Below are 144179 nucleotides of genomic sequence, written 5' to 3' on the forward strand. Positions count from 1 at the left end.
ACCTTAAAATTGGGTCAGGTTCGGGTTGATTCCAATTCATTTTTTTAGCAAACGCTCAACCTGGCCTGACCCAAGTTGCACCCCTATTAATTACTAAACAAACTTGACCTGGAGAAGTAGTGTTTTCATATGGTGTAAGGACGGTATGAATCCCTTTTCTTGTATGAGAAGCCTGTTTCTTCAAGTGATACATCCGCCCCTTTTGATTACTTGGGACACCCATCAGCAGCGTATAAATGTAATTATACAGTGGAAAAGCAAGAAATTCTTGACAAAAATTATTTTCCAAACTTTTTCAATAATTCGTTCAAGGGGAATGATATTCTGTAATGTTTTGATATTGCCGCGGTCCTAGAGCGTTTTGGGAACTGTAATAATCTTTTGACTGCCCTTTAAATACTAAGGGGCGGTTAGTGGATTTCAGAATCTTGAATTTCCTCAAAATTGTAGTTGTGAGAGGAGAGAAGGAGATGGATTGCTTTTCTTCTCTTTAGAATCTTGGATTTTAAGTAGGGAATCCAGGTTTTAGAAATCTCTCCCACATCCTGAGATTTCTAAAATCTGGAAACATGGGATGACCTCTTGCTCTCTTGCTGACGGAAAGAAGGGCGAGAAAACAGAAAACTATGGCTGGTGTCCTTCTCTCGTCTCCCAACTACGATTTGGAGGAAATCCAAGATTTTAAAATCCGTATATCCAAATGGCACCTAAAAGAAAAGAAGCTTATGCAAAAACATCAAAACATGGGATGCTAGCAAATCCCTTTCATTGTAGTTTATTTCCGATAATTGAAACAAGAACAAGAAGACATGACATACAAGAGAAAATATATGTTATTCTCTCTTTATTATTTATTGAATAATCAGACATGATCACTTGAAAACGGGGTAGACTGGGGTCTTATTAGGATAGAAAAGGCCCCAGTTCGGCTCAACCCCTGGAGGTTTAAGGTTCTCATTGAACATGGCAAATATGAAGGTATCCATTTTGTACCCTGGTCTCTTTGGGGTCGATCCTGAAATTACATGGTTCATCATTTTCTGATTGTAAGTTCCGGCTAAACCCGGAGTCGTAATGTTTCCATTTCCGGCACTAGGCCAACCACTCTCGGCGACGGCAATTTTTACATTCCCTCCTCCAAGTTTCTCCATCGCGGAGTAGACAGCATCCACCATGGCATCAAACAAGGACCAATAATCCAAATTCCCATCATGAACTACTGGATTTTTGGCTGTAAATATCACATATTCCAAGGAAATATGAACTGGGTCACTGGCGTAGGCAAAATAAGGGTACACATTGATCATGAGGGGGGATCCCGTGCTCGCTAAGAATTGAACTACAGAACTCATGGTGTCAATGGAGTCCGAGGAGAATGCGCCTTGTGATGGAGGGTAGGAGGTGCCCATGATCGCACCTCCGACCACGGTGGTCACATGAATACTTAAACCCGCCGCGTCCAGTGCGTTCTTAATGTTCTTCATTGCTTGAGTGACATATTGGGCATCATCCCCTGGGATCACCTGTAGGTACAAATTGGTATGATGAATGATCAGATGGCGAGAGATAGAAATAAGACACAGGCAAGTCAAGCCAATTAAGGTTTTCTCTTAGGCCAAAATCACCTCGTTACCGAGCGAAATGTAGATGAAATCAATGTCGTTGTAGGCGAGGACATTATTTGATACCCAAGTTGTGGCTGCGTCTTGGCTCTCAGCAAGGTTAGCAAGATCTTCGTTCCTGGTTCCGAGTGCGACTTTGAGCTGAGACCCACGTAGTGCTTGGAGCACATTCGGGTAGGGTTCGTAGAGGCGGACCATCTCGATGCCATTTTGTTTGTAGAGATTTATAACATCAGTTGGGGCTGGAAGATTATCCCCATTCAGTCCATAGCAAACCCCTATAGGTAATGTGTTCTCTGCGGAATTATCATAAATGAACCAATGTTATGTTAATATAATATCACCCTTATTCCTAGAAGTGCAAACGGTCAAATCTGGAGCTTCTAGATCTTACTTCTTCTACTCGAGCAGGTGACGGGGCTAGTGGCGAACAGTAGTAGTAGTAGTAATGTTGTGGCACAAACGATCAAATGTGGGGCCATCTCTTTGGTCCTGGTTCAACAAACAAATTAGAAAAGAAAGAAAGAAAGAAAGATGGCATGTGTGAATTAAACTCCAAGTATTGAAAGGTTGCTACTGTCTAATCATAGTAAAAGATCTCCAATTTCTTTGATTTCCTTGGGGTTTTTTGATCGGGCTACGTACTTCGACGAGGTTAACCCTTATTAGATTTTCTAGTTTTGTGTATTATTTTACGGGAGGCATTTCGTGGATGAGGTTCACTCGTATATGGGGAAAATGTTTATACTTGATCGAGTAGATAACGTTATCCACTCCATCTGGGCCTTACATTGTTTCGATGATCCAAAGCATTCATTTGATAGGCCCTGGCATAGATAGAGCATGCCCAAAAATCAGCCCTTCAGGATCATCCTAACCTTGTCATTTGTGGAGGGAAAAAATGGGCAGAAACAGTGTCTGTCCATTTTCCCCTCCAACTTTGATTGGGTTAGGATGATCCTATAGGGCTGATTTTTTTATAGACACCCAGTCCATGGAAGGGCCTTCCAAATGAATGCTTTGGATCGCCTAAAAAATGAGGGCCCCACTATGCTTTGGATCCCCTAAAGACGAAATCATCGAGGAGAACTGTCGTGGGGTTTGATGTAAAGATGAAGGGAGAAGAAAAGAACAGAAAAATATGTAGGAAGGAGTTAGATCATATCGTTATTGAGGGTGATTCCTTCTATGTGGTCAGATGGGTGAGAGACGGAGTCAGTTACCATTGGAGATTCCTTCTATGAAAGCTTTATGTACCGTTCTTAAAAACAAATTACAATGATGTCATTTGGGCACCCATTATTATGGACACCATCCCAATTTGTCATGGATATTAAAATATAGTATACACTTGAGAGATATTCCTCGCATGCAAATATTTGATTCGTATATGAGCTCTTTGAGAGCATATTCTTGTTTCAACAAGGAAACAAGCGTGAGTGTGTATTTATAATATACTTTGTGGCATATAGGAAGAATCAAATGTCTATCAACCTCCCATTGCTGACCTGAAGCTTTTAAAAGGCAACGAGAAGAGTTTATCGTTGCCTTTTGTTCTCGGCTCAGAATAGCATTCGGTTCGTTGGCAGATTTTGGCTACTAAAGAGCTTCCCTCTTTGTATAGTCTTTATTTACTTGCCACTTCAATGACTTGGGATTTCAAGATTCTCTTAGCAAATAAGTATTGGGAGGAGTCTTCCTTGACTCTCTCAATTGGCGGCGGTGATGGTGGCAGATGACTTTGGCACTTCTGGTTGGGGGACATGGTCGATTGTCAAGGGAAGCTTGAATCTTTGTGTTGTCTTTATTTGCAACGTATGCGAGTTGGGATTTCAAGGAACTAAGTATTGGGAGTAGTATGCCGTGATGCTTTCAATTGACAAAGTTGATGGTGGCAGATGACTTGTCACTTCTAAGGACGTGGTCGATAGTCAAGGGAAGCCATGGTCGTGGTCAAGGACATTGTAACAGAAAATGCACGCATTGTAGGGGGTCGATAGTCAAGCGAAGCCATGGTGCGTCTCAGCATTCTTCCATTTTGCAATTAACAACATGGTTTTGTTGGTGACTCGGTGATGGTCTCATGGGAGTAGTATGAAAGTTTGTTAACAGTACTTATTAATTGGGAAGTCATCTTTCCTCATCAAAACTGGTACGCTGGCACATTCAGGTAATACTTGTTTCTCGTCAATCTTCCCCAACTCTTTTTGAGTCAAGGGCCTCCCACTACATGCCAGGTGAGTCTAAAGTTTTCCCATCATTTGATAAGTCCACTTTTGATCATGGTTTTAAATTTTCATAAAAACCGACATGAAACGACCAAAATGTTTCCGTTTGCATCCCCACCGAAACACGTACCGAAATCGAAACTCATATCGAAACCATAACTAAGTGTGTTAGTTCTATACTATATCAGTATGCGTTACATAATTACATTAATTTGAATTGTCTGTGAATAATTATGTGTTACATATTTATATTTTTACGAATTGCATATAAAATGTGGTATGCATTAAATTATTGAACATGCGTGGCGACGCATGTCCTTAGGTGTTCGATGTTATTAAGCCATTATGCATGGTTTTCCTGCTCATGCGATGATTTCCGTGCTGAAAATTGCATCTTAAAATTCTAATGTTTCCATATATCGAAATTTTCAACTGAAACTGAAATTTTCCTGTTTCCGTGCCGATAAAAAACAAAACCGAAACTAAAACCTTGCTTCTAATTCCTCCTACTCCAACCTATGGTTCCTTAGCATATGTCAGCGGTCAACTAATAGTGTGTCTTACAAAATCTACATCTTTATCCTCTGCCCTGCACGTTCCAAAGTTTCTCTCTAATTTGTTATTCGTGAGCAAACTAACCTAATCTAATCATTGTTCAATAACCCCTTTCCCTTCGTCTTTTGTGTCTTAGGATCTAAAAACAAGGTTTAAATTTCGGTTTTGGTTGCCATGGAAACCAAAACGCTTGTGTTTCTGTTTGAAATTTCAATGAAAATCCTGTAAAATCATGGAAATGTATGCAAATGATAGAATTTTAAGATGAAACTTCTGGAAATGCTAGAATAAGCACCAGTACAAATATAGAAACTATCACATAAGAAAGACAGTCATCCATAATGGTTTAATAACATCAAACACCTGGTGGCACATGTCGTGCTCGTCTGATTATTCGGCACATATCACATTTCCCATGTAATTCCTATAAATATTTATACATAATTCATACACCACATTTCACATGCAATTCATATAAATATAAGAGAAATGATATATTCAATCCCTTTTCTTCCCTTGTCTATACCCCATTGTAGTGTAAAGAGAGTACTTATACATACACTAGAGGAAGGTGACCCATGGAAGACAAGGGGCGGATATATCACTTCCCTAAATATAATTATCTAACACATACTAATATAGTATACATATAATTTCGCTTTAGATTTTAGTTTTGATATTCGTTTCGGTGGGGATGGAAACAGAAACATTTCGGTCATTTCATGTTAGTTTTGATGAGGCTGACTGGTGGTGAGCTTACGTTTCGTGGATTCTGCTATCTAGATCATAATTGTATCTTGCAAGTGCTGCTAATTTATTTGTTTCTTTTCAGTCTTGGCATCGTCGACTTGGTCATCCATCTCTTCGTAGTTCAAAATTAGTTGTTCTTGGTCTTGAGTTGTGATAGGCAAGCGCAATAGACTTCCTCTTTATTCTAGAGACGGTAAAAGGAAGTTATTCATTATGACATTTGGCGTCCTTTTTTAGTTTTTCATTATGACATTTGGCGTCCAAGTAGAGTTTAGAGTTTATCTGGGTTAAGTATTTTGTTATTTTTGTGGATGTTTATTGTCATATGACTTGGTTAAATTTAATGAAAGAAATTAAGGTCCAAGGTTTCATTGTTTATTTATCAAGTGTTTTGTAATGGAGTTAAAACTCGATTTGGCAAAACTGTGTTTTACGTTCAGATAATGGGGATGAGTATGCGTATCAAGAATTTCAAAATTATTTTGCACGATCTGGTATTTTGATCCTGCGCCTTCTGCACATAGTCCACACCAAAGAGTAGTTGAATGTAAATATTGTCATCTCCTTAAAGTTGCTCAAATTTTTTACCTTTTAAAGTATTGCTAAGATTTAACAATACCAGGGATAGAGAAATATTGCCTTCGACTTGGATAGGGATTCAACAGTTGAGAAGATTGACAAACTCCATAGTGTGGATTTAGGGTGACTCCTTTAATGTGATTTCTTCTGCTTCTCTTCATTTCGTATCGTGGTTCTCCACTTCTCCTGTTGAAACTGGTCTCTCCTTCAAATTTAATGGTATCTGGGGAAGGAGTATTCCATCTCGGTTCCTTCTCATAGGGCATATTTTCTTATACCTAAACTGCGTCATTTTAACATCCACGTTATTTCTTCTTCATACTAGCCCATCTAATTAAGGATGTTTTGATCTCCATTATGATTTTCGCAATTGATTTCCTGTCGTCTTTTATTTCTCTCCACTCGATGACCACTACTGCATAGTCTGTCATTTTCCAAAATGTTCTTCCTTTGTCGCCGATTGAACCTCTACTCCATCCTGTTCAAAACTTCAAATATCCATAGTTGGCTATGGGAGGATCCAATTCATACCAAAATGATAATATACTTAACACGAAATTTAACATGGAATTTTGTGTTACTCTGCAGCGAACAAATGATCTGTGAATGTGGGCCAAAATGTGGCCAAAAGTAAAACAACTCCTATTTAACTCGGACAAGAACTCGGCCAAGGTAAAAGGGGATCGACTTACGCAAGTCGATGATGACATGGGGGAGTTTTGAAACTATTGTTGAAATCTTCCCCTGCACGCCATAGTTTGAACCATTGACTTTGTAGTAGTCACGTTCATTTCAGCCAGTGTACTGCTCCTGATTCTTGGATTGTTCCATAAACACCTGTCAGAAACAACCAAAACCAGCGTGGCTAATTTGACTTTAGTAAATTCACCTCTCTTTTTGTATTGATGTAGTGACTTCTTTTCATTACTTATTACTTACAACAGTCCCAATTGCTGGTAGTGCAGTCCATATTCTATTATTTCTCCGAACATCTGATAGTCGATCCATCCATCTGTGTTTTACTCCATTAGATCTTCACATTCACTTTCCTTAAGTAACTTCTTTACTGCCCTTCTCTTCTATGCCCCAAATCCTCTAATCTTGCACGTTGTGATTGTCATAGGACACTGTTTGATATTTCTCCCTCCCTTTTGACTCTCCTGTTTTTTCTTCATCATAGCTGATGTCTGGTCCTAGACTCTCGAGATTTCTTCTACCATGTCCTCTTACTGAACTTTCATCTCTTTTTAGGCATTCATCCCTCCCCATGTTGTGTGTTGGATTTGGCAAACCTCAAAAAGAACGATTCTTGGATTCGCAAAAATATTTTATTCAATTCTCAATTTTTTTTGTTTACATAATAGTATGGTTAGGATGGATAAAACTCAATCCATATGGTAAATGTAAAATTGTGGTAGTAGTATTCCAAAACAACAGATATAAGAGATCTAGAAGTGTTAGAGAATCCTGAAGTACTGGAATCCGAACACGGATTCTTCGCCTATTTAGAAGAATCCATGTAACATGGGTCCCTCCATTTCTCTTTTTCAGTCTGACTTAAAATTTAATTGTCTGATATTCCTTGTCCTGAAAATTTCTTCCCAAACAATAAGTTAACTCCATTGCTCTCTTCCATTGAGGTGCTTTGACTATGTTCCTCTTTTGAAAAACTTTCCAAATTGATCTCCATCTTTCATCCAGCAGGATGGGTTTGATCGGGGTGATGTGAATGCCAATTCATCTATATTTATGTTGATGGACAACCTAGAGATTGTTACTTGTATTCTAAAAGTCTTATGCCAATACTTGAGTGTCAACAGCGTGCAAAACTCGGAGTGGAAGCATTTGCTGACGCACTTCCTGTCATCCCGAAAACCCTAGTAGAAAACGCTGGCCTCGACACACAAGATGTTCTCATTGCAAACATTATACATTTTCTTTGAAAGATAGAAATACGTTCAAAAGTCGAACTTTATTTTTTTATACATTGTAACCTCTGATTGTCAATTATTCATTTCCCAACAGCATAGCTAGCAGAACTCAGCGTTTTTATTGGTTTCCTGTTTAATTCTATGTTTAAAACTTGAGGAATGCTAGACTCACAGGAGCCCTTGCAAAAAAAACAGGGAAAGGGCGCCCTCATTATTGGTCAAAACCAATTTAGGATGTCCAGAAAATCACGGTCATAACTGCCATAAAGCAGTTTTGACTAATGAGGGCGCCCTTTCCCTTTCCCATATTTTTTGCAAGGGCTCCTATGAGTCTGGCATTCCTCTTAAAATTTTTACTGGAAAAAACTCTGTTTTTTGAGGAAAGCGTTTTAAGCATACCAAACATGTATTTTTGGCCAACTTTTACAGGACAAAATTTTAAACACTTTTTTTTTTGTTTTTTCTTTTCACTACCTTTTTTTTTAAACCTATACCATATTAAAGTCAAATTTTCCTCGTCCTGTTATTTTGCCTAATCACCTTTTGCTAACCATGGGCAAAAGTAAGAGGAATGAACTCATTCTGGTGGACTTTTTATATTCAGAATGAGAACGAGAAAGGGAACATTGTGGGGTTGAACCAGCACACGGGAGAACCGATCAACCCACAAATGGAAGGCATATTTGATAACTATTCTGTGAAGCGCCAAATCATAAACTCTGGGTATGTATTCAATGTGTTACCACACTGTTTGAAAGTGTTGACTTTTATTGTTTCTCCATTTTTGATACTTTTGTTCAGTGTTTAAGCAAAAGAGTGTTTTCTGTTTTGTCCAGACCTGTAATCACTTCACAGTTGCTATTGGTGGACGAAGTTATCCGTGCCGGTCGTAACATGCGGAAACCAACTTAGGTATCTTTTTTATGTGTGTTTTGTTGGATAAAAACTTGGGGTCAAGTAGAGTAGTTCAACAAAACTAGTGATATGTTTAATTGAAATGAAATAAGGAAAGGATTACCTTTGATGATCTTGTAAGCAACCCATAAATATGTAAGCAAAGATCAAAGCAAATATGTAAGAAATTCAAAAGAGTTGAGTGGTAGAGGCACGCTACGGTTTAACGCTACCCTTAAGATAGATTATCGCACCACCACGCTAGGTATGCAATCGGGTTCTCTTGCGACCTATCTCCAGGATACAACACCACTATCTTTTGTCTTTGACGGTGTGCATGCACCGGCTCGGACCTTGTGAACACAATCTATGCCGAACGAATTTGCCCAGCAAAAGATGAAACTTGGAAACTCTTAAAGCTCGTTGATCAAAGCACTTAGATATATGCTTCATCAGAAAATACAAAAATCAGCAAAATGGATACTTGAACAGTGTATAAAAACCAAGAAGAAAGTGGAAAAACACATCTGTATGTGAGAGGTGTCTTGTATATATAAGAGAATTGCACCCATCTGTCGGTGTACTGTTGTAAAACGGTCAAGAGAATATGCATTGAAAGACATTAAAATAATAAAAGTTATTGTTGCAAAACCATTAAAATAATGAGAGCATGCAACGTTATAGTGCACCAACATTAAAATAGTGAATGGCAGCAACGTGTATACGTCATATCATTTAAATAATGATCGTTTGAATTTGATTTAAAAAAAATATCAAAGTTTTAAAGACAGCTTTAAATATTATAAAATTTCAACAATCCCCTACATGAATCAAAATTCAAAAAAAAAAAAAATCAAATTAAATATGGGCAAATTTGAAATATCATGCAATGGGTGAAGGTGTCTTCTGGACTTGAACCTCCACTTAGTGTTCATATATTCCAGTTTATAAAGATTCCAAATAAACTATGTCTTGAACTAAGAACCTTGAGTAATAGACCTTCACATATTACACACACGATACCGGCAATGTAACCGTGTTCTATCGGGGTAGCACATTTCGGCCATGCGCTGATCTTGTTTCATGAGCGATCTTGAGAATAAGCCTTAATTCTCATAGGAAGCGGCCCCACTTCCATACTCATATAGGTGAGTCCATCAAGAGTACCTGTAGCTACGCACCCCGCTTATAAACAGATATAGACCCATTCAGAGCAAAGTTCTTCCTCCATATCGTTATAGTTAGAACTATTTACATCTTAGGGATGGGCCAAGAGAAGTGTTTCATTCTCTTGAAATTTAAGTATAATGCTTTCACCGATCACTCGAATAACTTGTTTTTCCCATTGAACCAAGTTCTTGGGATCTCCAGTCATATAGGTTGGGTTATTGATGATTCTATTTGATAGGCTTTAGCCCCATCCCTTTTGATGTTTCAGCCACTAGCTTTTTAGCTAGTCCTTTAATCAGTCGATCTGCCAAGTTTCTCTCTGACCTTATAAAGTCAATTGCAACTACCCCATCTGAAAGTAATTGACTCACATTATTGTGCCTCAGGCGTATGTGTCTAGATTTACCATTATATGTTCTGCTCTTAGCCCTTGCTATTGTAGCTTGGCTATCATAATGAATACAAATAGCTGGAATTGGCTTGCACCACAGATGAATATCTACTAACAGATTCCTAAGCAATTCTGCTTCTTCATCTGCTTTATCTAAAGCAATAAATTCAGATTCCATGGTGGAACGTGCTCTACAGGTCTGCTTGGTAGATTTTCAAGCGATAGCACCACCACCCAAAGTGAAAAACATATCCACTTGTGGATTTAGTTTCTTCTGAATCTGAAATCCAGTTTGCATCGCTATAACCTTCTAATACAGCGGGATAACTATCACAGTAGAGTCCAAACTCCATTCTGCCTTTCAAATATCTTAAAATTCTGATAAGTGCATCATAGTTTTCTTGACTAGGGCTATTAGTATATCTACTTAGCCTACCAACTGCGTAAGCTATATCAGGTCTAGTGCAGTTCATTAGATACATTAAACTGCCTATAATTCTGGAGTATTCTAATTGGGATATACTTTTTTCAGTATTTTTCTTAAATTTTGAACTAGGATCATATGGTACACTCAAAGGAGTACTATCAAATTTGTTAAATTTTCTAAGGATCTTTTCAACATAATGAGATTGTGTCAAAACAATCCCTTATGAATTTCTAATTATCTTAATCCCTAAGATTACATCTGCCAACCCAAGATCTTTCATGTCAAAATTCTTTGACAAAAGATTCTTAGTGTCATTTATGACATCTAGACTCGTACCGATGATTAACATATCATCGACATACAGGCAGATTAAAACTCCAGAATTACCTTCAAATCTACTGTATACACATTTATCAGAATCATTTATGGTGAAACCATTTGATAACACTTCTTTATCAAATTTCTCATGCCATTGTTTTGGGCGCTTGTTTTAAACCATAAAGGGATTTTATAAGTTTACACACTTTATGTTCTTGACCAGGGACTGCAAATCCCTCAGGTTGTTCCATGTAAATTTTTTCTTCTAATTCTCTATTTAGGAAAGCGGTTTTAACATCCATTTGATGGATTTCTAAGTTATAGATAGCCGCTATAGCTATCAACATTCTTATTGTTATAATCCTAGTTACAGGAGAATAGGTGTCAAAAAAATCTATCCCTTCTTTCTGTTTAAAACCTTTGGCTACTAATCTAGCCTCAAATTTTTCTATGGATCCATTGGTTCTAAGTTTCTTTTTAAAAATCCATTTACAACCTATTGGTTTGCACCCTGGAGGTAAATCAGTTAACTCCCATATTTTGTTTGACATAATGATTATATTTCACTGTTTATAGCTTCTTTCCAGAAGTTTGCATCTAAAGAAGACATAACTTCCTTAAAAGTAAGTGGATCATCCTCTACCAATAAGGAATAAAAGTCAGAGCCAAAGTTAGTAGCTTTCTTTACTCTTAGACTTCTTCTAGGTTCTATCTCTAGGTTATCTTCTTCTCTACCTCTTTTTCTTCCTTTAGGTTCTTCGCTTTCTATACGAGGAATACCATGACTACTAGATGCAACTTTTGTTTGAGGTATTAAAGTTTGACTCACACTAGTTTGTTTAAGAGAAAATACATCCTCAAAAAATTTCGCATCTCTAGACTCTAATATTGTGTTTACATCTATGGAATTATGTTCAGATTTCACCACTAGAAATCTATAAGTTGCACTATTTTGTGCATATCCTATAAACACACAATCCACTGTTTTAGATCCTAACTTTGTTTTCTTAGGCGGAGGTAAGCTTACTTTAACTAAACACCCCCACACTTTAAGGAATTTAAGACTTGATTTTCTACCATTCCATAACTCGAATGGAGTTCCATTTTTATTTTTATAGGGTATTTTGTTTAGTATATAAAAAACCGATAACAAGGCTTCCCCCCACATGTTGAGTGGTAGTCCTGAACTAGTTAGCATGACATTTACCATGTCAATTAGAGTTCTATTTTTTCTTTCTGCAACTCCATTTTGTTGTGGAATAAGGTGTCGTCACTTTATGAATAATTCCATATTTTCTACAATATTCAGAAAATTCATTTGAGGTGTATTCACCACCTCGATCTGATCTAAGTATTTTAATTCTTTTTTCTAATTGATTTTCCACTTCAGTTTTATAGGTTATAAATTTTTCTAAAGCTTCATCTTTAGATTTAAGAAGATATACCATTGTAAATTTTGATTTATCATCTATAAAGGTAATAAAATATTTATTTCCTCCTCTAGTAATAGTGTTCTTTAGGTCACATACATCACTATGTACTAGTCATAGGATTTCTAAATTTCTTTCTATTGATTTAAATGATTTTTTGCTAAATTTTGATTGAACACATATTTGACACTTCGGTTTTTGTTCAATAGAAACATTTGGAATCATACCTAAGTTCACAATTCTTTTTATAGATTGTGAATTTACATGTCCTAATCTACCATGCCACATATCATAAGATTCAACAATATAAGCAGAAAAATCAAAATTTTTATTGATTTCATTCATGGATACATTGAGCTTGAATAAACCCCCACAAGCATAACTCTTTCCCACAAACATCCCACCCTTGGTGAGAATAAACTTATCAGATTCGAAGACGAGCTTGTAACCATGCTTGTTCAACAAGTAGCCAGAAATTAAGTTCTTCCTGACTTCTAGAACATAGAGAACTTGGTGCAGTGTGAGAATCTTACCGGAAATAAGTTTGAGATCAACCTTCCCTTTCCCCATGACCTTAGCCGTTGAGGAGTTACCCATGAAAATCATTTCGCTTTCATCTACTTGATGATAGGTGACGAACGCACTTCTGTTACAACAGACATGTACAGTGGCTCCAGTGTTTACCCACCAATCACTCACATTGAACACCATGTTCACTTCAGAGTCTACGGTTATAAGCTTCTTCACTTCGGTTCTGTGAATAACGGTCGCGGATTCCATCATATTGGCTTGAGGAGCGGGTTTCGCTTGAGAGTTTCTGACATTTTGGGAAGTGTCTTTCCCATTTCGATGTCGACATTGTCTAGCATAGTGTCCAAGTTTTTTGCAATTGAAACAACCTCTTTCTTCTTATTTTTGTCTATCTTTTTGTTACTTTTGAAGTGGTTTTGGTTTTTCATCTTCTTCTTGTTTTGATGAGACCCAAAGTTTTTATTTGCTTTCTTCTCACTAGTCTCAACAAGATTGGCCTTAGAAAGGAGTTCCGATTCTTTATCATTTTGATCACGATTCCTATGTTTTTCTTCAATTCGGAGTGTCACTAGGAGATCTTCCAAATATAATTCCTCTTTTCGATGTTTAAGACTTTTCCCAAATTCCTTCCATAAAGGTGGAAGTTTATCAATGATGGCCGCCGAATGAAAACGGTCATCCATTTTGATTCATTCCGCTAGGATTTCATTTAAAAGGAGTTGGAATTCATGAACTTGTCCTATGCCAGATTTTTCATCTACCATCTCAAATCTAAGATAGTTTCCAACCACATATTTTTCACTCCCGCATCCTCGGTCTTATACTTTTTATCTACAGCTTTCCACATTTCTTTTGCGGTCTTCATTCCACAATACACGTCATATAATGAATTGGTCATAACACTAAGTATGTAACCATGACACAAAAAGTCATCAATTTTTCATTTTTGAGTAACCTCGGATTGAGCGGGTTCATGCTCTTCGGGACTAGGCTTGGGTGTGGTCAAGGCATATGCAATTTTAAGAGTTGAAAGCCAAAAAAATAAGCGTTGTTGCCAACGCTTGAAGTTCAATCCGTCGAACTTCTCAGGACGAGTGTAATCTTCACCGGCCATGTTGAACTAATCTGATAATCTATCTTAAGATTGTTGGATAAAATCTTGGGGTCAAGTAGATTAGTTCAACAAAACTAGTGATATGTTTAATTGAAATGAAATAAAGAAATGATTACCTTTGATGATCTTGTAAGTAACCCACAAATATGTAAGCAAAGATCAAAGCAAATATGTAAGAAATTCAAAAGAGTTGAGTGGTAGAGGCACATTACGGTTTAACGCTACCCTTAAGATAGATTGTCGCCCCACCACGCTAGGTATGCAATCGGATTCTCTTGCAACCTATCTCCAGGATACAACACCACTATCTTTTGTTTTTGACGGTGTGCACGCACCGGCTCGGACCTTGTGAACACAATCTATGCCGAACGAATTTGCCCAATAAAAGATGAAACTTGAAAAGTCTTAAAGCTCGTTGATCAAAGCACTTAGATATATGCTTGATCAGAAAATACAAAAATCAGCAAAATGTATACTTGAACAGTGTATAAAAACCAAGAAGAAAGTGGAAAAACACATCTGTATATGAGAGGTGTCTTGTATATATATATATATATATATATATATATATATATATATATATATATAGAAGAGAATTGCACCCATCTCTCTGTGTACCGTTGTAAAATGGTCAAGAGAATATGCATTGAAAGACATTAAAATAATAAAAGTTATTGTTGCAAAACCATCTTATATATATATATAAGTAAAGCAGAATCCTCTAAGCTGTGGTGGTGCCACGTGTCACCCCTATCCATAAATATTTCTCCATCCCGTATATTAAATTCCCCTTATTCCATTTCAAACGTTTCTGTTTGGATTTTATTACTCCTTTAATTTTTTAATTAAATCTTTATTTTAGCAGTTAATTACCCTTAATTAGTAGAGTTTGAATAGAATAGGAAAACTACGAGAATCCCAAACGTTATTGTTATTATATAATAACGTTTTATTATATAATAGAGGGATATAATTATGAATTTGAAGGATTATTTTTATTTTAATAGAGTTTGGGATATAATCCAAAACTCTATTATATATATATATATATATAGAGGAAAGTGTTTCTACTCGGCCGAGTAGAAAAGCTTATCTACTCCTCCCTTTAAAAAGTACAGTGGGCCCACACATTGTGGATGATCCAAAGCATTCATTTGATAGGTCTTATCATAGATAGGGTGTGCCCAAAAAATCAGCACCAAAGGGTCATCCTAGCCCTTCGTTTTGTTGGGCCTTGTAGAAACAGAATGGACGCATCTTACGCATCTTACACAGTGCGTCCATTTTGTTTCTACAAGGCCCAACAAAACGAAGGGCTAGGATGACCCTTTGGTGCTGATTTTTTGGGCACACCCTATCTATGATAAGACCTATCAAATGAATGCTTTGGATCATCCACAATGTGTGGGCCCACTGTACTTTTTAAAGGGAGGAGTAGATAAGCTTTTCTACTCGGCCGAGTAGAAACACTTTCCTCATATATATATATATATAATAGAGTTTGGGATAAGGAATACAACTATAATATTTAATTTCTTTTGCCGGCACGCGACTGCAACTAGTTAAAATAATGAGAGCATGCAACGTTACAGTTCTCCAACATTAAAATAATGAATTTATATGGTGGACGGTCCTCAACGTTAGAATTCTCCATTCCAACTAACCAGTCATATCTCTCAATTCAACCGTCGAATCACCCCCAAACTTTATGTGGTGATCAGAAGATGAGTCGAGAGCTCAAGTGTGATGGCCGATGGCCGAAAAATTCCACAGTAGCCGGCGGCAATCAGGTTTTTCCGGCGAATGCCTAAAGTTTCTAAAAGCAGTTTTATTTCTAAAACCAACCCTCTCTGGCCATAACTCTTTAACCAGCTGTTGGATCGACATGAAACATTAGGGGATGGTTCATCGGTCGGAGAGGAATGCAACTGCATTGGCCGATCGATGGAAAAGTCTCGCCGGTTGCCTGCGGCAAAGAGTTTTCCAGCAACTTTCCATATCGAGCACTTTTTCAAGAAAAGCTTGATTTTCTTCAAATTTGAATGCCTTTAACCTATAACTCCGATACCAAATGTTAAAAGAACATTGCCTAAATCGATGCCTTCGGATCTTGGGCATTCATATAAAAAAAATTAACATTCTAACATAAGAGGGTTAGATGTACCTTGCACCATTGTCGTTTCCCGAAACCTTCAAATCTGATGGAGTGTGTTTAATTTTCCGAGCACAAAATCGACCCGGAACCGCCCTTTGCTCTTTTTTTCCTTCTCTTTATTCGGCTAATGGGAAACCTTTCCTTTCAACTTGATTTCACTCTTTAAAAGATATGAAAGCAATAGAGAGAGGAAGAGGGACCAAATGCCATATTTTTGTAAGTCAAGAGAGCTCCCATAAAGCTTTCCCAACATAGCCAATTCGTTTGGCATATTGGGCACAATATTAGCAAGCGTTTTAGTGCAAACTTGGAGCCCAAGAACATTCCCAAACGTGAGTAACTAGTTACCAAAATAAAAGGTTCCTTTAACGCAAGGCCATTATCAAGGTTAGCAAATTTTAAACATAGAAACTTCCAACATTCCAGACCAGCTTCGGTAGATAGAGCAAGAAGAAACAGCAAAGTTCACACATCTTTTAAGAAAGGATATTTGTACTAATCAAGAATGGAATACAATTAGCTCTAATGAGTGTTTTATATAGAAACAGATTAGCACAATCTTAGAAGGTGATAAGAATAGAGAGCCTAACGATCCAGCGATCAAATATCATCAAATCTAATCTCACAAATCCAACATATATTCTAACAATAAGGAAGATGATTTCATGAAAGAAACATAAAAGGTTCAGGTGATCTTCAATTTGTAACCCGGGGACGAAAAATGAAAACAGAATTCTATGATAGAAGAGAACAGACAAAAGATCGAGATCCCAAAAACAGACTTCATCTGCATTTCCAGACCATAATTGGCAGATTACAGCAAGATGAACAGCAGAGCTCAACCTTACAGAAGTCGGTTAGAGGAATTAAACAGAACAGATTCAGGTCTTAAATTAACAACACATTAACGAAGCAAAACGAAGAATGAAAACAGGACTTGCTGATAGAAGTGTGCAGTGCACGGGTACATGAACGCCTGCTTTGCATTTGATGGTGCATACTCATTTTGTGTGAGCATAATATGGCCAAGAATCTGTAAGAGAAATCCTTGTTGAGGGAAGATATATCAGATATTCCAGAAACAAAGTCATACTGAACTACATTTTGGTTTCCTATCCTTGTCAAAAACAAGAGGAATTCAAAAGAGGATACAGACAGAGATTAAAGAATGGGAAACTTAATCTACAAGATAATACAAACACTCCCCAATCATAATTTACAGCAAGGCCCTGTGTGTGTCCTTCTCAAGCATTGCTTCTTAGGCCCTTGTTGCTCATTAATTATCTCCAAAACCTGCCGGCACCCAAATGAGAATCTTCTATTAGCAAACGGATTAGGTGCCCAAATTAACCAAGCACCTCGATTGTAGCTCTGATGCAGAGATTATTAGGATGAAATGCAGAATGTTGGAGCCTACTATGACAGTTGAATGAGACTGGAGGCCATGTCAGTTATTAACATGGCAAAGGTTATTTCATAATAAGCTTTTAGCTTAGCACTTTGATCCATAAGGTTAAAGAACTTATTTGTTCCACAAGGTTAAAGAAGCAATGACATATACCATGTAGTTCGGTTTAATGTTGCTTAATTAATAGGGAGAAATTAGGCTTCAAGTTTTCTCTGTTTATGAAATTGTTTAAGAACCTCAAATCAGTGGAAGTAAAAGAACAGAAAATAAGATAAAATAAATAATAAATGGAAAAAGTTATCTTTCCCAATTGATATCTTCTTAATGCAACAAAAGTTGAAGAATATGTATAGGTAGTCCTAAAATATGTATAGGCAGTCCATTCCAATTAGTCCTAAAATATGTATAGGCAGTCCATTCCCAATTGAGTAATGTTTATACATCCCACTTGTCTTGATTGATTTTACTCTCTCAAGCATAGTCTCAAAACTCCTTTGCTTGAAGCCCCTTTTACCTAAGCTAGCGTGAGTTTCTCTGAGTCACTTTTACACTGTTCTGGTCTGAGTCCATGTTTTCCCTACAAGTCCATTAACACTCCTTCGGCCATGTGGCTCACATCCGCAGTTTGAAACACTGCCCTGAAGTTCAGCAGGAGAGAATAGCCAAACCGATGAGGGGATCTGTCTGGATAATGGGTGGAAAACAAAATTTACACCCATTTTTACACTTAAAAGTGGACGTAAAATTTGTTTTATGCCCATTTGAAAGAAACAGAGCCTAATGGAAAAAAATTGTGGAAAAATTTTTCTTGCAAAAATTTAGTGGTAAATGATATGATTATTGTTAGTTTAGAGGGATATTATCATAAACTGAAGGTCCCTCGCTCGTAGAAATTGAATAGGGTTGGTTCAAGCTATCTTTTTTTCTGTGTAAAAACAGTGAGAAAATTAGAAATGTTTTTCCCTTCCCATGTTTTTTCAAAAAATCCCTGTAATCCAAACAGGGCCTTATTGAAAGGATGTCAGTTCCTTTTAATTATTCCTTGTGAAGATCTTATTTTACCATTCGTTCCAGTTGGGAATGTTTTGGATAAGCTTATAATGAAATTATCTCGTCTTCTATTTATTGATGATGGATTAAGCAGGATCAACGGTGACCATCAATTTAGGGGCCCACATGGGGCATGCATGTGGAATCAAGACCGTTGATCTTATAGAACATCATGAGGGGAGCCTTGTGGGGGTGTCTATTCAGGCATGGGAGACTTAGGCTGATGTTTAGGAACCATGGAAAATTATTACATAGAATTCATGTGGCCAAATTGTGAATTGTGAGAGGGAGAGACTTGGGTATGTGGGAGTGGAGAGAAGATCAGAAATCACTAAACAATAGTGAAAATTACTTATTTGAAATTAAGTTCGTAAATTTTCATGCTCCCCTCTCTCACCCTCTCAAGTTTTCTCCCTCTTTCTCATCTTTCACGATTGGCACCTTAAATATTTCAAGGAATATTTTCTCAAGGTCGACAAACATTGCTTTAAGATATTAGGATATGAAATGAGAATATCCAACTTCCAGGCTGTTTGGATACCATTAAAAGCTAGGAAGTTGAAGAAAGAGGGGTTTATTCAAAGGCAATGACCGCATGTTTGGATTATAAGTAGTAGTATGTTTTTTGAGAGATGCGGAGTAAATGTAGACCCCCATAGGTGATGTTTATTTTTCATCAATCTTGTTTCAAGGTTGCTTTTAATGGCATGAAAATAAGAATGTACTTTTAATTTGTTTGATGCCCATTTTACGTCAAAAGAAATAGAGCCTTAAGCTATGTTTCTTTGGATGTAAAATGGGAGTAAAATAAATTTTACGTCTATTTTTAAGTGGAAAAATGGGAGTATTAGTTGTTTTATGAACTGTTTCATGTCGAAAGAAACGAAGCCTTATTGAAAAATTGTACTCTTTTCTTGGGAGAAGCCAGTTTCTTCAAGTGATGTATCCGCCCCTTCTCATTACTTGGGACACCTAGCAGCAGTGTATAAATGTAATTATACAATGGAAAATCAAGAAATTCTTGACAAGAATTATTTTCCAAACTTTTTCAATAATTCGTTTAAGGGAAATGATATTCTGTAATGTTTTGATATTGCCGCGGTCCTAGAGCATTTTGGGAGATGTAATAATCTTTTGACTGCCCTTTAAATACTAAGGGGCCGTTTGTGGATTTTAGAATCTTGGATTTCCTCAAAATTGTAGTTGGGAGACGAGAGAAGAAGGAGACGGACTGCTTTACTTCTCTTTAGAATCTTGGGTTTTAAGTAAGAAATCTAGGTTTTAGAAATCTCTCCCACATCCTGAGATTTCTAAAATCTGGAAACATGGGATGACCGCTTGGTCTCTTGCTGATGGAAAGAAGGGTAAGAAAACAGGAAACTACTGCTGGTCTCCTTCTCTCGTCTCCCAACTACGATTTGGAGGAAATCCAAGATTCTAAAATCCGTATACCCAAATGGCCCCTAAAAGAAAAGAAGCTTATCCGAAAACATCAAAACATGGGATAATTGAAACAAGAACAAGAAGACATGACATACTAGAGAAAATATATGTTATTCTCTCTTTATTATTTATTGAATAATCAGACATGATCAATTGAAAACGGGGTAGACTGGGGTCTCATTAGGATAGAAAAGGCCCCAGTTCTGCTCAATCCCTGGAGCTTTAAGGTTCTCATTGAACATGGCAAATATGAAGGTATCCATTTTGTACCCTGGTCTCTTTGGGGTCGATCCTGAAATTACATGGTTCATCATGTTGTGATTGTAAGTTCCGGCTAAACCCGGAGTCGTAATATCTCCATTTCCGGCACTAGGCCAACCACTCTCGGCGACGGCAATTTTTACATCCCCTCCTCCAACTTTCTCCATCGCGGAGTAGACAGCATCCACCATGGCATCGAACAAGGACCAATAATCCAAGTTCCCATCATGAACTACTGGACTTTGGGCTGTAAATATCGCATATTCCAAGGAAATATGAACTGGGTCACTGGCGTAGGCAAAATAAGGGTACACATTGATCATGAGGGGGGATCCCGTGCTCGCTAAGAATTGAACTACAGAACTCATGGTGTCAATGGAGTCCGAGGAGAATGCGCCTTGTGATGGAGGGTAGGAGGTGCCCATGATCGCACTTCCGACCACGGTGGTCACATGAATACTTAAACCCGCCGCGTCCAGTGCGTTCTTAATGTTCTTCATTGCTTGAGTGACATATTGGGCATCATCCCCTGGGATCACCTGTAGGTACAAATTGGTATGATGAATGATCAGATAGTGAGAGATAGAAATGAGACACAGGCAAGTCAAGCCAATTAAGGTTTTCTCTTAGGCCAAAATCACCTCGTTACCGAGCGAAATGTAGATGAAATCAACGTCGTTGTAGGCGAGGACATTATTTGATACCCAAGTTGTGGCTACGTCTTGGCTCCCAGCAAGGTTAGCGAGATCTTCGTTCTTGGTTCCGAGTGCGACTTTGAGCTGAGACCCACGTAGTGCTTGGAGCACATTCGGGTAGGGTTCGTAGAGGCGGACCATCTCAATGCCATTTTGTTTGTAGAGATTTATAACATCAGTTGGGGCTGGGAGATTATCCCCATTCACTCCATAGCAAACCCCTATAGGTAATGTGTTCTCTGCAGAATTATCATAAATGAACCAATGTTATGTTAATATAATATCAGCCTTAGTCCTAGAAGTGCAAACGGTCAAATCTGGAGCTTCTAGATCTTACTTCTTCTACTCGAGCAGGTGACGGGGCTAGTGGCGAACAGTAGTAGTAGTAGTAATGTTGTGGCACAAACGATCAAATGTGGGGCCATCTCTTTGGTCCTGGTTCAACAAACAAATTAGAAAATAATGAAAGAAAGAAAGATGGCATGTGTAAATTAAACACCCCGTATTGAAAGGTTGCTACTGTCTAATCATAGTAAAAGATCTCCAATTTCTTTGATTTCTTTGGGGTTTTTTGATCGGGCTACGTACTTCTCACCGTCCGATATTGATCGGATGGACGTGGATGAGGTTAACCCTTATTAGATTTTCTAGTTTTGTGTATTATTTTATGGGAGGCATTTCGTGGATGAGGTTCACCCGTATATGGGGAAAATGTTTATACTTGATCGAGTAGATAACGTTATCCACTCCATCTGCATAGACACTGCGGCCTCACATTGTTTGAATGATCCAAAGCATTCATTTGATAGGCCCTGACATAGATAGAGCGTGCCCACAAAATTAGCTCCGTAGATCATCCTAACCCTTCGATTTGTGGTGGTTAAAAGTGGACAGATTTCTGGAGGTTTATACCAGTCCATTTTAACCTCCACAAATCAAAGGGCTAGGATGATCCTATGGAGCTGATTTTATGGCACACCCAATCTATGCCAGGGCCCTTCAAATGAATGGTTTGCATCACCCAAACAATGTGGGTCCCACTGTATTTTTGGCCGACAGAGTAGATAAATGTTTATACTCCTGTATTTTTGGCCGACGAAGTAGATACCGTATTCTACTCGATCGAGTAGAATACATTACCTACTCCATCGACCAAAAATACAGTGGGAGCCCACATTGTTTGGGTGATCTAAAACATTAATTCGGTAGGCCCTGAGATAGATAGGGTGTGCCTAAATTTGTTTGGGTCACCCACATTGTTTGAGAGAGAGGAAATGAAGTATGTACAGCTGCACAGATAAGTTATCTGTGCATGGCTGCACAAACCATAGTGGGGGCCACATTTTTTGGGGGATCCAAAGCATTCATTTGGAAGGCCCTTGCATCGATAGGGTGTGTACAAAAAATCAGCCCTTTAGGATCATCCTAACCCTGTCATTTGTGGAGGGAAAAAATGGGCAGAAACAGTCCATTTCCCCCTCCAACTTTGATTGGGTTAGAATGATCCTATAGGGCTGATTTTTTATACACACTCTATCCATGGAAGGGCCTTCCAAATGAATGCTTTGGATCCCCCAAAAAATGAGGCCCCCACTATGGCTTGTGCAGCCATGCACATATAGCTTATCTGCAACTGCACATACTTCATTTCCTCATATATATATATATATATATATATATATATATATATATATATATATATATATATATATATATAGAGAGAGAGAGAGAGAGAGAGAGAGAGATTATATATTTTCTAGGGGCACTATAGTAGACAATCGGGAGAGATTATTTTACAAGGCATTCTAATGGAGAGAAGACGAGAGAGAGCTTACAGTTGTGATGAGTTTTGCAGCACCAAAGCTTGTAAGCAACGTAGAGGAGTGGAAGATGATGTGGGTGTGTTTCATATAAATAGAAGGAAATAGTTGTCTTCTTCTCATGAAATTAAGTAGATGATAACCATCCATTGTATCTCATTAATCTTAAATCCTTTTTGGATTGCTTCTTTGACTCATTGCTTCGCTCACACACAGTGATAGACTTTCCTTTTTTGTGTATTTTAAATATTCAAATGGGAATTTTAATGATTCAACCCTCACTTTATTAAAAGTATGGTATGGCCCACACCATAGGATGATCCAAACCGTCCATTAGATGGGCCACAGCCTAAATAGGTTGTGTCCTAAACAATATTTCCATAGGTTGATCCTAACCCTCCAATCTATATTGGGTTAGGATCAACCCCCTAACATTCAGATCTGAGGGTTAGGAACAACCTATGGTCGTGGCCCATCTAATGGACGGTTTGGATCATCCTATGGTAGGGCCATACCTAGGGATGGCAAAATTGGCCGAACCGAACCGGAACCGAGCCGAAACCGAACCGAAAATTCGGTTTCGGTTTGGTTAAACCAAACCGATTCAAATTTCGGTTTGGTTCGGTTTGGGTATCAAACCGAACCGAAACCGAATATTGGCAATTATTATGAGTAAAGGGTGGCAAAATTGGCGGAACCGAACCGAAACCGAACCGAAAATTCAGTTTTGGATCGGTTTTGGTTTGGTAAAACCAAACCGATTCAAATTTCGGTTCGGTTCGGTTTGGGGGTCAAACCGAACCGAAACCGAACCATTGCCACCCCTAGCCATACCGTACTTTTAATAAAGTGAGGAGTGCGATCATGAAAATACAGTAGTGCTGATAACATTTCCCTATTCAAATACATCTCTATATCTATTGAGGGCTTGTTTCACCCATGGTTAGCAAAACGTGACACGACAAAAAAAGAAGTGTGGGGGTATGAGGTGTAACACGAAAAAATACGCTTAATATGTTTAAAATTTTATAATTTACAAAATATAGCCGGGGTAAATTTGAAAAACTGGTTGAAAAAAACATTTAATATGTTTTAAACTTTTTCACATGTTTTAAACTTTTTCCATAAAAATGTCGTTTTTTGGTAGATTTTTTAAAAGAAGTGTTAAACGGCGAGCCTACAAAACATATTTTTTGAAAAAAAAAAAAAAAAGTTTAAAATGTAGTATTGCTAACTAGATACGTGCATAGTTTAACCTCGGCTGCGACTAAGTGTGTTGCCCATAAATAAGCCTTTCCCCTTTTTGACGAAGGTATGGGGTTAAAATAATCTCTCAGTGAAACTAATCTCAGTCCTTCACAAAAAAGTGCTGGTTTAGCAAGGCTCAGCTCTTCTCTCCCGAAGAATCCTATTATTTAGTTGCAAAGTGTTAGAATATGTGGGATCCAATAGTTGGATTGGGTTAAGATCTCACCGTTGGATTATCTTAGAGGAAGATTAGGTAAGTTGGGTAAACAAGGCAACTAGATAAATTAGGCAAGTGGATTAGAAGAGGCAAGCATAAGAAATTAGGAAAATAGATTTGATTAGGATTATTTCCTTCTATAATTATCTTAATTCCATTATAAGCACACATTCATCCTCTTGTAAAAGTATCCAAAAGTTTAGTGAAATCTCCTAAATTTATCATGGTATCAAAGCTGTTACATTATTTTTGGGATTTTTGGCTTTTATCATTCTCTGCGCTTAACAAAGCGGATGAAACCCTTTTGATAACCATTGCTGCAACATGCTCTCAGCCGCGAAGGAGGTAAACATGTGACTGAATATGAAAAGACAAGACTCAAAAGTGGAAAGTAAAAAATATGTGAGAAATGCTGGTAGGGTGTGGTAAGGGCGGAATCGATTTGCCGTCAATATTTGCACAGTTCAAATCATTTAATTATCTATTGCATCCCGCAACAAATAGTTTATAGAGCTTTTAATTAGTACTAAACAAACTTGACCTGGGGAAGTAGAGTATTTATGTGGTGTAAGGACGGTTTGGATCATCTGGCCTCTAAAGTACTTTTTGAAAAATACGGGACTTTAAGGGCTTACACCATATATATATAAAATCTCTGAAGGAATATATGCTGCTATTTGCTTAAATATATAGAGTCTAGTAAGTTGGCTTGTCATGCCCCGACCCGAGATCCGCATCCGGCACGCATGACTGCTGCCGCACGCTCATAGGGTCACCCCCACAAGCATGCATGGCATATCACCTTTCCATACGAATCACCCACTTAGCTACTAATAAAATCTAGGGAAAACTACTAGAAACCCCCAGGATAAAAACATATCTATACGAATCCCCCCAAAAATTTCGTATTTACCAATCACCCCACAAATAGCTTTTAATTAGGGAAGTGATATATCCGCGCCTTTTGATCACTAGGAACACCCCCTGTCAGTGTATCAATGACTAAAGAGGGGCTGTTGTACTTATGTCAGAAGAATTCAATGCCCCTGATTGCCACAAACACTGACAGGAGGTGTTCTTGGTGATCAAAAGGGACGGATATATCATTTCACTTTAATTAGCTTATTACCGATTTTACCCTTTCTTATGTCACCTTACAAATCCCAAAAATCTCTCCATCCATTAATCCCTCTCTCTCTCTCTCTCTCTCTCTCTCTCTCTCTCTCTCTCCATTAATAAGTATCGTTTGAACTCTATCTGGCTCTTTTAATTGAGAAATTTTAGCGCTCTCTCTCTCTCTCTCTCTCTCTCTCTCTCCATCAATAAGTATCATTTGAACTCTATCTGGCTCTTTTAATTGAGAAATTTTAGCCGTGCATGTACGTGCAACCCAAAATTACAGTGGGCCCACATTATTTTGGTGATCCAAGCCATTCATTTGTTGGTCCTGACGTGGATAGGAAGTGCCCAGAATATCTCCTCCGTAGAATGATCCTAACCCTCTGATTTATTTCGGTTTAAAATGGAGATCGGAGGGTTAGGATCATCATATGGAGGTCATTTTCTTGGCACATCCTATCCCTCTGATTTGTTTGGGTTTAAAATGAAGATCGGAGGTTAGGGTCATCCTATGGAGGTCATTTTCTTGGCACATCCTATCCACGTCAGGGACCAACAAATGAATGGCTTGGATCACCAAAATAATGTGGGCCCACTGTATTTTTTGGGCTGCACGTGCATGCACGGCCATCCCATATAATTTCTCTATTAGAGGGAGAATTCAAAAGACTAATGGATGGAGAGATTTTAGGGATTTGTAAGGGTGGTATAAGGGTAAAATGGGTAAAAGGCAAAATTAAAAGCTATTTATGGCCCAATTAGTAATTAAGAAATTTTTGGGGTGATTTGTGTAGATAAGTTTTTAGTAGTTTTCCTTAAAATCTATGAAAATAAAACTTAATTAAATCATCAAATCCAAATATAATATGGAGAGTTCATAATTAACTCCAACTCCATAGCTAATGCTCATTACAATCACTTCACATAAAATTTCTTAGTAAAACGGAAATAAATGTAAATCTTGAAATAAGTCCCACTCCGGCGATCATCTCGTTCTAGAGCTCCAATGGTGATCAACCTATTGGTCCTCTATATCTGAAAATTGTTAACCACATAATGCTTGTATTATCTTAGTTCCTCCAGGACCATCTCGGTTCTGCTTCTTTATATATATATATATATTCTGCTGCCCTTTTAAAAAAAAATCAAGTTCGGAAAAATCAATTCATGCAATATAATTGAATAAGAGCAACAAGCATTTCGAAAACCATAACTTCTCATTAATAAGCAGGGTACTTTTAAGTGAGATTAGTTCAAACAACACGATTTATCGACTCAGTTTTAAAAATCAGTTTTCCAAGAGGGAGCTTGAAATATCCCAAAATACCTCCCATACGAAAGCCGTCCAAGACGAGGTATTTTGGTCAAGTTAAATCATAATAGAATTAGGGTTTCTTAATTAGAATTGAGTTAGGACCCTTTAATAGAGTCTATAAATACTCATCTATTCCGGTTATTCTCCACAAAAATAGAACCTCAGAGAAAACGTTTTCGGATTATGGCGAAATCAAGAACTGAGGGAGATTTCTATAGGAGAAATCGTTCTTCACGGTATGTGGTTAATTGAGTTTTTTATTTTCTTCATTTTTAATCTTCAATTTTCTTGTCGATGATCATCTCGTCCATGAAAATTTTGTTGTTAAGGATTTGATCTAGGGTTTGTGGTCTGGTTTGGAGCGGTCTCCATCCAATAAATTTTTATTGGTGATTGGATGAACTATTGGTCGGAACCACAAATATATATCAAATATTGATGATCATGTGTTCTCCATGAGAAGAAGTCAGATTTTTGAGAGAGGAGACTATTGGTTTACTTGGGCGATGATTTGGATCCATGGGAATCGTTGTTTTCCCAAGGATCCAATCGCTCTTTTAGTGTTTGAATATCCCTAATTAAAGCAAAGATTTGGGTGGGATTAAAATGAATTATTACATATGTTTAAGGGTGAAAAACAAAGATATACAGAGGGGTTTCGTGAGAAAAGAAAACCAAATCGTGCCCCCTCTGCTGCCCGAACTAGACCCAGATGACTAACAAGGGTACTCGTTGGTCGACCAACTAGAACTCGGGTGCTTTGCTCGGTTAAGCTCCGTTGGCTTAGTTTTTTGGTCCTCTAAGGCCCTTTTGAGGTTTGTTTGAATTCCATAAACATGCTAAAGTTGTTCTTTGGGTACTAAGTTGGGATAACATGTGTTTTAGGTGACTGTCTCGAGAAGCTGGAAAAGTTTGGTGGAGGTCTTGTGCTTGGCGAAACTTTGAATTGACATTACTGTGAATAGAAATGCTTTATTTCTTATTGTTTCATCTAATAGATGATATTAATGCAAATTTTGCATGTGACATGATTATCTTGGTTAAATCAATAATGTGTTTGATTACACAGGTTTTATCATGATCAAACTGTCTTTCATGGCCGAGCCTGTCTACCAGTACATAATGAAATATGTTCAGTTGTGGATATATTAGATTTACATGTTTATGCCAGTATTGACTTGGATTGGTCAGAGATATACAATGGAATAAGGTATGTCTAAGTTAAACAGAAATCAGTAAGGCCTCTGTGAAGGAAGGTTATCCCCTTCCGGCAAGATTGCTATGTGCAGCGGAACAAAAATCGTATAGAATTTTAAAATTTTCTTTTCAATCTTGCTTTTGCCCAAGATCCTAGAGTCTAGATTAGTTAATTATTTTAATCAAACATTAATAAATACCTCTTTAAAGAAGAAATCAAGTAACCACACTGCTTGATCTACTCCTCGAACGGTTGCGATCGTTCTAAACGCCGCGGACTCCGCAAGTTGAACCGATGGATTCTTTTTCTTTGCTCGGACTATTGTGGATGTGAATAACTCTTATTCACCTATTTAAGGTCTAATCTAATTAGTACCTTTGTTGTAGAGAATAGATAAATTGATTGAAAGCCTTTCTCTTTGAAACTAGTTCAATTGGAAGAGAAATAAAGAGAGAGAGAGAGAGAGTGTGAGAGAGAGATAGAAAACTATTTTTCCAAAGGGGGAACAATGGAGAACGAATTTTTGAGTATTCCACTCTTGAAATTTTATTCTGCCCTCTCCTTTATATAAAGTAGAGTTTTGGTTTGATAAATCCTTATTTCTCTCTCCTTATTCCAATCCAATTATGAAACCAACTTGAATTGAGATTTCTCGAGTCCATGGGACTCTCCCAAACCTCCAAGGCTGTGTGGGGACTGTGGACCCCGATCCTGAGGACGAGTGCGGCGAGGGACGCGAGGTCCCCACAGCAATCCTCTAAGATCTCCACAATGTGAAGGAGAGCTCTGCCAAGGAACTCTCGAAACGGATGCCACCCTCACAGCATAGCACGAGTGGCGATACAAAACGAATGAGATACATCCTGATCAGGAGCCAGGGCTCGAAACCGAGATGTACCTAAAAAGAACTCAGAGTCGCCATCCATGGATAGGCCATGGAACCCTAAAATCAAATCCTCTGTGCAATGGATAACCAGAAATATATATGGGTTCGTGCCTGGTTACGAATGGGGAAGGTCTGAGAGCACCCCCAATTCGCCCGAGTGCAAGCACTTGGTCTCTTATGCCATTTTCATTAATTCCAAAGAAGTTTGAGTAAAAATCATGTGAAATGGGAACAATCCTCAGGAATCGTCTACCTAAGCATGCATTTCCTGAGAATGGAGAAATAAACACGTAAAATGAAATGAAAAATGTGTCACCTAAGCAAAGCTAGGTTATGAGTGACATGCCTAATGGGTGTCTAAGTTTCTGGTGGACACGCACATGCAAGCTACAACCAAAGGTATAGTATCAGTACAAGAAAGTAAGAAAACATATCAAAACATGAGACACAAATCTATGCTATGTATGACGGGACAAGACAAGTCCTAACTCTAATGCAGGACTGGACTCGGACCAGAATGGCCATCCATCCTAGCTGCGCTACGTATCCCGGCCTCGGGAAGAATCGGAGCCCACGTAGTTCGATGCCCTATTCAAAATTATGATGCCTAAGACACCTAGACCTCTATCCTAGACTCGATCTAAAAGACCGGACTAGTTATTAAAGCTTCTTGAACTATTATTTAAATTCCAATGAATGGTGGATTTTAGGACATCCTATATGCCCTAACTAAATGCAGATTGATTAGCCTTAAGCTAATGCAGGTGGTTCCTACAATCCTATGTGTAACTAGGCCGTGCAACCTAATGAAAACCACGGGATCACTATATGCCTAGTCTAGCCATCGGTTTGACTAAATGTCTAACCGATCGACTCGAGGCCTCCTAACTCTAGGGACACTCACACGACAGGACATACCATATCAATACAAATCAAGACAAATTCCTAACTCTAGAACACAACCTAAACAGCTAGGACATACTCCTAACTCTAGAGGAAGATCTTTTTGAAAATGGTTTGAATATTTTTGTAACTTTGAAAGATTTAAAATTTTTATTTTTAAAGGTTTGGCTGGACTTGGGATGTGGATCCCAAGCTGCACTACGTACCTCGTGGAAGAGGATCAAGCCAACGTAGTTCGAAACGAACTCTCTACCTATCAAACACTTACGGCAAATCAACTATGCTCTAATAATACTATTATAAGAGCAAATGAGTCAAAGACTCTCTAATGACAGTAACTGGAGAATAAATGAGTCAAAGACTCTCTAATAAAAGCGACTAAAGGATAAACGAGTCAAAGACTCTCTAATAAGAGCAACTGATAACACTGAAATGAGATAACGAAGTCAAAGACTCTCTAATAATACTGCAAATGAAACAGATGAGTCAAAGACTCTCTAAAAACGGAAACACGAGTCAAAGACTCCAATGACACCAACTAAAAGATAAATGAGTCAAAGACTCTCTAAAGGAAAAGAAACACGAGTCAAAGACTCCACTAACATTAACTAAAGGATTAATGGGTAAAGACTCTCTAAAAGAGATGAAAAACATGAGTCAAAGACTCCACTAACACCAACTAAAGGATATATGAGTCAAAGACTCTCTAAAGGAAAAGAAATACGAGTCAAAGACTCCACTAACACCAACTAAAGGATAAATGAGTCAAAGACTCTCTAAAAGAGATGAAAATACGAGTCAAAGACTCCACTAACACCAACTAAGGATATATGAGTCAAAGACTCTCTAAAGGAAAAGAAATACGAGTCAAAGACTCCACTAACACCAACTAAAGGATATATGAGTCAAAGACTCTCTAAAGGAAAAGAAATATGAGTCAAAGACTCCACTAACACCAACTAAAGGCTAAATGAGTCAAAGACTCTCTAAAGGAAAAGAAACATGAGTCAAAGACTCTACTAACACCAACTAAAGGATAAATGAGTCAAAGACTCTCTAAAAGAGGTGAAAACACGAGTCAAAGACTCTACTAACACCAACTAAAGGATATATGAGTCAAAGACTCTCTAAAGGAAAAGAAACACGAGTCAAAGACTCCACTAACACCAACTAAAGGATAAATGAGTCAAAGACTCTCTAAAAGAGATGAAAACACGAGTCAAATCAGATAATATAAGATTGAAAATCTGTGATCAAGATGAAATGAGATAGCATAAGATTGCTTTCAACGGATGGATCATGAATGACTAATCCTATGAGATCTTTGGAAATGAATGGGATTTACATCCTAACCCCAAAGGAAAATTTTTTTAATCTTCGCACATTTTATCAGTGTTACCTGAAGGCATCAACCCTAACCCTAATCTAGCGGAGTGGAGAAAGGATCTCGACTCATGACTTTGTTTGTGTACCTAGGACCGATCGTAGCCATTGGAAGATGGACTACGGCCTAATCTAGACACAAATGGGTAGGATATCCTAAACTAGGCTCACACACGTGATGCACATGTGTTCGTATACTACATGCATGTGTGGGTTAATCTAGGGGTAAGGCCAAGAGTTCCCTTAGCGCGAATCCATGTTCGATATACTGTACCAGTGTCCGGCGCATCAGTACGTGAACAAGAGATCCGTTTACGTACCATAAAGGTACTAGGCTAAGGGTGGAATGCTTCTCTAGCACAGAGGCACCAGGTGATGAAATCCCAGTCAACCATGCTAGATAACACTCCGGGTTCCTAAAATAGGACGTGTGTGCATGTGAGATGCAGGGGTTTAGATGCAAGTGATGTAAGTGTGTGCAATAAGTTCGCGCAATCTATGATGCCTTCAGGTTTTGTTAGATTAAGTTTGAGTAAATGTGATGAGAAAATAAAACATACAAACTAATCACAGCATCAGGATTTTACAAAGGAAATCAGTGATTCCTAAGGTTTCTATTTTGATAATTTAATTATTGAATATGTGATGGAATATTATGATCTGGAAATTTTTAAAACAATTTGATTTTAATTCAATTTACTCAAGGATTTTAAAAGGTTTCAATTCAGATTGTAGATTTACACATCAACATATAACAAATCTTTTCAGAACAAGATGAAATTTTTACAGTAACTTCTCCTTAATTATATAAGATTATAATAAAAATTTCATAGATTTTAAATGTGGTTTGCTATTAGTTTTTCAATGTTGAAAGTTTTTGTCCAGATTGTGAATTAACACAGTAACGTATAGCAAATCAATTCAAAACAATATGAAATTTCTATAGTATGTGTATTACAATAATAAAGGATTACTGTAAAAGTTTCATAAATTGTAAAAATGATTTACTATTAATTTACGATTTTACAAATATCCATCCAGATTATGAATTAACAAAGAAACACATAGTAAATCAAATCCAAATCAGTTTAAACTTTATGAAAACATGTAATTCCAGTAGTAATTATCAAACAAATATTTTCAGAAGTTTTCATTGCAATTTACTATTTTTATCAGATTTAATACAGCATGCATGATTTTACGTAACAAATCATAAACAAATATCCAACAGCAACCAAAAATCTTGAAAAATTCACGGGAGATTAGATTAGATTTAATTTGCATCTCATCCAAATTTCACTTTTGAAAACATTATAGAAGTTTTGAAAATTGGTTTTTTCCAAAAATACCCCTAGAGTTAAATGAATTTTTAAACCCTTTAAATCAAATCAAGAATTCATAAAGAAATTCGTACTAATTCAAAATCTTACAATTATGTTATGTTTAAATTTTCATTGATTTTGGATCTATGTTGACATCTTCTTAAATTCAATCTTTAGAATTTTACCCCTTTGAGGGTAAAGTTCAAAAGGTCAAATTACGGTCAAAACGAAGTCAAAATTCTTCGAAATTCCAGATTTCTACACTTCTTAATGTTCAAAACACTCAGATATTGAAAAAAACATATTTTGAATAACAATAAGAAAAAATAAAAATAAATCACAAATTCAATCCTAGCATGCTTCTAGTTTAAGATATATGAAAGAGGGTTTTGGAATACCAACCTTGCTAGCTCTCCTTGTCTCTAGGGTAAGTAATCCTCGGATATACGCTTTGTCTTACCCTTTCAATTAGCAAAGAAAACCCCCAAAAAAAATGTTGCCGCCGATCCGTTCCGCCGTCTTCACTTTCTCTTAGAGGGAAGGATTGGGAGGTGATTGGGAGAGATAATGGAAGAAGAATATAGGGAAAGGGATTGGAGGGAGTGATTGGAAGAGATAATGGAAGAGAAAAAGATAATGGAAGATAAATCTCTCCTTTTCTCCCCCTCTTTTTTTTATGGATGGGAAGGAAGAAGATATATATAGGGAGAGAAAGAGAGAGAGAGAGATGTGTTGGTGGAGAGCTCATCATGTTGTCCCTCTTAGTGGAGAATCCATCATCATTCTTCTTAGTGGAGGGCCCATCATGTTTCTTAGTGGAGAATCCATCATCATTCTTCTTAGTGGAGGGCCCATCATGTTTCTTAGTGGAGAATCCATCATCATTCTTCTTAGTGGAGGGCCCATCATGTTTCTTAGTGGAGAATCCATCATCATTCTTCTTAGTGGAGGGCCCATCATGTTTCTTAGTGGAGAATCCATCATCATTCTTCTTAGTGGAGGGCCCATCATGTTTCTTAGTGGAGAATCCATCATCATTCTTCTTAGTGGAGGGCCCATCATGTTTCTTTAGTGGAGAATCCATCATTATTGTTCTTCATAAGAGGCCTCACAAGAGGCCCTACTGAGGCCCCACAATGTGGGCCCCACAACGCGGGCCCCACAACGTGGGCCCCACAATGTGGGCCCTCGGTTGATTTGAATTTTAAACAAATGTTCAATGCGGGCCCACCAAACGGGTCCAAATTCTCCCTCGCTTGGATTCTTATGAATAATCTCTCTCAACCTCTCACGGAAAAATGCGAAACATGGCGGAAATGATCGGATGGGGTTTCTCCCAAGCATAGCGAACTTGGGTCCGGTCAAAATGGGGTGTCTACAGGGACACTCAAGATACATGGGAGAATGTGTATGGATGCCTCCCTCCAGCCCTTGTGGCCTTATCTCATACGAGTTGGTGTTGGAAACAAATTGCTTGCTTTATACATCCTACAATTTAGCAATTCTTATCCAACGAGGAGTTTGAGTGTAACTCAAAGTTCTTGAGCAATTGTGACTATTTTTCCAAGCTCTCCAACTGATTTAGGAGTGTTGTGGGCCCCACAAACCTTATCCAAATGTGTAGTCCTATCCCAATTCCCAATTTCGTTCCAATTCTGTAACTTTTGCAAAACCGGTTTGGGAATAACTATCCTCATTTGGATTACACATTATTATGCTAAGTATTAATCAAATTAATAATACATAATAATGTATAATAATTAAATAAATAAATAAATAATTAATTAATAATTTAATTGATTAATAACTCCAATGGGAGTTATTTCAGCTCCAATTTGTCTTCGAAAAATTCACTTACTGTCTCTTGTTAATTACTTAACAAAGACATGTATATATACATATATCAACACATATATATATATATATATATAATTAATATCCACATTAATCTAACAAATCATATCCGTCCGTGCAATTATATAAAATGCGGAACCCAGATCCATTTGGATGTTACCGGGTCATTCAAGTTGTGAGTAAGGTCGTCGCAGGGATTAAACGGTCAATCCTGCGGAACCCAATGGTGGACCCCATTACGATCTCGCTCTCTAGTTAAGCTACACTCGCATTAGGTTAGTGGCCTCCATTGAGATGTAACCCTGAAGATGACCGTCAGATCATCTTACCCCTAATCACATCATGTATGTGCAAGTCCTTTTTTCATAACCACATCTACTAAGTTGAGTCATATGGGAGGTGGAGACCATTTACCGCCTTGGCCCCACTCTTGGTATACCATTTTGATCAAGTGGTGTTCGGCCTCCAAGTGCATTTGTAAAAGCCTTTAAAAACAATTCAATGTTTCATAACACTTTCCGATAAATATTTTATCAAATCCGCCTGGCCAAGCTATTTAATAGGCATACCGCTCTGACAAAATTGTAGATGTCAATTCCTAAATTTTAGGGTGAAGAATCCCTTGTTGAGTATCATTATTGGTTTCGAGGGTTTGCTCTAGGATATAGCTCTATCCGAATGCGACTTTAAAATAGAATCACTATAAGATAGACTAAGACCTTAGAACGGGCCGACAGACCAACAAGATCCCTCAGGTCTAAGGACATATGAAGGGTCTTGTCTGGAAGAACAACTTTATACTTCCTCGTCCATAAGTTGTTCTTTATTTAATCCGGTTCGGTTACACGATCCAATCGTCGTACCCACTCTTCTTGCTTAGAGTCCACTACCCAGATGACTAAGATAACTCACCTCACGACACGTGCATGTAGGCAAGACTGGTGTTAATTGTATACAGTCTCTTTCCCAACTAGGAACTATTAAGGCTTGCATAAAACCGAGATGCCATATCTCCTTGCTCTCTTGGATTTGTGAATCCTTTCAGCATGTCATTTCTACTATGCTACCTAAGGACGAACACGTGTCAATAAATAAGCACATCACACACATTCATTATTATAATTACCCATTCATGTCATGAAATAAACCTTTATTAATTTATAAATGTCATTCTGCTTGCTTTTCATGGCATATTGCCAATCTTGGATGTGAAGGCTTTGCCTTTCGATCTCTTTTCCAAGCCGCGAACTGTGATAGTAATGGTGTGGCACAAACAATCACTTTACTAGAACTTCACTCACATACATTTGCTCTACTGCTTGCCTAACAAACGTTTTGGCTGATCGTTAAATTTGGAGCTTCTAGATCTTACTTATATTGAGGAGTCTCTACCGCCGTGCAGTGCATTTGTAATCTTCTCTTATTTAATTAAGGGGGATATTTTTTCACCCCCCATAGGATAATGTGCCCCCCTTGTAATGTGAATTGACGTCAAAAAGCATTATAGTCAGCCCACAATTCATGTTAAAGAGGGGCGCATTATCTTACAGGGGGCCTCCCTTAATTGATGGTAACTTGAAAAAAAAAGTTTTCTTAGCCAATGCCATGATTGAGAAATTGGCTAACAGAGGTGGGGACCCTTATGAAACTTTAATGGTAACTTTTCGACCTTGACGTTGGAGGTTCGATCCAGAAAAAAACAGGGTTATTACAATGGGACATGCAGACCTGGCAAACAGGAGGGCTGGGCCGGGTTTGACCCGACCCGTATGGGTCTAGTTCAACGGGCGGGGTCAAAATGACCCGGAAAAATTTACGGGTCACAGATCTTGGACCCGCACTTGGCCCGTAACCCGTGGGATCACCCATTTTTTAGTAATTTTTTGTTTTTATAGCCATTTGCTAGCCACCTTCTCCAAAGGCTACTTCTCGCCCATCATTTGCAGTTGTATGTGTTGAGAGATTTGTCTTATTAGACGTGGTAAAAACTGCACGGAAATACTATTTTACGAAAAAAGGGCTATAAAATAGAAAAATTACAGAAAAAGTATAGAAAAAGTACAATTACGGGAAAACTACTAAGAAGAAAGAAGAGGTATAGAAATATGACAATCGCAGAGAAACTACTTTGTTTCACTTCTACTGTTTCACTTCTAGGGGCATCTGCAGGTCCACCTGGACCCGCCCAGTTTTGACGAGCCATGTTGACCCGCGGGTCAACTTAGAAACGGGTCCCAAAATGTTGACCCGGGCCGAAATTACAGGCGGGCCGGGTCAACCTGTGGATCCGGGTCAATTCTTGCCAGGTCTAGGGACATGATATCAAACACAACCATATTTTGATATCCTCACAAACCCATCTTGTCTTTTAGTGTTTAAAGAGCTGTGAAAAGGTTATTACATTTCCATAAAAGCTCTCATGAGACAATTAAAGGAGAAAAGACAGCTGGGTTTGTGCAAATATCAAAATAAGGAGCTTTTATACGGTGTATGCCCGTAAGCCCTTATAGTCCCGTATTTTTCAAAAGGAACTGTAGGGACCACACTACAGGATGATCCAAACCGTCCATGTGATTGGCCACATGCCCAAAAAAATCTTGTATATGATGATCCCAACCCTCGGATCTATAGTGGAACTGTATAGTATGGAAACCACTATAGATCGGAGTGCTAGGATCATCCTATGGAACTGATTTTCAAGGAACAACCTATTTACGGTGTGGCTCATCACATGGACGGTTTGGATCATCCTATAGTGCTGTCCCTACAATATTTTTTAGAAAAAAATAGGCGACTAATAAGGGCTTACACCATATAAAATCTCAAAAAATAAGGCTGTGCTCCTAACGTTTACCCTCACAATTCCCAAAGGGCGATGATATCTTCACCCATGTTACCCATCAAAAAAAAAAATATTTTCACCCATGAAGTACGCATTCGCCCCCTTTGAAGTCAAAAAACATTAAAGCTGGCACTGTTCACGTTGTAAGAGGGGTGAATGCGTACTACAGAGGGGGTGAAAATATCATCTCCCTTTCCAAAAAGCTACTTTGTGTCCTATTTGGGTCATTAATAGGAGTGTTCGTTCAGTTATAACCGAACCGGAATATTCAAAAATCAAAACTGATCTGAAATTTCCAAAAACTGAACCGATTAAAATTTTGGTTAACCGAATAACCGAATAGTGGAAGAAAAAAGAGTGAAAAAAAAAATAAAAAAAAATAAAAATTCCCATTATAGAGAATCCAATCCTAGCTCCAATCAGATGGACGGTGTAGATCTCCCAAATAAGGGGCCCACTATGTAATAATGCATAGCTCACAGTATTACAGTGAGGCCTCGTGAGTATATGAGAGAGTTTAAGAGAGAATAAAGAAAAAAAAAAGGGTTTTGTTTTGTTTCAAAATGGGAAGCTCTGTGGTGGAGAAGAGTGCAGAAGAGCTAAAAAAGGAAATCGAAGAGCTTCACAGACAACAATGGGAGGTTTGCTTCTAAATCTCTTCCTTTTCTTTCTCAGAATTCTCTTTAACCCTGTTTGGATACATGGATTTTATAATCTAGAATTGTAAAACCCTAGATTTTACAAGCTCTAACCTAGATCTATTTTAAGCTAAAACCTGGATTTGAAATCCTAAAAACTAGATTTTAAGTTCATAAATAAGGTGTGTTACTACTCAATGTTGTAAAATCCAGATTTTAGCTTAAAATAAATCTAGGTTTTAGCTTGTAAAATATAGGGTTTTACAATCTTGGATTATTAAATCCATATATCCAAACGGCCTTTTTGATTTTTTCTACTAATCTTTTTACTATATCTAAAAACCCTAAGAACAGATTACAGAACGACTTCGAGATCCGAGAGGGATCCGACGTGGAGGTTTGGCTGTTAACGGACGGGGTTTTGGACCTGCTAATGGTGTTCGTCAACGGGGTTTTATCAGACCCGTAAGTTCTCTCTCTCTCTGATTCTGCTTTATAGATATATATTTTTTTTTGTGATTAGGGTTAGGGTTAGGGTTTTAACGTTTTGTTTGAGTTTAGGCGGAGAGGGTGGAAGCTGAAGATGAGCCTGCGCCGAAAAGGAGATTGTCTTCTGCCGTGGTGAAGGTAATTTTGAGAATGTTAGAATTTCTTGTTCTTGATTTTTCTTTTTCATTTTCTTTTTCGTAATTTGGATTTTTCTATTGCAATTTCTCGATTGATGTGGATTTTATAGTAATTGATTATTATGGATTTTGTTAGAACCTGTTTGGATAGATGGATATTTTCTAATCATGTAATACCGTGGATTTTACATGCAACTTTGATTTTTTAACCTAAAACCTGGATTTTAAATGTGTAAATAAGGTGTGTTACCACCATTAGAAAAAAAAGGTGTGTTCAAGTCCCGGCAACGGAATATCGAATTTTTACCATTCAAAAAAATATATATATACCCTGGATTTTACAAGCTAAAACCTAGATTTTTATGCTCAAACCTGGTTTTGAAATCCTAAAAATTGGATTTTAAATGTGTAAGTAAGGTGTGTTACCACTCAATCTTTTAAAACCAGAATTGTAAGTAAAACCCTGGATTTTACAAGCTGAAACCTAGATTTTTTAATCTAAAATCTGGATTTGAAATCCTAGTAACTGGATTTTAAATGCGTGAATAAGGTGTGTTACCGCTCAATCTTGTAAAAACCAGATTTTAGATTAAAAAATCTTGGTTTCAGCCTGTAAAATCTAGAGGTCTACAATTCTGGATTATAAAATCCATATATCCAAACAGCTTTTATATGATAATTTCTTAAAAACGCGGGTGCGGGTCAAAACATGGCCAAAGCAAATCCTAGTTGACTTGGCACAACACGGTCGAGTGCTCATTTGACGCGGATCAGTACTCGGTTGACGTGGTCGTAACTTGGGAGATTCAAAGGAGTTTTGATTGAGTTCATAGGGCAAAATGCAGACTAGGATAAGAACACGGACAAGGGAAAAGGAAGTCGACTCGGAGGAGTCCACAAAGACACGGGGAATTTTTTAAACTATGATACAAACAAATAGACTAGAAATGACATCTCTTATGCCAATGACACCGATTCTTCTTCTTCTTCTTCTTTTTGTTTTTTTTGTTTTGGTTGTTTGTTGATAAAGGTTGAAGATGGAGAACTTGTTGAAGATGCTGGCGACGGAGCGGAAGATGTGAAGGAGGATGGTTTAGCCGCTGAAGGGATCAGTGCTGTTGGCAGTGAGAATGATAGGAATTCGTTGAATCCACAACGTGGTGGATTTAGGAGAGATAATAATCAAAGGGCATTTAGGACTCCGGTACGAAAATCTACGTACTTTCTGTGAAAATTCGGATGTTTGGAACATGGAATCTTATTGTTTGATTTATTTGGTTACTATCTCCCAGGACGTCGATGTTCAGGCTATAGAGCATGTGCCGAGGGTCCTGCCGAAAAACGAAGACCCCAGTTTAGTTAAGAGAAACAGAAGAATGCTGGGACAGCTATTGGGCACATTAGAGGTACTATTTTTTGAGTTTCCTACTTATTATCCCAGTCATTTTTTCTGTTATTATTTTATTATCAGTAATTTAGATATTAGAAGAGAAAAAAAAAAACATGATGTGCAAGATTTAACCAAGAATGACCTATTGATGGGCGTGGAGGTACTATTTTTAGCGATTCCTACTTTTTTCTTGAATGGCTTTGGCGATTCCTACTTATCCCACTGTGTTTTGTTGTTATTAGTTTATTATCAGTAATTTAGATATTAGAAGGCTTGGTGTGCTAGGTTTAAGCATGAATGACCTATAGGTTGGGTAGAGAAATCTCTATACGCAATAGCCTCTCGAGGCTTCTTCCTTTGTTATAGCATTTGCGTTGTTGTTTTCTTCTTGATGAACATGATGGAAATATTTTTAGTGGTTGGCAAATGTCATGATTATCATCCATATTGTTCGCTGATCTCCACGAATTGTTGTTTTTTTCCCTGTTAATATTATTATAGGAATCATCGTCCAAAGTCAGAGGGCCAGGGAAAGGCCTGAAGAAATCTCAGGATTCTTTTTGCAAGGAGCACAATTTTTTTTTCATTAGAATCTTTGTTTTTAAAGGTCAAGCATAGACCTTCCTAAAATTGCCACCCTCTTGTATAAGCAAGCCAATGCTTTTTGAGGCTCTTGGTTTGCTGTAGGAATTCCCATCAAAATTCAACTTAAAACCCACTATGAACTTTCGTTCATCTTGCTATGAGCCTATCTTAGTTTTTTTTCTCCGGACATGTATGGCATTGAATAATTTTCTAATGAATGATGACTTATTCCTTATGGAAATATCATTTAGTGCTTAACTAATTGTCAATTTACCTAGGTGAGAGATGTGAGACTAGCTAGCTTCTGATAACAGGGAGGAGGAAAAAAGTTTCCTATGCATGCATATTGTTATACAAATACATATTTATTTATAAAAATTATATATGAAGGGGAGGGAGATAGTTTATGCATAATTAGTAGATATTTGCCAGAGTGGGAAGCAAGTGCGAGAAGCTATGTGGGAAACTAAAGAAGGTCACGAGGGGTTTAGAAAAGAGAAAAATGTGAGAAGCCAAAACCTCAAAGAAAGTAGATGGAATGTGTGTGGGAAGCGTCATTGAAGTCAACATGAAACATGTAAGACACCTCATTAGAAGTGAACAGGAAGTATGTAGAAAGAGTAGAACTATAGTAGGTTAGGGAGGAAGGGGTAATGTAGGTAAGGATTACAACTGGTAAAGAAGACTTTGCGACTGATTAGAATTACATGTTTTAGAAATTTGTAGTTTCATATGTTTTATTCATGTAGATTTAATGTTTGAGTTCTTTGAAAAAGATCCACACAAGCTTCATTTCAAACTTAAGATGAGTTTTTAAATTTTAAATGCACTAATATTCTCCTTCGGCATTGTCAAATGGAGAAAATTTTCTCCTGGGAAGAAATAATCACCTAAATAGGAAGTGTACTCTTAATTAAGAGGAAACACATAGGAAATTTGGGGAAAGTGCACTTCCCCTAAATTTGGGAAGCAAGAACAACTTAATTTCCAAAGCGAGCTTTTGGGGAAGCGTACTTCTCATCCAACTAGGAAGTTTCGGGTAACTTCATAAAGAATTTATATTTAGTAATTTAGTACATGTTAGTTTATACATGATTAATGCTTCGTAAAGAATTTATATTTAGTACATGTGGATGTTGTTGAATTTTATTCATGTATAAATTTTTCTGGATGTTGTCTTATGCATATAATATATCATGTCAGTTGTAAATAGCTCACACGAATAATATTGGGAAGGGTGCTATTTTGTGTTTAGGGGGTTGATACCATCCAATCATTTTCTATCTTTTTGAAGAAGGTAACATATTTATTAAAAGCAAAAGAAATTACATCAGACATCGGGCAGAGGTCATCCAACAAATAATTCTGATCTACAAACACTACACTTTGCAAGTCTATCTGCATAGATCTGATCTACATGAAGTAAAGAGAATAAATTGAAGTAAAAAAATGAGTAAAAGAGAGCGATGGCTTTGGAGGTGCTGTTGCTGTTTGTACAGCTTCTTGGGTCGAGAAACTTCCTTCACAAATTTCAATTAGGTAAAAATACCTATGATTTGTAGACATGGACACATGTTTTCGTGTCGACACGGACACAAACATGGCAGCTCCCCAAAATTTAGAAATGGGGACGACGGCTAAAAACGTAGAGTCAACGAGCTGTTTTATGTGAGTGATATTGTTAATTAGTAATCTAATAAAGAGTAGCTGTTTTATATTTTATTCTTGTATTTCTTTATTAAAATGAAAAAAGAGAAAAAACTTGACATGCAAGAAGGTAATTTGGTTTTTGTGTAGAGAGATGGGGTAATTCAGCAACAAGGAGAAAGCTAATGGCATTTCTTGTTAGAAAGTAACAAAGAATTGAGGAAAAACCAAATGTGTGCCAGGGAGAGAGATAAGGAGCGTGGGGTTTTGTGTGTGAGGGAGGGAGCTTGGTGTTTTGTGTGGGCGTCACCAACTGCAACAGTCACCCATTGAGAGAGAGAGAGAGAGAGAGAGAGAGAGACCTGAAACAACTCCTTCCAGTATTCACAGGAAGCTGCAAAAAAGACAAAAAAAAATACAAATAATTAAACTGTAAATTAAGGGAGAGATGGTTTTATTTTGAGAATGTGTATTGCCTATTCATCTTTCTCTTGCTATGGTGATTCACATCCATCAGTAAATCATTAAACTGTAATCTATGAATTTACCACCTACTTCCGAATCAAAGCATGGTGTAAGAGATTGAAGCAAGTCTTTTCAGCAAGCTTTAGGATCCAAAAAAATGAAAAACAAAAATCAATTATAAGATTGATGAGTTCATTTTGTTAAAAATAAAATCCTCACATATCATAAACATGATTAATAATACAAATTGACTGATCTTAGACTGTTAAATATATGGTTTTACATGGCCTTTTTGTTGTGAAAAGTTCTTGTTAGCAAATACCGTTGGCTTTGTGTATTATCCGACAGCAAATATGAGGAGCTGAAGTGTCCTTCCAGTGAGCTTGTTTTCTTTTTTCATTTTAAGTTTATTTTACTTTTGAAGATCTTTTTTTGGTTGAAAGTTCTTCTGTTTTACATGAAGCTTTTTATGCTGAAATGTCTTTTGCTTTACGTGATGTTTTTTTTAATCACATCTTAGCTTCAACTCCATGGCTTTAGGTTTTTATTTTTAATAAGCTTTGGAGTTTAATTGTTACTCTCCTTCAATTTATACTGTTCTGTTGCTTTTGTTATTTCAGAAATTTCGAGAAGAAGATCAGCATTTGTCAACATCAGAAGCATTTATGCGTAGGTCTGATTCTCTGCGAAGGGTGAGTACGGGTTGTCTTTTTAGTAGCCTTCATGCAATTGAGGTTTTATTTAGGGCAGTGATAAATCGACCCCCTATGTGTCTTTCTCTCTCCTCTGGGTTAGAGAGAGAGAGAGAGAGAGAGAGAGACATAGGGGGTCGATTTATCACTCCCCTTTATTTAATCATATAATTTAGTGCATTTACTTCTTGTTTGATGTTGGATTACATAACAAGGGCTTTCATTCATTCATTCATTCTCTCTCTCTCTCAACTTAGATGAGCATCTTATTCTTGTGACCTGATGTGAAAGTTGAGCCGTAAAAAACCCCTACATTATTTTAGAAAAATGAATTGTAATATCTAAATTATGTTAGATTTATATAACACTGAATAAAAATGTCAAAATGATAATAATTAACATTTTTATTTTTTATTGTGACAAAAGTTTGTAAGAAAAGATAAAAAGATACAACATTACCACGAACAAAGATCTTTAGGACAAAAGAATGGATAAGAGCCCATACGGATCATAGTTAAATTTATGTTATTCTATATTTCTATTACATGTCTATCCTAAATGCTACATACTGGTATGCGCACACACATAGGCACATGCATTAGGGACTTGGGGTGAAGATTTAGAGATGTCAATTAACTACCGAAACATTTATATACTTAAATATCGAGAATGATATTTGTAGTCACTAGATACCCCAAGGGGTAGGCGCATGGAGGAGCTACAATAGATGTATGAAGGCATGATTCAACATTCAAGAAAGATTCAAAGCAAGCAATTGGAAGGATGGAGCGTGAAAAAGCTTGTTCACTTTTCGCCTGTTAGATTTTGTTAGAAAATTATATTTGAAGGAGCTTGACTGTCCTTGTAGTAAAAACCCAATTGACTGATGTGAAGCTATCGGAGATAGGGGGCCTCATGTTGCCATAGAAGCTTGCTGCAACATTGATGATAGAGAAGCAAAATCAGAATTTTTTAGGCACACACTTTATCTCGTAATGGTGAAGTTTTAGCGCTTGAGACTTTGAGTCTTGGCAAAAAATTTGTGATACACTAACTTGTTATTGTTTTGCAATGTTCATAGTGCAAGGTGTCTGTAAAACTCAGATGTAGGGACCACCCATTGAAAACCAATAAAGGGAATATGAATGATTGTATAATAGCACGGGGAGAGAACACCACCCGACACTCCCAATTGCAAATTGTAACTGTCACTCTCAGACTTCCCAAGTACTCAATACGAAACATGTGGTAATGTGTTAAAGGGCACGATGAAGTTTGTAAATAATACAATCCATAATACTAAATAATGTTTAAAAATATAAAATAGACAACAAAAATTTGTAAATAATACAATCCATACTATTGTAGTGTTATATGCTACATTATATAATAATATTATGACTTATATTTTATTGACTATTATGGGTGGGTTTTTTTTTTTGCTCATGTGATGATTTTTAATATGTATTTGTGCTTATTCCGACACTTCGTGAAGTTTCATCTTAAATGCTCATCATTTGCATATGTTTGTGATGGTTTTTAGTGTGTATTTGTGCTTATTCTAATACTTCCTGAAGTTTCATCTTAAACGCCCATCATTTGCATATGTTTCCACGATTTTACAAGATTTCCACCAAAATTTTCATTCGAAACCGACATGTTTTCATTTTCTTCATGACCAGAACGCATACCGAAATTGAAATCTGAAACCTTCCATACAAATAATGTCCGAAAACACAGAGTATTGACTAAGGTCTTACCCGGTTTGTTTCACAGATCCTTGGACTTGATAAGTCTTTAGTGTTCTTGGTACTTATTCCAGCTTGTCCTTGTGCTAACTATGATCTATACCAAATGTAGGCTGAGCAAAGGGCGCGTGAAGAAAGTGAAAGGTTGCGGCAGCAAGAGCGTGAACAAATTGCCGAAAAAAGGAGGCGTGATTTGGTGGGTTTATTTTTTATTGGAGCTTATTTGTTGATAAAGCTTGAAATGCAGCCTAGTCCCACAATAAAATCATTTCTTTTTTTCTTTTTTTTAACTTTGAACCTTGTAATCCTGTCCTGACCCCCCTTCGTTTTGTGACAGACCCTTCGAGCGCGTGTTGCCGCCAAGGCAGAAGAAAAGAAGCTGGAACTCCTGTTTATTCGGTGGTCTGAGCATCATAAAATGCTTTGCAATTTTCTAAGGCAAGTAGAAATTCAATTCAACTGTAAAAATTTTGCATATGTTTTTTTTTTTTTTTTTTACTTTTCTCATTTTTTTGTTTTCTTTGACGTGTTGTAGGATTTAGCTAATTTAATATTAGTGTTTGGAAATATTAAAAAAAATATATTAGTGTTTGGATGTTACAAATATTATTTCTCTGCTTTCTTTTCTGATACAGCCTTGTTATGCATTTCTTTTCATCTTACTCGCTACTTTTTATACTGCAGGTTATTTTTAATTTTGGTCCAAAAGTATCCATATTGACAATTTATTGGACAAGATAAGTTTTTGTCCATGTGCATAGTGTTGAGTTCAAAGCAACTGGAGGCATCTTGCTTTACAGGAATATATGTAGTCTAAAACATTTGTTTTAGTTTTGTAAAACATGACTTCTGTTTGATTGGTCGTGTTCTTTGTTTATTAGGACAAAGGCAGAGCCTCCAATATTTTACTTGCCCACCAAACCACTGGATGATGATGTAGCCTTGGGTGAGCAGCGAAAAGAACAGGTATCATCTTGGGAACCCTTTCCTGTTAGGCCTGTATGAATGCTTTGGGTAATCCTTTTTTTCCTGTAAATAGTAAAAATTGACTCTCCAAAATGAACAGTAATTTTCAGAATGCGATTGATACTTTTGCTAGAATGGTGATAATCTCTTTAAAGCTTCATCGGCCGGCTGTCTTATGACGGGAGACACAACAAGTAGGTGCGAAGCCTTTAAAAGCCCAAACAAGCTTTCTTCGTTCGCACCTTTTAGCCTTTGTTACAGAAGTGGAAGGATCCGTTGGTACTTGGTAGTTTGCTCTCTTGCTAGATTAGGTATATGGGGATTTGGGTTGCCTTCTAGTTCGACAGGAGCCATCCGGTAAGGTGCTTTGGCCAGGGGCATGCACCTGGAACCAACTCAATTTGGTGATCAATAACCCTTCAGGGAGGAAGAGCTCTCGCTAGTTGCAGTGGAGAGTGGAAGCGAAAGAAGCAACTTCAACGAACACGTTCAGGAGCGTTAAAGCCGCTCGACTAACAGGAGAGGGAAGCGATAAGCTAGCTTGACTAGGACCGAAAGGCAGTTTAGGGCAGCAACCAAAATTTGATGACGATCAGACCGTTGGATTTTCGATCTGGGCAGAAGGTTTTGGATCTGCAACTCAACAACTCAACTCAACTAAGCCTTTGTCCCAAACTAGTTGGGGTCGGCTAATGAATACTTTAGAAAATTTTCATGAAGAAGGTGAAAGGATCTACCTGGCTCAAATTGACTAAGTCTAATCTTGACATTAGTTGGGTTCGTCTACATGGATCATTTTCTTCCACTCTACTATTCAAGGTCATGTGCTCTCTCATCTTCTCCTCTATTGGTGTCACGCCCACCTTTTTACCGATGTCTTCATTTTTAATTCGATCTAACCTTATGTGGTCGCACATCCATCTAAGCATTCGCATCTCCGCTACACTCATCTTATGCACATGCTGCTTCTTGGTGGCCCAACATTATGAGCCGTGCAGCATGGCTGGCCTCACAGCTGTGTTATAAATCTTTCCCTTCAATTTGGTAGGTATTTTTCGGTCACACAGAACTCCTGAAGCATGCATCCACTTCAACCAACCTGCTCTTATTCTGTGGTTAACATCCTCTGCAATCTCTCCTTCCTTATGTAGGATTGAACCAAGTTATCTAAAGATATCCCTCTTAGGTACCTCTTGTCCAGTCATATTTACTACATCCTCGCCCCGCCTCCTTACATTACTAAAGTTGCACTCCATATACTCTGTCTTAGTCCTGCTAAGTCTAAAACCATTGGATTCCAAAGTAGTTCTCCATAACTCTTAGCATTAACTCCTGCTTTGGCTTCGTCAGTTAATAATATGTCATCTGCAAATAACATACACCACGAGTCCACGACACCTCGTCCTGGATACCCTCCGTAAGTTCATCCATAATTAGACTACAAAGATAAGGGCTTATAGATGATCCTTGGTGCAGTCCTATTGTAAATAGAAACTCACCAGACGTGCCATCCGTAGTTCTTACACTAGTTACTGCTCCATCGTACATATCCTTAATCTTATCAACATATTTAGTAGGCAGTTATCTTTTCAAGGACCCACCACATAACAGTCCTGGATCAGCAGTTTTTGAAAAATAAACGGTCCAGATGATACGCACATTTCCAATGCACGATCAAGCTATCAATGTCACTGCATCAAGTTGTTAAATGTTTGTTACTAGTCTGTTATCAGCAGGCTCATGTCATGTGTTAATAGGGGTTGTTATTGATTTAGTTAGCAGCAGTCGGATGTGGTTACATCTGGGATACAATCATCACCTATATGTAGAGCAGCAGCTCACTGAAATTGGGATACAATCCCTTCTTCTTAGTTTCCATTTTGCTTATTTTTTCTCTTGCAAGCTAGCTCTGCAGGTATCACCAGATTTGATCTCAGATTCTGATCTAACCTTTGGATCACCTTGGGTTTCGGATATGTTATGGCAGTTAATGAGTAGAAATTGTCTCTATAATTTGGTTAAGATTTGACTGTTGGATCAAAAGTTATGATGGTATGATCGAGCTGATTTGAAGAATAGTTCTTGATCTTGTGATCGGATCAAGAATGTGATTCAAGAAAAACTAAGGTGGGTTGAAAAACTAAAATGGGATGCAATTTTGAAAGGGAATGGAAATCAAAGGGATAGAATTAGGGAAGCAACGTAAAAGAAAAAAGGAGACTGAAAACAAGAATAGGGGAGGAAAATTTTTTAAAAAAACACATGATAAATAAACCTGGAATTGCACTAGGATTCTATTGCTTCGCACCCTAGGAATGACTTCACACCTCGATCAAGCCCAGAGTTATCCCTCCTATGGATATAGGCTTCCGACCTAGATGTTCCAAGATTTGCTCTTGAAATGCAAAGAAATGCTTCACACCCACAAAGAAACCAAACCAGAAACAATCTTTATTTTTATTCACGAGACGTCCTTGAAAATGCCTTACATCTATCTGCAGTCCCAATTTGGTCGACAATGGTACAACCCCGCACCCCAAAAACACGCACACAAGTTGTCGAGATATTTTTTTTTTAAAAGAGTCCTTCCTTGAAAATGCCTTACATTTATCGGCAATCCCAATTTAGTCGACAATGGTACAACACTACAACCCACCACTCCAAACACACGCGCACACAAGTTGTCGAGATTTTTTTTTAAAAAAAAGAGTCCTTAAAAACTATCAAGAGTCCTACCCCTTCTTTAAAACTTCCATTTTCATCCTATCCCGCTAAACAAACATTCTAATCCTTATTCTTGAAAATTTGTCAAAATCCCCTTATTCTTGAAAATTTGGCCAAGGCCAAATGACAAATATACCCCCCTTCCTGCTCCTGGTTCTTTCATAGCTTTAATCTTTTAGAAGTGGTCCTTGTTGGCCCCCATCGGATGACAAACAATCCGGGCACTATCTGAAGGTTCTCTACGCTAGGATGGTCCTCCATTACCATGTCTGTGCGTGGTTTTGTACTTTTAGTTTGTTTCGCTGATTTGTAATGAATTATGTGCTCAATTAATGAGAATATTAATAATCTATTGACGCTGCAAAAGACTTCATTGGTGGCACTTATTATTAGAGGTCCTGATAAACTGATTAAATGGAAACCTAAGCTCCCACCCATCACTTTCACACGCATCACTACACATAAAAAGTATCTTTCCACCGTTGCTTTTGTCATTTAGATTTTGGAGCTACGGTCTTTGTACAAGGCTCCTACTAGCCAACATGAAACATCTAGGAAAGTCCATTTCCGCCAAATATTATTTGGAAGGAGGGTGCTACTACCCAGTGAGTATTTGTCAGTTGTTTGGCAGGCTACCTCCCTTTCATCTGCACCAGTATACATGCACATAAAAAAATCATCCACAGTTGCTTTTGTTTTTCAGATTTTTTAGCTAGGGCTGATGAACAAGCCTCTTACTAACCAACATGGAGCTCCAGGAAAGTCCACTTCTACCAGGAAATCCTCTCGAGATCGAAACTCACATCCCACTACCTCATCTAAAGAGCTCTCTGTTTTTCATGGACTGGGTGTTCAAAACATGCACGTGCCACTGGAGTTCCAATCTGGTCCAATCAGAATCCAAAAATTCACATATTAGAATGTTATCCAGCGCCTTTTGTTAAACATACTCCTGTTTTGGGGTCTCTTTGGATGCACCAAATAAGATTATTTTATTTTCATATTTGCAAATGGAACATCAGTGCCTTTTTGAAAACTATTAACCAAATCATTTCTAAGCTATTTGCAAATAATCAGATTTAACTTCAAAACCATTTAGGCCCTGTTTGTTTTGGATTATGACAACCGATTGTGCAGTCCCCAACCGATTATTGGACTGAAAATTGCACTAAATTTGAGTCCAATATTCGGTTGGGGACTCCACAATCGGTTGTCGTAATCTAAAACAAAGAGGCCCTTACATATAAGAGTATATACTATAAATTTTAAACGTATTCATAGAGGCCCTTATCCATCATTACCACAAATTATGGTAAGCACCTCCCAATTGATCGTATTTGTGGGTTACTCTGTTAATTATCCAATGGCACTCATCTGAATTTGCATTCAAATTTGCAGGCATTTCAACAATGGAAAGCCACACGAAGAGAAGAGCTATCAGAGTATCAAAAACATATCGGGGAGCAGCATATTACTAACGTGGAAGCCGAGCTAGAGAGATGGCAAAATGCGAGAAATGCCAGGAAAGTAAACAATCTGATGAATCTACAGGAGACAATGGACAGGGAGTTAGAGACTCACAGGCTAGAGCATGGCCCCAAGACTCGGAAAATTCCGGGAGGCAATGATGATGAGGAAGATGTGGAGGATATTGCAGGTGAAGATGATATGATGGATGACGTACTCGAGGTTGACGATAATAGGAGGGTTGATGATACAACCAAGCCAGAACCAGTTAACACCAGTCCTAGCCCGGATCACGATGCCCATTAGAGGTCAGTAATAGTCCAAGAAGCCCCTCACTTATCACTTAAGTAATCTTTAGAACTTATTTACTAATAGGAGAATGCATAAAGCTTATTTAGATCAACAGCTTAGCTTTGCTTTGTTGTGCATGATGTTTGAGCCTTTTCCATCACTGTTCGTCCTTTTTATTTTATTTTATTTTTATTTTTATTTTTATTTTTATTTTTGTGGGTTTTGTTCCCTTTGTTTTTTCCTTGAGGAATATGGATTTGTCGTGTATTTGGTGGAGATTGTTCTTAATGACAGAATGTTACTTCAAACAATACTTGTGGCTTGATTTATTTTTTTCCAGTTTATAGGTTGTGCAAGTGTTATGTTTGTTTGGCTTGTGATTTGGCGTGCAAATTTATGCCTTAGAGACTCTAGATTGAACTGATTTATTTGTGATGACAAGTAGTTCGATTTTGTGGGATTCTTATGATTGATTTTCGCTTGCAGTTTTGCTTTTTAAAGGTAGTAATAGTTTTCTCTGAGACAGAGTTGGAAAGTTTCAGCTGAGTATATCACATGGGGTGTTAATTGTTAAATGTAGTAATATTTTTCGGGCAATGATAAATTCGCACCCCCTGTTGGATGATTCGCACTCCTTTAAAGGAGGGTATGTGGCAGACATTCTTTTTATTTTCAACTGTGGATTGGCAGGCCATTGCCCTATGCAAAATAATAATAATAATAATAAATAAAATAAAATTTCTCTGACCATGGGCCACCAAGGGTAGGGCCCACTATATCACTGTGGGCCCGCTGTGAACGCAAGGGACAAGATGGGTCGATATTACTCACTAAGAGATGGCCTTATATTACTCGCTGGAATCACAGAAACGAAATCTGTTTACATGAAGCAGTAAAAATTCAGAAGCCAAGGCTATTTATAGAGGCAGATTTAATTCACTTTATATCATTTATTTGCTCTTGATCTAAACATATGAAGCAAACAATGTGATGTATGATAGAAGATCAAACAAATGATCAAGAGAAAATGGAGCAGACAAAGTTCTGCTCAGCCCCAGCAGATTTGAGGACATCATTCAACATTTCAAAATGAAATTTGTCGGTGTGGTTTCCTGTAGGGGTGTCAATGGACCCAAATGGTGCTATGGATCCAAAGGATCCGAATGTTAATGGACAGGAATTGGGCATAACAGGTGTCAATGGACCCATATGGTGCTATGGATCCAAAGGATCCGAATGTTAATGGACAGGAATTGGGCATAACAGGTGTCAATGGACCCATATGGTGCTATGGATCCAAAGGATCCGAATGTTAATGGTCAGGAATTGGGCATAACAGGTGTATCTGAATGTGCGCATTGGATCCATATACAAAGGTGGAAATTATTTTATGTAGTGAGTGACCCAAACGTAGCAACAAAATCCGATGGAGCATCCTAGTTCAAAACCATAAACGTAACCATAACATCCGATGGAGCATCCTGGATCAAAACCATATATGAAAATGTTCTTCACATCTTCATTTCTGTGTGTTTATGAGGATATTTTCGTAACATTAAGGTGCCGTTTGGATATGTGGATTTTAGAATCTTGGATTTCCTTAAAATTGTAGTTGGGAGACGAGAGAAGACTGCATCACTTCTCTTTAGAATCTTGGATCTAAAGTAAGAAATCTAGGTTTTAGAAATCTCCCCATCCAAAGATTGAAGCTTGAGATGATATCCTGCTCTATTGCTGACAGAAAGAAAGGCGAGAAAATAGAAAAGGACGGGTCGTCTCCTCACTAGGATTGGGAGGAAATCTAAGATTCTAAAATCTGCGTACCCAAACGGCCGCTAAAAGATCCTACTTAAGACCACAAACCTCTCTCTCTCTCTCTCTCTCTCTCTCTCTCTCCAATGTAAGTAGGCCTTTGACACTGAAGGACTGTCCAATACGAAATGGATTGTGACACAGTAACATCCGAAAAGCACTCCAAAAAGGAGCTGAATGGTAAGAAATTCGAACGGATAGTGACTATGATCCGATTTGGATCCATTTGACATTCTAGTTCCATGGCCTCTTTGGAGTAGCACTTGCTATGTCTTGATTGCTGATGTTTGTATTGTAAGCTTTGGCATTGCTTGTTTACTTGGAGAGTACCATGGAAAATGATCTGTGTGTAAACATTGTACTGAAATTTGTCAATGGGTGAATCTTGTCACTGTCCAGTTTCAAGTTTTTAATACGGATGTAGTGCAAATACACAAAGCAGAGATACCTGGCACAAAATCTTTGATGTGTCATGATGAAGAAAACTAAAAATAACCAAGTAGACTAAATTTTGCATAACATTTAGACTTCTTATGTACAAAATTGAGACAGCCCCTTTAGTCAGGACTACCCCTTCTAGTGACTACCCTTATAAACTACAGGGGGCTGTGCCAAGTAAAAAAGGAGCGCGAATATATTATTTCCCAAACCGAATTATCAAATTGAAAACTCAAAACATCAGATGAGAAAAGTGTTTCTAGTTCGTGGGCTAGAAATAAAATTCAGTCCACCGGCTAGAAATAAGATGGGCCATGTTGTTTGGGTGATGTAAACCATTCATTTGATGGGCCTTGACATAGATAGCACAAATCCGTCCATTTTTCACCTCCACAAATCGAAGGGTTAGGATGATCCTACGGGGCTTATTTTTTGGGCACACATCCAAAAAATGCGGGCCACTGCTTCTGGTGTATCCAGTCCAGTCGGCCGACTAGAAACACTTTTCTCATATAATATGAGCTTGGTCTTGATTCTCTTGAACATGAAGAAGCAAAAATCAAACTTGAAATCAGAAAAAGAACTAAAGTCCAGCCGTGAAAACCAGAGAAGAGACTATTCAGATATTCAAAACAGCAAAAGGAACAAAGAACAGAAAAAAACACTTTCCTATTTCCCATGCAACATTTTTCATACAAAAGAACACTCCATCCCATCACATCACAGCCTTGACCATCCTCCACAAAAACATATACACAAAGAACCAAGCATCCAAAACACAACCAAACCCTACCCTTCTCCACCCTTCTTCAACCAGCCTTAATGTTAGGTCTAAAATTGGTAACAGGTTATGGTAGGGCCGGAAGGGCTGATCTGACAAGCCACAACTGAAGGGCTAGTGGAGTCCTGCGCTGCACAAGCACAGACAATGATACAAAGGGTCAGAAGACCAACCTGGAGTGGTGCTCCGGACGGGCGCTTCGACACTCAAGTCAGTATGAGCAGGAGTGCAGAGCAGTGTCAGAGCAAAAAGCTTAGGCTTTTGATCTCAGATCCCTCACCTTAGCACAAGTGAAGGCTATTTATAGTGGTTCTGAGCCACCTGTCCAGGACAGGTGGTAGCCCCTGTATGGACCAGATCTCATACCTAGGAGGGGCAGGTGGAAGTCCCCGATTGGTCCAGGTGTCATACCTAGCAGGGACAGGTGTTGGCTTTGCAGTGGTCCCTGTGAGGGCCACGTGTCAACAGCCGATTGGTTGCAGATTTTGGACCCCATCACTTAACATCAATATTTTTGGGCTCTTTAGGCTCAGGTGGTGGGACCTTATCAATAGTGACAATCAGAACCCCATTCTGATAAACGGCCACGATTTCATCTGTATTCGCATTATCAGGCAACACAAACTTCCTCATAAAATTACCAACCCTCCTTTCCATCCTCACATACTTAGCTTCTTCTTCCTCCTCCTTCTTTCTCTCTCCACTAATTACCAAAACCTTCTTATCCTCCACTCGAACCTTTATATCTGTAATTTTAACACCAGGCATATCAATTACAAACACATACCTATCTGGGTATTCTATAACATCTGTTGGGGTTGAGGCCATGGCATTGGCCTCTTGGGCATGGGCACGTGCGGGGGCATTTGATGAACCCATTTCTTGTTCTGTGGGGGTTTCTAGCATTTGGTGGAGGGCTGAAAATAGGGGATTTTCTAAGCCCGTAATTCTCATCATGTTGGATAAGTACTTGTTCTTCTATACTGTGAATTGGGTTTTTGTTTTTGTTGGGTTTTGAAGAGGAAAGATGAGGGTTTGTTTTATAGGAGGGTGGAGGCGGTTTGCGAAGGGGTTCAACTAGTTTCTGAAGGGGTTCAACTAGTTTCTGAGAGTGTGTGGAACACTGGGGAAGTTCTACGCGGCATAAAAAAACTTAAGAAGTAATACTTGTCATTTAATAAAGGGATAATTACATTTACACCCCCTCTAGTTTCTTACACATCCACTTCCACCCCTATAGTTTAAAAAGTGACAAATACACCCATGTAGTTTCAATTTGTTTAAGGTTTGCCCCCTCAGCTGAAGATTCGTCCATAGATTGAAGGGTTAGAAAATTGGATTCGGGTATGGGCCCACATTATTCGGATGACCCAAGCGTTCATTTGATGGGTCCTGGCATAGATAGGGTGTGCCCAAAAAATCAGCTCCATCGGATCATCCTAACCCTTCAATCTATGGACGAACCTTCAGCAGAGGGGGCAAACCTTAAACAAATTGAAACTACAGTGGTGTATTTGTCACTTTTAAAACTATAAGGGTGGAAATGGATGTGTCAGAAACTAGAGGGGGTGTAAATGTAATTATCCCTTTAATAAAAGGATTGTGAAGTTATATCTATACTTACAGTCGAGGTGGCTGTCCCATGTAAAAGTAGGGGTGCAAATTTATCATTTCTCTTTTAGCAAAAAGGAGTCAATATAGTTTGCTGTTTTTTTCTCTTCCAAAAGAAAAGTCCTCTCAATCTACAATAGACTGATAGAGTCTACGGTGAATTTTGTGAAAGGACCAAAATTACCTGAGAAATGATAGACTGAAGGGCGCCCCTGCAAAAATCAGCTTCAAGGGCGCCCCTATTAGCTAATTTCTGCAAGGTGTGGCACCGAACTAAGTGAATGATAGACTGAAGGGCGCCCTGCAAAAATCAGCTTAAAGGGAGCCCCTATTGGTTAATTTCTGCAAAGTGTGGCACCCAAAAAAGTGGATGCCTCCTGAAAAAGTGGAAACCGTGTTGACTTTGCATAAATCAACCAATAAGGGCCCCCTTGAAGATGATTTTTGCAAGGGCACCCTTCATTCTATCATTCTTCAAAGGGGGGTGATATTTTCACTCCCCTGCATTACGCATGCGCCCCCTATAACCTGATTTTACGTGGACAGTGGGCAACTTTAACTCTTTTTTACGTCAAATAACATAATAAGAGGGGCGCATGTGTAATGCAGGGGGAGTGAAAATATCATCGCCCTTCCTCAAAATACCTTATAAAAGATCAAAATACACATGACACTCAATGATATGTTTGAATCAAGGGCAAAGGAAAAAATCATTTCTATATATAGTAGCAATGTGGGCCCATGCTATGCATGGTTTTGCAAAATGGATCCCACCCCATCAAAACATGTGGCTGGCAAAATGGGCCCGATGCATGAGTTTTAGTTGAGCTGGTGGGACCTACCCTATCAAAACATATAACAGAATCACGGGTAATTTTCATCAATTCACATAGAAGGATATTACAGTCTTTCTATGAGTAAAAAAAATCTACCATAGGTATTTTGGTCACAAATTGATAGCATGGGCTGATTTGCAAAATTCACTCAAATGTGATTGACTTTTTGTAAATTGTTAAAATATATTGTGCCCCAAAAATCATTTCCATAGATTGATACTAACTAGACCTGGCAAACGGGTGGGCCGGGCCGGGTCAACCCCCGGGTGATGCGGGTGCGGGTCATACGGGTCGGGTTATCAAATGAACCGCATTTTTGCGGGTCAAAATTCTCGTGACCCGCGCGGGCGCGGGTCACCCTCGGGCACCCGCAAATATGCCGCAAATATGGGATTGTAATCACTATTTTGATTTGACAGCATATAATTTTCCTGTAATTGTCATAAAATTCCACAGGTTATTTGTATTTTTTTGGTAATTTTACAACCTATCACCATTTCTACGTAATTTTTCATTTAACAACTTTATAGTTTCGCTATTTTACTTTTTTCTGGTGTAATGATTACTTTTTTTTACCTTTTTACATTTGCTACCAACATTTTCGATGAGCGTATATGTGCACCCACAATGCCCACTTGCCGAGAAATTACCAAAAGAGAAGCTTGATAGCAAATTATAATAAAATAAAAATCACATTGAAATGTTAACAACACTGCTGGTCACTCTCACTTTATTAAAAGTATGGTATGGCCCACACCATAGGATGATCCAAACCGTCCATTAGATGGGCCATAGCCTAAATAGGTTATGCTCCAAAAATCATTTCCACAGGATGATCCTATCCCTCCAATCTTGATGTTAGAGGGTTGATCCTAACCCTCTATAGATCGGAGGGTTAGAATCAACCGATGGAAATAATTTTGGAGCATAACCTATTTAGGGTACGGCCCATCTAATGGACGGTTTGGATAATCCTACGGTGCCGGACATACCGTACTTTTTATAAAGTGAGGAGTTCCCTCGTAAAAAAACAAACAGCGTGAGTGACGATAACATTCTCACAAAAATTTAAACATACTGTAAAAATGCGAGTGCCCGGGGTTGACCCGACCCGACCCGTGTTTTTGCGGGTTGGGTCACCCGCGGGTTGATTTTTCACGGGTCACAAAAACTTAGACCCGTGCCCGCAAATTTGCGGGTGGGCCGGGTCAACCCGCGGACACGGGTCACTTTTGCCAGGCCTGATCCTAACCCTCCGATCTGTAATGGTTTCCATCATATCGGTACTTCTACAGATCGTAAGGCTAGGATCATCCTGAGGAAATGATATTTTGGGCACAACTTATTTATGCTTTGTCCATCAAATGGACGCCTAGGATCATCCTCTGGTGTAAGCTGTACCGTATTTCTTGAAAAATACTGGACTATATGAGCTTACACCATATAAAATCTCAATTTGTCATTTAAGAAAAAGTTGGGGTACCTGTGTGTGAAATCATGTCTCTTGAGATGGCTTTGGGCCCATCCAAAGTAGGGATTGTAACTCGGGCCGGTTGGGTCAAGTTAAGACCAACCCGAAGCATCACTCCCTCAACTCTCAACTCGACCCAACTCGACCAACCCGATGTAGCACTCCCTCAACTCTTAACTCTACCCAACTTGAGCCTCTTCTCGAGGAGGGTTAACCCAATCCTATACCAAACCTACCCAAATCTGGTCTTGATCTCAGAGAGTCGATATCTTCTGCATAAGAGAACGGATTACTCTAAACTAAGTTCGATGAATAATTCATTTTCCTACGGAGAAGTTAAGATCATCTGACCATCCTAGGGCGGATATCAGTTGGTAGGAACTCCAGCAATCACCGTATGGCATCCAAAATGCATAAGTGGGGCCAACCAATGATTGTTAAAAATCATTTCTATTGGATGATCCTAGCCCTCCGATCTATTGAGGTTTCCATAATATACAGTTTTTCTATAGATGGGAGGGCTAGGATCATCCTGTAGAAATGATTTTTTGGGCAAAACCTATTTACGTTGGGGTCCATCACATGAATGGTTTGGATCATCCTATAGTGTGGTCGGTATACTACTTTTTGAAGATTAAGGGAGTATAAGTGCTTACACCAATACGCCATATAAAATGTAGTTAAGAGGTGTTATATGGTGTAAGCCCATATAGTATCGTATTTTTCAAAAAGTATTGTAGTGACAACACTATAGTATGATCCAAACCGTCCATGTGATGGGCCACAACATAAATAGGTTGTGCCCCAAAGATCATTTCCATAGGGTGATCCTAGCCCTCTGATCTCTAGAGGTTTCCATAATATACATTCCACTATAGGTCCGAGGGTTGGGATCATCCTATGGAAATGATTCCCTTATTCTATACTATGGGATTTGCTAGGGTCCATCGCATAAGGCATTTCGTGGCTGATCTGTGGCAGGTCTAACAGGTGCGGTTGGTCTGACATGCGACATATCAGCCTCGAAATGTCTTTTGCGATGGACGCTAGCAATTCCCCTATATTATTTTTCCATGCCATTTTTTTTTGTGCCGTATCACATTTTGCTAACTATGGGGAAACATGCTCACAATAAATTCGGAGATTTAATTGAATATTTAATTTCCACTCAAAAAAGGAAAGTCTACCCCTGAAGAATCATTGCGTGAGGGAAGGAATGAATTAGAAACATCACAAAAAAAGATTCAGGATTAATAACAAAACATGGAAAGTTATCCTCTATTTAATTTCATGGGAAGAAGAAGCTTGTGTCTCCTTCTATTTAAATGAAGCACGCCCACATCATCTTCCATCCCTCTCCATACATTGCTTACAAAATTTGGTGCCTCAAAGCTCATCACAATTGTAATCTCTCTCTCTCTCTCTCTCTCTCTCCCTCTCCCTCTCTCTCTCTCTCTCTCTCTCTCTCTCTCTCTCTCTCTCTCTCTCTCTCTCTCTCTCTCTCCATTAGAATACCTCTTGTGAAATAATATCTCTATTCTTTACTAAAGTGCGTGAAGGTTTATATACGTCCATTTTACCTCCACAAATCGTAGGGTTGGATGATCCTATGGAGCTGATTTTTTGTTGACACCCTATCTATGTGAGGGCCAATCAAATGAATATATATATATATATATATATATATATATATATATATATAGAGAGAGAGAGAGAGAGAGAGAGAGAGAGAGAGAGAGAGAGAGAGAGAGAGAGACTGACTGTGTATATGGCAGGATGATCCTATGACTGATTTTTTGTACACACCCTATCCATGGAAGGGCTTTTCAAATAAATGAATGCTTTGGATCCCCAAAAAAATGTGGGGCCACATGTGTTTTTGAGCTATAGCTTAGATAAGCTATATAAAACACCACTAGTAAAAATAATATATCAAACTAGAAAATCTAATATGGATGAACCTTATCGACGTCCATCCGATAAATATCGGACCGTGAGAAGTCCTTAACTAGATAAAAAAACTCCAAAGAAATCAAAGAAATTGGATATCTTTCTCTATGATCAAACAGTAACAAACTTTGTATATATATGGGGTTTAATTTACTTATGCTATCTTTCCCTCTCTCTCTTCTTGTTCTTTTTAGTTTGTTGAACCAGGACCAAAGACATGGCACCACATTGGATCGTTTGTGCCAACACATTACTACTGTTGTCCGCGGCTCTTCCCATCATCTCTGCAAGTAACTTTTCTTAGTTCTCAAATCTCCTTTTTTTTTTTTTTAAAGTTACCATTAATTAAATAAGAGATGATTAAAAAGGCAGTTCAGGGCGGTAAGCTATAGAGATTTGACAAGGCGATCATCCAAATCATTTGAACTTCTATGAATAAGGTTGATATTATATTTACGTAACATGGGTTCATTGTTTATAATTATGCAGTGCATATAGGGGTTTGCTATGGACTGAATGGGGATAATCTCCCAGCCCCAACTGATGTTATAAATCTCTACAAACAAAACGGCATCGAGATGATCCGTATCTACGAACCCAACCCTGCAGTGCTCCAAGCTCTAAGTGGATCTCAGCTCAAAGTCGCAGTCGGGACGAGGAACGAAGATCTATCTAACCTTGCTGCGAGCCAAGATGCAGCCACAAATTGGGTATCAAATAATGTCCTCCCCTACAAGGGTGTTGATTTCCTCTACGTTACGATCGGTAACGAGGTAATGTTTTATAATTTCAACATAATTTAATTTTTGATTTATTCAAAGAGACACTTCTTTCTGTTTTAAATGGTATCCTCCCCTTTGCATTACTGTGAGCTATCTTTTCTTCCACTTGTATCTTTCCCATTCTCTTCTTACATTTCCTAAAATAACCCACAAGCAAAATAGCAATAATATCTCTATAAGATAAGAAAGGAAGACAAAATCCTATTAGAATATAAAGAAACTGCTATTAGCTATAAGAAAGGAAAAGGGCAAATCTTATTAGAATAGAAAGCAACTCCTAATAGGAGGAGAAAATAGGCAACGTTCTCCAATCTTCCTTCTGGTATGCAATCAACGTTTTCAAATCATGGAATAACCTTTGGCAATCTCAAATCTTGGAATAACCTTTGGCAATCTTTCTAATTGTAACATTTGGTAATTAAAGGGTGCATGCTTATAATAGCTCAATACAGTATATCCTTTGGCAAGCTTCCCACAAGAAAACACTAACCAAAAATAACTTTTACTCACGGAAACACAGCGGCTTCCGGACTTACCTTTTCCATAAATTTTGGTGATACGCATCTTCAAACTCTTGGGCAATTTCCTTGGATCACATCATATTGACACTTCTCTTTCATTTTTTTCCTCTAAGTATGGGCGCGCGTACCCTTGATCATAACATAGGTATTGTATCCTCAGGATTTTATTTACTGGTAGCCACAGCATAAGTGGGAAAATTAAAGTCTTTAAGGCTCTGTTTCTTTCTATATAAAAACTGGGGGTAAAAAAATAAAATTGTACACCCATTTTTACACTAAAAATGAGCATAACATTTGTTTTATTTCCATTTTACGTCGAAACAGAGGCTAAGAGAAAGACTTAATTGGTTCTCTCATTTTATTGTCTCTTTGTATTTCTTACTCTATTTATTTGTCTCCACCATTTGATCATTCATCATACCAACTTGTCCCAACAGGTGATCCCAGGGGAAAATGCCCAATATGTCGCCCAAGCAATGAAGAACATCAAGACTGCCCTAGACACCGCGGGTTTAAGTATTAATGTGACCACCGTGGTCGGACAACAGGCCATTGCCACCTCCTACCCTCCTTCACAAGGCTCATTCACCTCCGACTCCATTGACGCCATGACATCCATAGTTCAAGTCTTATCGAGCACGAAATCCCCTCTCATGATCAATGTGTACCCTTACTTTGCCTACGCCAATAATCCAGTTGATATTTCCATGGACTACGCATTATTTTCAGCCCAACAAACCGTTGTTCATGATGGGGGCTCGGATTATCAGTTCTTGTTTGATGCCATGGTGGATGTTTTCTACGCCGCGATGGAGAAGATTGGGGGACAGGATGTAAATATTGCAGTGGGAGAGAGTGGTTGGCCTAATGCAGGCAATGGAGACATTACAACTCCGAGTTTGGCCCAAGCTTATAATCGGAATATGGTGAACCATGTAATGGCAGGAGGGACCCCAAAGAGACCAGGGTGCCGTATGGATACTTTCATCTTTGCCATGTTCAATGAGGACCTTAAACCTCAAGGGGTTGAGCAGAACTGGGGCCTTTTCTATCCCAATATGTCCCCAGTATACCCCCTTTTCAATTGATTATGTTACTCAATAAATAAGGAGAGAACATATATTTTCTCTTGTATGTCCTTATCTTCTTATATGGGAAATGCACTATATTGAAAACTTACGTTTACTTCTTTTCTTAAGTAAGAAATTGTTGTGTGTGTGTGTGTGTGTGTGTGTGAGAGAGAGAGAGAGAGAGAGAGAGAGAGAGACGTAATAATCTGCACATTTCATGTATACGCTCCCACGTAATTTAATATATGACAAATCGTATAATCTGTAATAATCTGCACATGTCATGTACACACTCCCACGCAATTTAATATATGACAAATCGTTTACGTATCTCTGTCCAGCTTTTAATTGCTATTGAATTTTGGGAAAATTATATTTACACCCCCCGCTCTAGTTTCTGACACATCCACTTCGACGCCTATAGATTTAAACATGACAACTACACATCATGTAGTTTCAATTTGTATAAGGTAGCCCCCTCAGTTGACAGTTCGACCACAGATTGAAGGGTTACGATAATCCGATGGAGCTGATTTTTTAGGCACACCCTATCTATGTCAGGTCCCATCAAATGAACGTTTTGGATCATCCAAACAATGTGGGCCCATACCCGAATCCAAACACTACCAAAAACACAGTGGGCCCACATTATTTGGATGATCCAAAACGTTCATTTGATGGGACCTGACATAGATAGGGTGTGCCTAAAAAATCAGCTCCATCGGATCATCGTAACCCTTCAATCTGTGGACGAATTGTCAATTGAAGAGGCCTACCTTATACAAATTGAAACTACAGGGGGTGTAGTTGTCATGTTTTAAACTATAGGGGTAGAAGTGGATGTGTCAGAAACTAGAGGGGGTGTAAATGTAATTTTCCCTTGGATTTTTAGGTTTGTATTACATGAGAAATATTAACGAAGAGACCAAGGCCATGTTTGGTAGCCATGAATTTTCTTTCCATGGAATATTAGTTTACACAATGGTGAAAGAGGGCGGAGAAGGGAGGGATCTAACAATGCTGAGAAAAGGTTGAAGAACAAGGAAAAGATGAAACTCTACCCAAAATATGATTTATTTTTTCCATACTTTTGCCACATCTCACCTCTACCGGTTCCCTCTCAAGTATCTCCTTCTCTCACTACATTATAAACTATTATTGCATGGAAAAAAAAATTTCACGATTGTCAAACATTAGGGGTGCAACTTGGGTTGGGCTCAACCCGAACCGGACGGGTTCAACTCGATTTTGGCTCGAGTTGGGTTGGCATTTCCTCAGGTTGGGTTGGGAAATGCCAGCCCGATTTAATTTTTGGTTGGATTAGGGTTGAGGCCTTGGCAACCTGATCCGACCCAAACCTTTCCTCCGTCCTATAATTTTATCCTAATTTTCTTTGTATTATTGAATTTTCCTGTGTTTGACCAAGGTGAACCCAAACCAACCCTACAACCCGACCCGATTTTGGGTAGATGGTTTGGGTTAGGGTTGACCATCCTCACCCCGAGGCTCGGGTTAGGTTGGGTTAGGGTTGAGGGAATACTATCTCGGGTTGGGTTAGGGGTTGGCCTCAATCCGATCCAACCCTACTCGAGTTGCACCCCTATCAAACATGACCTCAAGTATTGACAATATCTTTTAAGATTCTCCTGTAGCCATTGAAGAAAACAAAATCTTTAAAGAATATTTAGAAAATTAATCATGGAGTCACATGCGTTTTTCTCTCCATTGGAGTAATGGAAGGTCATCATTAGGGTTTATCCTTAAGCACACGTTTGTCACATGTACATGATAAGGGCTTGATTTGGCCAAAGATAGTAAATTTAAGCTAATGCCATTGATCCCACAATATTATTAGATGATGCTGGCTGAGATTACTGAATAACATCTTTTACAGTTTTCGGCTTTTATCATTCACTGCACCTATAAAAGTTGAAAGAAGCCATTTTAGGAAAGGTTTATTGGGCCTCATGTCTAATAAATTTTATGACAAGAATGACCCTTTCTTCTTTATAGAATAAATAAACATGCCCTTCATAGCCCAAAAATTTTGGACCTAGTATCAGTTAACATGTGGAGGAACCATGGTTTTAAATTTCGAGCGAAATCCGAAATTTCGGATTTGGTGGAGACCGACACCGAAATCAACCAAAACAGAAACGGTCATTTATTTTGGCCGAAATTCAATATTGAATAAAATATTGTTTTCAGGTTTTGTACCAGATTTCGACCAAAATTTCAAAATTTCGGTCAAAATTTCAAAATTTCAGGGTCCGAAACCGAAATTTTAAACCTTGGGAGGAACCATTAGGTTGCAGCTACGTTGTAAATCGCTACTAAGATTTTTTAAGGCATTATTGAAAGTACAACATAGTGACCTAGGTACATGCTAAATAGAAATAATGTTTGTAAAATCAAGGATTGCAGATTATAAATAATTAAGATTTAATTTTTAATATCCTAAAAAGACGTTTTCTTTTGTCGCCCTTGATCAAAGGGCTAGGATCATCCGGCCATGATGAGATTTGTGGCGATGGATCTGCTAGACTTGTGGTGGCCCACCAGCAAAGGAACAGATTCACATGCCACGTGGCTACGTAAAGACCAGTATTGTCTTTTGTAGTTTTTATATGTGCGCGTGAAGTCAAAAGTACAGTGGTGCCCACTTCATAGGACGATCCAAACCGTTCATTTGTTGGGCCACAATTTTAATAGGCTGGGATAATCCTAACCCTCCGATCTGTAGATGGACTGCCCATCCTATTGAGATGATCTATTTGGTGCAGCCTACTTATGTTGTGGCCCAACAAATGAACGGTGGATCATCCTTTGAAGTGTGCCCCACTGTCCTTATTTGAAAAATACTAGACTTATAAAATCTCTGTCCTTTGTTAGGTCAGGAAGAAATGGGACATATCTGTAATTTAAGAAAGGAATTATATTGTGGCAGGCAGTGGGACCCAGATATCTGGATGATCTAAGCCATTCATTTGTTGCTTCCTCCATCATACATAAAGCCATTACCAAAAATCTTCTTCATAGGATGATCCTACAAATCGAACGGTTAGGATCATTCCAAGGAGAACAATTTTTTGGGCATTGCCTATCTATCTATGGTTGAGGCCAACAAAAGAATGGTGTAGATCATCCTAATAGGTGGGTCCCATTCTATGTTTTCTTGTGTGTGAGAGAGAGAGAAGCAAAGCCCTTAATGTATAACCAATTGATTTGCATAGTCCTGATCGAACGGCTACGATTATCGGATTAGTGCGGGTTACAATCTACGGTGTTCTTGCATTATATAAGTCAAGATTAGGTTAGCCTTAGCCTCCTCTTAAATGACTGAAATACCCTTGCCTTTCATACAGCAATATAGAATCGCGTTTAAGATTTGAGGGCTTTATGGTCATTTCACAGAAGGCTAGTCAGGGTCAAGTTGCTTAAGGAATAAGACAATTAAGGTTACTTTTAATAAAGTCAACTTAACGGCTCCCCAACTGACGCAAATCTCTTTAAGCTATTTTGACTAAATTACCCATAATCATTCTCCAATAATCACTAATCTTATACCGACTTACAGAGTACTTTCTACTATTGTTGTGGATAGTTTTGTCAATTTAAAATTCTGAAGAGCTTTCATTATCTTTAAGCTCATAAACTAAAAAAAAAACAGAGTCCGCTCACCCGCCATTGTAGCAAAAGACAAGACTCTCTCTCTCTCTCTCTCTCTCTCTCTCTCTCTCTCTCTCTCTAATGTGAAGAAACAGAGAATGCTAGGGTTAGGGTTTACAGAGAAAAAGCTCTCGAGATCTGGATTTAGGGCACGAAATGAGAGTCCGGACTCTGTAATTTTCACACAGGAATCTAATTTCAGCCTCTTCTCTTCTACTTCTGGAAGCGTTGAACGTTGTTCGTTCGGATCTGACCTTCATGATCACGAACCTTTTGTTTCAGACCTTTCTAAGGTAATCGATCTCATCTCTCTACAGATCTGATCCAAAATCGATCTCTCTTTCTTTTTTTCTCTCGGTTTTTTGAGCAATTGATTAACAAAATCGGTTCTACTATCTGATCGAGCTCCGATCTAGTTTTGTTTAGATCGAATGTAGCGATTTGATATATAAATTATAAAAGATCGTCTCTTACGTCTCTTTCTGCAGCTAGACTTTTTCTGCATTATAATATCCTTTTTATCTATATTTTTTCCGAGCAAATGATTGAGAAAACGATTCTGCAACGAATTTTCAGCTTCGATCTGGTATTTCTAGACAATGTGTGCCGAATTTGCATGTAAATCTGATCTCTGCATCATAACATACCTTTTTCTCTTTTTTTTTCTGAGAAAACGACTCTGCAACTAATTTTCAGTTTTGATCTAGTATGTCTAGACAATGTGTGCCGAATTCGCATGTAAATCTGATCTCTGCATCATAATATACCTTTTTCTCTTCTTTTTTTTCTGAGAAAACGACTCTGCAACTAATTTTCAGTTTTGATCTAGTTTATCTAGACAATGTGTGCGGAATTTGCATGTGAAAACCTACAATGGTATTTTTACTTATTTGATCGATTTAGCTGAAATAGTAAGATTCTACAAGCTAACATTACAGATCTGACGTTTCTTCAATTAAAAATAAAACATTTTTTTGCTCCCTGCAATGATATTTTTACTTTTTTGATCGATTTAGCTAAAATCACATCTCTCACATCTCTCACATCTCTTTGGTTTTTTTCTGAGAAAACGACTGTGCAACCAGTTTTCAGTTTTGATCTAGTATTTCTCGACAATGTGTGCGGAATTCGCATGTGAAAATGATCTCTACAATAGTATCTTTACTTATTTGATCGATTTGGCTTAAATAGTTAGATTCTTACCGATCTGTCTCTTCTTCCGCTAAAAATAAAACTTTTTTCTCTCTCTGCAATGATATTTTTACTTAATTTGTTCGATTTAGCTTAACTACTAAGATTCTGCAAGCTAGCTTTACAGATCTGAAGCTTCTTCCATTAAAAATAAAACGTTTTCACTCCTCTTATTTGGTTTGTCTTCAGAACCTGAAAGCGTGAGATAAAAGAGTATAAGTCTTGTTTTTTGGAACTAATGAAAAATGATGATCTTTTAATCGATTAGCATTCGTGAGTTTGAGAAATCTGTGATTTTGAATCAGCATTTGGCAGGACGTGATCTTCGTAACGCTTTGTGTGGTCCAGACCTAGATGTTAGCAGAGTCTCAGTACCTAACCACAGTAACCCTATCAAGAACAGAGAAAAAGAAAAAGCACAAGGTACGTACTACTGTTGGGTAAAGGTGAAAAACAGTAGGAGGAAAAACAAACCCTAGATTTTTTATTTCAGTCATGCTCTCATCACATCAATCATTTCAATCACTTGCTTTTTCACAACAGAAGGGGAAACACGACAAGATGATGACCAAACTCTAGATCCGACAAAACATTCCTTCTCTCACGCTCTTAAAGGTACCAAAATCAAAATCCCACCTTTCATTTTCTCTCTGCTCTAAACCCTAACCCTATAAAGTCTCTTCTTTTCCAGAATGCCAAAACCAGCGTTTCAGATCTAAGAAGCACGAGAGGCAGAGGCCGGTTTCTGTAGATTTGAACAATCAACCAACCAATGTGGCCAGTCCTTCGCCGAGATTCATGAAGAAGACGAATTACAGGCATGGTGGGGGAGAATTAGGGGTAGGGTTTCAGAAGGGTTGGAGCTCAGAACGAGTGCCATTACCGACGAATTACAGCCGTCGATATGTGAATGCCGCACCATTCCCTTTCAACAATGGGAGGAACTTGCCTTCAAAATGGGAAGATGCAGAGAAGTGGATTTTCAGTCCGGTCACTGGAGAGGGAATAAACCGGCCTTCGACATTGCCGCCGGTGCAGAGGCGGCCGAAGTCGAAGAGCGGGCCTCTCGGCATGCCGGGAATGGCGTGTTATTCGTCACCTTCGATTGGGAATTTCACGGCAAGCTCGCCATTTTCGGCTGGGGTTTTGGTTGCAGATCGATTGAGGAGTCAGCGCAGTTGTGGTGATGATGACGGGGGTGGAGGATCTTATACTGCTAACAGGGAGCCTTCTATGGGCCGTTCGGCTAGCGTGAATGTGTGGACTGATCTGTTGATTGAGTCTTCATTGCCAAGCTCTCAAGGTAGATCACTGTTTCTTGCTATTAAACATGCTTTCTTTTGTTAATTTATAATCTCCCATATGGGTTATAGCTAAAAAATTGACTTTGTGCTACCCATAAAAAAAAATGGCTTATTAGACAAGGTGGGTAACTGTTTCTTGCTATTAGAATCTCATTTTAGAATCTCTCATATGGGTTTTAGCTAAAAAGCATGGATTTGTGCTACCCATAAAAAAATGGCTCTGTGCTACTGCTCACCTTTGGTTTGGTATGCTTATTACTTTTAGACTTCTAATTTCACTTTCGCTTTGGTAACATGACCCACTGAGTTTGAACTTTGAATTTCACTTTCCACGCTGTAAAGAGAGACGGTTTAGATCCTTTCTCTTGTGTATTTTAGAATCTCTCATATGGATTATAGCTTAAAAAAAGTTGGCTTTGTGCTACCCATAAAAAAATTTGGGTTTGTGCTGCTTCTCACCTTTGGTATGCTTATTACTTTTAGACTTCCAATTTCACTTTGCACTTTGGTAACATGACCCACTAAGTTTAAACATTTTTTTTGAAAGATAAATGAGAAAGACTAAGTTTGAACTTTGAATTTCACTTTCCACAGAGTAAAGAGAGAGACGGTTTAGAATCCTTTCTCTTGTGTATTTTAGAATCTCTCATATGGATTATAGCTAAAAAAGTTGGCTTTGTGCTACCCATCAAAAAAAAAAAAAAAAGATGGGTTTGTGCTACTGCTCACCTCTGGTATGCTTATTACTTTTGGACTTCCAATTTCACTTTGCACTTTGGTAACATGACCCACTAAGTTTAAACATTTTTTTTGAAAGATAAATGAGAGACTAAGTTTGAACTTTGAATTTCACTTTCCACAAAGTAAAGAGAGAGACGGTTTAGAATCCTTTCTCTTGTGTATTTTAGAATCTCTCATATGGATTATAGCTAAAAAAGTTGGCTTTGTGCTACCCATCAAAAAAAAAAAAACGATGGGTTTGTGCTACTGCTCACCTCTGGTATGCTTATTACTTTTGGACTTCCAATTTCACTTTGCACTTTGGTAACATGACCCACTAAGTTTAAACATTTTTTTTGAAAGATAAATGAGAAAGACTAAGTTTGAACTTTGAATTTCACTTTCCACAGAGTAAAGAGAGAGACGGTTTAGAATCCTTTCTCTTGTGTATTTTAGAATCTCTCATATGGATTATAGCTAAAAAAGTTGGCTTTGTGCTACCCATCAAAAAAAAAATATGGGTTTGTGCTACTGCTCACCTCTGGTATGCTTATTACTTTTGGACTTCCAATTTCACTTTGCACTTTGGTAACATGACCCACTAAGTTTAAACATTTTTTTTTGAAAGATAAATGAGAGAGACTAAGTTTGAACTTTGAATTTCACTTTCCACAGAGTAAAGAGAGAGACGGTTTAGAATCCTTTCTCTTGTGTATTTTAGAATCTCTCATATGGATTATAGCTAAAAAAGTTGGCTTTGTGCTACCCATCAAAAAAAAAAAAGATGGGTTTTTTTTGCTACTGCTCACCTCTGGTATGCTTATTACTTTTGGACATCCAATTTCACTTTGCACTTTGGTAACATGACCCACTAGGTTTGAACTTTGAATTTCACTTTCCACACAGCAAAGAGAGACGGTTTAGCGGCCCTTCGCCCATTTCTTAGAAATTGTGGTCCTCATCCTCTGGTTGACAAAAACAGGAGAGACCCACATTTCACATGAGTGGTATTGTTTGAACCCAAGTGCACACCTTGTAGTATAAATAATTTCAAAGTTACAATATAGAAATATTTTATTGCAAAACATTATAAACAACAGTTCAATGCTAATATGATTTTTCTTTGGAAACACAATCCCTTTGTGATTCAGTGGGGCTTTTGGTTTTTTCCATGCAAGGCCATTATGGCATGCCCTTAGTTGCAGGAAATTTCTACCTAAGATTCTCTTCTTCTCTCGCTTCCAATCCTCCCCTTAGGGTAGCAGCTATATTTTCACATGGGAGTGAGTTAATGCCTTTTCATACTGTTGTTGTGTCATTACTTTGCTGTTATACACCAACACTGATATGTTTTGGCCTGGAGGCCTTTTGGTATTAAAAACATGCTAATAGAGATTTCATGGCATTAACAAGATATGCAACCGATAAATTCACTCATATAGATAGAACAGAATTAAGACCAGGCAGAAGTATGAACTGCAATAGGTAAAATTCAAATGGCCCAATTGATTGTGCCACATGTTCTCAGCAGCGAAAGAGTACAATAAATAGGGAGGACTCATGACCACATGATAGATCCCTCCATTCTCTTAACTCAAACAAATCGTCGCCCCTGTTTCCATGTCCTTAAATAGCAATAAGTGGGGAAAACAAGGCACAAAACCGTATAATGATTGAGTAATCTGACTAACAGAAGCTACATTTTCATACCTGGAAAGTAGAACATGGTATACAGATTGGGGAGCATGTCTTTAGAACACTATATGATTACAGATTAATTGCAAGGGTACCGCCATAACTGGAGAGAAAAATATTACTGGTTTGAAGTGAGAATATGAAAAAAATGCAGAGAGGGCAGTCATATAGTTTTGTGTGACATCAGCATTGTTTCCCACAAAAGACAATGGCTATTAGATAGTGAAGGCACAATACTTGTAGAGAACACTTAATGATGTTATTATGAAGTTACGGTCTGTCTTAGACAGTGTAATTGTTGCACCACTTAGTTAGGTACTAGTACTTGGTAGGTAATTCTTCAACTCAGTCCTGTCATGCTAAGTGTCATGCTAAGTAAATTCAAAATGCAGCATACTTACATGGTTTATATTGTCAGCATTTTGCTGAAGTACTCAGCATTGATCATTTATGTGATCTAGCGTCGCACAACGGCTGAAGAGTGGGACACTTCAAGCCCCCTTTCTTTCCTCTTCCATGATGAGCAATATGGTTAGCATTTTCATCTTGCACGGAGAGCAAACCAGTCAATGAACTTGCATGTAGGCTGTCAAGACTCTTTATCCCTAATATATGGCATTGTGCTTGTCATGGTCTACGAGTTCTCCTTTTAGAGGGAATATGCACTTTTAGAATGTCATTCCCCTCCCTCAATCTAAGAAGTAGTGTTTTGAAAATTGAAATAAAATCGAATCATACATTTAAAAAGTAAATGTAAATAACCAATAAAAAAGTCATTATACTATATAAGCATCAAGCCAGAAAAAGAAAATTAAGGTTTTTTCATAACAAAAGCATATTAGGAAAACTATGCTTTTTAGACATGTAATTTTTTGTCAAATGTGGATTGTTTTGTTGCATAAATGAAGCATCTATGACGCAAGCAAAGTCACGAACAAACCCATAATTCAGCAAACGATGTCCAAAAGTGGGCCACTAGGTGTCTCAAACATAGTTACCAGGGTGGGAAACGAATTCGGGAAACGAAATGTGAAACGGAAATAGGAAATGCATGGAAAAAATATAGGGGAAACAAGAAACGAGAAACGATAGAAAATCATACGAGAAACGTCTTAGGAAATGATGTGTTTTTTCCAAAATGAATTTCGTAAGTTCCACACATGTTTCCTACACGTTTCATATGTGTTTTCTACGAGTCTTGCATACGTTTATCACGCGTCTACGATTATTTGCATAAGTTTTCCATATGTTTCCCATGTGTTTCAGAAACATTTGTCCAATTTTGTATCATATTTTGGAAACGTTTCCGAAACGTGTTTCAATCGTTTTAGGGGAAACGAGTTTCCCACACGAGAGAAACGCGTTTTTGGGGAAATGGGTTTCCCACCCACCCAAGGATTTTCCGGCAACTATGGTCTCAAACAACAAGCTGACATTAATAGTGGGTCCTAAATAGGTCAGTTCATTTTAAAAAATTCGAAGTCTAGGTCATCATGATTATGTAGATTTTTAGTTATTTTTATTTGTTTCTGGGAAAAATGTAAGTAGGTTTTGGCGGGCCCTATGTAATGAAAGAATGAATAGTGTTTTTAAGACAACAACATGTAAGCGCCACTTTACATTTTTAGTTGGGCTGCAATAAAATAGAATTTGGCTTTACTTAGGTTGATCTAAGGACTGAAATTGAGCCTATAGAAACGTTTAGGATTAGACTGGTGTTTTAAGGTGTTTTAAGCTTGTGTGTGTGTGTGTGTGTGTGTGTAATATATATGGGGTTTGCTAGGGACCATCACATAAGGCATTTTTGCAGACCGGCTGTTGCATGAGAGAGCAGCCACCTCATGAATAAGACCAAATCTATTGAAAAGTAAGCCTATGTGGCTGCTCTCTCATGCAACAGCCTGTCCGCGAAATGCCTTCTTCAATGGCCCCTAGGAAATTCCTATATATAACTCAACTCAACTAAGCCTTTGACCCAAACTAGTTGGGGTCGGCTAGCAAATCCCTATATATATAACCTTTTTTTATGGGTAAGCTGGGGTTAAGCAGACCCCTACCAATGTATTAAACAAAGAAAGATAGTAGATTTGGGAGTACAAGACATTCATCCAGTGTATTAAACAAAGAAAGATAGTACATTTGGGAGTACACGCATTCATCCAATCCTTAGATCAATGGCTAAAGGAGGGGAAAGAGCAAGCAGGTGAATACCCTTGAAAACAGAACTCATCCATGGAGCCAGCTTCTATGGTTCCATTGTCATCTTTTTTGTGAGCATCTCCTGTAGGGAGTACCAAGGTGATTCTTCGTTCGAACCTCCTGCCATAGCTCTGTCTTTTTCAATCTCAATTTCCTTGTAGGGATCTGGAGCTTTATTGTGGCTGGTTTGGGTCTTTGCTGCCTCATTTTGGTGAGGGATCCAGTTCAATATTGCTTTGTTGCTTTCAGAACCGTTCTCTTCACCTTCCGATTCCCTGTCTTCATTGTTTGAGACTTTGAGGGATATTCTACATCTGAAGGGGATGGATCTTCACTATTATAAGCACTGTCTGCGTGCTAAGGTTCATCATCATCTAGAGCTGAGTAGCTATTTTGCTGGGGAATGGCTGGTTTCTGAGGTCCTATGGAATGGTTTCTGTATGCTGTAGACCATTTCCTCCTGTTTCCCTGTCCGGTCACCATTCTTTCTTTTGGTGTTTCTCTTCACGTTTGCTTTGCGGGCATACCTTAGTGGAGTGGCTGAAATCTTTGTAGTTGATGTAGGATTTTGGATTCCATTTGTACCTGTGTTTCAAAATGCGAATGTGGGTCAAAATGCGGCTGAGTGCTCGGTTGACGCAGTCATAATTCAGGAGAGTCAAAGGAGTTTTGATGAACTCTGTAGGGAAAACTGCAGAATTCGGCGGCAAAACGCGGACCACGGCCAAGGTAAACGGCAGTCGACTCGGGGGAGTCCACGATGGTTCGGAGGAGTTTTAAAACTATGATTCGTACTCCACTTTCTACCATTGGATGCCAGTTGGAGTGGAGAGCTCTATTGCATTAGGAAATTTTGCTCCGCTGTTGACTTTGACACATATTTGAGCTTATTGTAATCGAGTTGCTCATGCTGTTTGTGGGTCCATGTATAGAGGGTTTCCCACTAGGCTAGCAATTTTGCTGAGATTGTGTGTAGTCCAGAACATCAAGGGAAGGCCTGGGAGTCTTATCCATATGGGAATGGATAAGAGCTTTAGTTTTTCCAGGGAGGTAGTTGGGGTCCATTGTTTCAGAATTAAAGCCCGTCATCCGCAGCTGTGATTTGCTTTTATATAAACTTTTGATGTACTTTTCAACATGTTAATGAATAGTTACGCATTTTCTCTGTTGGGTTTTGGATTTTATCCTAAATATATTTTCATTTTATCTTTTCTCTAGCATTGTTTGTGAAGATCTATTGGATCGTTTGTGTGATTATTCAATTCTCTACAAGTTTACCGCTTTTGTAGGTTCCTAATAGTTTGCTTGCATCACTCTATCTATATAAATGTTTTATTGAAGTGATCAAAATGAACTTCAAAATGGATTTGTTATGTCTCTTAAAGGTTGTGTTGCACGTGAATCATATGACTTGTATTTCCTGAGAAGTTTTGTTTGCAAATGTATCTTTCAGTTTCTTTGCCCAACTTCCGTTACATCCATAAAGAAGAAAAATGTGATGGCCGATAGAGTTACCTTTTCCAAATTTGAAACTTCCCAAATGAAGTCCTTCCATAAATCGTGAAAAGATCAATACACAATATGTTGTTCTTTTGTGAAAATCAGTATACTTGGAAACCAGATAACTAGTGGAAATTGTGTATCATGTTTTGGAAAGCAGGTAAATTTTTATATGGACTCAATCAAATTTTTACATATAATTTCATAAATAAACCATTGACCTTCTGAGTTCATGTTGCTTCTTTCTTATTGGTTATTCTTCATTGTAGCTTGCTGCCTGGGTACTGATTTTTCGTTGACCTTGGCACAATTACATGGTTCTCAATATGGATTTCCTAAATGCATGTGTAATTGTTAATGGTATGCAAACTTCCCAATATGAATTTTCTAAATGCATGTGGACTTGCTATGGGTGTGCGGACGTGAATCTTTAAGCAAATGAAATTTAGGAAACAACTGGTTTAGGTATGTTAAACATCTTCACTGTGCATCAGACAAACTTTGTGGTTGTTAATGCGTACAAAATACTGCAGACTATAATATATATGTAGATCATCATAGATATAGGTCTACCTTATATTTGTTGCTATGCTGTTGCACGGGAATAGTATTTGTTTCCATGCACTAACTTTTCCTTTTCGGAGTGATGTACACTAAGGCCCTGTTTGTTTTGGATTTTGATAACCGATTGTGAGTCCCAAACTGATTATTGGACTCAAAAGTAAATGTAATTTTGAGTCCAATAATCAATGTTGAACTCACAATCGGTTCTCAAAATCCAAAACAAACAGTTCTCAAAAAATCTAAAAACAAACAGGGAGTAAGAAAAGAACAATCAAGGATATGAATACAAGATGCATATCATCCTCTGAAATCTCCTTACTAGTTCATAGCATCGTAGACATCTTGAAGAAGAGCAATTTGTTTTATTTGTAAGGGTGCATTTGTATGTACACCGAATTTGCAATGTGAGTATGATTTGGGCATTTTACATTGAAATTGAGTCGCACTCACAATGCAATTTTCATGAACATCCAAATGCAGCAACCTGCCAAATTTTCAGTATTTTCCTAATTTTAGTTATCACCATGTATCCAACTTGCAGATGAGAAACTCGATGGCACCAAGGATGCAGGTACTATGATTTTACCTGCTGTTTCAAGAAAGGACATGGCAACCCAGATGAGTCCAGAGGGTAGCCCCCACTCCTCTCCCAAAGAAAGGCCTTGTTTCTCTCCCCCTAACTCGGTCCTTCCCATTGAGGAGCTGCAGGGCCACCTTTCCTTTGGATTACAAGTCCGGGATGTGCAGGTAGATGATCGTGTCACAGTGACAAGGTGGTCCAAGAAACATGGATCCCGCAGGCTTAGTAAGGACCCAACTGATTCTGGGGAATGGAAGAAGAACGCTATAGAAGCTCGATCTTCAGCTTGGGAAGTTTCAGATGCGGCAAAATGCATATCAAAGTAAGCATATGTGCTTTTCTATTTTTTTATTGATCAGTTATTGTTATGAACAGTGTATAACTACTTATGAAGCACATAGATCTTCCTATTTCTCCATTTCAAAAAAAAGATCTTCCTATTTCTGAACATCGTCGCAAATATCTCTGGATTTTCCAAATATGTCCATTTTATCGTGACATTCGGATAAAACGACAAAAGCCCAAATTAATCCCAAGATTTTAAAAAATATTGTGATACTTTCATTTTTATCATTTATTGTGAAAAATATGATGAAAATATTGCGATAAATTTTCATTATTTTTTCTTAAATTATAAATTTTTTTTTAGTTTTTCCCAGTATAAACTCGAAAGTAGGAAAAATATTTAAAATCTCCTGAGATATACACTTCCCATTTTTCATATGATGAGAAACAGAGCATCTGTTGTTTGAAATACCCTTGTGAATCGTTCTGTGTGGCAATTGAGAATCTAATTGAAACATAAACAGATTACCAATTACCATAATGAGAATGATAAAAAATGGCATAATGAGAAATCTAAGAATCTTTTACCTTCCTGATAGATTTATTCTTTGCAGGTTTAAAAGAGAAGAAGCCAAGATCACAGCATGGGAGAACTTGCAGAAAGCAAAAGCTGAGGCAGAGATACGGAAACTAGAGGTGCTCCCTCAAACTTGCAAATTCCTTAGGCATGATTGATACATTCAATTGCATACAACTATGAGTTCTTGATGGGAAATGATATCAGATCAACCATGTTTTAATAACTGCACAGACCCAGCTTGTCTTTTCTGTTTTAATTGTCTTGTGAGAGTGTTTTGGGAACTGTAAAAACCTGTTGACAGCTCTTCAAATACTAAAAGACAAGATGCGTTAGTGAAAATATCAAAATATGATTGTTCTGATATCATTTCCCTTCATGATTTGCCATTTTGGAAAATGTTATATTCACCGCCTTTTCTCCCCCAAGTGCCACCTCCTCGTATTGTAAAAAGATAAGCCATACACTAGAGTGGGTTGGCCCTGGGGAGAAAAGGGGGTGAATATATCACGTCCCATTTTAAAATCATAATATCTTATTCTTGAAAAGATACCAAGTATGCTCTTGTAAAGGGTGTTTCATACATAGTCTTCCATGCAAAGAAATGAAAGCCATAGTCTGATATTTCAAAACTTGGATCCACCCAGGTGAAACTGGAGAAGATTAGGAATTCTTCAATGGATAAGATCATGAACAAACTAAGGTCAGCTCAGAGAAAAGCCCAAGAGATGCGAAGCTCAGTTTCTACTACGCAGAGCAATCAAGTTGCTAGGTGGACTAGCCATAAGGTCATGTCATTTCGCGAAACCAGAAAGATTAGATCCTTGAGTGGATGCTTCACTTGCCATGCAGTCTGATTCCAGTAAGAAGCTACTCCTCTCATTCAATTTCATGTTGTATTTTAAAAAAGACCAGTTTAGTCCAATAATCTGAATATGCATGCCCCAATCTCCAGGGCCTATGTTTGGAACTGGGCATCTAGTGTCTCCCAATTTGTTATTAGTCACAACTGTCTCTGATATTTTCGAAAAGAAAGTGATATATTCGCAACTTTTTCTTCCTCGGGCCACCCCCATCTAGTGTATTTATGACTACACTTTCTAGTTTCTACACTGCAAGGGGTTAGCAAAACGTGATTCACACAAAATTCGACTGGAAAAATTCGAGTTCAATACGGTATTGTAAAGGGAAATGATTTCTGCACTCCAATGTTTTGATAAACATACGCTCCAACTTTTGTCGTGTATCATTTCTCGTTTTTTACTTTAAAAGTTTTAAACGAAGAATGTTAGGTACCTTACCAATACGTCAAAAGCTATAGTGCTAATGGAACACGTTAGGCAAGCCCTTTAAATTTAAACCTGTCCCATACCAAGCTGGGTCCCACCCAGTCCCATACCTAGACAGGCCCCACTCAGGACCTTTAAACAGCAAACCATTTAAAAAACGTTGTTTTGTTAACTATGTGTCAGATTCGAGGTCTCCGTTGATCTCAGATCAACAGATTTTATTAGTTATTACTGAATGGCCTCTCTCTCTCTCATTAATAGATGAAATCTATTTGCCTTGTGGGGTGATCTCCATTGGTTATCAACACCTCTTGGGCAATGTGAATTCCAAAGCAGCTAGCTGTATTAAATAATCTATCTCTAATGCCTATCAACTCCACTCTTGTGGGATGTGAGATCAAGGCTAATTAGATGGCCTATCTCTAATATGGCTATCAACTCTACTCTTTAAGAATATAAGATCAATGTCTCCAATGGCTATGAACCCCTCTTGGAGAATATAAGATCAAGGAAAACACTTCTAAAAGCCCTCTAAGATCAATGTGGGGCTGATTAGATGACCAAAACAACAGCAATCAATACTCCTATCGGGCAATGTGGCATTTAAGGTACAGCCCCTTACATTATTTATCTCCAAGGGTCAGTTTGGACGCACAAAAATTTAGGAAAATGAAAGTAAAAGTACACATTTTCCATGTCTGATGCTCCCTTGCCATTTATTATTCACGTGTGTCGGTACACAAAACTTCTCCCCCATAAATTTTTCAATTCAAATGCGGAGTTTTTATACGGTGTAAGCCCCTATAGTTCAACATTTTACAGTCCACACCATAGGGTGTTCCAAACCATCCATTTGATGGGCCACAATGTAAATAGGTTATACCCAAAATATCATTTCCATAGAAATATCATAGCCCTCTGATCTATAGAGGAATCGAAGCTTCTATAGATCGGACGGTTCCTATGGAAATGGTATTTAGGGTACAACCTTTTAACATTGTGGCTCATCAAATCGACGGTTTGGATCATCCTATGGTGTGGGTTGGACAAGTACTTTTTGAAAAGGTTCATTCCAACACTTCCGGTTGTTGCGCACTCATAACCTAGGTATTCAAGGTTAGCTCTCTCCGGCGACCATCACAGAAGGCATTTCGCAGACCGGCTGTTGCATGAGAGAGCCTGAGATGAATTAAATAAACGAGACAAAATCTGAGCCTATGTGGCAGTAGCTGGTTTCTGATGCAACAGTCCAGGCATTTCACAGACCGACTGTTGCATGAGAGAGCAAACACCTCAGATAAATTGAATGAATGAGACAAAATATGAGCCTATTGCGCGAAATACCATATTCGATGGTCCCTGGCAAATGCCTTTTGAAAAATACTTATAAACTCCCAAATGCAAGCCGACAGTGACTTCCCTCTCAAATCAAAAGAAACTTAAGAAGAAGAAATTTATATATTTTTTAAAAAAAGGCGACAAATATATATTATAATTTAAACCGAAGATTACATTCGAAGATAGGGGCCAGCAGTCCCTTGCGTATTTACAGCGTCAGAGACGCCAAAAAATCGAAAAATCCAAAAAAAATCTTGTCATATTTCATTCGTCAGGGACCATTCTTTAAAAACCCAAAACAAATTACCTCTAAAACACTATCCATAAGAATCCTAAGATAGTACAAAATAAAAACCTCTTAAAGAGACTCCCGTTAATATGAACATTTCTCTAAGTCCGATAGGAGCCCAACAATCTCACAGGCGAATACCTCCTCATCAAGACTAATGGCCGAGAGTTACTCATCCGATGGTTCTTAATCTCCAGATGCCCTCTTCCTATTAGTCATAGCCTCCAGTTTTTGGATCCCCACCGCTTTATCTTCCTCCCACCGAAGAAGTCTCGAGGACTTTTCATCCGCCATTACCTTGATAAAGAATGGATGCTTGTGCATGGGAGAAGAAATTTATATTCCTTCTACTTTTATATTACATACCTCCAAATAGACCCCAATAGGTATCAAATCCACTCTTCCAATAGACTTGGCAAGAAGTGACCTCGACCCGCTTGTCGACCCGGCCCGCCAATATTTGTGACCCGTTTGAAAACGACCCGTTGGTCCACCCGGCCCGTAAAAACTAGGCTGGTCCGGATGGACCCGCAGGTGCCCGTAGAGAAGTGAAACAATGATTTATTTTTGGCCTTTTCCCCATAGTTTTAGATTTTCTAGCATTTTTTCCACAATTTTTCTATAGAGGTACCTTCTTTCGGGAGTTTTTTACGTAGTTTTTTCTAATTTGAAGCCTTTACCGTAATTTTTACCTCATGATTATCATGAAGGGATTTGCTAGCCACCTTTGCAAAAAGCTACTTCTGCCCATCCTTTGCATATGATGACAGCCACGTCAATTGGCTATCATCACGATCACATGCAAAGTATGAATGCGAAGTAGCCTTTTGCGAAGGTGGCTAGCAAATCCTTAAAAAAACAACAAAAATCTTTAAAAACACAAAAAAAAAAAATCATTAAAAAAAGTTGGGTGACCCGCGGGTCCACCGGGCCCGTAGGGGTGGGGTTCTGATCAACCAATTAGTGACCCGTAAATTTCCAGGTCATTTTTTACCCGAACTCGTACAGATCGAGTGAAACCCGGCCCGGCCGACCCGTTTGCCAGGTCTAATCTCTAATAGCAATCAATGTGAGCATTAGATCATCCTATCTCCAAGGGCTATCAAATACACTCTTGATCAATGTGAGATTCAAGGTAGGTCCTTTAGATGATCTATCAAGATTGATAAAAGGCAAGGCTCACAATGAATAAGCAATCCGAATAAATGAGGCCCGCAATAATGACCCATCCAAAAAAATAAAAATAATGACCCATCCAAATTGATGCAAGAATAGACCATTGGTACAAAGAGAAGCAAAAATTGGAGATAGATCATCTAATCAGTCCCACCTTGAAATTCACATTACCCAAGAGTAAAGTTGATAACCATTATCTAATGACCAACCAAGAATCAATTAACCAAGAGTTGGGTTGATAGCCGTTGGAGACCCATCATCTAATGGCCCCACCTTGAATCTCACATTGGCCAAGATGAGGAGTTGATAGCCATTGTGTGTGTGTGTGTGTGTGTGTGTGTTGGGCGGAGGGGGGGCAGGGGTGGTTTGTCAGCATTATAAAGAAAGGGGAGTCGACTAGTCTTTAAGCTTTTTTAACAGGAGATTTGATCAGTGAATTACTAGGGTGATAGCAATATCGTAGGATATTGATGCCTGCTTTTGATTGGTTAGAGATTTATATGAAAACTGGACACATCCAGCAAGTTATATACTTCTAACATCTTGAGACATCCATCACGATAAGGTGAAGACCTTGCTTTTCACCTTTACATGCATTGCTATTTGTAATGGAATATCAACTTTACACAATTAATCTTTTTACTAAAGATGGTTGAGCTTCAACTGTAAAAGAATGCACTCACAACAAAAGCATCCATTGCAAGAGCTGAGTGAAGAAGACTGGACAAGGACGACATTTGCCCGGCCAGTGCTCCTCGAATGAAATTGTGCATCTGAAATCCTGAATCAAGCATAAAACATGCTAAAAATCAAATTGAAGCACTTGTGTTGATAATTTGAAATTCAATAGCAAACAAGACTAATCAATGGCCTCATGTTTTAAATATTTGATCAGGAAGAATAATCTCCTGTTTTAATGTGCATAAACCCCATTGATTTTTAGCCAGATCTTTAAATCTTAAAGCAGACGTTGGAAGAATACTGATAACATTGCTTAAGCTATATGCAATGAATAGAAGATATAAAAAGATTTGGACAGGCTAAACTTCCATTCAAAAAAAAAGGTTGGAAGAAATAATAAAAGAGTGTAAACTAGAGGCAACCTACAGCAAAGGTTGGAAGAAACATCCATTCAAAAAAGGTTGGAAGAAACTAATGCCAGTGCTTAAATAAGGCCTTAAACTACAGGCAATGAATATCAGAAGATTTAGATAGGCTAAACTTCCATTTAAAAAAAGTTTGAAGAAGTCAAGCCAAAACAAAAAAAAGGAAGGAAGAAACTAATACCAGTCCTTAAACTCCATGTAATGGATATCGGATTGGACCCAAATTGCACCATTACCTTCGGCTATGTTGGAGACTAGTAACATATTGGACCCAAATTACACCAAAATGCTGCCCTCCATCACTGGCTCATCAGGTCAGACGGGTGAAGAGTTCGGCAAACTTCTCCATAACTTTCATATAGCGTCTTCATATACCTCCAGCTCTTCACAAGCATTAGCCCTTCTAGCTTCTTGGGTATTCGAAAACAATGCCTTCTGCTACACTTCTTGCTCTTGAATGACCAAATAGCTTGCTCACAATAGCCAAGGTAAAATCCATTGCAGTTCCAAGTCCCCTGCTAGTAATCACTTTACCGTCAATTACTACTCCGGCACCATTAGTAACTTGGCCAGTGAGCTTGCTGACAACAGAGGGATGAGCCGTTGCTCTTTTATCCTGTTACGAAAATAAGGGATAAGGTCTAAACTCACCTCCAAAAGTTAAAATCAATTAATTACCAATTTTCTGCATATTACCAATTTCTTGTACCTTGAGTAAACCTTGCTTGTGTAGCACTGCCGGAGACGAGCAGATACCGCCGTATACTCTTCCAGCTGATTCTTGTTCTTTGAGCAACTTCTTCAAAATCTTAGACTTGTGTAGCCGCTCAGCTCCAGTAACTCCACCCTGCAAATTTGCCGTCCGCCATTCCTTTGTCAGAAGTGCTAAAATAAATAATAAATAAATAAAAGAGAAAATCGTTACAGGAAAGACAAAACTTCCAACAACATAATTTCATTCATATATGGAATAGGAAAAAAGAAACACACACCCAATCTTGCCGGTAAATCTATACAGTTTCTATTATCCCTCCACACAGATCTGATCAACAATAAAATGTGAGACATCTTGGATCTTTGATTCTGTCAAAATCAAAATGTCATACTGAAAATGGCTCTCCGAGGGATTTTCACATTTTCCGCTCGTTAGAGATAGAAAGTGCAACAGATCGGCTTTGCGTCCAAATGGGCCGATTGGGGAGGTGACGTTCAAGACGAAAACAACCAGAAGCTTAGAAAATCTGGTCAAAGTGAAATTCAGGCTGCTTTCCATCAACTTTCAATAGGAGGAAAAGAACCAAATGTAACCTTTAGAGTTTTCTTTGAGTCTGGTTAGTTTTTTTTGGAGTTAGAAGATAAAAGGCTAGGATTAGTCTCAGGGTTTTAATAGGTTGGAAACTTTCAAGTGACTAGTGAATTCAATAGGTTCAGATTTTAAAAAATAGGTAGTTGAATAAATGGGATTTGCTAGGGGCCATCGCAGAAGGCATTTCACGGAAAGGCTGTTGCACGAGAGCCGCCACATAGGTTCAGATTTTGGATTGTTCATTTAATTCATCTGAGGTGGCTGCTCTCATGCAACAGCCTGTCCATGAAATGCATTCAGCGATGGTCCCTAGCAAATCCCTATATATATATATATATATATATATAGAGAGAGAGAGAGAGAGAGAGAGAGGAAAAGGATTGTACGCTCGAGCGTACCAAGCTTATGGTACGCTCGAGTGCCCAATCACATGGGTCCCACAATTTTTGTGGTGATCCAAAGCATTCATTTGCAAGGCCCTATCATAGATAGGGTGTGTACCAAAAATCAGCTCCATTGAATCATCCTAACCCCTTCAAAAGTGGAGGGCAAAAATGGGCAGATTTGTGGACAAACAGTGTCTGTCCATTTTGACCTCCACAAATGGATGGGTTAGGATGATCCTATGTAGCTGATTTTTGGTACACACCACATCTATGTAAGGGCCTTTCAAATGAATGCTTTGGATCATCCTAACAAAGTGGGCCCACATGTGATTGGGCACTCGAGCGTACCATCAGCTTGGTACACTCGAGCGTACAATCCTTTTCCTCATATATATATGAGGAAAGTTTTTCTAGTTAAATCTGTCCATTTTTAACCTCCACAAATCAAAGGTTGAGGATGATCCTATGTAGCTGATTTTTTGGGCACACCCAATCTATGCCAGGGCCTATCAAATGAATGTTTTGGATTATCCAAATAATGTGGGCACACTGTGTTTTTTGATCGGCGGACTAGAGAAGCTTCTCTAGTCGGCCGACTAGAAAAACTTTCCTCATATATATATATGAGAAAACGGTTCCTACACACATGTGTAGATAAGTTATCTACACACTAGCTTAAAATACAGTGGGGGCCACATTATTTGGGTGATCCAAACCATTCATTTTTAAGGCCCTCTCATAGATAGGGTGTCCACAAAATATCAGATCCATAGGATCATCCTAACCATTTGAACTTTGGAGGCAAAAAATGGACTAATTTGTGAAGGTTTAAAGACATCCATTTTACCTCCACAAATCGTAGGGTTGGGATGATACTATGGATCTGATTTTTTTGTAGACACCCTATCTATGTGAGGGCCTTTAAAATGGATGGCTTGGATCACCCAAACAATGTGGGCCCCCACTGTATTTTAAGCTAGTGCAGATAACTCTCTACACATATGTGTAGGAACCGTTCTCTCTCTCTCTCTCTCTCTCTCTCTCTCTCTCTCTCTCTCTCTCTCTCTCTCTCTCTCTATATATATATATTCTAGAAAAGAGTTTCTACACACTGGTGTAGATAACTTATCTACACACTAGATTAATATACAGTGGGGGCATGTTGATTGGGTGATTCGAAAGTATTCATTTGATGGTCCCTCACATAGATAGGGTGTTCCCAAAAAATCAGCTCCATAGGATATCCTAACCCCACGATTTGTGGAGGTAAAAATGGATGTGTATAAACCTTCACAAATCTGTCCATTTTTTGCCTCCACAATTTGAAGGGGTAAGTTATCCTTTGGAGCTGATTTTTTGTGGACACCCTATCTATGTGAGGGCCAATCAAATGAATGGTTTGGATCACCCAAACAATAAGCCCTCCACTGTATTTTAAGCTAGTGTGTAGATAACTTATGTACACTTGTGTGTAGAAATCGTTCTCTCTCTCTCTCTCTCTCTCTCTCTCTCTCTCTCTCTCTCTCTCTCTCTCTCTCTCTCTATATATATATATATATATATATATATAAATTGATATTTCCACCCTCTTTCCCGGCATTTCCAGACCCTTTCGTTCACATTTTTTCCTGAAAATTAAGACAAAAGGAATGGAAATCTAATCATTTTTTAGGAAAAGACTAGCACAAGGGGGGAGAGGGGGTATGGAAATATCATTCCCTATAATATAATATAATGCAGCACGCATGCATGTACATATATGTGTGACTGTGCACACGCATTTTGATGCATAATGTCCATGTACATTTGAGTGCATTTGCAACCTGCGTGAAGGCCATAGGCCCATAACCAGTATTTTGCAAATGTCGCTTGTGAAAGTTCTCAAAGTTTGTATGCATGAACCCAAAGCTCTGATGCATGCATTCAGTCATGCAACACGTAGCCCACCACACATGAAAAAAAATGCATGCATATGTGTATGTGTTCCGTGTAATGAACAGGTCGATGTACATACCCATGCAAATGTACTGAGGCCCTAATCTGCCATTTAATGCATTACACAAATGAGCAGTGAGAAAAAATATATATTTCAAAAAGGATGTGCTTGTGTATGCGTGACTACACTGGCAGACACGGAGCTGAGTCCCGCAAATATAGAGTTCAGTTCTACTCAATAATAGCAATTTATAAGTGCATGGCCAAGAGAGCTTCTCTGTAAACATAAATTGTGATACCATCACAAGAAAATTTTTAAAAAAAACTAAGGGTGCGTTTGGCTACCATGAATTCATTTTCATGATAAATTAGCTTCTTCAAGGGGTGAGGAAGGCTGGGAGAGGGATTTGCTTTCCAGAATACGAGAGGGACTCAATGAGGAGAGGGCAAGAAAAGCCTGAAAAATCAGGAAACAAGAAACTCCACTCCAAATGTGATCGATTTTTTTCCTGAATTTTTAGAAACTTCTCACCCTCAACTCATTCCTGCCCTCTCAAATCTCTCCTTCTACCACCTGCCCTACCCCTCTCACACAACTTGGAGACACTGATTTATCATGAAAAAAAATTCCTGGCTGCCAGACATGGCCTAAGTGTGCTATAATGTGTTTTTTTTTTTAATTTAAAAAAAAAAAACGTCTTAGTTATTTGTTTCATTTTCACACACAAAAAAATAATGTGTTCATCTCACCGGAAGAATGATCAAGTCATATATTGACTCAGCAGCAGCATCAATAGACTTGTCAGCAACAATTTTTGTTTTTCGAGATGCCACAATTTGCATAGATTTTTCAACTGAAGCAACCACAACATCCACCTTTGCCCGCCTTAGAATATCAACCATCATTACCACTTCCATCTCTTCACATCCATTTGCTATTGGAATAAGAACCTGTAAATCACTATGATGATTATAAGCATTTTACCAAAAATTCAATTTGTCATCACAGGCACAAAAGATGAATCCTAAGAAACATGTGACAAATGGATTGAAAACTGGTGCAGAGTAAATAGGATGATGTCCAATGGTTGCACCTGGCCCATTACATGAGTGCCGAAAATTCACTTAGAAATGGCAACATAGAGCCTGACACACATTAGCAGTAGAAATGTTTCGAATATAATGAAACAAGCATCGAGTAATGAATGTGAACGACGAGAAGTCCAACACAATTTTCATAACTGTGAAGGGACACATAATGAATGAGGTTCGTAACAATGTAAGGGGAATGCGGTTATGGGGCCTACTGTAACACAAAAGGTTATTCCAGTGCATCCTCATTGGCTCGGTCCACACAAAAAAAGGTGATTATGCAAGAATTATATACCAAAATACCCCATTAACATTTAAAGTGCATTTTAGGAGGAATCTAAAAATGGGAGGAGAAAACCAGAGACCTAAAAGCATGTTATTGCTGATGTCAGGCACTTGCTTATGCCGGCAGAATCAGCCCAACTGATCAAAATGATGCCAAACTTCCAACACCAGGCTGTTTTCCTATATTCTAGATGTAACGTGATTTTTTTAAGAATTTTCCGGAATCATTTGGACAGGTTTTTGGGAAATTCACCCATAGGGTATATGTGATGACTCTATTTGCAAATAGGGGTGCAACTCAGGTCGGGTTCATCCCGAAAAAAAAGTCGGATCGGTTTGGGTTGAGTTCGGGTTGAGGGTTTGGGCAACCCAACCCAAGTGAAACCCAACATTTTTTATGATTTTTTTAACTTAAAAACTCAGGTCGGGTCGGGTTGAACTAGGGTTAGGTTCGGGTTGGAAAAAAGGGTTCCTCAGGTCATGTCGGGTTGAACCTCGTCGGGCTGGAAATCTGATCGGGTCGGGTTCAAGTTGAAAAAAAGGGTTCCTTAGGTCAGATCGGGTTGGACCCAACTTGACCCGAATTGCACCCCTATTTGCAATTTTATTTTATTTTTTGATAGGAAGGGATTTGCAAATTGTCAAACTAGAAGATTCTTTTTGCAAATAAAGCAGTGGAAGACTTCTTTTGCAAAAAAACGTATAAATATACACACACATATATATATATATATACACCATTTACTGGTGTACCTAAATCGTGGGTAGGATATATGCTGTATTTCCTTACCACTATAATTGTATACAAGGTTTTAAATTTTGGTTTCGTGCCGAAATTTTGGCTGAAATCATGTAAAAATATGATTATGATTTCGTTGTTTTTTTCTTTTTTTCGGCCGAAATGTCTAAAATTTCGGTGTAAATTTCGATGATTTCAATGGAAATTTTGTAAAAAAGGCTAAAAACGAAATTTCAACCGAAATTTCGGTGACATTTCGGTGAAATTTCGCCGAAATCTTGTAAAGAAACGACTTCACGTAAATGTCGTTTCCGTCGTGGCCGAAACCGAAATATTTCGGCCGAAACAAAACGTTTCGGCCGAAATTTAAAACCATGATTGTATATAAGCGTTGCTCATTTACCTTTTATTTACTGGTGTATCTAAGTCGTGGGTAGGATAAATGTTGTATTTCCTTAACACTTTTAAGTGTATATAAGTGAGGTTCATTTACCTTTTATGCCCTTCAGCTTTTATGTATTGCTTAAGGGCTTTTATGCAATTTGTTTGGACTTAATATATAAGAGAGGAGACGTGTCGTAGGGTGGACTCTCTCTCTCTCTCTCTCTCAATTAACCATAGTCTGATATGATATTAGAAAAAGATCGATCATGATCCAGAAGAAGTATGTCCGTCAATTCAAAACCCCAATTCTTCACTCTCCATCTCTAGTCTTTTGCTTCTCCCTTCACTATTGGATTTGAGGCCTTATTAAACATTCATTCTCTTGTCTTTTGGCTCTCCCTTCAACTATCAGTTTACCTTTGACTTATGGCCTTCTCTGGCGTTGTAGCATCTTATATCTTGTGTTCAGATACCTCCTTGAGATCTTTGAACCTAGATTCTTGCAAAAAACCCCAACTCATCCATAATTCAATCCTTTCAAAGACCCAATCCTTCCCAACGAGCCATTTGAAACCCTAATCGCAACAAACCTATCCTTTTGAAACTCTAATCTCAACCTTAATTCCATTTGAAACCCTAACCTCCTTTGGAGTTCCACATAAAACCCTAATTCCTTTTTTTTGAATGGCACATAAAATCCTGATTTCTTTCCACCCATTTTCGAACCCTTAGTTACATTTCATCCATCAATTCAAACCCTAATATTTCTTTGTGAAACCATATCTTCCTTTCTTATTGGGATAGGTTTTAATCCAGAATTCTAATTTATAAATTCTATTTAGCCTGAATTCGCAAGGTCATATTTGGGGAAATTGATTGGATATTTGGTTCTTGATTGATTGATTATTTTGCGATCAAAATATTCTGATAATGGACCAGATACATGGGAACAATGAGATTCTACTATGTGAGTCGATTAATGCCTCAGTCTCCACATCACCTTTGCTGTGTAGCTTGATATCATGAGGAGCAACCAGTATTTAAAAACTCGTTGACTCGGCACGGAACTCGGCCGAGTCGACTCGGTTTCGTGAAGACCGCATTTTGGAGTAGCAGACTCGGCGAGTCCAGGCCGAGTCAAACACGAATATTACTTTTCTCTTGGATGGGATCGACCAGCAGGAGAATCTTGGCGATCTGTGACTTCTCCCACTGGTTGATCTTCGCAAAACATATTTCTGAATCTAAGGCTTAAAAAGACAAAAAAAAGAAAGATCCGTGCTTGATTTATTCAACAAAAATGATACGATTCATACCTATAAATCTGTGTTGAATGTCTCACAGTTCTATTCATCCAAAGAAAAGCTCGATCTCCCTTAGTTTCTTGTGCAAAAACCTTTTGCCATTGCCTTCATCCACTGTTTTCTTTTTGTGGAAGCAAACCCACATCTAAAGCCTATGATAAACCCTCCTTGCGGGTTTCCTGCTAGTTGGGCTTTCAATTTTCGGCAGAAGAAGAAAAATTCTTTCTAGTTTTCGTGCATTTCTTTGTTAGGAGGAAGAAGAAAGGTTCTTTTCTAGTTTCCTTATCTGCTAAGGTAATGAAACCCTACAATAAAGTATTTATTAGGGAAATCATACATCCGGCCCTGTCTTACCTGGGACAGCCCCCCATCTTTGTAAAAGAACAGACATAAACACATGAAGGTGGTTGTCCCAAGAAAAAAATATGGGGTACAGTGCATTAAATGACACGTTGGGCCCTTGTTCTTACTTGGGACAGCCCCTTTAAGTTAAAGAAATGCTACAAACACACTTGAGGACCTTGAGGTGGCTGTCCCAAGTAAAAAATGGAGCACATATATCACTTCCCTTCATATAAGTTATTAAGAAAAAGAAAATTCCTTTTCCAAATTGCTTTGAAATTGTAAATGGCATTTATATCACACTGCCAGAGATATAAATGCTGGTGGATTTTTCGATGTTCAAAACTCAGAAAAATTTGGCGGTCCGTTGAAATTATAAATGATGCATGGGCAGCAACTGATTCTGTGTGGGATTAATTTAATATATTTTGTGGAGACAAGTGCCACACATGCATCATTCTAAATCTAGAAGCATGCTTTGCAGGCTATTACAACTTACAATGTTCATTTAAACTCCTCACTTGCCGTTTCTTTTTTAGTTGCGTAGATGATCCAAGCCATCCATTTGATAGGCAACTTGAATAGCCAATAGGCCGATATTAAAGGGGGTACCAGTAAAAAAAATTGATTTAGTTACTAATGATACTTTAATACTTATTTTTACATTATTTCTATTTTTTTGAATTTTTTCATTTATTTAAAAAAAATTACGACTCATCTGACTTGGCCGCATCAACCGTGTTCTTGACCGCATCCGCGTCGAGTCGACAAGGATTTTCTTCGGCCGCGTTCCGCGTCAAAACCGCGTTTTTAAACACTGGGAGCAACACACTAAAAGAAGGAGGCAGAAAGCACGTGAACTGAAGAGGGACAAGCAGAAAAATATCTCACGTTTGAAATTTCACCAAACTTGAAATCACAGGACTTGAAATTCCAGGAAAAAAATATGAAATAAATTCCCTTTAGGCTTTAGACTTAAACTGTTAGAAAATAAAGTTGTAAGGCCAACTACTTAATTTATGATTTCTCTGAGCTAGTACCAAAAATCAGACATTTTGTGAGAAAATCAAATCCTAAACCAACTGGAAGTCTTTAGAATATTCACAACTGCTAATTTCATATGGTCTCGTTTATTGGACATCCAAACTTGACCTGTAAATTTTTTGAAATCGGCTGCAGAAGCTTTTCTTCGAAAACAGTGAGGGTATATAACATTGGCTAATTTCTCAAATTCAAGAGAAACAAGGAACTACTTACATGAGGGATATGATCGAAAGACCACTCAACCGTATTGAATTCTTCCTTTCTATGATGGCCACCACCAGCATGCATCAGCTACAAATAAACACAAAAGAAAGAGTATGAGCATACATATGTCAGCAGATAATTGACAATGCAACGGCAACATCCAAAAGAGATGATAATACACGTCTTTCAATATATCATTTGTTAAGATCAAAGAAAAAATTTAAACTTCTGGATAATTATACTCCACCACATGAATGACAAAACCATCCAACATAGAGTAGAAAGAGAATACCCAGAAATGGGGCACGTAAGCAAAAGCAAAGTACGCTCTTTATAGCCAGGGGTATATGTCCCAAGGTCGGGGGCATCCAAGACCGGTGTGTTCTTAGTCTTACGGTTTGTTTATTATAATATATTCACCTGAACTTATTATATACCATAAAAACCTTCCAGGCAGTCAAGCCTCTCAATTCTACCTCCATAAAGGGATTAAATTCCCTTGGGTTTTCAAGAAATTATGGAACTAGATGAACAGCTATGAAGAACCAGCCGTGAAGAAGTTTTGATATAAATAGACATATTTTTCATGACAGAATCTCTTTGCTTGAATTGATGTTAGAAATGTTTTGATATATATAGATATATCTGCCTCGTTGTTGAACGATCGAAGAATGTGCTGAAATTTTGTATCATGCCCTTCAAGCGTATCCATAAGCTACATTATTCGCGATTCGTGGCGCTTCCTCCCTAGGTCGATGGAAACCCTAGGGAGGGAGGCGGTTTCCCCCCCCCCCCCTCTCTCTCTCTCTCTCTCTCTCTCTCTTAATTTTGAGCCTCACCCTCTCTTTCTTGTCTCTCCCCATTGCTGGCCCCTTCTCGTCTCCCTCTCTTCCTCTGTATTTTTTGAGGCTCGCCCTCTCTTTCTCGTCTCTCTCCATTGCTATCAAAAGTTGAGCCGTGGAGGCCGGATCTGGAACCGTGGAAGCCAGATCTGGAGTATGGCTCTTCCGTGATGGCTAGATCTGGGGTCGTGGAGGTCTAATCTGAAACCGTGAAGGCAGGATCTAGAGTTGTGGAGGCCGTGATGCTGGATCTGAAGCCGAGGAAAACCGCAGAGATTGCCGGAGGCCGTGAAAGGCCATGGGTTGCTAGATCCAGAGTTGTGGAATGCCGGCTATAGGTGGAGCAATCTTATTTTTCAAGCCGAGGACAACCGGAGGCTGTGGATAGCCGAATTAGCCATGGGGTTGATGGGTTTGGCTGTAGGAAGCTGTTGTCTCCGGAATCAAGATCATGGGTGGTGACCTGAGGATGAACGTGGTGGCCAGTGGCAATGGCGGTTGTCGGATCTTGATGACGGTGGTGGTGGTTGAGACTCCCCCGCGGAGATGTTTTCTATAGAGGAAACAGAGATAGGACTGGAGGTGGTGATCGCGGTGATTGGTGGTGGTTTGAGGTGGAGGCCGTCGGAGATTCGATGTTGTTCGGTGGTTGGCTATCATGCACAGTGAGGGCGCACGATAGTTCTGGGCTTTTGAGCGGGATTTTTTAAAATCGAATTCGGTATGTGGTGGAGAAGTCGGTGTGATGTAGCAGGTCACAATCTTGACTTGGAGGGGCCCACAATATGGCAATTTTTTTGGATTCGATACAATTAAAGGCTATTGGGTATTGTAATGGGTAATGGGTTTTCTTTTGGGCCAAGGAGAATGCTCCTGGGCAATTCATACTATGTAAATCTGGTGGGACTACTGGTCCCCATTGTCAAATTTGCTGGTATGAATATATTTGTCAATTTTTAAAAAAAAAAGCTAGATTATTCAATCATTGAGGGAAAATTTCAAAAACTAGTTTGGGACAAAGGCTTTGTTGAGTTGAGTTGAGTTGAGTTGATGGAAAATTCCAAGATATCCGCTGCAAAACCCGACTTTATAGATATTTTCCCTAAATTAATGAAGCACTTATGCTATTATCAATTAAAAGAAAAGGATATTCAGTTAAAACATAGAATATTGTGATAAATAATCAATGAAAAAAGAAAAATCCAAACGTTCAAAACATTGACAGAACAAATACAGACAGAAACTTCCTGTATCATAAAATACACAAACCACCAAAAAAGAGGCATGATAGTCAATAGTATATTACCAGCACTCACCAGCATTCCTCCGATCTCTTCGGCAACGAGGTTTCCAAACAGTTGCTCAACAAGCGATAGGGCAAACTCAAAGGATGTCCCAGGTCCGCGGCTCGTTGTAAGCTCTCCCGATACTTGAATTGTCGACTTAACTGCCCAGAATGTAGGAAGCTTGTCCATAAAGGCCGGATGACAGGTCATCTTGCAATAGTAAACTACATCCGAGTAAGCAACCGAAAATTTTTGGTTGGTGAAAATTCGACAATTTGAAGACTCCACTCCATCTTGAAAAATTAAATAAATAAAAACTGGCATTGAACCTGTTTTCTCCTCAAAAGACCCCATGGCTCAAGAACAACTGCTGGGGCAGCACAGATAGCACCATACAACCTCTTCTCCTCAGCTTGTTTTCTCGTAATGTTTCGAAGGATTTCACAATCTCTTAGCCGTGCAGAACCCGGCATTCCACCCTGATAATGAAATTTTTGGATCAAATTCACATTGTGCCAATTTCAAAGAAAATAGCATCATATATCATCTTGGATAATACCAAAATTGGTTCTTATTTGCAAATTAGATTATTTTCACTTATTTGAAAAAGGTAAACAAATCCTTTCTAAAACTATTATAACCATTATTATTTGCAAATAATGGTTATAATAATGGTTACTTGCAAATAAGGATAGACCTTCCTTTTGGGAATTTGTGGTCCTGGTTGCATCTCTGTTTCTCTCTTAATAAATACTCTCTACCATTTAAAAAAAACATTTGAGTATATAAGATTATATGCAAGTAATTTTTACAGGTCTCTAAAAGGGCCTTTAAAAAACAATTCCAATCAGAAACAAAAAGATCCTTAATGCAAAATATTCAACAAAAGGTTTAGAGAGTAATTCACCGGTAGAGCTACGAGATCGAATATCTCGTTGGAGCAGGCCGAGATGAACATATCTGCAACGAGCTTGGTCCCGGCCGACGCCTCGATTTCGAGCTGTGGCTCGACGGATGCCACGAGCACTTCAGCACCAGCTCGCCGAAGAACATCGATTAAGATCACGGCTTCTATTTCCTCCGTACCGAATCCGATGGGAACCAGAACCTGCGCAAAGGAGAAGATTAGGGTTAGGGTTTCAATAAAGGGCGGGCAGAGGGAGAGAAGAAGGAGATTCTAGGGTTTTACTAGAGCATAAATGGGAGGAAATAGTAGAAGATTAGGAGGGTTAGGGTTTCAATAAAAGGGGGTGGGAGAGAAGATGGAGATTCCAGGGTTTTACTAGAGCATAAATGGGAGGGAAGAGAAGAAGATTAGGAGGGTTAGGGTTTCAGGAAAAGGGAGTGGGAGAGAAGATGGAGATTCTAGGGTTTTACGAGTGCAGAAGATGGAGGTTCTGGGGTTTTACGAGTGCATAAGATGGAGATTCTAGGGTTTTAAGAGTGAGGAGATGGAGATTCTAGTATTTTAAGAGTGCAGGAGATGGACATTCTAGGGTTCTACGAGTGCAGGAAGGTGGAGATTCTAGGGTTTTACGAGTGCAGAGGATTGACATTCTAGGGTTATAAGAGCGCAGAAGATGGAGATTCTAGGGTTTTACGAGTGAGGAGATGGAGATTCTAGGGTTTTAAGAGTGCAGGAGATGGAGATTCTAGGGTTCTACGAGTGCAGGAGGTGGAGATTCTAGGGTTATAAGAGCGCAAGATGGACATTCTAGGGTTTAACGAGTGCAGGAGATGGAGATTCTAGGGTTTTACGATTGAGGAGATGGAGATTCTAGGGTTTTACGAGTGCAAGAGATGGAGATTCTAGGGTTTTACGAGTGCGGGAGATGGAGATTCTAGGGTTTTACGAGTTCAGAAGATGGAGATTCTAGGGTTTTACGAGTGCAAAAGATGGAGATTCTAGGGTTGTACGAGTGCAGAAATGAGAGGGAGGAAAAGAAGATTGCGAGGGTTAGGGTTTGAAGAAAAGGCAGAGGAGGAGAAGATGGAGACTCTAGGGTTTTACGAGTGCAGAAATGGGAGGGAGAGAGAAGAGATACCTTTTTTGAAGGGGGAAGGGAGAGAGGTGTTGATTTGAGGGTGCGTTTTGAGGAGGAGGAGCTCGTTCTTCTCTTTTGGGGTTGGGTGGTAAGGGGTGAGCAGTATAAGGGACGAATCATCGCCATTGCCATTGCCGCCATTCTCTGATTACAGAGACGGGAATGAAGAGTTAAACCCTGGAAGAAGAATTAGTGGATAAAGGAGAACTGTGAGACAGAGTGGGAAAGGCTCATCTTTGATTGATCTGAACCGTCCAATTGATAGGCCTAGCTTTTGGATCTCGTATGACACAAAAATAGACTAAGCATTTGCTGGATTTAATCTGAGAAATGATAATTTTCCCCCCTCTTACGGATAAAATCTCCTCTAGGAAAAATACTGATACACCCCCTCTAGTTTCTAGACATTCAACTCTAACCTTGACTTTCAAAACGTGACAAGTACACCCCGAAGTTTATTTAACGTGACCGAGCAGATGGCGAAGCAGAAGTGACCCAAATGCCCTCGTCTTCCCCAACTGAAAATTAGGATTTTCAGACTTGAAAACTGAAAATTAAGGTTTGATTCAAACCCTTATTTATTTATCAACATAAACCCTCGATTTAGGAGTTTTATTTGTCTACATTCACACCATTATCCTGATTTGCACATAAACTATTACGTTCGCAACCGAAGATCTGTTGGACAAGTCGATGAGAACCAGATTTCTTACTACCTCGAGCTATGGTGACGTTAGAACACTGCTCAAAGAGGGTGACAAGAGAAAAGAAACAGAAAAGCAAAATAGAAAAAAGGAAAAATCGTTAAAAAAATGCAAACATTAGGTTGTACTGTGAATCAAGGGTACCTTTTGTTTTTCAGTAAAAGAGGGGTTGTCAGGTACTTTTAAAAGAGGCTTAGGACAAGAATACCCTCCTACCTCTTTTTCCCTCCACCTTTTTGCCCCTTTCCCCATGCACATTCCACATTTTCACTTACCTTTTCACTTTTTTCCCTCCACCTTCTTCTTCCTCAAGCCTTCCCAAACGTGGGAAACTCCATGAAAGGCCATGAAAGCTTGCCATTGCCACCTTTTGTAAGCTCCATCTCCATTGGCTTTTGAAAGAAAACCCCATTGGTTCTCTTGAGTTTTCTTTGGGTGCTCCGATAGGTCAATTTTTCACAATTTAGTGCTTAGATTTTAAATGTGGTTTTCATATTTTTTTTTGTGATTTTGTTTATTCTCATGCTCTATAGTGGTGCATTTGTTTGGTTATTCTCCTCTCGCTCTCTCTCTCTCTCTCAATGGTTCAATGGTTCTAAAGTTCTAGATGGTTCAATAGTTGTAAACCCATTATCCAACCTATTTGGTTACTCTATTTAGACACTTATAAGAACCCATTTATACAGTTGGAACCATTATGTAGACCTCATAATCACAATTTAGTGGTTCCAAGAGTATAAATGTGGTTCCAAGAGTGTAAGTTATGGTTCCAAGAGTGTAAATAGGGATTCATGCATTGTAAAAGTGATCATGGGTGTATTAAAAGTACTTTAGATACTCATAATCAGTATGTATACACTTGGAACCATTACGTAGATCTCGAAACCATAATTTAGTGGTTCCAAGAGTGTAAATTATGGTTCCAAGAGGGGAAATTAGGGGTTTATTCATTGTAAAAGTGATTATGAGTGTATTGATAGTGGTTTAGGTACTCATACTAAGTATGAATACATTCGGAACCATTATCAGAACCACAATTTAGTGGTTTTGAAGGTTGCAAAAGTGATCATGAGTGTATTAATTGTGGCTTAGGTACTCATAATGAGTATACATACAATCAGAATCATTATGTAGACCTCAGAACTACAATTTAGTGGTTCCAAGAGTGTAAACAGTGGTTCTAAGAGTGTAAGTTATGGTTCCAAAAGTGTAAATTATGGTTCAAAGAGTGTAAATAGGGGTTCTTGCATTGTAAAAGTGATAATGAGTGTCTTAAAAGTGGTTTAGGTACTTATAATCAGTTTGTATGCACTTGGAACCATTACGTACACCTCAGAACCACAATTTAGTTGTTCCAAGAGTGCAAATGATGGTTCCAAGAGTGTAAATTATGGTTCCAAAAGTGTCAATAGGGGTTCATACATTATAAAAGTGATCATGATTGCATTGATAGTGGTTTAAGGACTCATACTCAGCATGTATACAATTGGAACCATTATCGGAACCACAATTTAGTGGTTTTGAAGGTTGCAAAAGTGATAATGAGTGTATTAATAGTGGCTTAGGTACTCATAATCAGTATGTGTACAATTGAAATTATTACGTAGACCTCGGAACCACAATTTAGTGGTTCTAAGAGTGGAAATAGTGGTTCCAAGAGTATAAGTTATGGTTCCAAGAGTGTAAATTATGGTTCTAAGAGTGTAAATAGGGATTCTTGCATTATAAATATAATAATAAGTGTATTAAAAGTGGCTTAAGTACTCATAATCAGTATGTATATAGTTGGAACCATTACATAGATCTTGGAACCACAATTTAGTGGTTCAAAGAGTGTAAATTACGGTTTTCGCTCAAAATTCTTAAAAGTTAAAAAATAAATGGCATAAGAGGCCGGGTGTTTACACTCGGGCGAATTGGGGGCGCCTAACACCTTCCGCATTCGTCATCAGGCACGGACTTTTGTATTTCTGGTTATCCCTTGCGACAAAGTATAGTATGGGATCCAGGGCCTATTTCCTTGGATGACGACTCTGAGTTACTTTAGGTACGTCTCGGTTCCGGGCTAGTTCCCGAATCAAGATGTATCTCATTTTACATCGCCACTCATGCTGTGAGGGGCACTCTTTCGAAAGTTCCTTGGTAAAGCTCACCTTCATGTGTGGAGATCTCAGAGGATGGACATGGATCTCGTGTCCTCACCGCCGCCCTCGGGATCGGAGTCCACAATTTTACACGTGTTTTGATAAATAAAATCCCCAAAAATGTGTAGAAAATCTCAAATTACGTGTAAAATCATGATCCTAAGGGCAATTAAATGCTCCCTAACAAGGCACTCATTAGCAAAACCCCCAAAAATAATTGTGAAATAATACCTACCTTTAAAGATCGGAGGGTTAGTATCATCCTGTGGTGATGGACTACAGGGTGCAACTTTTTTAAGTTGTGGACCAACAAATGAATGGTTTGGATCATCCAGTGACCCACTGTATTTTTTTCAAAAATATTGGACTTCACCTTTCCCTTTGCTTTCAGGTTTTTTGTCCCCTGTATATATATATATATATATATATATATATATATATATATATATATATATATATATATATAGAGAGAGAGAGAGAGAGAGAGAGAGAGAGAGAGAGAGAGAGAGAGAGGTGGATGTGATGGGTAAAAGTAAAACTATGTTTTTAAAAAGAGAGGGGTATTTTTGTCCAAATGCATATCTTACTGTACCTGACAGCTCCTCTTTTACAATATTTGAAAAGGTACCCTTGATTGACAACATCAACAAATGTTTGCATTCTTTTAACAATTTTCCCTAGAAAAAATAAAGACTAATGATATCCCGTATCTTTATTCATAGAAGAAAGTCTTTATATGGATGCAAGACACAAAGAAAAATAGAAACGTCCTCAACAGCTGAGACATGCAAATATAGAAACTAAAAGATAATAGAAACCCAATAACCTAAAGCTATCATACCATAAGAATCACATTCCTAAAATAAAAAACCTCCTAATTTCCTTTCCCAGCCATTCCAGGCAATATTCAAAAAAGCTATCCTACCATAAGAATCACATTCCTAAAATAAAGAACCTCCTAATTTCCTTTCCTAGCCATTCCAAGCAATATAAAAAAACAAGCTATCCTACCATAAGAATCACATTCCTAAAATAAAAAACCTCCTAATTTCCTTTCCCAGCCATTCCAGGCAATATCCAAAAAAGGCATGTATCATAAACCCTAATGTTTAGGGTCACTTTTTTCTTGAAATGTGGGTTTGATGTAGCCTGTTGTGGAGGTGACAGCGGAGAGAAATGGCGTAACCCTAATCCCTCTGGAATGAGGGTATTCCTGTCCTCAAAATATTAACTATAATTAGTTTTAGTCTTTCGGTTGATGGAGGGGTGTCTTGTCACGTTTTATAAGTCAAGTTTAGAGTTGCATGTGTCATAAATTAGAGGGGGTGTAAATGTAATTTACCCTTCCACTACTTTCTTTAACATTATCCACTACTTTCCGCATCTTCATCCAAACCGGATCGAACCGGCCGGTCTTATCCTGCCTGTCTTACACACTAACCCAGACAGTTAACCAAATCCGGAGATGGAAATTGCCATCATAGAGAGAGAGAGGTAGGGTTTAAAAAGATAAAAAATCGCCTCTAGGGTTTAAAAAATCCCAAAAAATGCTGAGGGTTCTGGCAAAGAGAGCAGTATCTCATCTCTCTCTTCCATGGAAGAACCCTTCCGATGTGAGAGGATTTAGCCTAGGAGTCCTCGGATCCTGCATAGACCAGACCTCCGACCCCTTTGTTCGCAATTCTAAAGCCATGGAAGATATCATTTCTGACCTTCAATCCCACATTAACAAGGCAATATTTTCTTATATTCTACTCAAAACCCTCTCCCTCTCAATCATAATAACATTCGACCAATTCAAAACTAGGGTTTTTTTTATCAATTTAAAACTAGGGTTTTTTTAATTTCTTGCAGGTTCTAGAAGGTGGTGGTGTTGAAGCCGTACGGAGAAACAGGAGCAGGAATAAGCTACTTCCGAGAGAGCGAATCGATCGTGTTATCGATACTGGTTCTTCCTTCCTCGAGCTTTCCCAGGTTGGAATTTCTTTTTCCTTAGGTTCTGTTTGGATTGCAAGAAAAAAATTTCATGAGGAGATTTTTTTTCTAAGGGTGAAACTTGGGTCGGGCTCAACCCGAACCTGGCGGGTTCAACCCGATTTTGGCTCGGCTTGGGTTAGGGCTCGAGAATGCCAACCCTATTTAATATTGGGTTGGGTTAGGTTGAGGCCATGGCAACACGACCCGACCTGACTCAATCCGACCCAATTTCGTGTTAGATGGGTCGGGTTAGGGTTGAGGGATTTAGAGGTGGGTTGGGTTAGGGTTAGGGTTGACCATCCTATACCCGAGTTGGGTCGGGTTAGGGTTGAGGGAATGCTATCTTGGGTTGGGCTAGGGTTTGTCCTCAACCCCGATCCAACCCGACCTGAGTTGCACCCAAAATTAACAAAGAACGAAAAACAGATAAATGCATGAGGGTTGGGTTAGGGTTAGGGTTGACCATCCTATACCCGAGTTGGGTCGGGTTAGGGTTGAGGCAATGCTATCTTGGGTTGGGCTAGGGTTTGTCCTCAACCCCGATCCAACCCGACCCGAGTTGCACCCAAAATTAACAAAGAAAACGAAAAACAGATAAATGCATGCTTCACACCAAGAGAAAGATGGGAGATGGGAGATGTACAAGGAAAAATGTCAAGGGGAAGAAAGTCAAACAACTCCAAAGCCTCCTAGGATTTTTTTTTATTTTCAAATTTTCTAGCAAAATGATAAATTTTAGGGAAATCATTACAATTTACGTTCTCTGTAAATAAAACTTGAACTGAGGTGGTTCAAGTCACTTTATTTTCATTTGTTATCAAACAATGGAAAAATATAAAATTTGAATTTTTTTTAATGAGGAATGATAGATGCAAGGGGCCCCTCTTTATGCAAGGGCTAAAGAAGGGTCCTTGAATAGATCCACGTCATTAAGTGCAACCGAATTCAGTTTCTCGACCGAATTTAAAAATGACGTGGATCTATTCAAGGGCCCTTCTCCGGCCCTTGCATCTATCATTCCATACATCAATTTTTTTTTCCAAACTATTCAAAAAAATAAATAAATCCAGCAATCCAAACAGGGACTTACTCTTTTTTCTTTGCGAATTGAGGATTGAATAGTGGATTGTGCAAGTTGGTGTAGAAGATTGATGTATGGAATAGTTTGGTGATAGTAGTTATGCATTGAAGTTGGAGAAATTTGATGGAATCTGTAACGATTTAGAGAACTTGATAATTTTCGGCGCGTGGGTTTTTTTGTTTATGTAGTTGTTTCTTTGGCTGATTCTTTCTTACATTGGAGAAAATCCTTTTGACTTCCTTTTTGCTGCTTATTTTAAATGTAACTCGCGCTCACTTGAACGGTTGAATTCATTTGAAATGGGGAGTGATATCATGAAATGCACTATATGAGACATTCACTGATTGGATCCAAATGGACTATTCATCTAGTGGGCCCCACTACAAATATGCTTTGTCCTCTTCTTTTCTCTCTTTTTTATTCTATAAATTTGGAACCTAAAAATGACACTCATTGGATGATTCTAACAATCAGAGACCTAAAAATGACACTCATTGGATGACCCTAACAGTCTCAAGTCAGTTGCGTACAGATGGTTACAGAAAAAGAGTATTAGTCCACAAGTCCTTGATTATGCAGTCCCTTTTCGAAACATGGAAAAGTATAACCTTGAATTATCAAACTGTGATTTTAGTTTTCTATGAAACTGGCCATTGACATTAACTGGATCACGTTTACATAATTTTCCAATATCACATTCTTAGTTGCATTTCCTAATTGTATATAGTTGGATATAAAGCTTGCAGGTCATGAGCTTTACGAAGATTTCTTACCATCTGGAGGGATTATCACCGGAATAGGGTCAGTGCATGGAAGGTTATGTATGTTTGTGGCTAATGACCCTACTGTCAAGGGGGGAACATATTACCCTATCACTGTTAAGAAACACCTTAGGGCACAAGAGATTGCTGCTCAATGCAAGTTACCATGCATATATCTTGTCGATAGTGGAGGTGCTAATCTTCCAAGGCAGGCTGAGGTTTTTCCCGACAGGGAAAATTTTGGTAGAATATTTTACAACCAAGCACAAATGTCCGCCGAAGGCATTCCTCAGATTGCCCTTGTTTTAGGTTCTTGCACAGCTGGAGGTGCTTATATCCCTGCAATGGCGGATGAAAGTGTAATAGTCAAAGGCAATGGGACGATATTTCTCGCGGGACCTCCTCTTGTGAAGGTCAGTTCATGCTTTATACACATTCAAGGAGTTTTGTTTGAGCGATAACGGAAGGGGTAGTTATGAAATAGTATGAAATGTACTTTTTCGAAATCTAGGTTATTTCTGAAGGAGTAATTTTGGTAGGCTGCTACAGGAGAGGAAGTCTCTGCGGAGGATTTGGGGGGCGCAGACCTGCATTGTAAGATATCAGGGGTTTCAGATCATTTTGCTGAGGGTATTCCCACTCTCTCTCTCGAGTTCTTCTTTAATATGTACTTTATGGCTGAATGCAGGATTCTACTTTACCTTTTGTGCACTCATGATGCTACTGATTAGACGCAAGGATTTAAATTTAGGTTTTGGTGGAAATTTCGGCCGAAATCATGTAAAACCTTGATGAAAATTTCATTTTTAAAAAAATTTCCGCCGAAATGTATAGAATTTTGGTGATTTCGGTGGAAATTTCAGTAATTTTGTGGAAATCTTTAACATTTCAGTGGAGATATTGTAAATAAGGGCGGAAAATGAAATTTTGGTTTGGGGAAATTTCGGAATTTCGGCAAATTTTCTCCGAAATTCAATGTACTTGCAGTTTCGGTCCAAGTCGACACCAATATTTCGGCCGAATTTAAACTATGATTAGACGTCATCTTTTAATGCGATCTTTTTTTCCTTATCTGTCGTCTATGCTTTGTAATCCATGTCTCATCTATTGCACTTGCACTGAACTTCACATTTATTAGTTCGATGGCTATTTCATTGAGAAAAACTATGGAATAGGTTTGAGCATTCTTGTAAGTTAACATCTTCGAGTTGGACTAACATGTTAAAGAGTTATCTTTTTGACAGTCACAGGTGTTTTCTTTAATTGTTGGTAAACAGCTACAGGGGAAAAGCACAAGAATTTAGCATATAGAAGGCTGGAGGGCTTTCCAATGAATCTGCTCAATCTCAAATTTGACTGCTAACATCCTTAATCTCATGAGATCCAAGGGCCATTTTAGATTGAAAAGCCGATTGATCACTATGTTACCCTACCCAAAGACACATAATTTGTACATAATAGATAGCATGTCAAGTGCCATTTCCCTTCTAATTAAATATTGTTAATAAAGGCTTTTTCACTAGATTGAAATCAGTGGGTTATTTATTTCAGTATTTGCTATGCAATACATCTCAATAGAAACAAGAGCCTGAAATACCTGAGATAGGATATTACGTGGACTGGTCCCTTTTAAAAGAATGATGGAGCTCTGAGCTAATGATATTGAACATAAAACTCAAAAGTTTTATTAGATTTACGCCCTTCTTATGGAGTTCAATTTTGATATCATTTATTTTTCTCAATGTTAATACTTAATAGGAATAAACAATACCTCTCTTGTGCAGGTAAAACACGGTTTTTATTTTTCCAGTATTCGGTCTTGGTTTCCTCTATGTGGTCATTCTTATGATGAAAAAATGAGAAAGACCAACCTCGTGGTCCTGCTAAGGGCTAGCTTTAAAAAAATATTTTTCATAGTGGAAAAGCGAGAGCTTTTGTCTTTCCAGTCTTTTCAGTAAAGCTGTTTACTGTTCTAGAAGTCTATTACCGAAACATAGGATTTTCATAAAATTTTTATTGTTTATATTGGCTTAATGGAAACGGCTTGTTATTCTGAGTTCATACTATGCCATTTTATTTTTTACTTTGCAGAACTTAGTTTTCTTTGTTATATTAACTTGGATGGCACACTAAGGCGCCGTTTGGATATAAGGATTTTATCATCCAGGATTGTAAAATACTGGATTTTACAAGCTAGAACCTGGATTTTTTTTTGAAAGTGGTAGGCAAGCTAAAACCTGAATTTTATAAGCTAAAAATTGGATTGTACATTTTCAGGATTGAAAAATCCAGGTTTTTGGTTATAAAATCCAACTTTTAGCTTGTTAAATCCAGGATTTTACAATCCTGGGTTATATATTCCTTGATATCCAAACAATCCCAAACTTTTAACAATTGATCATTTTTCGTGTGGATTTTTTATGCATTGTTGATATTTTCATCCATTTTTCTAATCAGCCGAGTTGCAGTGCAAAATGAAGTTCATTAGGTTGGCAGAATGCTTTAAATATTTTATGAAATTTTGTGTTGGCTGTAGATGAACTGCATGGATTGGCAATTGGGAGGCATATTGTTAAAAACCTATACATGGCTGGGAAACAAAAGATGACGACTATATTGCCAAATGCTGTCTCTGATTATAAAGACCCATTATATGATGTAAAGGAACTCCGCTCGTTAGCACCAACAGACCTTAAGCAGCCTTTTGACATCCGATCAGTAATTGCTCGTATTGTTGATGGAAGTGAATTTGATGAATTCAAGAAGTTGTATGGCACGGTGAGAGCATTTGAATCAGAATTTTAAGTTGTACTTTCACCTTTCTTGTTTGATATTCTCAAGGCATTATGATGCTTACTCTTTTATACAGACTCTTGTAACAGGTTTTGCAAGGATCTTTGGACAGTCGGTGGGAATAATTGGAAACAATGGCATATTATTTACCGAATCTGCTTTAAAAGGTGCCCATTTCATTGAGTTATGCGCCCAACGCAACATTCCGTTGATATTTCTTCAGAACATTACTGGGTTCATGGTATGATTTCGAACTTTCTTATGACTTAATATTTTCAAGGTCACTATCTTTCTAATTTTAGAGATCTTATATCTAACCATGTGATTCCCTTGCATATAAATTTAATCAACTTGTACAGTCCTCTGGTCATTCAAGTTCATCTCCAACAACATTGAGGATAAATAGGTATTATTATTTGCACACCAGGACAGGGTATGGACCAGAGCCTAGTCTTAATAACTCCTCCCCTTACTCCCTCCAAACACAACTACCACGAAAAACCTATGAGAGGGCCTCATTGAAAATAAATCAGTTAGATCTCACTTCTAGAACCTTCTATGCCTATCCCATTTGCTAATATAGATATTTTCCAATCTACTCAATGTGCCTGTTACCATCTCTATTTTCTTCTTTCAAGTTCCACCTAAATCTAGGTCTTGATGCTCTCTTAACTTTCAACAATTCTGACACCCTTTAACTTGGACCAGTCTTCACCTATGTATGATAACCGAGTACTTTTATAGGCCCAGTGTACCTTGTTAGACACAAGAGGACACCAATATTAGGACTCCATAAGTCTATAGTACATTTAATACTTTTGCTTGTCAAATTATTTATCATGCCTCAAATATATGAACATATTGCTGAATTAGCTATCATCCTTATTGTTTGTTAGTGTTGCATATTTGTAATTTAAACCGAGTTCATGAGTCTTGTACATGCTATGATCGATATATTACTAATTCCTTTTTCCAGGTTAATCTAGTTGAGTTTTCCGTTTTTTTACTTATGTATGACTTGTCTTGTATCTAATGTTTTAAAAGGTGGGGATGTAGAGGATAAGCCTCACAACTTTTGTGTTTTTTTTTAAAAATAAATGAAAACTGAAAAGATACTAAAAAACAGTATAAATTCTAAAATAAATTGTTCTCTCCTAGAAATTCAGCCAAGAAAAGAAAATATAAACCTCCAACATCTAAAAGACTATTACAATATTAGAGAGTTAACCAGGATTTTGCAATTTTGCAAAATACTACTTAACTAGTCCAAATCACAATTTCAGAATACAAAGGGAAATGTGCAAATGTATAACAATGCCTTGGATTCTTCAAGAATCTAGGTATTCTTAGTCAATCTCATGGCCGATTTCTTCTTTATCCCCACCTTCTGTATGGAATGCCCTCAACATCTTCACCTTTCTCAATTCTCATCACCACCTTCTTCGTCATACCCATCTATTGCAGTAACTGCAGTCTTACTTTTAGCTTCACTTGCTTTTTTTTATGTGTGTACTTTAAAAAACTTACATTAGAAGGTGAAATTTTACGATTAACAAGTGAACCACTTTAGGGTTATAACTTGAAAATTTTAAACTATTCTCACTTTCAGGAGCATTTAAATCTTTTTTCTTACCAATCCACTCATCATAATCAGTGTCCTCAACCATGAATGGATCAATATTTTTCTTTCTCTCCGTACCCATTTATTTTCTGCTTTTTGTCATTTCTTCATTTTTGCATGCACTTTACTCAACAGAATAATAAATTCACGAATATTATATGCAATAATAAACTCTTCAGTTTTCAACTTATAAACATAAGGCCCTGTTCGTTTAAGATCGTTAGATGTATGTAATAAGCCTGAGGGCATTATAGTCATTGAACCTATATTCATTATATAAATATGATGGTGAGGGGGAGATGTCTCTCCAACTCATTCACTTTTCTCCATTCCTTTATCTCAACATGGTATCAGAGCCCTAGGGTTCGAGTGACCTAGGGACCTCCATTGAAGCCCATCCCATCTTCTTCTCTACCTTCCCCAGCCATGCCCTAGATCTCTCTCTCTCTCTCTCTCTCTCTCTCTCTCTCTCTCAGAAGATATTAATGAAATTTCTAAATATTGAGTTTTATAAACGTATAACATAGAAGGACCTAAACCTTGACCACTTAGGTCAGTACATATTTTTTGTGTCCGAGTGAAATAACATAGAAAGACCAAAACCTTTGTGATGTGATGATGTTTCCTTTCTACTCTATTCGTTTCCATTTTGGGATGAGAGTGTACGAACATGAAAACTGCTGATGTATTATGTGTAGTGATGCAAGCATAAGTCTCTAAATGCCTTTTTACATTGACCACTTTCTCACGCAAGTGCGAGTTTTTGAATATTGGTCTTAGCCTTGATCCATGAAGGGATCACACCCATATCCCTTATTTTATTCCTTGTAGCTATATACTAATAGCTGATTATAACAGACTCTGGAAGACTAATTTTTCATCTTTACAATACAAAATGACAAGAAAAAGCTATTGGCTTGATCATGCCACAAGGTCTCTATCATCTTGAATTACAAAACCAAATCAATCTTGTCACTAAAGGCATCTCCAATTTGATTTCTATTTCAATACCAAGCTTGTACATATTATACATTTACTAAATGTAGTTTAGGTAGATTTTGAGAATCAATTTATTTTTATTTTTGAGTACGAGTAAGGTTATGAAACAAGTTTATGCTATTGTTTAGGCATTTCTCTAAGACTCCCTATTGTTAGAAAGTTAAATGATGTTTTTCTGCTTGAGTTCCCAGTTGAATCTTTACAATTTGTTCTTTCAAGATGCAATGGGTCAAAAATTTCTCATTTTATCTCGTAAAAAAAATCTTATAGCTTCAAATGCATAAAGTTAAGGAGTGGACATGATTACATCTAACAAAGGTCCAACTATAACCATACTTTTGTCCAAGGTTTTCAATTTCGATTTCGGAGGTAATTTCGGTCCTATCCGAAACCGAAATTTTAGCCAAAATCCCCAAATTTTGGCCAAATTTGGTAACAGGCGCTCGAAATGTCGTTTTTTGGGCCGAAAAATTCGGTAATTTCGGCTGAAATTCTGTAAAGGAATAAAAAATTAATATTTTGTCTTAAATTTTGCCTAAATTTCCGAAATTCCGATTGAAATTTCCACCGAAATTTGGTACGTTTCGGGAATTTGAGTTTAGGATTTCGGTCGAAATTTAAAACCTTGCTTTTGTCCATATGCGGGTGATCTTGGTTGGGGTCATCAAGCCATAGATAATGTCTGTAACAAGGTGAAAGAGGACACACCCCTGGTTGTATCTATCACTTAAGTGGGGGAGCACCGAGTTTGGCAAATTTGGTTTCTCTTTTAAAATCTTTTTCAATGGAGTTAAACTTAGAGTTAACATCCATGGTACCAAGATCTAGTATTTGATGGAGAAGATGCGCCACAGTTTGTGGCATTTCCCTTTTGGGGAGATGATGGCATCTATATATTATAATAGAAGGAGCTTGCTCGGAGTGGTTGTTTTCTCCTTGGAGTTATAAATTTAACATTCATGGTACCAAGATCCAGTGTATGGTAGAGAAGATGTGACACGGTTAGAAATGTAAACACCTAAATTTTAAAAATGGAAGTTTCTTTAAAAAATAAAAATAAAATCTTACAATTTTATAAAATTGCTATGATGATGTTAAAGATATCTTTTCTCCTTTTATGCCTAATTTATATTAAAAAAAACCTCCTTACCTTTTAGTAGATAATCACGTTTTTCCTTTCTCCATTCTAATTCAAATGTCTCTCTTTTATTAGCAAAAAAATCCTTTTCTTTCTCTTCTCCATTTTTTAGTAACAAATATATATGGAGTGTTTAGTCACACAACATAGGCTGGTGGTGTTGGATATATGCATTAAACGTTGGAAGAGAAAAGATAGAGATGTTAGACATCTGAGAACTAAATGTGTTTAAGGATAGATTGCTTAAAGAATGACCTTGGAGTCGTGACGAAGGGACTAATATTGTGTGGAATAAGATGTTTAGTTATATCAGAAAGTGGCTAGAGAGGTACTTGGAGAATCTAGAGGGAGTGGGCCGCTGTCTAAAGATACGTGGTAGTGGAATGAGGAGGTTCAAAAGGCGATTATGTCTAAAAGGGAGTGTTATAAATGTTTGCATAAGTGTAGAAATGAGGAGAATATTGAGAAGTATAAATTGGCTAAAAAAGAAGCTAAGAAGGCAATAAGGGAAGCTAGAGGCGAGGCCTATGAGATGTTTAGTTATATCAGAAAGTGGCTAGAGAGGTACTTAGAGAATCTAGAGGGAGTGGGCCGCTGTCTAAAGATACGTGATAGTGGAATGAGGAGGTTCAAAAGGCGATTAGGTCTAAAAGGGAGTGTTATAAATGTTTGCGTAAGTGTAGAAATGAGGAGAATATTGAGAAGTATAAATTGGCTAAAAAAGAAGCTAAGAAGGCAATAAGGGAAGCTAGAGGCAAGGCCTATGAGGATTTGTACCACAGGTTAAGGACAAAAGAGGGTGAAAAAGATGTTCACAAGCTTGCTAAGATGAGAGAAAGGAAAAGCAGGGACTTGAATCATATAAAATACATCAAAGATGAGAATCAAAGATTGTTAGTAAAAGAAAACGAGGTTAAAGAGAGGTGGATAAGTTACTTCGATAAGTTGTTTAATGGAGAACCCGTAGCGAATTTGAGAGAACTTGATAACGCTTTTGATGATATAAATCGGAGGTTTGTCCTTAGAATTAGAACATCAGAGGTAAGAGTAGCTATGAAAAAGATGAAATTAGGTAAGGCTATGGGCCTGACGATATTCCTATTGAGATTTGGAGATGCTTGGGTGATGTGGGTTTGGTTTGGTTAACTAGATTATTTAACAAGATTTTGAAGACTAAGAAGATGCCTGATGAGTGGAGGATGAGTACATTAGTACCTATTTATAAGAATAAATGGGATATCCACAGTTGCACCAATTACCGAGGAATTAAGTTAATGAGTCACACTATGAAGCTTTGGGAGAGGGTAATTGAGCAGAAACTAAGAAAAGAGACTAAGGTGTCAGAGAATTAGTTTGGCTTCATGCCTGGACGATCGACTATGGAAGCTATCTTCTTGATTAGGCACGGTTAATGGAGAGATTTAGAGAAAATAAAAAGGACCTTCATATGGTTTTCATTGATTTGGAGAACGCGTATGATAGAGTTCTCAGGATTGTTATGTTGTGGGTCCTTGAAAGGAAAAAAGTACCTACTAAATTTGTCCATACGATTAAGGATATGTACGATGGAGTAGTAACTAGTGTCTGAACTACGGATGGCATGTCTAGTGAGTTTCCAATTACAATAGGACTGCGCCAAGGATCTGCTCTAAGCCCTTATCTTTTTACTCTAGTTATGGATGAACGTACAGAGGGTATACGGGGCGAGGTGTCGTGGTATATGCTATTTGCAGATGACATAGTATTAATTGACGAAACCAGAACAGGAGTTATGTAGAACTACTTTGGAATCCAAAGGTTTTTGACCTAGTAGGACTAAGATAGTGTATATAGAGTGCAACGTTAGTAATGTAAGGAGGCGGGGCGAGGCGATGTAGTAAATATGATTGGACAGGAGGTACCTAAGAGCGATATCTTTCACTTTCTTGGTTCAATCCTACATAAGGAATGAGAGATTGAAGAGGATGTTAACCACAGAATAAGAGCATGTTGGTTGAACTGGAAGCATGCTTTAAGAGTTCTGTGCTATCGTAAAATACCTACCAAGTTGAAGGGAAAGTTTTATAAGACAGCTGTGAGGCTAGCCATGCTGTATGGCTCAGAATGTTGGGCCACCAAGAAGCAGCATGTGCATAAGATGAGTGTAGCGGAGATGCAAATGCTTAGATGGATGTGCGTCTGCACAAGTTTAGATCGAATTAAAAATGAAGATATCTGTAAAAAGGTGGGGGTGGCACAAATTGAGGAGAAGATGAGAGAGCACCGCTTAAGATGGTTTGGGCATATCCAACGTATGCCTTTGGATGCTCCAGTGAGAAGAAGTGACTCGTGCTAAGTTGATGGAGTAAAAAGAGGTAGGGGCAGACTGAAAACAAGTTGGGTAGAAACAATGAGGAAAGACTTGAGGGCTAGGAACATAACAGAGAACATGACCTTGGATAGGATAGAATGGAAGAAAATGATCCATGTAGACAAACCCAACTAGTGTCAGGATTAGACTTAGTCAATTTGAGCCGGGTATATCCTTTCACCTTCTACATGAAAATTTTCTAAAGGATTCATTAGCCGACCCCAACTAGTTTGAGACAAAGGCTTAGTTGAGTTGAGTTGAGTTGAGTTGTATATGTATCTCTCTTTCCCAAAAGGAAAAGACACACAAAATTAAAAAATATGTAGGAATCTTTCCCTTTCTTGCATCCCTCTCTTTCGTATCTTCTACAAAAGTACCCCCCCCCAAAAAAAGAGCAAAATAAGCTCCCAACGTCTCTTTCTCTTCCCCACCTACGTAATAAGGACAGAAGTCTTCTCTTCCCAAGAAACTTCCCTCGCTTTTCTACAACACTATCCACAAGAAAACTCTCTCTCTCTCTCTCTCTCTACACGAGACATAATTAAGGAAAATAATCTCTTCTTCACACCACTTCTTTCACCTTGCTACAAGGCCATATTCTTTCATTCCCTTTCATCTCTTGCTACAAAGAAAACTAGATTTTCTGTACCATTTCACTTCCTTCCATTCACTTTCATACAAGGGAAACACATCAACCACCGACATCCATTCCGATCTTCTCACAGGGCCTACAAGGCCCACCTTCACCCATTTCTCTCCCGCTTGTGCTGAATCCGTCAGCAACATTCAACAAAGCACGCGTATTAGGGAAGTACTAAACCGTTTTATTAATTTATTTACATTATTATTTTTATTTGCTTATAGTTCTTTAATCATATTTTTAAGCTTCAATCATCCATCGCCATTTCATAAAATATCATTTCAGAGACATTTCTATTTTAGGGATATGCTGGCATCTATAGATAATAACAGAAGCCTGGTCTGTGTGGTTGTTTTCTCCTAGGTGTTGTAAACTCCATCTAAAGCAGTTTTTGCCTTTTGAAAAATGAAGAATGTTACTGGGGAGCTGATATTCATGCGCCCATGTTTTGATATTGGCACTCCATTTAAACTTCTCCCTATGGGCTATGGTTGTTGACAGTTTGTTGGGATTTGTAACTGTCAATGAGAGAAGTGGTGCATAAATAAAAAAATGGGGGAGTGAAGATCACTTTTCTATTATTGGAATGGGTTATCTTCGCATCTCTTCTTTTACTTCTGATGCACTCTGTGGGTAAATAGTCGCCTATGAATAAAATCAGTGATCTAGATTTCAATATTGAATTTTCTTCAAGAAAGATATTCCGCTTTTCTTTACTAATTGAATGCAGTTACAGCAATTTTACCCTTTTCACTTTTTGGAGGAGAATAATGTACAACTTTCAATCTTCAATTGCTTGAAAATTCATGCAGGATAATGCAACTGCAATATTAATGTATTTATTAACTGTTCAAGTTTACCGGTTTATAGGTTGGCTCAAGATCGGAGGCAAGTGGTATTGCTAAAGCTGGAGCAAAAATGGTGATGGCAGTTTCCTGTGCAAAGGTTACAGTTATCCTATGTCTTAAATTTATAAATATGTGCTCTCAATGGAAGAATTCGATCTTCTCGGTCTTTTTTCTTCAAGGGGGAGAAACTCTGGTGTGTGGAATATTTCTGGAAATAGAAGTTATAAACTGACAGCTACTTGCCAAAAATGTGGCAACCTCTAGAAACTTTGCCTTGGTGGTTTAAAATTAAATTTAAATGAATTGTCACGAGTCATGACCAAAATTGCCAAAACGGTTGCATGATTATCTTGACCTTATATAATTTTCTAGTAGTTACTAACTAGGAATACTGCACAAATATTAACGTTCTTTCTACCATTTTTCAAAATGTGAGCTTTGTTATGAAATGCTCTAAACTTTAAGTTGATAAAAGAATTCTTATTGGCAATTACTTTCTTAATTGTAATTGCTTTACCTGTTGGATATTTTTACATCTCCAAAGGTTTTAGACTAGGTATCTATATCCCTTTGACGCTATCAGGATTTGTTCTCAAGCTTGGAATGGGTCTGATCTATTGCCACCCATCAACAAGTTAATTGTTCCCTATCATGCACCATTCATTACTTCCTTACTATGGGATAATACTAGGTTGATATATTATCAGGAAAAGAGCATGTTATTCCACTTCTTTAAGTGTAAAGTTGGAGACATCTGGACTTGTTACAATTATAAGTGGAAAATTGGCCCACAAAATGTCTTGGCATTCTTCTAATGGGAGTGAAGCAATACATAGGTGGGACCACAGAACCTATGAATTGTAAGGCATCTACTGGTGTGACATAGCTGTAGGCCCATAAAACAACTTCATTTAAGATAATTAAAAATTATAGCAACGAGTTTGAAATTTTGTACTTCAACCCCAAACCATGGTTTTGCTAGGCAGCACAAATTCTTACTACTTAATCAAACCTGATTATGTTTTTCCCCTTTTCAGTAAAGAACATGCTCATATTTTATTATATCCCTTTTATCCTTATCTGACTCTCAACAAAAAACTCACAAGCCACCTAAACTATAAGATGCCTAACAAAAAAGAAGTTATAAGGTCATAAATTCCCATACTTGCTAAACTAGATCATGGGATATATGGAGCTAGCTCGCCTCTCTTTTTTCCACATATATTGTAATAAATCATTATGACTCTTGTGAATTGATTGGAATGTCATGGATGCACCAACAATTCTGTGAATATAGTCTAACTGCAAAATTTATTTTGTTGATTCGTGGTACAGGTTCCAAAAGTAACACTTATTGTTGGTGGAAGCTTTGGTGCTGGAAATTATGGAATGTGCGGGCGTGCTTATAGTCCCAATTTCTTGTTTCTTTGGCCCACCGCTAGAATATCTGTTATGGGTGGTATTCAGGTACCTTCTTCCACATTTTTATATTGGGAGGAGAAATCTTTCCTGCACTTGTACAGGTGTAATATTAAATGCCCAATATGATTATATTTTTCATTCTGAAGTGCCTAGAAATCCAACTGTGCTAAGTTAGGTGGCATTGCAGGCTCGCTATATCTATCTTTCTGATAATTTTAATGGGTTTTGCATTATGATTCATGCAAGCAGAATTATATCTGTTCATTCCAGTCTAAGTAAGCAATTGTCATTAAACACTTATCTCAAACTTTAAAAAAATGCTGTCCTTCTAAAGCATGCTACCATATAGATGCTTTCCAAGCAGAATTTGCTTGTATTTCATTTAATGGAGGTATGGACTTTAGAATTTATTGAAGCGAGATCTTGTTGAGTTCAATGTTCCCAGGGCAATTAGTGTTTAGTAGTTTCGAAAAGTGTAGCTTTAGGAGATGAGTTGTTTTTGTGCCTCATGAATATCTGCAATTGAGATATTTGATCCGTTAACTTAGGTTAACTAGTGAAATTTCTAGCTTTCCGTGCTTACAATTTTGAGCTTCAGGGGTGTGGCAGCAGCACCTGTTTTAAAGCCCTTGACCCACATTTTGATTAGTTTAAAGAAATGGCGTATCAGTTAATGAACCAGCTGCCGTAACTATGGGTGCAAGAAAGTTTTTCGGAATCAATGTACAAACATATTGATTTATTGGAAGAAATAGCCGACGAGTCAGTAAACCGGCTGCTGAGAGTCCTGAGACTATGGGTGCGATAAACGAGTCAGTGTAGGTAGGTGATTACCAGTTTACCTTGCTTGTGTTTATTTCCTCTCTTCAAAAATTTCAATTTTGTTCATAATGGGACTAGTATATTTGTAACAGGCCCTTTAACACACTTGGGTTCAAAGGGGTTCAGATCCTCGTTCATAGCTTTGTCATTGAGAGGTAGCAGCCCAACCATTTCTAAACCAATACTAATTGCAGTTTACAAATTTCTGGTGATCAGCTTTCTGGATTGAATCATTACCCATCTCCTCTGATACTGACGTTTTGAGTCTCATAATTGTTGATATGAATGGTTGACCTGTTCATAGCTCCAATAGTATTGTTAGAACTTATAAGAGGTGTCCATGGTTTCCTTCAAGAGCAGTTTCTTATTTTGTATTACTTTGATTTTTTTCTCTTATTGCAAGGCTTGGAATAAGAGCAGATTGAAGATGATGTTAACTGCAGAATAAGAGCAGGTTGGTTGAAGTGGAAGCTTGCTTCAAGAGTTCTGTACGACTGTAAAATACCTACGAAGTTGAAGGGAAGTTTTATAAGACAGCTTGTGAGGCCAGCCATGCCATACCACTCAGAATGTTGGGCCACCAAGAAGCAGGATGTGCATAAGATAAGTGTAGCGGAGATGCGAATGCTTCGATGGATGTGCGGCCAAATAAGGTTAGATAGAATTAAAAATGAAGACATTAAATAGGTGGGGGTGGCACCAATTGAGGAGAAGATGAGAGAGCGCCGCTTAAGATGGTTTGGGCATATCTAACGTAGGCCTTTGGATGCTCCAGTGAGAAGAAGTGACTCATGCCAAATTGATGGAGTAAAAAGAGGTAGGCGCAGACCGAAAACAACTTGGGTAGAAACAGTGAGGAAAGACTTGATGGCTTGGAACATAACAGAGAACATGACCTTGGATATGAGAGAATGGAAGAAAATGATCCATGTATACGAACCCAACTAGTGTCAGGATTAGACTTACAGTCAATTTGAACCGGGTAGATTCTTTCACCTTCTTCATGAAAATTTTCTAAAGGATTCATTAGCCGACCCCAACTAGTTTGGGACAAAGGCTTAGTTGAGTTGAGTTGAGTATTGCAAGGCTTGGAATGCCGTTGATTTACATGAAGTTTGCTCCAATTGGTTGCACCTGAATTAGCACTTACAAGGGCAACAAAATTTATGATACCATCCTAATGGCCAATGAGGAGGTACACTTTGATGCAGGATGAGCGAAGGAAGGACTGATACTTCGCTTTGATATCAAATATGAAGGAGTCTGGGGTCCAAGGTAGGAGGGCTAGAAAAAGGATCTCAAATACGTGTGGGGCCTATTAAAAACATTCGTAAGTCGTAACTCTAAAAACTTTAAGAGATTTTGATGGAAAAAGGCTATGGTACCCCTACTGTAACTTAAGGAACTTGAAAATACACCTAAAACTTAAAATTTGGACAGTAAAGTGGTCCCCATTATACACCCCCACCTAAAAGACTTGACCCCGTCAAGTATAATAGTCAGGATTAGTGGAGTTTGTCAAATGTGATCCTCAAGTATGTCTCAAACGACCATCTTTTCCAACAAATTAGGCACTTCCAAAGCACAAGTAGCTATGTGCAATCATTTCGTTGGTTCGAAGTAATGTATTCATAAGGTATGCCTTCGACATCTTCCTCGTGCTTTGGCCATCCTACTAGATAAAAAGCATGTTCGTCTCTTGCAGTGCCTTTATCTGCCGTTGTCCTAATACCTTCTGAGAAGGGATGACCTTTCCATCGGACTAAATATTTCCATTGTAGTAAGTATGTCCAACAGTCGTATCCTCGAGCACAATTTGAATATAGTAATTAAGATTTACGACCATTGGTAGAACAAATGAGGTTGGCAACACCATCTTGGTCCACCCAAGTCCCGCTTTTCACAATCCTAATTACCAACACTGGCGGAACGTTCTTTTACCAGAAGAAGAAAAAATTGCCTATTTTCAAATTATCACTAATAAAACTCTCTTTTGAGGTGCTATTTTCAAAAATATTTTGCAAGTTTGGGATGTCACCTGACAGTGGGAAGTTTCTTTCCTTGTTGCATCTTTGTATTTCATCATCTAGTTTTTATCAATAAAGAATAATGTTTGCGAAAACTAAAGTATGGTTTTTGGTACTTTTGAAGGCCGCAGGTGTCCTAGCTCAAATAGAAAGGGGCACCAAAAAGAGGCAAGGAATTGAGGTAATCTGAAACCAACTTTCGCTCCTAATTTTTTCCTTGACCGTCTCTTTTCTTCACCCTCATCTGCGGTTCTCCTTGGCGAGAAAAACTGATATATATATATATATATATATATATATGAGGAAACTGGAGGTGAGCTAGCTTGCCCAATCACATGGGGGCCCACTTTGTTAGGATGATCCAAACCATTCATTTGAAAGTCCCTTACATAGATGGGGGGTGTACCAAAAATCAGCTCCATAGGATCATCCTAACCCCTCCATTTGTGGAGGACAAAAATGGACAGACACAAATTTGCCCCATTTTTGTCCTCCACAAATGGAGGGGTTAGGATGATCCTATGGAGCTGATTTTTGGTACACCCCCTATCTATGATAAGGCCTTGCAAATGAATGGTTTGGATCACTCCCCAAAATGTGGGACCCATGTGATTGGGCAAGCTAGCTCACCATAAGTTTGGTGAGCTTAAGCTCACCAACAGTTTCCTCTATATATATATATATATATATATATATATATATATATATATATATATATATATATATATATATATATATATATATAATGGGTAGAATCTTAAGCTTTTAGAATGTTTTTTTTTTAAAATGTTGTTGCAGTGGAGTCAAGAAGAAGAGGAGAAATTCAAGGGCAGGGTTGTTGAAGCATATGAGAGAGAAGCGAGCCATTATTACTCCACTGCTAGGCTTTGGGATGATGGCATTATAGACCCTGCAGACACAAGGAAGGTAATAGGTCTCTGCCTATCTGCCTCCATGAAGCCTACCCCAGATGAAACAAAGTATGGTGTCTTCAGAATGTAAGTTTTTGTAAGACACCCAACCCCATTGCCAATTCCTGAATAAGAAAGCACTGATAACAGTGAAATATGTGAATGAAATAATCCTTGTTTTCTTTATAGCCAGCCTCCTTTGTACTCAAAAGCTGATTTATGGAGGCTTAGCTGATGAATTTAAGCTGTTGTTTCTTTATTGTTGGCCTCCATTTAGAAGCCAAATTGATAACAGAGAATTGAGTTTTGGTGTTTTGGAAATTAAGCAGGCAAGGATTTGCTGATAAATGGGTTTTTGGATCATAGTCAGCAGAACTTCGTTTTAAATGAAAAAATAAAAAAAAACGCTTAAAACCCCTATTAAACGTGTGTCTTTTTGGCCAACTTTCAAATTTCGCTTATGGGAAATGTTATCAGCACTACTGTATTTTTGATGAGGGCACTCCTCACTTTATTAAAAGTACGGTATGGCCTGCACCATAGGATGATCCAACCGTCCATTAGATGGGCCACAGCCTAAATAGGTTGTGCCCCAAAACTCGTTTCCATTGGTTGATACTAACCCTCCGATCTATAGAGGGTTAGGGTCAACCCTCTAATGTTCATATCGTCGGGGGGTTAGGATCAACCTATGGAAATGATTTTTGAGGAACAATCTATTTAGGCTATGGCCCATCCAATGGACAGTTTGGATCATCCTATGGTGTGGGCCATACCGTACTTTTAATAAAGTGAGGAGTGCCCTCATCAAAATACAGTAGTGCTGAACTGCTGATAACATTTCCCTTTTAAATATAGAACACAGTTCAAATAGTGATATCCTTATAATATGAGTACAACAGTAATCTGTCTTTTCCAAAAAAATTTCATAGCACTTGTCTTGCAGATCTCATTCTCCCAATTCTTTCTTCACTAAGATCCGAACCATGAGACATTCATCGGGCTATGCTCGATTTGGATTTTGAGATCATTTCACGACTCAGTTCATGGATGTCACGAGTCCATTGGCATAGGTTTGTGCCTATTCCTACTCTGTTCGTTTCAGATTATTCATAATCGATTGTAAGATACAATTGGTTCCTTAATCTATTATGTGAAAAAAGCTGTTCGGTTCGTAAGATTAAGATAAATAATCGGTTATCTATCGTAATCCGATTATGCGATTGTGGCAAAATATACCTACACCAATAATCACAGAAATCGGTGATTATAGTCGATTGTGCGGGTTTTGCGAGGTGGACATTTCCAATGTTCCGAACTGATTTCCAATAATGCCCTTATACATTTTCATAAATTACAATATTATCCACTATAAAAGATAAAATGAAACCCTGAATCCTCTCGTTCTCTCGACGGACTTGGCGAATCCAACTCTACCTCTCTTTCTCTACAAACCCTAGATCTCTCAACTATAGATCTCGCAAAACCCTAATTCCATCTCTTTTTAATGAAACCCTAACTCCATCAATGTCTCTGCAACTTTCTTAAGGTTAGGGTTTAACCAAGGTATGGTGAAATCCTAACCTTTCTGTAAAGATTTGATTGCGATTTGAGAGGTTTTTAACCTCGATAGGTTGAAAAATAAAGAAATATGTCTTTATTTTTATTTATTTTTGTTTCTTTATCTCTCGATCTAGATCGAATTTTGTAGGAATTTTTATGCATTTGGACGGTTTCATTTAGGGTTTAAAATTTACATTGTTTAGATTTTTGTCAATAATTTTTAGCTTGTGATTGGGGGTTCCGGTTCAGAAAGGAGGAAAACAGGGTATTGTGATCAGATCGATCGATTAATAGTCAGGGTTTGGTGTTAGGGTTTTGCTAATTTAGGGTTTTAAGATCTAGGGTTCGATGGTTATGGATCCTGAACATTATGCGAGTTCAGTAAAATGGTGAAAACATAACACAATTATAGCATAACTGATTGTATTAGTAATCGGTCACAATCAGTTGCTATAATTGCAATCTGCTGTTGCATAATCCCAAACGAACAGGAGCTTGGTAAGTAAGCAATCTTTGTCAGGCCTAGAGAGATTTAGTAGTTAAGGCGACATTTCGGGGTGTAGGTCTAAAAGCCCCAACTTCCTGCATGCTATATAGTTCTCACTCTCAGACAGATTTTTACTGGTAAACTAACTCTATAATAGGATCTGTTTGGATGCACCAGAAACGTAGGAAAGTAAAAGTAAAGGCACAGAATTTCCTTTATCTAGCTTTATCTGGTTGCCATTTACTTTTCACCTGTCCATCGGGCCGCCAAAAAGTGGGGAAGTTAAAAGTAAGGGCCTGTTCGGCAAGCCTTCTCATTCTTTCACACAATTTTGGGCGGAAAGGGAAAGGATTGGTTGGATGGAACGAGCAGGGCGCCCCACACAAGGACTCTCACTCAGCGAGGCCTTACAACAAGAGTGGATCGTTCAGTTCGGTCCCTCACCCGAGCGACCTAAACTCACTCATCTTTTAAAGGTTTAGGTTACATTTGTTTTTGAAACAAACGAATCCTCTCATTCTCTGCACCTACAATCTCGGTAAAAACCATTTTATAAGGGTTGCCGAACATGCACTAAAGGTACACATTTTTTCATTTCCCAACTTTATTGGGTTGCCATTTACGATTCACCTGTCAGCCAATGTCAGCTGGAAAACTTAAAAAAACAAGCCATTTTGCAATGTTTGACTTTCCTCTCAACTGGAGAAAAGGTTGAGTTAGGAAATGAGAATCCATTTCCTTCTAATATTGCATGCATCCAATCGGACCCCCACAAGCTTTCCTGTGTGAGAGAGAGATCTGGCTTCAAAACAAAGACTAAATTGCTGAAAACTTAAAGAAAAGCATCATTAATCTATCTACAAAAAACCTCTTCTCAATTTCCCAAGTTTTTGCAATTTGGGTACTCCTGGAACACAGAGTACTCATATTACATCAGATTGATCCGAATACCTGATTAGCTCAATGTCGCTTGATGCTTATGGTTTCAGCTTTGTGTTAATTTTTGCGGGGAATACTTTGCCGCGGTGGTTGAAGATCATGAAGTCCAAATTAGGCGGTAAAGAAACTAGCCTGCAATATGAAAGGACAAAAAATCCGGTCAATGAAGATCCTGAATCTCCTACAATAAATAACAAAGCAAAGCCTTTCAAAAGCATGGAGTGCCAGTTTATAATTTAGTCTGTTTTAATAAGTTGAAAGCAGCTATTGCGTTTATCAGAAATGAAAGGTCACATCTGAAGAGGATTGATTATACACATGGTGTTGGGTGCGACATGTAAAATGAGAAATGGGTGAAGGGCCATATATATATATATTGTTGTATGATTAGCAAAGATGGAACACAATTAAGATGCAAAGTTGCACTATTTAGGTCACATGTAATATACAAGCTCGCCCACATATTAAGAAAGAAACAAAAACATGGTCTGCTTCATTTTCCTATTAAGAAGAAAGATCAATTGCAACCTTAACACTTCAGATGTTCAGATGGTTTTTTCGTCTTGAAATTCTTTTCATGTTGTTCATGTGTCATTTCATATATTGTCAATGTTAAACTAAAAATGATAACATAAAGAGCGGCTGCTATATTATATTTACTTTATTATTAGTTACATGTCTCAACGGTATTTTTGGTTTTGAAAGGAAGCCTCAACGGTATTTACATTTCATCCTTTACATATGGGTAGTTTGTGGTATTTAGGAATTGACTTCGAGCATTATTTTCTAAGTAGCGCAATATATAGGAATTGATTCTCCCACTTGCGTAATGCAATTATAATTGTCCCACTTGTGTGTGTGTGTGAAGAATTCAACATGGCGCATTATGTCAACTTGTGAAGAATTCGGTTTGACTTTTCTTGGATCAGATCTTGGAAATAGGTCCTATTGTTCTATTGAAGAGGAAGCTCAGAGAATGAAATCTGAATGCCATTGTGCTTGTACTCATTGATTGCTTGTCTATCAGAGAAGGAAACTCAGAACCTCTGTTTATGAACGAAAATCTGATGTCACGTCATATTCACTTCTTGTTAATCTCTAACCATTTTCATCAGTTACTTTGTTTTTCATTGTTCTTCTAAACATTGAACTCCTTGGAGTGCCCACCTATACATTCTGTGACGTGTCTGTCAAAATCCCTTTTTTTTCCCGTGTTGTCTGTCAAAATACCTTTAGATCATAGATTGAGATCACTTATATTGCGAGATGCACCATAAGCAATGCTATGCATGCTATTCCACGAAACTCACTAAAATTCGTGGATAAATCTATATGAATTCATATTTGATCCGACATAAATGACAGCTAATTCCACTAACTAAATTTAGTGGACAATGGGGGCATCGAACCTTCCTTCCTTCAGAGGAATGCCAGTCTCCTACAGGACATTGAAGTAAACCAAGTCAGGTATATGCCTCCAAGAGGGCCCACGGCTAAGGTGGAAACCGCCCCCCTCCAGGGAAATTAAAGCTAATTTTGATAGCTCAACTTTCGGAAAACCCGTATCCAACATGGAGGACTCCTGAGAAAGGAAAACGGTGCAATGCTGTGGGCATTCTTTGGCCCAATCAAAATTAAAGACTAATGCGGCAAAGGTAGTGCCAGTTCTTCATAGAGTTAAGATCATAAATCATTCACAGTTAGAGAAAATGATTATAGACGGAGATTCTCTCAACATGATCTGGTGATTGCGACTTGCGAGCAGTCACACGTGGAGATTAGCAGATGCCATCAAGGAGATATAGGATATTATGGAGAGCCATAATGTTGAGATTATATACATTTGGCAGTCAACTAACTCAGAGGCTGATGTCCTACTATGTTTTTATTTATTTATTTTCGAATGGTAGATGCCCTACTATGTTCAGAGGTGTCTAGATGGTCGATCCAGATGATTGACCATGCTGATTGACTTAGGGACCTCTTCAGTTTATGAGTGGCATTCGATTTTCCTGGCACTATCGCTCGTTGTTTTTTACTCGATCGTCTTTCTGTTTTTGACTTACTGATTTGTTTCTGACGACCATTGTCACTGGGTCGCCCTTCTTTTTAAATAAAATTTCATCAATAAAAAATATTAAAACCTTTGAGTGTAGGGTACATAGAAAAAACTTCTTACTTCGAAGTCATTGGGATCTCCTACCTGGTTGACGGAAATTTAAAATATGCATCATGGGAGCACATACACATTCTCCATCTCACCTAGGACCAGTGTCACATACTTCTATAGACCTACTCCATGATAGCAAGATCTCATTTACTTTTTTATTTGAATGGTATAATCTCATTTACTTCATCTATCATTATACAAGAAACTCCATTAGCGCCTTCCCAATAACTGTATAATCTAATGACATTGACAGCTCTAGTGCCTACATGATTGATGTCGTAAACCAAAAGTGGCTTCTTGGTAAGCAGTATTTTATTTATTTATTTATTTTAAAAAGAAACAGTTGCACCATTCCACTAGATAGAAATACATCTACTTGACCGTCTATCTCTCATAATAATCCTTTCGCCATTAATCTGGCTCCCTTTTTCATGCAAAACTGAGCATTCCAACATATACCAACGCTATAAATCGCCGCAGGCTTAAGATCCCCAAAAAAGAAACCCAAAGGTGCATCCCTGCATGCTTTTGCCTGAACAGACCCTGGTTAATGCAACAAATTCAATTGTTGCAAGGAATGGCCTAGGATTGACCGTGCCATATTGTTCGGTAACTGGCAGCCACGACATGAAATTCTCCGCTCCCTCCTTCGCAAGAAGATTTGCCATGTCATTCGCCGACTGCCTCGTGGGAAAAGTCTGGATTTAAAATCTGGCAAAGATTTTGGATCTCTGCGATTGTGTTGGCAAAATTCCATGCTCCTGGCACCTTATTGCTTGCCCTGGCCAGGACATTTGCAGAGTCCCCTCCAATGATTAGTGGTATGCGCTGCTCTCTAACTTACCATCGTAAACCCCACAGGAGTGGACATGCTTCAGTCCCTCTGGAGTCACATACCCCTATCGGTTCGGAAAGCGAGAATAGTGTATGGCCACTATTATCATGGAATACACCTCTAATGTTGGCTCAGTTCGGAAAGCGAGAATAGAGTACGACCATTAATATCATGGAATGCACCTCTAATGCCGGCTTGTCTTTAGAATTTCCATCGAAGTTGAACTTTACTCATCCAAGAGGGGCTGGCCACCATTTTGTAGTTATCTTGCGTTTAACCTCTTTCCCCCAAAAGACAATCTTCAGAGTTCAGACATCTCAAAATATGCCCAACGGTATATGAGGACAGGGTGGAATTACCCTCCCCCAAGATATAAGGTCAATTTTGATCTCCGTTATTAGCCTGTCATGTCTCTTTAGTTTTTTCTTCAAATATATGCATGTTCGTCTCTCCCCAAATGTGCAAAATCAACGCGAGCGGTACAAGCCCCCAAAGGCTCCTCTCCATCTTTCTGAACGGCCCGCTGTTCCAATGCAAAATCATCTTTTTGATCAATTGATGGAAAACCCAGTGCATGCCAAAAATATTTGACAATCACCCTCCATAAGCCGAAGAGGAATGGGCAATGAAGTAATACATGAATAAGAGTTTCTTCTTCTTTCTTCCAAAAAATGCACCAGCTTAAAATATGGGTTGTGGGGTCTTTCCCATTTCCGTTTTGAGCTTGCCTGGGTGAAAAGCCTAAATATGAAACCTCAACTAAAAGAGTGGTGGTTCACAATTAATGGTTCACAATTGATGGTTTTGGTCTAGCGTCCAATCAGAAACTCTGATTTGTCAAGGGAGGGCTTAAAATATGGGCTTAATAGGTTTTTTTCAGAGGGATTGAGTGAAAGTAGACACAAATCTTGAGAGGTTATTGAGGTCGGTCAGCTATCCTCGAATGAGCATCTAGAGAAAACCAACTCTTGGAAGACTATAATTGCATCACTGTACAAAGAGCTGAAATGGAAGCAAAGGTCAAGATCAAAATGGTTGGCCGAGGGTGACAAAAAAACATCATACTTTCATAGCACTGTCTTTTTTGAATGATAAGATATTTTATTAAAAAGAAAAGGCAAAACCTAGACCAAGGTAGTCAGTACATGCAGGAGAAAGAGATCAAAATACAAAAGAGCAAAGAACACCTGTTCTCACAGGGTAAGAAAATCGAAAACCTCCAATTGGGTTCTACCAACCCCTACCTGAGCTAGTCTATCTGCTTCACTGTTAGCAGACCCTCTCACATGCCGGAAGGAAACCGAAAAATCCCCACACGGTCTTGACCAAAATTCAAAATTTTGGATTTCGGTCGAAATTTAAAACCTTGGCTCAAGCATTGGATATTCCTTCCAACTCCAAAAAATGGGATACAGCACCACTAATCCCATGTTTTCTGACCTCGAGGGTGGTGCTAAAGCACTGAGGTGGATGTTGTTAGGAAGCTTCAATCAAGTTAAATGGAGCCCTTTTTAAAAAAGGACATCAAACACACAATCTGTTAACATGAAAGCTAATGAACAGAGAGATCAGCCTAAGAAGGCCTCTAGAGCTAACATAAATGCAGGCCAAGCCATTAATTAGGATCAAGACTCCAGGAATAGAGCGTTGAGATGTACAAGATAAATTATTCCCTCTACTTCTATAGATACCCATTTCTCTGTCACATCTAGAGGTCTGATAAGTGAGTACATGATCAATTCAACGAATACAATTTCGATAGGTACCCTTTAACAAGAATTATGAAAATAGAAAATCCTACAAATTATCCTATCTAAAGAATAGAAGAGAACAAATAAATTGAAAAACACCAAGACATCTATCTAACACTCTCTTGCTGCCATCATATACTTAAATCATTGGGTTTCCAATTCGAATGTCCAAGGGTTACGAACCTAAATCTGCTCGTAATGGATTTGATATTCTTAGAGGGAAGATCAGCCTCTTGACCCACTTCGAGGGAAGAGTCAATCCTCCTTTGTGCTCCAAACTCAATTTCTGGTATAAAATTCTTCATTGATTTTAGAAAGGCTACGTACATGTTATTTATAGAAAACCCCTAATCTTGATAAGTGATAACCCTTTTCTCTAAGATTCCTACTTATACTAAACAACTAGAGAGCAAATCTAACAATCACAAATATCTAAACTAATTTATTTCACGCTAAGTGGGGCCCATTTGGTCAGGTAACATGACAAAATCAGTTTGCAAAGTGATTGATCATATTAGAGGGAAGAACAGCCTCTCAACCCACTTCGAGGGAAGGGCCAGTCCTCCTTCAAGAACACAATTTACAGGGTAAATTTCTTCATTAATTTGAAAAAAAGGCTACTTACATGTTATTTATAGAAAACCCACTTACCAATTCCTCAAAAAACTAAACTAATTTAATCTACACAAATAAAATATCTCAAGCTCTCAAACGAACCTGTTCTCTTCAGAATATGGTTGAATCGAAAGGAACTTCCCTGGCACACTGAGAGCTGCCCACACACAGAAACCTAACCCTAGAACCAGCTCCATAAGCACCTAAAAAACAAAACCCTAGATTCATAATTACAATAAATTCAAAAAATAACAATCCCTAATAATAAAAAGGTCATAAATTTACATTCATAGGAGGCCCTGAAAATTCTTCTTCCACAATCTTTACCATGCCTCTGTCTGAAAACAAAATAGGAATGAATTAAGAGAAAGAAAAAAGAATAAACCCTAGCCTTGAAATACCCTAATAAATTCGTCAAAGAATAGAAAAGAAAGGTTACATTGTATGGTAGAATAAGCAGAATGGGCGAGAAGTAGAGACCCAAAAAGACCAATTAGAAGCCCAACATCCATAGCGTTTGGGAATTTTCTCTGAAATCGGATTCACTTGGGTCGTTTGAGTGAGAACGGGGAAGAAGTATAAGAAGGGCCCCTTGAAATATCCTTCGTTGTGGGCCCATACCCGAATCCAAACACTACCAAAAACACAGTAGGCCCACATTGTTTGGATGATCCAAAGCGTTCATTTGATGGGCCCTGACATAGATTGGGTGTGTCCAAAAAATCAGCTCCATCGGATCATCCTAACTCTTCAATCTGTGGACGAACCGTCAACTGAGGGGGCCTACCTTATACAAATTGAAACTACAGGGGTGTAGTTGTCACGTTTTAAACTATGGGGGTAGAAGTGAATGTGTAAGAAAGTAAAGGGGGTGTAAATGTAATTTTCCCTATAATTTAGGTACGTAAAATTTAGGAAGAAAATATTTTCTAGAGTACATTTTTACTTCGAAAAATTTATCGTTGTTTCTTTGCACTCCGTAAATTCAGACCACATACATAAATTTTCTTAGGATATATTTTAAGGGGTTGGGGTGGGCACGACACCCAATGACTAGTAAAATCCCTTTTATATGGACACGACCCCAATGACCAATGCAGGCAAAGTGTAAATTAGTCCCCCAACTGCAAATTCCTAGCTCCGCCCCTGGCTCTATTTGGATGCATGTAGTTACCTTGTAGATTAGTGGTATAAGTAGTCAATAGGGAGGAGACAAACATTTGATTTACCTAGAATTTACCTTGTAGAATAGTGATAAGTAGTGTTTGGTTTAGGGGTGCGTCTCTGGTGGGGGTGGGCCAACCCAACCCAACCCAACTCAAGGAACCCTTTTTCCTTACCTTACCTGACCCAAGTTTTTAAGCTTACAAATTTTTTTTTGATAAACAACGTCGGGTTTCACTCTTGTAGGGTTGGGAAAACTCATTCCGAAACGACCCGGCCCAACTCGAGTTACACCCCTAGTTTGGTTGCTATTAAGGGTGTCAATTTTGGCTCGGGCTCAGAAGCTCGCTTGAGCTCGGCTCGGTAAAAGATCGGTTCGAATCCTTAACGAGCCGAGCCAAGCCGGCTGGCCAGGCTCGTTAAGGATTATATATATATATATATATATATATATATATATATATATATATATATATATATATATATATAGAGAGAGAGAGAGAGAGAGAGAGAGAGAGAGAGAGAGAAAACGGTTCCTACACACATGTGTAGATAAGTTATCTACACTAGCTTAAAATACAGTGGGGGCCACATTATTTGGGTGATCCAAATCATTCATTTTTAAGGCCCTCTCATAGATAGGGTGTCCACAAAAAATCAGATCCATAGGATCATTCTAACCATTCGAACTTTGGAGGCAAAAAATGAACTAATTTGTGAAGGTTTAAAGACATCCATTTTACCTCCACAAATCGTAGAGTTGGGATGATCCTATGGATATGATTTTTTGTAGACACTCTATCTATGTGAGGGCCTTTAAAATGGATGGCTTGGATCACCCAAACAATGTGGGCCCCCACTGTATTTTAAAGTAGTGTGTAGAGAACTCTCTACACATATGTGTAGGAACCGTTTTCTCACACACACACACATATATATATATATATATATATATATATATATATATATATATATATATATATATATATATATATATATATATATATATAGAGGAAACTGTTGGTGAGCTTAAGCTCACCAAACTTATGGTGAGCTAGCTTGCCCAATCACATGGGGCCCACTTTGTTAGGATGATCCAAACCATTCATTTGAAAGTCCCTTACATAGATGGGGGGTGTACCAAAAATCAGCTCCATAGGATCATCCTAACCCCTCCATTTGTGGAGGCCTTGCAAATGAATGGTTTGGATCACTCCCCAAAATGTGGGACCCATGTGATTGGGCAAGCTAGCTCACCATAAGTTTGGTGAGCTTAAGCTCACCAACAGTTTCCTCATATATATATATATATACACTAAAAGGGTTGTCCAGGGAGTGAAAGGGGAAGGCAAAATATGTCACTTCCTTTTGGAACCTCATTTGTTGCTTGGACCACCCCCCGTAGTGTAAAAAGAGTAGTCAAATTACACCAGATAGGGCTCTCCAGGTAAGATGAGGGGTGCGAATATATCATTGCCCTTAATATAATCCGAGCTCGGTAAGGCTCACGAGCCTGGTCGAGCCGAGCAGAGCCCGAGCTGAGCTATTGAGCTTAACGAGCCGAGCCGAGCTGGGCTCGCTAAGCTCGGCTCGTTTACACCCCTAGTTTGTTAACTAACCAACTTCTCCAAAAGCTTAAGCTGTTGGAGAAAGGCGTTATTTATCTTTTACACTTTAACACTCCCCCGCACGTGTGACCTACTTGGCAATCACGTGGCACATGTGGTCCCACTTTGGGCCGACCATCGCATGTGGGTTTTTGCTATCCGGGAGGTTTGAACTCGAGACCTTTGGCTCTGATACCATGTTAACTAACCAACTTCTCCAAAAGCTTAAGCTGTTGGAGAAAGACGTTATTTATCTTTTTAGTTGCCATCCTTATAGAGGACTGGGAGGGGATGTCATTACTAATATAGATGGAGAGAGAGAGAGAGAGAGAGAGAGAGAGAGAGAGAGAGAGAGAGAGAGAGAGAGAATCCTTTTTTGAGAAATTTGGCTTGGAAAGTATAAGGAAGGGACATTGAAGTCCTGTTACTAGACATACAATTATTACCTCTGAAACTTGTCTGGCTGTCTCCAGAGATTTTGATGTTAAATTGGCAACCAAACACCATAAAATTGAAAAAAATGATGCTAGGCATGCTTCATAGTGTTTCTTTTGACACAAATTTTGCCCAGCAAAGAAAAAGAAAATACCTTTTTATCTCTTTTTTTGGGTTTGTACCTACTTATATATGGATATTTGAAAGCCACTTTACCACTTGGGCATCATTTTTTAATATTTTTTCTAGAGAAGATCTATAGCTCGCGCTATTGCTATCTAATCCTCTCCCCTATGCGTACTTGGCAACAGGAAACATTTTCCCTGGGAATTTTTCTATTCTCACAATTTAGAGAAAAAATGATAAAATTTATTCCCTTTCTAGCATGCATTTTTTACAAATTAACTAATTATACTTGAGGATAAGGTTATAATTTCAACCAAAAACTACCTAACCATTGTAGAAATAAGAAAATATGAAACCAAGATAAAGATGAAACTAAGAAAATTAAGGTGCCACGAGTGTATAATTCACTTAGAAATACCGAGAAAATACCTATTCCTGAAAATATCCTTCAAAATTCCATAGACAATTTAAGTAAATTTTCTATCCCTACGCTTTCTGAAGGATATATAGTTTTTGCAATTCTTTATCCTGCATTTTTGTTCAATCAAGTATTTGTGTAGTGGCCACTATTTATTGTAAAACAAAGTGTGAGAGGCCATTGGACTCACTGTATCATCTAGGTAGACTTTTCAGAGCCATTTTTAGGTAGGTAAGTTGGAATTGAATCTCCAACCTGAAGGTGGAAGGCCAAAACCTTTACCATTGAGCTAGGGGCTCAATCCCATAAGTTTTCAGAGCCCTTTTACAAATAGTAGGATCAAATTGATTGGGGGCAAATATCACCTTAAAGAACGCAAGTAACATTCCTCAGCCAATTATTTCCTTAATTCTTATCTGTTTTTTGCGGGGGTTTCTCATAGCGGCGATCTCTCTTCACCGGCGTTAGATGGCTCACTACCAAGTCCAAGTCTCAGGCAGGCAGGCAGGGGAAAGTTGCCTTATTTTCCACCCAGGTGGTTGCTTGGGTGGGAAGGCAAAGGCAAAAATAGAAATTCTATTTTAGCTTTTGGGGAAAACTAAACTATAAAAAGAGAAGTGTTGTTCTCTTAGGTTGCGGCGAAGCAAGACGTTTTTGGTGTGTCGGCTGCCAAATGAGAGAGAAGAAAAAGAGAGAGAAAGGGAGAAGAGGTTTTTTATCTCGGGATTTTCTCTTGGGTTCTTTTTCGGGTTTATCTCTTGCGTTATCTCTTGTGTAAGGTCTTGGGTTTGAGAAGCAAGGAAAGGGTTACGGGTTTGTGGGTTTGCGATTAATCCATTGTAATCCTTGTATATTGTTTTTCTCGTAGTGGAAGATCTTTCTCGCCCATGGAGTAGGCTTGGCTGAACCACGTAAAATATCGGTGTTCATCTTGTGGCTTGTTTGTTTATTTTACTTTTCCGTTTAATTTGTGCACGATCGGATCGGATTGCCCAGTGGATATTTTCCCAACATTATCAAATAATTCAACATTACTGCGTATAAGTCTAATAATGAACAAAAAGAATGGCATTTATACCTCCAGATAGAAATATAGAATGATATTAATAATTAATCTATTAGTAATCAAGTTTGATGCTTTGCTTGTCATGGGAGGGCATGAGTTGTGTTCCAATTTTAGTAATGTTGACATAATCTTGAGGGCCGTGATCTGGTAATCCAGGGATAACAAGCCCCAAAATTCTAAACAATCTCAAAAACCACCCTTCCTTAAAATCTGGCCCCTTCATGTATCCAATGATAAAGCTCCTAACTAGCTCCCATGTTGCATTCACGTACTTTGGGATCACCCTCCAAGGCGAGAAATAGTTCTTGTTTGGCTCTTCCTCTACTATCTGTTTCATGACCAACAAAAGAAGTCAATAAACTTACATGAAAGATGTGTGTTTTTCTTTGTAGGAATTGATAACCTTCTTGCAGTGTCTCTGTATGTGTGTTTTGAATTATAAATTAATGATTACACAACATCAACTCTAATAGCTTAAGCTTTTAGAGTCATTGGTTGCTTCAAATGGTATCAGAGCTTGCCTTCGGACAGGCCATGAGTTCAAAACCCAACAACTCCTCGATATGAAAAAATACACGTGTAGAGTAAACCCAAAAGAGGGGAGTGTTGAAGTATAAATTAATGATTAAATAACACCAACTCTAACATATTAAGCTTTTGGAGTAATTGGTTGAGAGAGAGAGAGAGCAATCACCTTTCCTTCGTAGCAGCTGTTATAGTAAAGGCATGTCCCAAAGTGTTTGTAAAAGAAGATAGAGTCATCATAGGGCAATCTAGGCACAATGTCATTCTTGTATACAAACCTAAAATACCTTATAGAAGGGTGCTTCTTCACAAACTCCCCAAGCTTTCTATCCCCACCCTAGGCTGGCCAAATGTGTACACCCCTATCATCCTCTCCAACATCCACGTCTCTTCATGCAATGCAAGAATAATAGGAAATAATATAGCTAAAGCCCCTCCTAAGCTGTGGCCAGTCACCACAAACCTTACTTTATCATTCTTCTTCAAAACCTCCCTAAGCTTTTCTCTAATGGCATAATAAGCAAATGGGGGCTGGTCTTTGCCTTGATCGATCTCTTTCGGCCAACCAGCGCCTGATTCGATTCACCATTATTAGGCCTTCTTTGTCTTCGCATTACCCTAGTTCCTTAATCCAACTAGCCATAGGAGAAGCTAAGCTAGCTAACCTAAGTCCGTAGCTAAAGTTCTCAAACAAGAGTTCCATTCCCCTTCAAAGCTCCTTCCGTTTTCCCTTGTATAGTAAGTGCGCAGGTTCAGGCAAGCGCCCAACCTATACAAGGGGCTTTTCGCCCTTACTAGAAAAGGGGTAGAAGGGCGACGACAGACTTAGACCGCTCGACCCTGTTGCTCTAACAACGAAAGGGTACCATCCATACGCCTCAAGCTCCTTAAAGAGCGCAAGAAAGCCTGACTTAATCGGCTTCTTGGAAGCTTTTGGATCCTCCGTGACGAAACGAACATTAGGAACGGCCTATTCAAAGTAGGTCTTCTTTTTGCTGTTATTGGAAGACAGACCTTTAACTACAACTACCCCTCGAGTCCCAGTCTCGGGGTAGTTGCTCTTCTTTCTGGATTTATATAGGTATTCCTAAAAAAAGAGCATAAAGACAGTATGGGTTCCGCCCGATCTCTAAGTGTTGTTCTGACATGTGCGATTTAGCAACATAAATCTTTTGTTCTTTACCCGCTCCGACTCCTTCTTTCTTTAACCGCTGATCTATACCTAAAAGCCCTACCTTCAAGGTTTGGAACTAATGGAGGAGGTCCACTTAGGCCCGTAGGTCCAATTTCATTCATTTTTCTGATTTTTCGTCGCTTTTTCGCGAAGGCCATGGTAAAAAAAGGCATTTAGCTGCTTTCTGTCAGTGTTGTTCTGACATGTGCGATTTAGCAACATAAATCTTTTATTCTTTACCCGCTCCGACTCCTTCTTTCTTTAACCGCTGACCTATACCTAAAAGCCCTACCGTCAAGGTTTGGAACTAATGGAGGAGGTCCACTTAGGCCCGCAGGTCCAATTTCATTCATTTTTCTGATTTTTCGTCGTTTTTTCGTGAAGGCCAGAGATAAGGAGAAAGATAACGGTGGTATTTGCGGTCCCTCATTTTACTTAATACACCCCTTTCTCTATCTTTTATATGGCTTCCATCAGTCCATGCTATTTTTAAATTGACATCTGCACCCCATACGGCCATACCACGCATTTTACGAACCCACTTTTGATCCAACACCACTCTCGTGTCATATGCAAAATACTCATCTCAATGTCCACAATGTCCCGCACCAGGTTCGAAGTGACCCCTCCAAAAATTTGATATCCACACTCCCGAAAACCAAAAAAAAAAAAAAGGATTTTTTTGCATGTTCAAAATCCCTAGAGTCGTAACATTTTTTTCAAGATCGTCGATGTTTGCCATCACCATTAGAGTTGCTATTTGTCGCATATCTTTTCATTTCTTTCCATTTTCTTTCTTTTTCCAAATCATAAGTTCCAATCTTTAGACTATTTCAGTTGAGGTACCTCTTTCGAGGTGCGTGCATGAAATAGTTGCTTTGAGGGGCCTCGATTCCTTGAGGTTCGTGCCTGAGAGGGTCAAATTCTATGAAGATCGGTATGTAACTAAAACTAATCAATCTTTGAAGATCGATATCTGAAATCAGTCCATGAAAACTCGTCAATCAAGGCTAGAGTTCGATCAAGCCAATTCAGGCTCATCTTTCAAGCGACATCATCTTCGGCAATCAACATTAGTCATCTGGCACCGACAAAAATCATTATCTTCAGCAACATCGGCAGTATGCAAGCGACATCTTCAACATACATGTCATCAAGATTCAACAGTGTGCTAATTATTTGGGGTTATTCTATTGTAATTAATGTGGGAATATTTTTATTGTAATCAAACGCATGCAGATTTTTAAATTCACATACGATTGAGGGGGCATGTTAGAGAATATCAGATTTAGATGTGGATGAGAGAGATGAGAGAGTAGTTAGATAGATGGTTAAGATTTGGATCTCTTGATCTTATCCTTATACTCTGTGATGTTTATCTGTAAGTACTTCTATAAGCACTGATAATTGCTAATAAAGGTCATCCAAAGATTAGTTGAAATATCTATTTCGATAATATTATACGCCAAGATGGGTTTCCTAGGCTGAAAGTGATATATTCGCCCCTTTTCTTCCCAGGGACAGTCCTCTCTAGTGTATTATTATTACCCTTTTACACTACAAGGAGGTGGCCCAAGTAAGAAAAAGGGGCAAATATATCATTTCCCTGCCTACGCTCGTCCACAAACTTCATGCATACTTGACTTGCATCAAAGAAAATTGTGAAGGTACCCTCTTTTGTGCTAAAGGAGAAACAATAAACCTAGATTTCTAGAAGTTATAGGCTATTTCATACCATCCCAGCAATTGTAGAACTCCATGAACACCATCTGCACAAAATATTAGGGGGTTTAGTTCCATAATATCTTCATAGATATGTTTTAGTAAATGACATTTTCAACTCGCCCCCTTCCACCTTTTTCCACTCCCTTTTGTTTGCCTTTTCCTGAAGATGATTACTTCCACCCCCTTTTGTTTGTCTTTTCTAAATATGACTTTGTTTTTAGAAAAATTCATTAAAAAAGGACAGATAATAGGGGGTGAAAATGTTGAGAAAGATGGTGGGGCGAGGTGAAAATATTATTTATCAAATGTTTAACAACTTTGATGATGTTCCAAGTGTTCTAAATAAAAAAAACCATACCTTCCAGTGATCATTAACTATGCATTGCACGAAGGCTTTGTTCTCATAAGCTAATTAATTTAGCTGCCATAATAGAGAGTGCAGCGCAATATCTATCATCACCATGTTTGATCTCTTTATCTAAATCCACTCTCTCATCTAAATATGCGAGAGTTGATTTGAAATTCGTTGATTGGCCTTGTTGGGAATCACCACCCTCCTGTGCAATAGAAAACCATCTATATTTAGTCCACAAACACTTTATAAAACCAAAATAGTTTAAATTTTTTTATAACTTTGAAAAAGTTTCAATTAAAATAGGGAAATGATATGAGCGCTCCAATGTTTGGATATTCAAGCTCAAGTTTCTTGTCTTTTAGTATTTAAAGGGCGGACAAAAGGGTATTACAATTCCGAAAAAGCTCTCACAAGCCCATTAAATACTAAAAGACAAGAAACTTGAGCCTTAATATCAAAGCATTGGAGCGCTGGTATCATTTCCCTTAAAATATTGTAGAGATTTATATTTGATTTATTTAGGCTATGCTTGGTTAGATGAGATTTTAGTGGAAGTAGTAGTCAACAAGGAGGTGACAAGGGTGGGATATCTGTAGACTTGTCTAGAGAAGATTAGAGGGAATTTTGGAGAATTTTGGTAGTGTGTTTGGTTAGATGTCAAAGCATGTGGGAGAATGGAGGGGTGTCATTAACAAAATAAATAGTAGAAGAGAGAGAAAGAGGAGAGAGAAAGAGAGAAAAAAGTAATGATTACACATGGCATTTCATATTCTACTCTTCTCCCCTCTAAAATTTACCAAAAACAGGGTTTGGCATTGGAAAAGTAGGGGAGGGGACAATCCCACCACATAGGCGCCACCTAAGCAAAAAGCTAATAATGATGTCTCTTCCATGTCTAGTAGTCCAATGGGATTTGAGCTAAAAAATGACAACCAAACAACATTTGGTATTTCATATTCCTAGAAATGCTCAGCCGTCTTCCCTACTTTTTGCAACCTAAGAGTTCTAAAATGAAGGGAGCTCTTTCAATTGGATGAAAGGGTGCCCCATTGGTTGTAAATCACCAAAGTGCATTCAATGTTCTTTGAATTTTCATCCCATTTAATGCGCTTTGGTAATTTACAACCCCATTTAATGCGCTTTGGTAATTTACAACCAATGGGGGCTCCCTCTCATCCCTTTTTTGGAAGGGCGCCCTTCAGTTTAAAACTTCTCTTGCTTTATTTATTTTATGTAAATGAGCATTCTACCCTCTTTCCACAAGTTTACATTTGTAAATAACTAAAAGGAAGAGAAAAATTGAGCTATGAGTACTAATTTCTCTTCAAGTGCAATAGAGAAATTGAGTTCTAAGAGTAATATTGTGGAGTTGAATAAAAATTGTTCTTATGGGCTTTCTCTATTGTGCACTTCTTCTGTTTCTTTTGGGTGAGGACCTTTCTCCCCTACCATCTTGGGCATAGTCTAGTTATCTAGCTACAAGTTGGGATCTCTCTTTATTTTCACATTGTTTATTATCATATTTTTCTAGCATTATATTTTACATTGGACATGATATTTAGGCACATCACTCTCTTTGATTCAAACTTCTTTGGTTAGCTGTTTATTATATTTTTGGGAATCGTAACATCCAATTAGGGAAAGGTTATTAGAAGAGAGTACAAGAAGAAGAAACTCATCTCCATCTCCCATTTTACCTGTTCTTTCGGTTATTAGAAGAGAGGAGACTATGAAAGGGAGAGCCAAACTAGAACCTGTTTAGGTTTTGGAGGATTGAGTACACGTACGTACATCTAAAGGAAGCTGATATCTCATATCTGAGCCCCATTGTTTTGATACACACACCTTACTTTATTTTCATTATAAAAGGGGAAGTGATATCTTTGCCCCCTTTCCTTCACCTTGCCACCCCCTCTAGCGTATTTATGACTACTCTTTTGAAACTACAATGGAGTGGCCCGGGGGAGCAAAGCGAGCGAATATATCATTTCCCTTATAAAAGGCAACAAGAGAATGTTAAGATAAGGATGGGGACATATTTTAATAGATGGCAACATGATTAATCTTTTGCTACACATAGTTTTTAAAATTTTAAACAATAACATTAATATAATAAACTTTCATGATCTAGGATGCGTTTGAATGCGCGTTAGGTAGAACTAGAACAAACATATGATTTCATCTTTCTTTTTTTCCAAAACGGATTTTTGTTTTGGTAGAGGTCCTCTTTATTGACTCTATTTTCTCTCTTGATTTGAGAGAAAAATCAAACTGTACAAAGCCATTAGGGGCCGTTTGGATACGCGGATTTTAGAATCCAGGTTTTTAGTTTAAAAACAGTGTAAAAGATGGTTCATGATTAAGGTTCATGATTAAGCTGCTGCCACTGTCCTGGCAACGATTCTTAGATTTTAAGTAAGAAAACTAGGTTTTAGAAACCTCTCCCCCATCATGAGATTTCTAGCCGCAGTATACATGGCACATATGTAAGAGACCCACACAATTTAACCAATGGGCCCCATCACTGGTGAGCCATAATTGGAAGATCATACAAACCTAGCCATCCGATCAATTATTTTCAAATCCTATTGGTGGCTAAGATCATCCCCAATTGGTGCAATTTTTGGGCTATGACCCAGCCCGATAGGCCCCACTATATGAACAGCATGGATCTCCTACATGTGTGACATATACTAGATTATAAAATGTTCCATGTTAGGAGTTTTTATATGATGCCCGACCGTCAAACTAACAACAGGTAGCCCTTGTTACTTTGACGGCCGTGCATCATATAGATTCTCCTATGTTGGTACTACTATGTTTTAATATTTGCACAAACTCAGCTTTTCTTTTCTGCATAAACAGCAGTCAAAGGTTATTCAGGTTCCCAAACAGCTCGAGAAGCCAATTAAAAAAAATGAAAAGACTAGCTGAGTTTGTGCAATTATTAAAGGGAAATGATATAAGCACAACCATGTTTGATATTCACACTAACTCATCTTGTTTTTCATTATATAAAGAGCTGTCAAAGGTCATTACATTTCCCAAAAAACTCGCACGATTCAATCCTAAAAGAAAAGACAAGCTGGGTTTTTGCAATTATAAAAACATGGTTGTGCTGATATCATTCCCCTTATTAAAACATGGTAATGCCAATATCAGTAGCCTTTTTTTTTGATGCCAAATATCAGTAGCCTTGTTGATAATGAGGAAAAAAGTGCAACTCATACCCTATGCTTACACAAAGATATTAATATTAGAGACAATAATGAAGAGAAAAGAGGAAGTTGATTCACCTAGGATGAGATTCAAAAGGAGTGTAAAGAAGTTTTTGTTATGAGACAAGAGGTTGAGCCAAATCTCGATCACTGATCCGATCCAAGACATGGGTTTTCTCAATAAGATGAGAATTTTCTGTGCAAGGATGGAGACAAAGATCAACCATCTACGCCTTGCTTCTCTTAGCTCCATCCCTTGTGAGCACTCAACAAATCTATTATTTTCCATATTATGTGAAAATAATAGGTGAAAGAGATCCATCATCCCCCCTTCTCCAGGTTTCAGAACAAAATAATCGCTGAAAAGTTCAGAATCCATGGAGAGATAGAGAGAGGTAGAGGTAGTGGTTGTGATTTCAATGTTGGAGAAAGGCTTACTATATACATTTTAAGATATGACTAGCTATGTAGATGATTATCTCTTAATTAGTTTAAAACTAAGGATTTGCTAGTGTCCATCCCAAAAGGCATTTTGCGGCTGGTCTGTCTCATCTTAGATCAGCCACATCGTGAATGAAGACAACATCGTTCGTCTCCATTCACGAGGTGGCTGGTCTGACGTGCGATAAACCAGCCGCGAATTGCCTTTTGCGATGGACGCTAGCAATTTCCTTAAAACTATTACTTTATTACTTTAAGGAGGAGTTTGGCAAGTTCTAATTCAAAGCCTTCGAGCCAACACATTTAGCTAGGGTTGGATCAACGATGTTGAGTGTGGAGTGCAAATACAGATGCTTTTGCCAATGTCAAGACTGGGGGGGGGGGGGGGGGGGGGGGGGGGGCGGGGGGGGGTAAAGTCTAAAAGAGTGTGGTGCCTTTGTACGGTTATTAAAATGTGGAAAAGTAAAAAAAAGTTAGACTCTACTTCTTTGATCAGTACATTACTACATGACGGCCACAAAAAAGAAATTTGTAGATCGGGTCCCAAATCACACCTGATTCTGGGTTAGAATTAGGTGTGTTTTTTACTCTAGAGAACCAAGCATACGTTCATTCATAGACAGGTCCACTCTCTGGTTACGAAATTTGGAAGGTGTAGACATCAAACTCATTTGACCGGAACTCGATTGCAACTTACGTGCATGATCTAAGGGCCTGTTTGGATTGCAAGAAAAACATTTTTGCCGGAAAATTTTTCCCAGTAAATTTTTCTTTCCACAATTTTGACCGCAGCAATATCATCATAAATGGGAGGTCCCACAATTTTGGATTTCAAAATTCCCTACCTCCATGTTTGGTTGCCAAAAAAATGGGACTTTTGTAGCATTTGCATGGAATTTGAAAAGCCGAACGGCGTTTGGTTGATTTTTTGGGTCCAAAACTCCTTTTGACTGCTGGGATTGTCGGAAGCCTGTCGGCTGACGTGGAATACAAATGAGAGCCCATTTGCATACCGCTAAATCAGAGTTTTTTTGGTGGCATTTATTTTAGCATGCGATTTTCAACAAACTCCCACCTTTTGCCTTTACAACCAAACGACACTTTTGAAAGACACCACCTATCTCCTCTTTGACCGACATCCAACCCATCTCCCATTTGACTTCTAATTCCAAACAAATCCCACTCACCAAAATGAACCAAACACGGCCTAGAAAATTTCAGTAAATTTTCAATCCCTATATATACTTGCTGAAGGATATATACCTTTTGCAATTCTTTATCCTGCAATTTTGTTCAATCAAGTATTTGTTGTAAAACGAAGTGTGAGAGACCATTGGACGGGAGGGCATGAGCCGTGTTAGAGCCTATTTTTAGGTAGGTAAGTTGGAATCGAACCTCCAACCTCAAGGTGCCTTTATCGCTGAGCTAGAGGCTCGATCCCATGACTTTTTCTGAGTCCTTTTACAAATTATAGGATCAAATTGATAGGGGCAAATATTACCTCAAAGAACGCGAGTAACATTCTTATCAAATAATTCCAACATTATTGCGTACAAGTCTATTACATGAACAAAAAGAATCTAGGGCTTATTAATCAAGTTTGATGCTTTGGTTGTCATGGGAGGGCATGAGCCGTGTTCCAATTCTAGTAATGTTGACATAATCTTGAGGGCCGTGATCTGGTAATCCAGGGATAACAAGCCCCAAAACTCTAAACAATCTCAAAAACCACCCTTCCTTAAAATCTGGCCCCTTCATGTATCCAATGATAAAGCTCCTGACTAGCTCCCATGTTGCATTCACGTACTTTGGGATCGCGCTCCAAGGTGAGAAATAGTTCTTGTTTGGCTCTTCCTCTACTATCTGTTTCATGGTCAACAAAATTAAAGAAGTCAATAAACTTACAAGAAAGATGTGTTTTTCTTTCTAGGACAAGATAACCTTCTTGTATAGTGTGTGTGTGTGTGTTGAAGTATAAATTAATGACTAAATGACACCAACTCTAACATATTAAGCTTTTGGAGTAATTGGTTGTTTTGTGAGAGAGAGAGAGAGCAATCACCTTTCCTCCGTAGCAGCTGTTATAGTAAAGGCATATCCCAAAGTGTTTGTAAAAGAAGATGGAGTCATCATAGGGCAACCTAGGCACAATGTCATTCTTGTATACAAACCTAAAATACCTTATAGAAGGGTGTTTCTTCACAAACTCCCCAAGCTTCCTATCCCCAACCCTAGGCTGGCCAAATGTGTACACCCCTATCATCCTCTCCAACATCCACGTCTCTTCATGCAATGCAAGAATAATAGGAAATAGGATAGCTAAAGCCCCTCCTAAGCTATGGCCAGTCACCACAAACCTTGCTTTATCATTCTTCTTCAAAACCTCCCTAAGCTTTTCTCTAATGGCATAATAAGCAAATGGGGGCTGGTCTTTGCCTTGATCGATCTCCTTCGGCCAACCACCACTTTTTTGTAGGCCGAGGGCCTTCATAAAGCCTGCATGGACCTTGCCCAAGTGTGGGAACTCATACCAAGAGTAGTCCACATCAGTGCTCCAAGCATCTGCATCAAATGGCTCAGTGCCTCTAAATGCCACTACAATCAGCTCAGGATCAACCACTTTGTCACAAAACATGAAGGCCTGCGTCGTGAACCGACCTTGATAATCTGTTCAAACATTGTAACATCCTTATTTTTCTACTTTGTATAATATAAAGACATTGTCTTCCACCTCCCTTGAAAAAATCATTTAGGCAGAAAAGTTGTCATGAAAATTTATGTAAGTTTCAGGTATTTAATTGGATAAACAATGAGAAAAATCTCAAAACAGGACAAAAACACAAGCAGTTAATCTTACTTTCTATGATAAATATTGTTCAAATCTTTTGACATTAGCAACCGGTTTCGCACTACAACTGAAGATGTACGGCATCGAAGACTCGGGCATATTCCACATGCGGGAGTTCTTACTTATCTTTGAAACAATGGCTACATTTCATTAATATATAATAAACCAACTACTATGTGCACAAGTTGTCACTTGAGTAAGAATGCTAAGTTGCCATTTTATGCTTCTAGTAATAGATTAGTTGAACCATTGAATAAAGTTCATTGTGATTTGTAGGGGCCTACCCTGATTAATTTGGTTCAAGGTTTTTGTTATTATCCCTTATTTATTGATGATCACTCAAGATTTAGTTGGTTTTGTTAACTAACCAACTTCTCCAAAAGCTTAAGCTGTTGGAGAAAGGCGTTATTTATCTTTTATACTTTAACACTCCCCCGCACGTGTGGCCCACTTGGCAAACACGTGGCACATGTGGTCCTACTTTGAGCCGACCATCGCATCGCATTTGGATTTTTGCTATCCGGGAAGTTTGAACTTGAGACCTTTGGCTCTGATACCATGTTAACTGACCAACTTCTCCAAAAGCTTAAGCTGTTGGAGAAAGGCGTTATTTATCTTTTATACTTTAACAGGTTTTATCCATTAAAAAGAAAATGTAAAATTTTCATATAATTTATTATTTTTCAAAAAATGGTTGAAAGGAAACTTAACTGAATATTAAGGTTTTCCAGTCTGATGGTGGTGATGAATTCAAAAAAGAAAAAAAAAGGAGTTTTTAGAGCATAAAAAAGGGCGAATATAGCACTCTCCTATTTAAATTATATGTCAAGATGGGTTTCCTAGGCTGGAAGTGATATATTCTCCCCTTTTCTTCCCAGGGCCAGTCCCCTAGGGCCAGTCCCCTCTAGTGTATTATTATTACCCTTTTACACTACAAGGGGGTGGCCCAAGTAATTAAGAAAAAGGGGCAGATATATCATTTCCCTTCCTAGGCGCTTGCACAAACAGTGTGCATACTGGACTTGCATCAAAGAAAATTGTGAAGATACCCTCTTTTATGCTAAAGGGGAAACAATAAACTCAGATTTCTAGAAGTTATAGGCTATTTCATACCATCCCAACAATTGTAGAACTCCATGAACACCATCTGCACAAAATATTAGGGGGTTTAGTTCCATAATATCTTCATAGATATGTTTTAGATAATTAATGAAAATTTCAACCCCCCTTTCCACCTTTCTCCACTCACTTTTGTTTACCTTATCCTGAAAATGACTACTTCCACCCCCTTTGTTTGTCTTTCTCTAAATATGACTTCGTTTTTAGGAGAAGTCATTAAAAAAAGGACAGATAATTAATAGGGGGCGAAAATGCTGAGAAAGAGGGTGGGGGGAGGTGAAAACATCATTTCTCAAATGTTTAAAAACATTGATAATGTTCCAGGTGTTTTAAATAAAAAAAACCTTACCTTCCAGTGATCATTAACTATGCGTTGCACGAAGGCTTTGTTCTCATAAGCTAATTTAGCCGCCATTATAGACAGTGCAGTGCAATATCTATCATCGCCATGTTTGATCTCTTTATCTAATTCCACTCTCTCATCTAAATATGCGAGAGTTGATTTGAAATACGTCGATGCCTTCTCGGGAATCACCACCCTCCCTGCACAATAGAAAACCATCTATATTCAGTCTTCAAACACTTAATTAAACCAAAGTAATTTTAAAAAATTTATAACTTTGAAAAAGTTTCAATTAAAATATTGTGGAGATTTATATTTGATTTATTTAGAGTTCTAAAATGAAGGGCGCTCATTCAATGTTCTTTGAATTTTCATCCCATTTAATGCACTGATGCAGAAAATCTGGACGCTTTTCGTTGGGCAGCAGCGTGTCCTTTGAACACCGTCGTAGGGAATAGAATACTTCGATCACTGTTGAAGGGGATGCGATTTACTTCGATCCCGTCGAAGTTGAGTTTCTCAGAGTGAAACTAGAAAATACTCCTGCAGGTGCTAATCCAAGCAACCAAAAGTTCTCAAGGAGACTCAAAAGCCTAAAGGCAAAATTCATTAAATAATCAAAGTCCATTAAAATGCCTACATAACATATATTTATAAGAAAAGAAACCCTAAAAACTAACTTAATACCCAAGCAACTTATCATAGCCGTCCATCTATAATAACATAAATAAAACCTAAAACTTGACTAAAACTTACCTAAAATAGTAATTCCGCCTATAACTTAGCCAAATCAAGTCCAAATCGCATAATCTTAGGCTCTTTAGCTAGGTAATCGAAAAACCTTTCTAAAAACACTAAAATCAGGCCAAAAGAACTAAATTTGATGCCCTAAAAAATACTACAAATAAAATGACAAAAATAAAAATTAAAAAATATAGAAATTTGTTCTACGCCAACGAACCGAACTATTCTTGGTGATTTCCGTCCGCGTCACTTTGGTGATTTATAAACATTGAATAAATGGGGGGCTCCCTTTCATCCCATTTTTTTTGAAGGGCTCCCTTCAGTTTAAAATTCCTCTTGCTTTATTTATTTTATGTAAATGAGAATTCTAGCCACTTTCTAAAAGGAAGAGAAAACTTGAGCTATGAGTACTTTCTCTTCAAGTGCAGTAGAGAAATTGAGTTCTAAGAGTATACTATTGTTTAGCTGAATAAAAATTGTTCTTATGAAGTTTCTTTATTGTGCACTTCTTATATTTCTTTTGGGTGAGGGCCTTTCTTTCCTAGCATCTTGGGCATAGGGATCTCTCCTTATTTTCTCATTGTTTATTATCATATCTTTCTAGCATTATATTTTACAGTGGACATGATATTTACACTCCCTTATTTTGATATTGGCAATTACTCTCTTTGATTCAAACTTCTTTGGTCTGTTTATTATATTTTTTGGAATCGTAACATCCAATTAGGGAAATGTAAAATACACAAGAAAGAAGAAATTCATCTCCATCTCCCATTTTACCTGTTCTTTCGGTTATTAGAAGAGAAGGAACTCTGAAAGGGAGAGCCAAACCAGAACCTCTTTAGGTTTTGGAGGATTGAGTACACGTACATCTAAAGGAAGCTGATATCTGAGCCCCATTGTTTTGATAATCACACGTTACTTTGTTTTAAAGTTTTGGGAATTGTAAAAGGAGAAGTGATAGCTTTGCCCCCCTTCCTTCACCCTGCCACCCCCTCTATTGTATTTATGACGACTCTTTTGAAACTACAATGGAGTGGCCCGTGGAATGTTAAGATAAACATAGTTTATCATTTCCATCATAAAAGCCAACAAGAGAATGTTAAGATAAGGATGGGGACATATTTTAATTAATAGATGGCGTCATGATTAATCATTTACTAAACATAGTTTTTAAACTTTTAAACAATGACATTAATATAATAAACTTTCATGAATTTAGATCTAGGATCGGTTTGGATGCACATTAAGTAGAACCAGAAGAAAAGTAAAATCACATCATTTTTCAAATATTAACAAACCAGACGTCGAAATCCTAGTTATTTTAGGGTTGCAACTTGGGTTGGGTTTTACCTGACCCGCATCGACCCGACCCGACTCATATGGGTGCACTGTGACTTTATTAAATATCTCTTGAATAACATAGAAAATTATTTTTCAATGTACTGATACAATTGTTTTGATTGAGGTGATTATGTCTATTATGTGAAAATATAGTGTCCTTAAAGTTGTACACTTGATGATATAAATTTAGCAATTTTTGATGTGGAGATTTGTTTTTTTCTACAATCTTTAAAATTAGTCACTATCCTACGCTAAAAAATGAAAACCCGACCCGACCCGAGAAACTATCTTGGGTAGGGTCAGGTTTCGGAATCTCGGGTTTCCTGTAAAAAATTAGACCTGACCCGACCCGACCCAAGATAATTCTTGGGTAGGGTAGGGCTTTGGAAAACCCGACCTGCCCGACCCGAGTTGCACCCCTAAGTTATTTCCTATTTCTTCTTGATTTGAAAGGAAACTCAAAATACTATTGTTTGGATTTTTTTTGTAGACGATTATGTTTGGCTGCAGTGAATAATTTTTCCATAGAATTTTAGTTTATCACAAGAGGTGAGACAGGGTGGGAGATGAAGAGAATTGAGATCACATGACTAAGAAGTAAGGAAAAGAAAAACTCTAAACAAAATACAATTTCTTTTTTCAGTTCTTTTTACTCTTCTCAAAATTGTATTCAAATTAGAGTT

General features: G+C 38.2%; 8 protein-coding genes, 1 long non-coding RNA gene and 2 pseudogenes across 12 annotated transcripts in view; 5 read left to right on the forward strand and 6 right to left on the reverse strand.

The window, feature by feature from the left end:
* Positions 1–20038: 20038 nt before the first annotated feature.
* On the reverse strand, positions 20039–22820 carry LOC143858314 (glucan endo-1,3-beta-glucosidase-like). Its single transcript, XM_077368970.1, has 4 exons — positions 22788–22820; positions 21290–21387; positions 20899–21191; positions 20039–20796 (listed from the first exon to the last, which is right to left on the reverse strand). Exons 2-4 carry the CDS (start codon positions 21375–21377, stop codon positions 20146–20148), a joined length of 1032 nt encoding a protein of 343 aa, XP_077225085.1. The 5' UTR covers positions 21378–21387; positions 22788–22820; the 3' UTR covers positions 20039–20145.
* Positions 22821–37541: 14721 nt separating this feature from the next.
* On the forward strand, positions 37542–50609 carry LOC143857786 (protein-protein interaction regulator family protein). The gene is made up of 10 exons (XM_077368270.1): positions 37542–37700; positions 38052–38162; positions 38259–38324; positions 39354–39527; positions 39616–39729; positions 43031–43102; positions 44963–45046; positions 45188–45288; positions 45732–45816; positions 49939–50609. The coding sequence occupies exons 1-10, from the start codon at positions 37623–37625 to the stop codon at positions 50311–50313; spliced, it is 1260 nt and encodes a 419-aa protein (XP_077224385.1). The 5' UTR covers positions 37542–37622; the 3' UTR covers positions 50314–50609.
* Positions 50610–53145: 2536 nt separating this feature from the next.
* LOC143858128 (17.3 kDa class II heat shock protein-like) lies at positions 53146–54406 on the reverse strand. Its single transcript, XM_077368761.1, has one exon. It carries the CDS (start codon positions 54284–54286, stop codon positions 53825–53827), a length of 462 nt encoding a protein of 153 aa, XP_077224876.1. The 5' UTR covers positions 54287–54406; the 3' UTR covers positions 53146–53824.
* Positions 54407–59553: 5147 nt separating this feature from the next.
* Positions 59554–61679, forward strand: LOC143857600 (glucan endo-1,3-beta-glucosidase pseudogene; annotated as a pseudogene).
* Positions 61680–65236: 3557 nt separating this feature from the next.
* Positions 65237–76923, forward strand: LOC143857859 (Remorin family protein). The gene is made up of 7 exons (XM_077368378.1): positions 65237–65532; positions 66736–66853; positions 66974–67045; positions 67122–67733; positions 74954–75314; positions 75892–75973; positions 76502–76923. The coding sequence occupies exons 1-7, from the start codon at positions 65338–65340 to the stop codon at positions 76709–76711; spliced, it is 1650 nt and encodes a 549-aa protein (XP_077224493.1). The 5' UTR covers positions 65237–65337; the 3' UTR covers positions 76712–76923.
* A 3518-nt stretch (positions 76924–80441) lies between these two features.
* On the reverse strand, positions 80442–94577 carry DJ1C (Class I glutamine amidotransferase-like superfamily protein). Of its 2 annotated transcripts, none has more exons than XM_077368722.1 (9): positions 94247–94554; positions 93109–93309; positions 92531–92680; positions 92232–92411; positions 90083–90160; positions 85430–85630; positions 81762–81899; positions 81289–81668; positions 80442–80727 (listed from the first exon to the last, which is right to left on the reverse strand). In XM_077368722.1, the coding sequence occupies exons 1-8, from the start codon at positions 94385–94387 to the stop codon at positions 81456–81458; spliced, it is 1302 nt and encodes a 433-aa protein (XP_077224837.1). In that variant the 5' UTR covers positions 94388–94554; the 3' UTR covers positions 80442–80727; positions 81289–81455. The 2 variants fall into 2 exon arrangements, with proteins under 2 accessions (XP_077224837.1, XP_077224838.1); XM_077368723.1 differs by lacking the exon at positions 80442–80727 and adding an exon at positions 82045–82135 and having other exon boundaries at positions 81530–81668; positions 94247–94577.
* A 3844-nt stretch (positions 94578–98421) lies between these two features.
* On the forward strand, positions 98422–116847 carry MCCB (3-methylcrotonyl-CoA carboxylase). Its single transcript, XM_077367932.1, has 10 exons — positions 98422–98827; positions 98949–99068; positions 100892–101326; positions 101453–101543; positions 103450–103691; positions 103783–103947; positions 111325–111399; positions 112638–112769; positions 115698–115754; positions 116372–116847. The coding sequence occupies exons 1-10, from the start codon at positions 98642–98644 to the stop codon at positions 116573–116575; spliced, it is 1707 nt and encodes a 568-aa protein (XP_077224047.1). The 5' UTR covers positions 98422–98641; the 3' UTR covers positions 116576–116847.
* LOC143857501 (uncharacterized) lies at positions 112776–114044 on the forward strand. Its single transcript, XR_013238674.1, has 3 exons — positions 112776–113546; positions 113639–113701; positions 113950–114044. It is a non-coding gene; the product is annotated as an uncharacterized LOC143857501 (long non-coding RNA).
* Positions 116848–119069: 2222 nt separating the features above from the next.
* Positions 119070–125433, reverse strand: LOC143858003 (membrane magnesium transporter-like). Of its 2 annotated transcripts, XM_077368585.1 has the most exons (5): positions 125284–125433; positions 125130–125182; positions 124947–125047; positions 119486–119605; positions 119070–119315 (listed from the first exon to the last, which is right to left on the reverse strand). In XM_077368585.1, exons 1-4 carry the CDS (start codon positions 125354–125356, stop codon positions 119512–119514), a joined length of 321 nt encoding a protein of 106 aa, XP_077224700.1. In that variant the 5' UTR covers positions 125357–125433; the 3' UTR covers positions 119070–119315; positions 119486–119511. The 2 variants fall into 2 exon arrangements, with proteins under 2 accessions (XP_077224700.1, XP_077224698.1); XM_077368583.1 differs by lacking the exon at positions 119070–119315 and having other exon boundaries at positions 119334–119605.
* Positions 125434–129712: 4279 nt separating this feature from the next.
* Positions 129713–137036, reverse strand: LOC143857601 (triacylglycerol lipase OBL1-like; annotated as a pseudogene).
* Positions 137037–138566: 1530 nt separating this feature from the next.
* The window catches only part of LOC143858109 (triacylglycerol lipase OBL1-like), a 7999-nt gene continuing 2386 nt past the window's right edge, over positions 138567–144179 (reverse strand). For both annotated transcript variants that reach the window (XM_077368734.1, XM_077368735.1), the window contains 4 exons: positions 141415–141608; positions 141060–141093; positions 139161–139765; positions 138567–138961 (listed from right to left, as the gene is read on the reverse strand). In XM_077368734.1, the coding sequence (XP_077224849.1) occupies positions 138689–138961; positions 139161–139765; positions 141060–141093; positions 141415–141608 (1106 nt within the window). In that variant the 3' untranslated portion in view covers positions 138567–138688. The remainder of the gene's footprint in view (positions 138962–139160; positions 139766–141059; positions 141094–141414; positions 141609–144179) is intronic.

Source organism: Tasmannia lanceolata, unplaced genomic scaffold (assembly GCF_043159265.1).
Source record: "Tasmannia lanceolata isolate RefF3 unplaced genomic scaffold, GAP_Taslan_0.1 ptg000025l, whole genome shotgun sequence".
In the NCBI taxonomy this organism is placed as follows: domain Eukaryota; kingdom Viridiplantae; phylum Streptophyta; class Magnoliopsida; order Canellales; family Winteraceae; genus Tasmannia; species Tasmannia lanceolata.

Coding starts and splice junctions, on each gene's coding strand:
- LOC143858314 (XM_077368970.1), bottom strand. CDS start 21,377: ATGGCCCCACATTTGATCGTTTGTGCCACAACATTACTACTACTACTA. Junction 21,192..21,289: donor CACCTGCTCGAGTAGAAGAA/GTAAGATCTAGA, acceptor ATAATTCTGCAG/AGAACACATTACCTATAGGG. Junction 20,797..20,898: donor ACATTTCGCTCGGTAACGAG/GTGATTTTGGCC, acceptor TTGTACCTACAG/GTGATCCCAGGGGATGATGC.
- LOC143857786 (XM_077368270.1), top strand. CDS start 37,623: ATGGGAAGCTCTGTGGTGGAGAAGAGTGCAGAAGAGCTAAAAAAGGAA. Junction 38,325..39,353: donor TGTCTTCTGCCGTGGTGAAG/GTAATTTTGAGA, acceptor TTGTTGATAAAG/GTTGAAGATGGAGAACTTGT. Junction 45,289..45,731: donor ATGCTTTGCAATTTTCTAAG/GCAAGTAGAAAT, acceptor TTTGTTTATTAG/GACAAAGGCAGAGCCTCCAA.
- LOC143858128 (XM_077368761.1), bottom strand. CDS start 54,286: ATGATGAGAATTACGGGCTTAGAAAATCCCCTATTTTCAGCCCTCCAC.
- LOC143857859 (XM_077368378.1), top strand. CDS start 65,338: ATGCTAGGGTTAGGGTTTACAGAGAAAAAGCTCTCGAGATCTGGATTT. Junction 66,854..66,973: donor AGAAAAAGAAAAAGCACAAG/GTACGTACTACT, acceptor TTTTCACAACAG/AAGGGGAAACACGACAAGAT. Junction 75,315..75,891: donor GCGGCAAAATGCATATCAAA/GTAAGCATATGT, acceptor TATTCTTTGCAG/GTTTAAAAGAGAAGAAGCCA.
- DJ1C (XM_077368722.1), bottom strand. CDS start 94,387: ATGGCGGCAATGGCAATGGCGATGATTCGTCCCTTATACTGCTCACCC. Junction 92,681..93,108: donor TCGATCTCGTAGCTCTACCG/GTGAATTACTCT, acceptor TTTCATTATCAG/GGTGGAATGCCGGGTTCTGC. Junction 92,412..92,530: donor GTCTTTTGAGGAGAAAACAG/GTTCAATGCCAG, acceptor TACTATTGCAAG/ATGACCTGTCATCCGGCCTT.
- MCCB (XM_077367932.1), top strand. CDS start 98,642: ATGCTGAGGGTTCTGGCAAAGAGAGCAGTATCTCATCTCTCTCTTCCA. Junction 101,327..101,452: donor CGGGACCTCCTCTTGTGAAG/GTCAGTTCATGC, acceptor TAATTTTGGTAG/GCTGCTACAGGAGAGGAAGT. Junction 103,948..111,324: donor AGAACATTACTGGGTTCATG/GTATGATTTCGA, acceptor ACCGGTTTATAG/GTTGGCTCAAGATCGGAGGC.
- LOC143858003 (XM_077368585.1), bottom strand. CDS start 125,356: ATGGATGTTGGGCTTCTAATTGGTCTTTTTGGGTCTCTACTTCTCGCC. Junction 125,183..125,283: donor TGCTTATTCTACCATACAAT/GTAACCTTTCTT, acceptor TTTTGTTTTCAG/ACAGAGGCATGGTAAAGATT. Junction 119,606..124,946: donor CCATATTCTGAAGAGAACAG/GTTCGTTTGAGA, acceptor TTCATATTGCAG/GCTAGTTTCTTTACCGCCTA.